This window comes from Buteo buteo, chromosome 13, assembly GCF_964188355.1.
Source record: "Buteo buteo chromosome 13, bButBut1.hap1.1, whole genome shotgun sequence".
NCBI classification, from domain to species: Eukaryota; Metazoa; Chordata; class Aves; order Accipitriformes; family Accipitridae; genus Buteo; species Buteo buteo.
In genome coordinates, this window is record NC_134183.1 from 17979743 (window position 1) to 18102504 (window position 122762).

The 122762-nt window shown below is 52.6% G+C and overlaps 1 protein-coding gene across 1 annotated transcript; it reads right to left on the reverse strand.

Moving 5' to 3' along the window:
* Positions 1–40876: 40876 nt before the first annotated feature.
* Positions 40877–111567, reverse strand: MGAT5B (alpha-1,6-mannosylglycoprotein 6-beta-N-acetylglucosaminyltransferase B). Its single transcript, XM_075043951.1, has 17 exons — positions 111348–111567; positions 104707–104819; positions 84919–85063; positions 73260–73372; positions 71827–71900; positions 70217–70387; positions 69208–69372; positions 68363–68532; positions 57703–57834; positions 56653–56786; positions 55810–55940; positions 53035–53190; positions 52170–52316; positions 50469–50585; positions 43452–43526; positions 42670–42944; positions 40877–41504 (listed from the first exon to the last, which is right to left on the reverse strand). The coding sequence occupies exons 1-17, from the start codon at positions 111413–111415 to the stop codon at positions 41306–41308; spliced, it is 2385 nt and encodes a 794-aa protein (XP_074900052.1). The 5' UTR covers positions 111416–111567; the 3' UTR covers positions 40877–41305.
* Between the last annotated feature and the right edge of the window lie 11195 nt (positions 111568–122762).

Genomic DNA, 122762 nt, shown 5'->3' on the forward strand with positions numbered 1-122762 from the left:
AGGCCGTATAGAGCATGCAAAGCCTCTGAGCTCCTTGGCACATGCCTTTCCCCTGCAGAGCCCAGCAGCATCCCCCAAGGGATGGACCACATCCCCCCCCCAGGCTGGAGAAATTCCTGCTCAATAACTGCTGCGACAGCTCCTGCGGGCCCTGGCTTGGGGATTTATCGGGGCAAGATGTGCTTAAACTAAACACAAACAGGACAAAAGCACGGTGGCAGACGGGACAGGGAACACGGCAGGCGGCTTGGGACTGCCTTGTTCCCCACCGCCCTCGCTGACCACGGGGCCAGGCGGACCTGGGCCGGGAGCATCCCCTCCATCTTCTCCGGCAAATGCACGGAGGTGGCTGCAGAGCTGCCTGACAAGTGATGTATTTGGCCCTGGCCTAAAAACGTCAGTTGATGTTCTCCTTCCCCGTGACAAACGTGCTGGGGTTTGATGCTAATAAAACTGGGGGCAGGAACTTGACAAAAACTCCAAATACAGACACAGCAACTGTACTGTCAAAAAAAAAAAGTTTAACCCTTGATCATCCTCTGTTTTGATATATCATTAATATTTTTAAGACAGAGAAAATAGAAATTCCTTCATTTTAAGCAGCTGCCATGTGGCCCAGCCCAGTGGCGAGGGCAGATGCAGTTCAGGAGCCCTGGGGAGGGGGGATGGGACTGGACCGGTCGCTCTGCCGGAGCGAGCAGCATCCCACCCCGCCGCAAGCACCGACCTGCTGCGCCCAGCCTGGAGCCGGTGCGCGGAGTCACCATGATAAGCCTCGTCTTGCTAATAAAATAATTGAACATGATCGCCTGCCCTACTCGGATCATGGCCAATATCCATCACATAAACCTCATCCGCCAAGAGATTTATTTGTTAATGAGGGAGGGAAAAAAAAAAAAAAGAAAAGAAAAAAAAAAGCCTGTACAAGGCTCAGTTCTGCTCCAAGTGATGCTGGGCTGCTGCTGCTGCAAAACACAGCCCTGGAGCTCGTGTGGGTTTGCACCAAGTGAACTGGGATCAGAGGGCACCTGAACCCATCCTGGGAAGGCTTGGGCACCTGCTGAACTGCAGATGGTTGTTCTGGGATGATAGAGCACTGAGGGTTTAAAAGAAGCTGGTTAGGTAATATCTCAGTGCCTGCCCCAGCTCTAATTAATGGGGTTTGCAACCTACACCCTCATTACCTGACTGGTGGGGGATAGCCCCGCTGCTCCTAAGGAAAAAAACAAGAAAGCAGAAAGAGAAAAATGCCTATGATATAACTTTGCTAATAAAAGACATAACAAGGATAATAAATGCAACCTTTCCTCAGCTCCTTCCTGGTCCAGAAACCATCCCTTACTCTAAAGTGCCAGGTAAATTTCTTCTCTTCAATACTGAGCAGATTTGGCTGCCTGGCACAGCATTTTTTATTTTTTTTTTTTTTTCCATCTTGATGCAAAGCATCCTGGTCTGATCTCGGGGGCCAGATCCTCACAAAGGATGGAAATTTGTGAGCATGTGGGGTGGACAGCTGCTACTCCTCACTGGGCCATCCAGGCTAAAAAAGAAACTGCTCCACTCACTGTTTTGGGGGGATTTAGAAAGTTTTGTGTGTTTTCGAGTGGCATCCTCCGGACTTGGCTTCAGATGCTTTAGATTTTGATATAGTGTATTAATTATTCTTTGATGTTATCAAGGTAACCAGTGAGCCAGGACCCAGAAGCACAATCCCACATCCCTAGGCTGCAATGAGAAGTAAAGGATTTCACCCTGGGGGGAAAATCCCTGTGTTCATACACAAACAATATGAAAACACAACTTCTGTTTGTACGTGAGGAAAACCCCATGTTTCTGCCCCTTGGACATTGGGCAAACCCCGGGATTTACGGGAGGTTGGGGCCAGGGGGACATCCTGGGGACATCAGCTCTCGGGGTTCCTGGGGGAGCTGCTGCCTGGGATGGGCCACGAAACCCCCCAGAGAGCAAACCCACCGCCCTTGGCTGAGTTTCCTATGCATTAATCAAGAAATATAGGGTATTTTCATGGAAATCAAGCAGTTCATGAACAATTTGCAGATGGAGTAAGGGGCCAAATGCCCACAAGAACAGTGGCAAACTCCTCTCACCAGCCCTGGTTTTTACACAGCCCCTTTCCCGCGAGCACCTTGGGCTTTCCTCCATGTCTGCACTGCGTGGACACATCCTTCCTCTCACCCAGGCACGGTTTAGGCCACAGCAAACTATACACTAAATAGGTCCGAAAAATCAATCCAGATCTTCTTTTCCTTTCTTGGAGCGCAGGCAGCTCTGCAGACAAACCCTGCTCAGCAGGAGGAGGGCAGCCAGGCAAACTCAGACAGATGCTGCAGCCACGGGTCCCCAGCTCCTCTCATCCCCCAGCCCCTACCTCGCTGTTAAAGCTGAGTCCAAAGGCGAAACCTGCCTGAGACCATTTTTCTTTCTTATTTTGTGTCTTTCATATTCTTTGCACAGCCCTTCTGTCTGGCAATATGCTAACACTGCCACCAAATTGAAGTTGGAAGATTAGAGCAATCAAATCCATTTCTACAGGATACATTTAACTGGACAGGTTTTGCTTTAAACCTAAGTACCCTACTGGGAATTCATTACCAAAATCCATCCGCTTCCCATTTGTTTCTAATGGGAGGGAAGATGAGTTTTGAATAATTAAAAGCCAGCTCCTCTCTGCCTGCCTGCTGCTGGACGGAGCAAAGGTTGTGCCGCTGCTCTGCCTGCTCACCCTGGCTCCAGGATCCGAGCCCAGCACTATGTAGTAACCCTGCAAAACCCCTAAACTATTTAGTGACCCTACAGAACCTCAAACTATTAAGTGATCCTGCAAAACGCCAAACTATTTATAGAATCATAGAATAGTTTGGGTTGGAAGGGACCTTTAAAGATCACCTAGTCCAACCCCCCTGCAATGAGCAGGGACATCTTCAACTAGATCAGGTTGCTCAGAGCCCCCCCCAGCCTGACCCTGAGTGTTTCCAGGGATGGAGCATCTACCATCTCTCTGGGCAACCTGTCCCAGTGTCTCACCACCCTCAGCGTAACAAATTTCTTCCTTATAGCTAGTCTGAATCTCCCCTCTTTTAGTGTTAAACCATGACCCCTTGTCCCATTGCTACAGGCTCTACTAAAAAGCCTGTCCCCAGCAGAGTAGCCCTACAAACCCCTACCCAGCTCCTATTTGCAGGAGTCATGCAGGATCCTGGCTGGGACATGAGCCCCTGGTGCAGGCACTGGGCTTTGTAATGCACCAGCTGCATATCAAGCTGGGCACCAGGTGAAGCTGGTGCTAAAAAAAATATCCCCCTAAAAAAGGAGCCAGGGAACTGATGTTTTCCAGCTTAAAGCTCTTCCACATTCTGGTCTGTAGTTGCATCATCTCTGAAGGGCTGGGCTGCCCCAGCACATTGGATGGCAATCGCTTTCACTTGCAAGGGCAGTGGGGGAAAGTGATCACAAATTCCTCCAGTTAATTAAAAAGCCCCACTCCAACAACGCAGCAGAGCTTTTGAAGTAATTTATGAGCATTTATTCATTTTGTCCCAGTCCAATCTCTGTGGAAATGTAAAATTCAGCTACTGTATGATTTTCTCTTTGCATTGACTGGAAGGAGAAAGAACGAATAGATTCTGTTAAATTAATTATCAGCATTGATTTCTTGTCTTTTTTTATCTTTTTATCCCGAGACAGAGCCCTCGGTAACTTTGAAGAATCTCTAGCACTCAGGCTCGGAAAATTGATCTAGTGGTTTCTGTGAAGCAGCGTTTCCAAGCGCCCCTTCCTCAAAATACACTCTAAATGTTAATTTGCATGCTCGAAAGGAACTGGATGATTTGTCATTATATTTGCCTCCTCTCCCCTCTCCCAGATGTAGCTACTCGTTCCCTTCTTAATTGATTTTCATATTTAGATTCAGTTCTAGGGAAAGTAATTTGGGGACTGAATCGGAGAGAGAATTAATAGCTGACAACAAACGGGAACTTCGATGGGACTTCATTAGGCCATCCAAGCGCCCAAACTGGTCCTCTCTTCCTCCAGCAGTTTCATTTTCTTGATCTATTATAAATCATTATATTGAAAAATAGCTACTAAATAGAGACTCCTCACTTCTTTTGCAAAGCAGAGGCGAAAGCTGCCAGATAAGGGGGAAGAAATTATTTGCAAACATTCATTGGAATAAAAGCCCTGGAGGGTCTCTCCCGGCTCCATCAGTCTTTGCCAGCGGCAGCTCGGGTGTGCAGGATCCGTGCGTCACTGCAGCCGGGGGTCGGACCCAAAGCACAGAGGGAACATTGCCAGCAAAGGTGGGTGCCTCAAAGCCTGGTGCGATGCGCGTCCCCACGCTCGGGATTTGCCTTGGGATGCATCCGCATCTCCAGCTGCATCCAGCGGGAGTGGGACCTGCACTGGTGATGGCAGAGGAGCGCGACGAGGTGCCATGACTTGCCCAGAAGCGATCCCGTGTCCTGAAGGCAGCCAGGGAAGCGCAGCCATGGAAGCCAGCACAGAAATCTCCTGGGATAATTGCATTCCGGGCCTTTTACAGCTGGCACCTACAGCTCGCAGCACCCTTTGCCGGCAGGGCATCCCCTCCCCACTCAGGGATCTCATGGGATACTCGTGATGGCCAAATAGCCACGAGCTTTGGTTGGAAGAAGCCTGAAACCCCGAGACACCCTGGTGCTGGTGAGCCCTCCAGCCCTGGGGGCTGCTCCAAGTCTCCTGGAGCAGCCCCGCAGGGATCCTGTAGCACAGGCAAGCCTTGGAGAGCCTCTGTCATCCCAGAGCTCTCAGTAACATTAATTAATTAATGGTCACGAGGATACCAGGCAGTGCAGCAGTGCTCTGGCTGATGGGAATTACCCAATACCAAAAGTTTCCTGGGTTGACTGCCCAGGGAGCTGCAATTCCACTCCAACTCTGGTTTTACTCATGGCACTTTTAGCACCTGAGCTTATAAAAAAAAAAAACCCAACCACCTTTTAAGGAAGAAATGTTTTTCTGCCAGTATGTTTCATTTTAGGGCCACTCCAAAGCTGGCTGGCTGGAGAAAGCAGTTTCTTCTTCTCGCCTACTGTTCTAAACACAGTTAATTCTTTTATAAATTAACTTGCACAATGTCACAGTACATTACCTCACCTTGGAATATTTTTATTCTGAACTTTGCATGGCTGATAAATGGAACAATGCTTGGATTTTTCTCTGGGGATGTTTTACCCGTAATGTAACTTATTAAAATACAGCTGACTGCAGAAGAAATAGCTCTTCTTCTACAGGGTCCAGATTATCCAGTGAAACACAGATAATGAGTAATGGTTTATGGCAAAACTGATAATTCAGCAGCTATTATATAGACTTGCCCTGTGGTTTCCTTTGATCATTGGAAACTGCTAGGCAAGGTGCCATGGACCACCAGCTAGCTGAAAAGCAGGGGTCCCCAGGAGGGGAATGCACAAGGTGACCTCGAGGAGTGACAACTCTGGTGAGCCCTGCCAGCCACAACATCCCTGCCCACCCACTGCGGCCAGGGAGCTGTACCAGCTTCTTCAGCCATTGTGGTTTATTCCAGCATTTTATCCCTGGCTGTGAAATGCTGCTTTATTTATAGCAGGGACCATGATTTACAGCAAGGCAGTTTTACTCCTGTGTCCGTTTGCTTTCTCCCACGTGCAGGGTAGGATCAGGCAGCATCATCTCACCCAGCATCGCCGGCTGCTCTGCTGGATCCGGGGGTGCATGTCCCTTGGGGTACCCCATCACCTGCTGGTCAAGGGAGGGGATCCCAGCCCTGCTGACTGTCTCTGGAGAGCAGGAAAGGGCTTTCCTTCTCCCAAAGGTTCAAGGAAGCTGGGCATTTTTCCCCAGTAATTACCCACATTTGCAAAAGCTGCCCTTCCTTTCTCCATCAGCTACAGCCAGCTCCAACCACATTAAGTGTTGCCATCAGCTGGCAAACGCCTTCTGCCTTCAGGTGCCCTGCCTGCCCCACGGCAGAGGGGAGGTGACTGCTCACACCGTCCCATCCCTGCTCCCAAACCAGCTCCAGTTTTAGCCACTGGCAGCCTGGTTTGAGCCCAGCACACCCTAAAGGACAATTTCAGCATCCAAGCAGAGAGAAGACGGCTCCCACCAGAGCCAAGAAGCAGACATAACCCCTGATGCTCTCATCTTTCCATGTTTCTAGAGGCAGACACGTGCCGCATACCTCAGAGCGCCGGTGACAGCAGTGGCTCCGGACCGAAGGCACCGGGATGCTTCCAGCAGCATCGTGGCTCCTCTGCAACGTGGGGCAGGGGAAGCTGTGGGGCAGGGGAAGCTGTGGGGCAGGCAGCCCTGCCCTGCTCACGAGCAGCACCTGCCTTTGACCTCCTCCCTCCCCCCAAAAAAGAAAGGAGAGGCAAACCCTCTTTCTCCCTTTACCCTCCCTTTTATAGCACCCTGAGCCAGGGAGGGACCATTAACCCTTCCCTGCCCACAGGCCCTTGGCTATAACCCAGCTGCCCACCTGGGCCAGGCAGCAAGGGGATCTCTTGGGGAAAGCTGGTGCTTCCATGTTGGTCCCATCCCATTTCTTGCCTTTCCAGCTCCCCATCACTACCTGGGGTGTTGCTTGGCTGCTACCGGTGGTGGTGAGAAAAAGCAGATGGTAGATCGACTCATTTTCTGAAACAAGGTTAACCCGGAGGATAAACATCAGAGGGGCAAATGGAACTGTTTGAAGGGTCAAGGAGTCGGAGGGGGGACTTGATGGGCAGGGAAGGAAGGTGCAATGTCTTCAGGTGGAAGAGGAGAGCAGTCTGGGATCACTCCACCCAGCCAGCATGATATCATCCAACAGGCAAACTGTATTGTGTTGGGAGGCTTGGGCTGGCCCCAGCCCCGGTGACATCCAGGGATGCTGCCGGGACTGCCACGGGCACTGCTGGGTAACGCTAAGTGACCACTTCAGTGGCCGTGTCTCGGTTTCCCAACTTGTAACCCAAGGCTAACCTCCGTTATCAGCAGTGTCATGTCACACATCCAAAGTACAGTGAGAATCTCTGCAGAGAGATGTAAATCCAAGTCAAACACTTCTTCTGCATATCTCTTGGGAAGATCAGACGGTAATTAGTTCTGACAGCAGGACCTCAGCTGGCAGGAGGGCAGGAGCACTGTCTTGATCCCAAGCACCAGGCGCTGCTTGCTTAGAGCTGGCTCCCCAGTCCTACCTCATGCAGGAGCATCCCAATTTCACCGATGGTGAGGCTTGAAAAATCCAGGGGTTTGCATGTGTGGACTCTGCTTGCTGTTTAGTCGGGCTTAATAAAAACCTCCTTGCTTTTCTATACCACCTGCAGTTGAGCCTGGCTGGGCTGTCTGGGATGGGAGGCAGTGAGCAGGATGGTCGGAGGCGACAGGCTGCGGACGAGGGCAGCTGCCTGAAGGATTTCACGAAAACCTCCCTCTGCATTAGTCACCCTCATGCCAGACCCAGCACAGCCCATTATTCCGCAGCACGAGGGGCTGCCACTTGCAAGGCTTGGCTTAAACTGCCCCAGACAGCATCCAAAGACCTCCCTTTTACTGATTAGCAGGCATCTTTGCTTACAGCTCCTTGACACTATTCCTCCTCTCTTTAATAAATACCTTCTTTTCCTCCAGTGGCAAATCTGCCTGCACAGTCAGGAGCCCCCGAGGCCCGACCGCAGGAGCTGCTGGGGCAGAGAGGTACCCGAGAAGCAGGGCGGCAGCCACGGCTTTCCCAAATCCCTTCTTAATTATGAACGATGAATACTTGAAAATCTGACCCAAGGTGGCTGTTGTTGAGTCATCCTCTGTTTAATTGCTTGCAAATATTACACTGTCTCGCAGTGTGGGCTGTAAATTACCGGCAAATAAAAGTGTGGAAGCTGCTTTACAGCTAATATATTGCTTCTTGGGAAAGTTTTAGATTAAATGCATCTTCCTGCTGAGCTAACAGCCCCTTCCCTGGAGATCATGCTCTGGTGAGGGGTGCAGGGGGATGCGGAGCCGAGAGCTGGTCTGGGGGATGCTGACCTCATGCTGGACCATGCCTGCACCTTGCAGGTAGGAAGAGCCGTGGGGGGGGTAAAACACGGAGGCATCCAGTCCAACTGCTGTGACAATGTTTGTGCCACTCGCTGAGAGCCTCAGAAGTGCCAAGCTCTATTTATCAATATTTCCCAATACCCCCCAAGGTGAGTCTTTCTGAAGATTTCAACATGAGGGTTCATTAATTGACTTCAAGTGAAAAAGAAAAAAAAAAAAGAAAAAGCCACTATTCAGCAGTACAGGTTTCCCCGGAGGCTTCTGTTATTATCGTCTTCCCAGTTATGAGTGATTTATTCTTGACGTTCCTGGCTTGGCATATACTCTGCAAATTATTGCTCCCATCATGAATCCAGCCTGTCTCGACACCCGGGCAGAGGGGACACAGCCACCGCAGGTACCAGCATCCCTCTGCCTTCCCCAGCGGTCCCCAGGTGTCTGAGCTGTCCTCCTGCCCACATATGAGGCTGGGGCATCGCCCATTGCTGATGTCTTTTAAGCTCTAGCCATGAGCAGCCCTAGATGATTAAAAATTGTTGCAGGACATTTTAAAATTGGGATGAAGCTTGGAGGTCTCTGCTGTGGATTGCTGAAGCCTTTGGGGCATCTTGGCTGGTGCCATGAGGGTCTTCGTGGCCACGGTGGTGACCCGAGACAGGCAGGACTTCTGCCAGCAACCAGCCCTGTTAGAAAAGTCTCCAAGAACAAGGCTGTTGAAACTGCCCCCAAATTTAACCTAATTCATTAATTCCCATCTCTGGACTCCAGGGTCCTCTGCCCATCACCAAAATGCATCCGTCCCAGGGGAAGCAGGTGGCGGTTATTTGGGAATCTACGGAAAGGTGATGAAAAGTAGAAAATACCAGCAATGCTGCTGAGCCACCTTTCAAAAATAGATGGTGGCCAAGCAAAGCAAGAAAAAAGTGTCTCCTCTCCCTGCCTTGAGCTGTTTGGCTTTTTTCCAGGCACACAATTAGATGAATTAGAAGGTTACAGAGAGGCCTGGGGCTGAGCCGCCATCGGGGAAAAGTCCTGCCGGGCATTTGGCCCCATCACTGGCTGGTGACGGCTCAGGACTGTGGCAGGATCTCCAGTCACATTAAAATGACAAATTTCCAATCTGTGGCAAGCACAAAACGATGACTTGGATGTGATTTGTCCACGACTAACAGGAAATAAGATTTCACATAGTTTCTAGATCGCTCTCATAGTTGTGCTGAAAGGAAATGGTACTCTTTGAAGCAAAGCGTCCCCCCAAGAAAATGAAGGTTATTTCAAGGTTTTATAACTTCCTGTTGGCCATCAGGAAACAGGAGACAAAATCAGCAGCACCCTCACTCAAACATACCCCACCCCACTGCGTCCCTCTGATTTCCTAGAAAAGGCAAATTAAGAGTTAAAAAGCACTACTGCTTTTTCCCAATCTTCCTCCAAGATGAACGATAATTAATTGATGAAGGAGCCTCTTTCTATGAAGGCACTTACTCTACTTTGCAAAGAAATGCAAACCATAATTAGCAGGTTTTTTTCTTTTGGCGTGCACAACCTGCAAACACTCAGCAATCCTCGGGGGCTGCTGCGCGGGGGAATGGATCATTTATAGGTGTTGAGCAGGGGTCAGTCCTTCAGGCATTTCAACAGCAGCTGGTGGATTTTTTGGAATCAGCCAGTGAGTTTAGCTACATTTCAACTCAAAGCATCACCTTGAGGCAGAAGGAGATGTGTCCACGGTCTGTCAGTCCCGCTGTCCCCATCACTGATGGCTTTTAAAAGTCCTGCAGGTTCCCCCTCCTTCCCATCTGCTTCAGACACCTTGCCACGACTCAGGACTGCAAATGAAAACCACAGTTCCTGTGAAACACAGGTGGGAAATAAGATTTATATTTGTATCAAGAATGACAGATAGAAAGACCATGGTTGTTTTCTTGGGGTGCCCTGTTGGGGTGTTCCTTGCCTGGGCTCACCCAGCATCTCCTGCAGAGCAGTCCCCCCACTGGACACCCACCTTACTCTTTATTTAGAAAACGTCATCCATCCTTTAGAAAAAAGCCTGGGGCAGCCAGAAAGCCATTTCCCCTACCAGAAATACCTGGAAGAGAGCAAAAGAAGTGGGGAGGAAGGAAGCTATAAAGCAGAGGAAGCTGTAAGGCGTTCAAAACCTTGGTACGGCGACGCTCAGGAGCTGGAAAGGAATAAAAGAGTATCTGGTCTTTGTTCACCCCTGGAGCCATGGTTCTGGCAAAGATGAGCAAGAACAATAAAACTTCCACCAGTCCTAGGTTTTCCTTGATGAATGTTAAGGATTTTCTCAACAAGAACTCTGAATAGTGTGAAAATACTAACGGAAAACATTTTTGTTGTCTCCAGGGAGGAAGATGCACATAAACCAGTTTTTCCTGGCTGGGTCATGCTGGCAGCAGCCCTGGGTGCAAATAGCTGCTGCACGGATTTCAGGAGCCACCCTTGGAGAAACACTGGAAGGAAACGTGTCCTTCCCTCCTTCCCTCTCTCCTTCAGCTAATTTTGTATTTCTCTTTCTGGCTGTGCTGCAGAGAGTAATGAACGTGGGTGATTTGCCATCAGATAAATTGCATGCCATTAGCTGCCTGTTTAGAGACCATATTTCCTCTTTGTGATGAGAGCTCAATATCTTTCCAATGAGTTATTACTTGGAGATCTTCTAGACCTGGACTTTAAGTACCGAGCAATTACTGCGCTGTAATTCCAGGGCTGCTCGCCTCCCTGCTAGACACAGTCTCTTAAGCCTCATCAGGTTGACTGGAGGAAGCTTTTTTAGTTTTAAAAGAATGGCTTAATGGCAGCTGTTTCGAGCAGCTCCCTTTTCCCTTCTTTTCCATCCAGCCTTTTCAGTCGCCCGCTGTACTCTCCTTGCCCTGCCCAGCAATGCTGGGTGGTGAAGGAGGGGGCTGCTGGGGCTCCAGGATTGCACCTTGCAACAGGAGTGTATTGGAAATAACAGAAAAGTGGCCAACAGCTTGTGCCTACACATACATTAAACAGTGGCACTGCCATCCCATTATGCCCAGGCTCTCCCAGGGAGCTGGCACAGCCGCAAATCCCAGCCCAGCATCTCCCGGGGATGCAGCCCATCGCTAACCCTGCTTCCACCTCGTCTGCTTGGTACCTCCATCACCGCCTGCTCCAATGGCCTCAGGCAAACTCCTTCCTGCTCTAGGGCTGTCTTCCCTACTTGCAAAGCAGGAAGAAAAGTCCTTCCTTCCTGTTGGGAAAAGCCCTTTGCCCTGGGACGTGAGTCTGGAGCCCTGTTTGCATCTTTAATACAAGCAATTTTTGCCCTCCAAGCACCCAGTCGAGGCCAGAGCTCAGCATGGCAGCAGGAGAGGTTTGAACGGTGGTTTTGGCTTTAAATCTCTTTATTGGAGGAGTATCAGCTTGTCCTGACCTTTCCTATACCTCAAGGGAGCAGTGGGTGATGTTGTGGGCCCCACTTGGAGCTGTTTGAACAACAGATTCCCAAGATATGCCCATTTTCCCCTCTTAAAAAATGAATTACAAAAGTAATAGGTGCTTCTTCAAGCTTTGCATGGCGCTAGAGTTGAGCCTGGCTCTTGTCTGACATGATCATGGCTTGGGTTGGAGGGAAGTGCTGTGGTTGTGAGAAAGAGGTGCTCTAAAATCAAGGGAAAACCGCCAAAATTTTGCGAATAGGCTGAGCCAGCCCTCATGCTCTCAATATGTCCAAGCACAGACAGTAATACTTCTTCCCTCAGGGGTTGGAGGCTGAGGGGACACGACGTAGCCAGAAGCATCATCCCTTTTAGCGAGCACCAGCAGCTCCTCTGCCTGCAAACCTGCGCACCCACTGCCAGAGATTTACTCCCCAAAAGCGCATTTCTTTTTTATTAAAGAATACAGCAACAACAAGCAGAAAACTCAGGGCTAAAGCCATTAATGCAGATTTCATGGCGCCTGGGACATCTCATGCATTTTTAAATGTCTTAACGTGCAGAAGTGGAAAATAAGAGGGCAGAGTGCCCTGGGGCTGTCCCGCCACCCACTTGACTCCTGCTCTGGGCACAGGGTGCAGCGGGAGGGGCTGCAGCGGGATGGGATCAGTGGGATGGGATACGATGGGATGGGATCAGTGGGATGGGATACAATGGGATGGGATCAGTGGGATGGGATACAGCGGGCGATGAGCACCACGACCCCCTGCTTTACGAGGGCAAACACTCCCTTACAGCAGAAATGGTAAAACTGAGCTAGCCAGGAAACTTGCTTTTTTTCCTTTTTTTTTTTTTAAAAAAAAGCTCTTCTTACTTTTGACATCTATCCACCTTCAGGGCTTGGAAAGTCTCCCGATACACTCACAAAGGCATCACATGGCTGACGGGCTCAGTGGGGTGACCCTGGCCGCTCTCAGCTGCAAAGCTGCTTGTTTGAATTGAAATATCTTTCTAGTCTTCCTATGACTTTCTTCCCAGTGTCAGATAGAGGAAAAGCACTATGTCCTGGGACAAGCCAGGCAAGGTGTCCCACACCATGGTCAGGTTTGTCTCTCCCTTTGCCTCCTCCAGAAAAAAAAAAAAGAAAAGGATTATTCTTTGCAGCATTGGGTTTTTTTGAATGACCAAGTAACGGAACAAACCTACGGGAGATATTTCAGCCTCCCAGACTGCTGACGTTGAAATGTATCCAGGAGACCAGGCTAATACTTCAAGTATTTTAAATAGATCAAATAATTATTGCTTTGCAAAGCCAGATTTTTATGTCTCAGGCCTCGGGCAGGTATAGTTCAAGTGCGTTTCGATAGTGTATTAATAGTGTATTAATGAAACTTGCATATGCTGCTTGCGATCTTCAAAGGCACTCTTGTTTTTGAACTGTAATTGTCCACTGAGAAATGACAAAACAAACAGCAATTACACTGGAAAAGGGATTTTAAAAAAATTATGCCAGTGGGACCGGAGCTCGTAAAACAGCATTAGCGATGTACACGCATTAAACTGTTGCCAATTGCTGGAGAATTGAAATCACAGAAATGCCTTGTTTTCCTGTTTTCTTTCTTGTGCCTTTTTTTATTATTAAATTTTTGCAGTGTGAGCGATGCCCAGGGATGAAGGCAGATGGTACATCTGCAGCCAGACCCACAAGGAACTCCTGAAACATCCCCAGGCTGAGATGGGGATTGAGGCTGGTCCTTGGCATCCCTGAGCCCGCAGGAGATGTGCTCCCTGGGAATGCCAAATAATTCCTCTTCACCCAAGGCGCCCGACGGAGCCGCAGCTCTGGGAGCTCCCTTCGAGGATCATTGCCCTTTAGGAGTGAAGCTACAGGACTTGCCCTGAAAACTGCTCCAGCCTCTCCAAAAAGATGAGAGCTTACCCACCCAGGGGACGTTTTTATTAGCATGATGCTAATAACCTGTTATTTTTATTAGGGTGACACGGTCCCTCTTTATGTACAGTCTGTAGAATTCTTTTCCATGAGATAATATAACCCACGCCAGACCCGGTGTGCAGAAAACTGTTGATAACAACACGGGGCCATTTATTTTGTGTGGTATTGTTAAAGTGAAAACACCAGCTAGGCAGCAGTGGCCAATTACTGTCAGCTCCTACCTGCAAATAGGGAAAAATTCCCCTTCCTAGGAAGGAGAAAGAGAAGTTATGGACTGGACTTGGTGCTGTGGCGAGGCAAATAATAATAATAATTTCTGTGTCTGGAAAGATTAGGGGCTGAAGTGCTCCCTGCCTACTCTGCCACATTGGGTTTCCACCTTTATTTTTGGAGTGTTTCTAGTTTCAGACTGGTTTCTCTTTACCTTAAGTACACTTTTTTGTTAAAAATAGAGAAGTGTATTGTTGAGACCTAACTTACTGAAATTGAAGTAGCTTTTATAAAAACGTTAAGCAGCACATGGTTGCTGTCAGCTCTGTAAAGAAGCTCTAAAACCACTGAAGCATTAGAAGGCTCTGGCTGAAGGGCTGGATCCAGCACCTGCCAGCATCACTACCCTCCGAAAGTGCAAGCAAAATAAATACCTCTCCGCATCGACATTTTCCGCTAAGTTAGTCATTACAAAACTGAGGAATTCGGGATGAGAAAAAATGGAAAAGCTCATTTACCTTTTCCTGCCTGTAAATAAAACGTAAGCAATATATTAATTTTAAAACCATAAAGAATATGAAAATGAGGAACAAAGTGTTCAGCTCCCTCATTGCAGATAGTATTTATCTTGTTTAGGAAATCAGTTTTAAATGCATGCTCAGATAAGCTTATTTTTTCGTCTGTAGCTAGCACATTTTAAATGGTTCTATTTAACTAATAAAAACCATTTTTGATGCTGGGTTTTGGGCGTCTTAAATTGAAAACCAATTTCCATCTGAATAGACCATGGCACACGTTGTAAGTCCAAAATTAATAATCATCTCATAAAAAAAAAAAAGCATCATTCCCTATATTATAACATAATAAAATGCAGACACAAAGAATTGCCATAAATGTACATTAAGCTATATAATTGCTTAAGTAACCCTACATACATAAAGTGTTTTCTTCTGTTTAGCAAAAAAGGAGTTGTAAAAGAAGTAAACCTGCAGATTAGTGGTTACCAACTAAGAAGAATCGAGTTAAGAAAATAAATAAAATGTACAAATGAGAAACAAGCTTAAAGTTGATCATTTAAACCAAATTTTCTGCTTTGCTAATTTAAATCATGATTAAAATGGGTGGCTGAAATCAACCGTCTCCGAAGTCTTCAGCTTTAAAGCTCCTTCCACCCCGGGAAGGGCTGGGGAAGAGGGGGGCAGCCCTGGCATGCTGGGGATGCAGTGGGACCTGGTGGGACAGTGGCAGGGCACCCGCTGGGTCTCACCCTCCCCGCAGCTCTCAGGCTGGTGCTAAGCTCTCATGGATTAAAAAAACTAAATTACAAGTGCCAAGAGCTGCCCAGGGTTGTTAAATCTTTCCCAGCACCGGCTCCGTCAAATGCTGGACACTTGGCAAGGCGCTTGTTCCACAGTTGTTCCTGACTGCATGGGTCAAGAAAAGAAGATGGGAATTTGGGGAGAGCCAGGGCTATTAAAAAAGAAGTGGAGTGACGGTTGATGCTCCGCTTTGATGCACATCCCATGATGTTCAGGAAATGATGGGTGGCCCAGAGCCACGGAGCAGGGAGATGGGGTCCCGGCACCCAGCAGCCACCAAATGCATCCCCTCCCAAGTTTTATGGGGGTAGAATATGCGAGTTTTCTAGGAAAGCGTTGAAAGGGATCCTCCCAGGTAGGCGTCCTACAAGCCAGATGGGGTGAGACGAGGCAGCAGATGTGTGCCAGCCCCGCAGTAGTGTCTCATCTGCCAACCCATCCACCTCGATGGGAGACGGGAACCACCTTGCTGCTGCCGTCGCTGTTAGGGTGCTGCAGGGAGCCCAGGGGTGCGCTGTGTTTGCAAAGCCCCGTGGCAGCACCTACGCCGGGACCCCCCCCACGCGTGGCCATGCCACCACCTGCAGGTTTCCTACCACTGGGGAGCAGCGAGGGCTTCACATCCCTCCATGTCAGGCTCCGGTTGTCCTTTGCACTGCTCGTGAGGAAGCATAGTTTTTTGGAGTGGATGGGGAAATGTCTGAGGAGATGGGTTTGGATTTTAGCAGGGCCTGGGGTGGCCCAGAGGACGAGCAGGGACATGGTGGTGCAGCTTCCCACTGACTATGGCAGCATCCTGGGAAGATACTCAGAAAAAAAATTCAATTCCTTCCTGGCATCTCTCACTCTGACTCGCTTCCAAAGCACACCCCCACTCTCCAGCAAACCAGACCATCTTTCTTTCATATGAAAGAGAGAGGCTCAGCAAGATGTAGCAATAATCTGTCGTTTTCTATTCCACTGCTCAGCGAGGAGCCTCTGGGGATGGCAGGGAAGGAAAGGGACCTCAAAATAGTGGCAGACTTTCTGTGCAGCTGGAGAAGCTTTCCGGAACAAAGAAAAACCCGGAATAGAGCAAACATTCCCCTTTCCCATTCCTATCCCAAGGAAAGGGCTTGGATGCGAGTGGCATGAAACACCCTGTGGTTTTCCTTGGTTGGGAATAGCTAGCAGCATCCACTTGGAAGAGGTGGGAGGCTTCAAAGGGGCATCTACCATCATCATCCAGCTGTGACACCCCAGGGCTGGGACTCCCTGGTCACATCTTCTTTGGAAGCTGTGTTCACTCCTGCTCCCCTACCAACATGTTGCCCAACCCCGTGTCTTGGCATCGATTGCTCCGTCCATGGAACAGGCACCTCTCACCTCGGCAGGGGACCGCTGTGTAGTGCCATGCCGGTGCCTGGCCAGCATGGCCCCATGGTCCCACCGGCACTCTGACACCCTCCAGCATCTGACGGTTTTGGAGTGAAACCAAAAAGGGCATTGGCAGAGTGCTGGCTCTGAAGGAGAGGCAATCCCTGAGCGTGTCACCCAGGGGGTCCTCCCGAGCCCTTGCCGGAGACAGAAGTGCTAAAAACGCCACCGTCTCCTTTGGGAGGAGCACCCACATGCCAATAGCCAGCTTGGCTCCAGGAGGTGAGCATCTGCTGTACGTGGCTGGCACAGGAGGAGCAGACCCGGCTGCACTGCACCAGACCCTCCCTGCTTTGGGACCACAAGAGGGACAGGGCCACCCCCCCACGGCACCCACCGCGTGCCCGCAGGGTGCTGTGCCGACTGCCAGGGCACAGGGCAGCCAGCGAAAGCATGGCCAGTTTGAAGCCGCCATTTGAAGCCCGTCGCCTGCAGGTGGGACCACACCGAGCTGCGCCTGCCTGGTCCCCACCATCGGTCCCCTGCCACGCCTCCAATATGAGACCTGAGCGTCTGAGCTTCGTGCTCTTCATCGAACACTCTAGGCCTTCATCCCCTCTCCCCATCATCCTCCTGCCCTTGGAAAAGAGAGGAGATGCCTCAAACCAGCACGGGGGAAGGTGGCCTGTAGCCGGGGCCACGGGACTTGCGCTTTGCTGGGGATGGGACGATGGAAGGACCAGGAGAGTGTAATTCCTTCTGCTGGAGCACGCAAGCAAAGATTTGGTCTCTGGGAGGGGTGAGAGGCACCTTTGCACCACCCAGCCTTGAGAAGGGCTCGGCCCCGGGAGGGTGCAGACCCCACGGCCGGTTCCCTGCCTGAGGAACAGGCAGCAGGGACCAAGCTGCCATGATTTTTGGTGCCTGCCTGACTTGAGCTCTGGCCACATCCCAGCTCAGTAATTGCTGAGTTCCTACCACCACCTTGTTAAACCAAACTAGGCGTAAGCTGAAAGCAAGCCGTGGCAAGAAAAGTGTTTGCAAAGCACTGGCACCAGATGTCCCAGGTCCCGGGTGAGCCTTGTCTACCGTAAAAAGCACCAGCTCGAGGCTTTCTTTGTCTCGCCAAAAAACAAGCACTAGGGCTAAGCATGGGCCTTGCGCTGCCAAAGGGTATAAATTGGCACCTATTAGCCATCCTCAAAATAACTCTAACTTGTTTGACGTAATGAGGTGATTAAATCAGCATGAGAAATTCTGCTTTTGAAGCCAACAGGACACGGTGAGATAAATTGCGTTTCAAATCCCAGTACAATTAGCAAAAGGACGGCGCACGGCTTGGGGAGAGTGAAATCCGTGTGGGCTTCATTGAACTTGCTGCACCGTGCCAGCAGCACCAGGCCAAGGCAAACAGGAGATCTGCATCAACGCGCAGCCCTACCTCCTTCGTTAGTGCTCTGAGGGCTGGGAAAACACAGATTGCCTAATATGCCTGGTTTCACCCATTTTTCAGCCCCCCTAAACCCATGAGGGCTTGCATGGACACTGCTGCAATGGGTGCCAGCTCTAGTCAGCCACCTGCCACCATCTCCCACACGTGTTTTCCTGCCACCAAACTCTTGCTGCAGAAACTCACTGCGTTAAAGCTGATGTTAACACAGACACACTCCTCCAGGATGGTCTCTGTTAGCAAAGAGCGTTTCGGCAAAGGGTTTGCTTTTGCTTCACCAGTCAGGGGAAAATGAGCAAGAAAGATGCTACACCGGTGCATGGGTCTGGCAGTAAATGAAGGGAGGTTGCCATGTTGGTGAGGAGCACCTGAGCAGTGTTTCAGGTTGGTGTCCTCAGCATCTCCATGCCATGATGCAGCAGAGGATCAGCCAAGCACGAACACATGGGTGAGAGCTCCAGAAATCATCCTTCTGCCAACACCAACTGACCTAGGAGCTCTCCAAGATCCAGAGGCAGCTCCCAGACCCCCCAGCCTTGCACTACTTTGGGAGACCTTTGGGGTCTCTGTGTCAGCATGGATCTGCAGAGCTCTGCCAAGCCGTCTGTCTTCATTCCCAGGTACAGATATTTCCAGCAGATTTTCAATGACCTTCAAAGGGTTGTCTCTGCTCAGCCAGCTCTCGTCTCCAATGATTTGGTGCCTCTCCGGTTCCTGTCATGCAAATGGAGGGATGGTAAATCTTTGGCCAGCAGTAATTCACATCTAGACATCACGGGGACTGAAGTTAATGAAGGTTTTTGAAATCCAATAGTCCCTAAACACTTTCAGGTGCTGCCTTTGCCTTTCTATCTTCATGCTTCAGGGACGAATCATTCCTTACAATCTGTGTTCCCGGACCCTTTCACCTGAACTCCAGAGAAGGATTTCACTTAGGTCTAGCACAACATATGGTCATTTGTCATAAAATTATTTTTTGTTCATTTATCTCCATTCTGCCTTTTCAAGTCCTTTTCTTGCGTGCTACTTCGGCCAAATTCCCAATTCCCTGAATTTATTATCGCTATAAAATGGTTGCCTGCTCCACAGCATGACCTAGACGCGCACCCCACTGCGATGCTTTAGAGGCCTTCGTCTGTTCCTATGGCAACTGGAAAAAGAGGCAAGCACTGAAGCCAGCGTGGGGACGGATCCTGCACAGATGCTGACACCTCCCTCCCACCTGGGAGGCTGCGAGGAGGTCAGAAGAACATGGGGAGATACGCAATGCTGGGATGAGCGGGGCAGGAACGCATCTTCCTGGTGTTTTCTGTGCCTTGTAGCAGCTCTGTGCTGGGTCTGTGCGTGGCCAGGAAGACATCCAGCTGGGATGCTGGCTGGTGCTTTGCTTGTTGCAGAGGGGCACAGCGTGCTGCGCTTGAAGCTGGGGTGGGATGGATACAACAGGCGCTCAGTGGGCGGTAGGATGTGGATTTATCCGCGGGGACATACGTGGATATCTGCCCCAGGTCACCCGGGTACCCGCAGCGCTGCCCATCCACCAAAGCCCACCCGCTGCCTAAGGGAGCACAGCGAGCGCAGTGCAGGGATCATACATCCCACGATGGCATCCAGCTGGGTGGCACAAAGCCCTGCGCCCTGCCAGGCTGGTCTTGCTCCGGTTTCTTACTCTGTCTGTCCTCCAAGTAAAATGCCTTGCACAAACCCACTCTCTCCAAACCAGCCATCTTTGCCACAAAAAGCTGCTTCTGCAAAATCTACCGCCTTTAACCTGTTGATAGACATTAACGCCTTTACTTTCATTTACTGATGTTATTCTCTTTTAATTCTTTATTAATCAATTCCCACGTCAGCCACTCCATCAGTTTGCCCGGGATCGAACTGGAGCTGACAGGCCTGTAATTATCCAGGTCATCTCATTTATCCTTTTTAAACATTGGCAGAGATGTCACCTGGGAAATCAGCGGAGCAGATTCAGCTCTTGCTTTTGACACAGACACGATTTTGTTTTTCCTCCTGTGATGGGTCCCTGCCCTCAGGCTGGGGATCCTGTGGGAACTGCCTAACCAACACCTTGCCTACAGCCACGGGCACTATCCCTGTCTCCCGCAGCATCCCAGCTTTCATTAAAAAGAGCAAAAACAGCATGGAAGGGCCCCTCACCCTCTCTGCACCACGGGAACCAGCTCCTTTACTGTTTGCAGAGCATGAGCTGCGCTCCAGGTACACCAGCTCTCAGATGTCACCCCAATATAGAGTGTAGTTCCTAAGCATCCCCTGGTCTGGGGTCTATTAGTCACCTCCTCACACAGCAGGATGCTTTTCCCCCATGTTGCAGTTTGAAAACAAATGTTCAAAACTAAAGCAAATAACACTAGAGCAGGCTCTGGCCTTGCCCCAGGGGGAAAACTGGATTATTTCCTTCTGGAAATAACCCCATGGGGCTACAGATTTCCCTACCCTGGGTGTTCACAGAAGTTCCTGACCCGATGTCCCCATGCGAGTCAGGGTGACAGCGCACGTGAGCATCCCCGCAGAACTGGCCACGGCTGTGGGGCTCAGCCCCGAGGGGGAGGGCAGGACCGTGTGTGCCCCTTCCCTACCAAGGGCAGCGGTGTCAGGGCCAAAAGCTGCCCCTGCAAGGACTCACAGCTGCTCTTTGGTTCAGGCTGAGCTTTCCCCGGTCAATCAAAATACCGTGAAGCTGCAACAGCCTCAAAGAAAATGAGAAAAACAGCATTTGCAGGCAGCAAACATTCATATTAGGGGTCCTTCAGCAGATAACTTATAGCCACCTATAAAAGCTCTGTGCAGTGTGTCTTCCGAGGCTGGGCTGCTTTTAACACCCATAAAAAGACACTGAAAAAAAGTGAAGGGGGATCAACAAAAGAAGCAATGCTAGGGAGGTGCACCCTGGCTGCATCGCAGGGGAGGCAGCACGCTTAGACACACCTATCACCTTTGATCCGGCACTCCTCATTTCTGATTTTACACTTACAAAGGATGCTGCTTATTCAGGCAGCGCCTTGAGAGACTGGCCGAGCTCTGTTGGTTCCTGCTGCAGACGGTACAAAGCACTCAAGAGATGGATGGGAAATAGCTTCTCCGTTTGCAGCCACGCGGTTGTGACACGCTGGCAGGAGAGACAGGCAGAAAAGCCTTTGCTTGCTGCCATCTGGCAGGCAGAGTCCAGGGAACTGGGGCTGGAGGTGAAGGAGAAAATAGCTTTTCTGTTTACCCACTTGTAGGAAGGAAGAGGAGGTTAAATTGGGACCAAGAGCTGGTTTGCAAGCCTGGCAGGGAGTGCAGAGCCACATTCGTGACCTCTGCTCACCGCTGCAAGAGCTTCTCCTGGAAGGCAGATGACAATACGGGGCTTTTTGGTGCTGGGATGCACTAGGAACCAGAGCAGACATCACCAGGCTTGTCTAACATTGATCAAAACCCCTCTGGGAAGCGGCTTTATACCAAAGGATTTGTGTGGGATTGCTGCTCAGCAGCGGAAGGGTTTGTTACGAGCAAAGGTGCCGCAGGGAGGATACCAGGGGATGAAAAACCGCTGCATTTTAATGCCCAAGGCTGGCTGGGGCTCGGTGGCCTTTCCCTCTAGCTGCTGCTTTGTGATCCTGGTTTGTGCTTCCCAGCCTCCCAGCGGGTCACAAGCCGAGGGCCAGAAGCACGAAGCAAAAGGGCAGTCTGCTGCCTGGAGGAGGTGGTCCGATTCCAAGGGATGCTCTGCGGGGCTCGGCACCGTAGGGACTGCTCAGCGCTGCCGTGAGGAAGAAGACAGCAGCAAACCCCAAGGCAGCGTTTGCCAGCCTGGAAAGCTGGCAAAAAGGTAACTGCCTCCAAGCAAACGTTTGCGTGCGAGTTGCAGAGCAAGCGTTGCTGCAAGGCCCTCACAGAGGAAGGTCAGCGCTGCTCCAAAGAGGCTGAAATTTGGATCAAGGAAGGGATGGAATCAACTGTCTGCCTTCCCTCCACCTGAAGGCATGTTTGCGGGGTCCTTGGGCATGGGGAAGGACCCTTGCTCCAGGGCAGCCTGGGGCACATCACGGGGGCTGCTCCCATCCAACTCCTCGAGCTCCAGATGAGCAGACCCCGGGAGCCCACGCTGAGCTGGCAGGCAAGCGGCACCGCTCCGGCACTGTCAGCAGCCTACATCAAAGCAACGCCAACATTTTCCACCAAGATTTCTGAACGTGGAATTTCTGCCTATGCCCAGGCTACTTCATTTTGCATCTCTCCTGGCTGCGAGCTGCTCCGCTCCTTTCCAATTGACCTGGGGCTCCTCTCTCAATTTACTGCCTACCCCGTCCTTTTACCAGAGGTGGGACGTGCCTCTCTCTTCAGCAGCACAAGGGGATGGCTGGAGGCAGCACGGACACCAGAGATGAAGGAAACCCACCGGGTCCCTCTATGGCCACGGCCACGGCAGAGCCATCAGCAGGGAAGGGTGTGCAGGATCGCAGGTTGTACGGCCCCAGCTAAGAGCAGCTTTGCCAGTGCCAAAAGCCAACCTCACACTGCAATTTGGAGAACCACCACCGACACGGAAAGGACGAACACCAAGTGCTTTTTGAGTGTGGCAGGCAGCATTTCCATGTGTCCCTATTTCTGACATGATAAACCCTGGCACATTATAAGGAGGGAACCCACTGCTGTCTGAAAGGCTTTTAAAAAGCTTTGTTCAATACACATGTGGTTGTTCAAAAGCCCAGCATTGATTCTCCCTGCACATCCCCCCCAGCCCATCCCTCCCTGACCTCCCAAACCCTGCCGCTTCTTCAGCACTAGGATCCCTTTGTATGGCAGCATTTTATATAATGCACTCAATATGATGAAGCTATGCAGTAGGACTCACAGAAATGTCTTTTGAGCACACCTAAAGCTGCTTGTTAACCAGAAGGGAAATACAAAGAGCACAAACTACTTACTGGGATATTACAGCTTGCATGTGCTGCTTGAGCACAAGCCCCATCGCTACCCGGCAAACTTCTCAGGAATTCAATAGCGCCGAGGATTTAATAGCTGCGGGGATGAAGCTGTGAAAAATAAATGGGCTTCGTTTGGTAGCTTCCTGCCACTTGTGGAAAACAAAGTGGTTTCAAATGCTAGGACTTTAAAGCAGAGTATTTTTTAAATAAATAAAAAAAAAAAAAATTGAAGGAAATTTCCAGCCAACATCTGAGCAGCGAGACGAGCTTGTTTGGGAAGTGTTGGAGAAGCAGCTTGAGGCTTTAGAAATGTTCGTCCCTTCTTCCCTCCCGTGACAGTATTAGGACAAACCAAAAGAGCCTTCAGCCTCATGGGGTCTGCATCGCACCGCCTCACTTCTCAGCACTCTGCTGGGCTGGGATATTACTGCCAGGAGGTGAGATTTCTTGCAGGAACAGAGGCGTATGTGCTGCAGGGTGAGCATGAGCCCCGCTCGCCCCACACCGAGGGATGGGGCAGGACAAAGAGCCTCCGACCCAAGCAGGCAGACTGCAAAGCGAAAGCCGCTCACCTGTGGAAATACAGCCCAGCAGCTGGAGGAAGCATTTCCCTTATTTACAGCAACTTCCCAGGACCCCAGGTCTGAATTGAAAGCATTTGCTCGCTTTTTGAGAGGCTATTTAGTCCTCTACAGAGGAACGCACAGCATCTCCATAAATTTCGGCAATGTCCAGAGGGCAGCAGGATCAGAGAAAATGCCCTGACCACGAATCCATCAATCTCTTCAGGAAAGAATCAATTTTTATGTGCTTGTAGCTGTGGGGATTATTGTTGACCTTGTGAAATCATAAATAGAAGGCACTTTTGGCACAGTCCCTGCTTTCATCTGCCTTATTTTTCTCTTCCTTTCTCCCCCACCTCCCCATTTTTGGAAGGTAACTGCCTGCTTTCCAGGCAGCCTGCCTACAGCAACCTCCTTTGGAAATATCCATGCATCTTTTTTTTGCTAAAGGCAGAACAGCCCCTTGATGCTCCTGGGCTCCATCTCCTGCAGAGGGAATGCACCCAGCCAGCACTCGGGTTAGCATCAGCAGGGCACGGCCGTGGTGGGCGAGCACGGTGCATGGAGCTGCTGCAGCCTGCGAGATGCACTCAAAGTCATTACTGCACTCATTTAACAAATACTTACAGCTATGCTTTTTTCACCATGCACCTACAGGCTTTGTGTTTCCAGGCCAAGCTGGGCTGTTTAATTATAGAGGGTCAAATAAAGTGTATATTTCTGTAACAAGTGAGCTCAGAGTTTAAGTCATTGCACTCTTGAAGACAACTGCAACATCAAATTTTGCTCTGAATATGCCCTCAACCCCCTTTTATGGGCTCTCAGAACAACTGCATGCATGGGTGCACTTCTGCAGAAGCACAAACCCCTAAGAAACAATCTGGAAACAGGACCAGGAATCTAAAGGCTTTTGCAACAATCTTCCCCCTGCTCTTCCACCTCCCAAGCCTTCCCCTAGGGAGAGCTACAGGTTTCTTCCTACAGCAGTGCAGGTAAGTACTACAGCATCTTACACCAAAAGCGCCTAGCAAAACTCCACAAAGAAAACCTCTCCCTGTCTTGGGTTTTAATGATGCCACCCTGAAGCAGCAGTGGGGGATTCTCAAAGAGCTGGTCTGGCCTTGGATGGGTGCCTGGTACCCCCCCGAGCTATGTTAGACAGACAGGCACTGAGACTGTTACTGATTTGTCATTGATTTGTTATTAGTTAGAATTAATCATATTTAATTTTAATATTTTAGCAAAATTATATGTATGTTGCATTTTATACATTTAACCAATAACCAGTGTTGCTGTGAAATCCCCTGTATAGCCCTGTACCAAGGCCGGAGAAATTGGCTAAAATCATCTAGTAGGAACATTTAGAACTTAGATAACAAGATAAAGAAATTAAAATCTGATTAGAAAAGAGTTTGGTTTGACTAAAAAGTAGAAAATTGTGAAGCATAAGTATGGGAGTGTTAAGTTTGAAATGTAGCCTTAGGAACTTAGGAGCTTAGAAAATGTATAATGTGTAACCATAAGAATTTAAGTATTGTTCAAAATCATTTAACCACAGAAGTTTTGACAAAGATTGGTAGTCTTGTAGTGTTTGTTTTAAAAGCTAAGGAAACCGTTATGGACACCAGCTTGCTGCTTGGAAACACCTGAGAGGTCAAGAAGCGGACGAGTGAGGAAGACTATGAAAGACCACCAGAGGACTCCTGAAGACCACCAGAGACCTTCACTGCGCCTGTGTAAAGGACATTTACATATGCTAATGATTTCCTGGAAATCTAATGAATATGCATGAATAGGTTTTAATATAAGGTGTATTGTTTTGGTGTCAGGTGTGAGTGGTTCATGAGAGGACTCACCCACGCACCCAGCCATCAATAAAGAAGTGTCTGCTTATCTACACTAAATTGGTGTTGATAAGTTCTTTATTCCGAGTTTTTCGGTAACAAGACTACCCGCCTTGTTCCTTGGACCATTTTCTTTGCCTGGCCAGCTAAGGAAACTGTACCGATGCTTTTATATTTGGTAGATTGCAAAGCTGTTAAGCTTTGAGGAGAACATGAATGAAGAACTAATAGCAACCCAGGCAGTGCAGGGTCCTTCCCTCGGATGGACCCGTTTTGCCATGTCATTAATTACCCATCTAAGGAAGCAGCAAATATTTTTCTGCATTATGCTTCGGTGGGGAAAAGAAAAAAAAGTTTTTTTTTATAGAAGAAGCTCAAACACCCCCAAACAGCAGCTAAACCAGACCTTTTGCCTCTTCCCAGTTGCACAGGCTCTGGACAGGGCAGCTGTGGATTTGGGGAGACACAGCCCATGCCATGAGCATCGCGTGTCACCCCATTTCTCACTCCTGGGGCTTTTTGGTGGTCAGAAGGCGAGTGCTGCTCACTCTGCCCTTAAGCAGGCCCTGATGTGGCTGCACAGTTCAGGGGGGTCCTACCCCAAAAGCCATGGGGAAGGAGGGCCAGGAGAGTCCCAGAGAAAAGATTTCACAGTGCTTCCCCTTTGCTATTACATCTCGGCAGGCAGAAGCAGGCAGCGCTGTGAGCATCTTCCTTCAGCTCCCTGCCACAGCTGCGAGCCAGTATCATCTGGGTCTGGCATTTATCCTGCCTGAACCTGATCTTTCCTTCTCTTTTCTTTTCCTCCCCCATAATGAAATATCAAACCTACCATTCCTCCATGAGTCTTTTGGCCCCCAGCACCTTTGCAAACCCCATCCCGAGCTTGGCACTTTCTGCAAGACGGTAACATGCTATTCCCTCACCCGCACTAGTAATAAAAACAGGGCTCAGACCTTCGTAGGTTTTAAAGAAAATGAGAGCAGGGTCTGACCCTCGCAAAGGACAGGACCAGTGCTGGGATGCTGCTCCCCTGCAGCCAGGCTGCCTGGCTTGCAGTCGTGGGCAAATGGCTCTGCTGCTAAATAAAGGCAATGCGGTGCCCCAGCAGAATATGATGAAATGAACAAACAAAATGCAAGGCAGCCAGCATGAGTAGTGCTTTAATCAGGTCAGATGAAAAATTAAATTTAAAAAAAAAATATCCCAGATTCAAATCTAGTTTCTCCCATCAACAATTCATGGGTGGCTCAGCTCCGGAGAATGAGTAAGAAGAGAAGATGAGGGCTCTACAGAACATGAAAATATCCATATGGATCCTGCTCCCCTCTGCTCAGCACAGGACCAGCTCCTGGTGCACATCTTGGAGGATGTTCAGTGCTGGGCTTTGTCTGAGCAAGCCCACCCACAACCAGTGCAGCTGGTCCTCTCGTGGGGACCATAAGCATCCCACAACCAGGATTTAAACCCAGAGTTGCCTTTTGCCAGATGCAAACCCAGATCTGGCAGGAACTGCCCCGAGCAGCACCCCAGGCTCCCCACGGGCACTGGATTGTGCTGATCCAAGAGCTCTTCTCCCCACTCATCTACCCCTGGGCATCCGAGTATTGGGAGTTATTGCAATTGCTCCCATAGCCATCCCCACCTCCAGCCCCCACAGCTGGTAAGGTCCCTGGACGATCAGCAAGATTCATTCACGATCATCACTAACTCATAGCTGCTATCAGAAAACGGGGACAACTGTGGCAAGCCAAGCTAGCGACCAGCACAGGTCCATTGGCTGATGGCCAGGAGCGCAGTGCCAGCCAGTCATGCTCGCTGGATATGCAGCCCAGGGTTGCCTTTTTCTTCTTCTCCATCACCCAATCAATTAACTAAATAAACAAGGAAGCAGCAATTAACCTGGCGTTGGCCTCTCCAGCACCCTGCTAGCAATCCTCCCTTGAAGGAAAGCTAACAGATTTCCCTGCCACTCCAGACAGCTTGAGGGCACAAATTCAGCCATAATTTTTCATCCCCCTGCCCCCCTCCAGCATCCCGTCTGTTCTGCAGTTCCCAGCCCCTCCAGCCTGCTCCCCTCGCTGAAAAGCACCCGGCAAATGCCTGAAGTGCAATCAGGCCTGAAGAGCTTTGCTTGGCCCAGCACCTCAGCCCCTTGACCTGGGAAGATTTGCAGACGCAAGCGCCTACGGGTGCATCTTAAGAGCTGGCCGAGACCCCGCATGCGGTTCCCCACCGCGGCTCCCATGGCACGTGGCGCAGGAGGGGCTGCACGGGCAGCACTGGGCACCCCCGGGCACCCCCAAGGTCTGGAAGTCGGGGTTAGCTTGAGCGATGCTGGGCAGGGGAGTGCAGGGGCAAGGGGTTAGTGCATATCTGGAAGACCGGGAACACGCGGGTGCATGTGAAACCCAGAGCCAGCAGAGCCGGGTGAGCTGGGCAGTGGGATCTGTTTTCCCATCCAGCCCTGGACAGGCTTTGGGGTTTGCTGGGGTCTGATGAGACCCTTTGGTCACCCTGGGCTTGAGTTTCAGAGCATTTAGTCTCGGATCAAGAGACAGCTGCAGTTTTCTTTCTTCACTACAACCATTTGCTGAACTAGAGCTCAGTCCCCAGGCAGGCCAGGGCATCCCCAGACCGTCTTGATCAGTGCCTCATCCAGGCGTCAAATATTTCACGGGTCTCAAGTCACCATGGGGCAGCCCAGCCCTACAGCACCCCAGCTTGGGGCAACCCCCCAGCTCTGCCCTATTTGCCAGCCCCCACCCTAAAAACACCCCCCACTTGTCCCCAGGCTGCAGGGGGCTGGCAGCATGTCTGAGCACCACTGGGGCAGAGCCAGGTCCCCCTTTCAGCCAAATCTGTCAGCATTCCAGCAGTCTCTGTCCCTGATCCTATTGCTCAACTCCATTATCTGGATGTCCGCCCCATCCCTGTGTATCTCCAGCTCGCCCATCACTCGTGGCATCAGGGCAGCCCTTCTTCACCAGCACAGACACATGCCTGGGGAGGCTGCTCCTTCCACCCACACCCCATGTCAGCCTGAGCTTCCCCAAAAACCAAGGGCAGGCTGTTCTGCAAGGCGGCTGGGGCAAGGTGTTGCTGTCACACTTAGCTGCGACCTGGGGTTCTCCTTTCTTCCCACACACGGAGACGTGCTGCTGCCTCTCACCGAAACGCCTTGCCTGCTTCCTGGGAGCATCGCAGCAGCTTTACGATCCAGCCTTGCAGTTCATCCCAGAACAATGTTTCCCACAAAGCATCGTGTCCTTACAGATCCCACAGGAATGAGGCAAGGCACAGGTTTTGTAAAACCACTAAGGGGAAAAAAAATAAATATATATATTTTACAGACCCATCTTCTGCACAGACAGGCAGCTCTTTGAAAGCCAGAGTGCCTTGTAAAATCTGGGTCAGTTTTGTGAGATTATTTTGAAGGAGTGGAAAATCATTTTGACAACTTCAAACTACCCCATTTTGGCTTTTTTTCCTGTTTTTCCCCTGAATAAAGTGCCTTGCAATGACTTTTTGTCTTTATAATCTACTGAAGTTAAATCAAAGTTAAGACCCAAATAAAACGCCCTGAATGATTGGTGACAGAGCTATGTAAACTCTCCCTGCGGAGCTGGCGGGGAGCAGCCAGGTCTGTCACCCAGACCAGCACTGCCACAACTGATTAACCGAGTCAGTTAAATCACTCCTGTCTCAACGGCGCTCCTCATTTAAGCCCAATTCCCTCATATTTCCAGCCCAGCAGACATCACCCTGGGAGACAGAGACCAGAGAGTTGTGTTCCCATCTGGGAACCGGTGATGCCCTGTTTACAGGATGGGAATGAGAAAATATTCACATTACAGAAGAGGAGCATCCCCAGCGTGGGGATGGAGCTGGTCATACCCTGTCCTTAATGCAGGCTGCAGGTACTGTCCCATGCCCCAAGGGACAGTCTCGCTGCCCAGCCACAGGCAGAAGCTGCCTGCAAAGCCCCCCCCAGCCTCCCATCACACGTGGGTGGGCCAAAACTGCCATCCCACATGTGATGACACCCACTTGGGGACATGAATCTGGGTGACAGCAGCATCACAGCACGAGTGCCCTGCGTGCCACCGCACCAGGATTCACCTGCTTCAGCGGAGATCTCGTCCTGGTCAGCATCATCTTCTCTCCTTACCCCACCATTCCTATTTCAGGAGTGACCGACCAACATTCACTGCAGTGACCTTCCCTAAATACAGCCCAAACAGCGTAAAACGAGGCTTTGATGAGCACAGAAGTGGCGAAGGAGATAATGCGCCCACCCCGCGGGCAGCAGATCTCCCCCAGCCCCATCCGCACAAGGACCCTGCCCAAGCTCGAGTGGGCTGCGCTGCCACGCCGGGATGCCGGGTGCTCCCAGGGCCACCCTCTCCAGCACCCTCCCCGCACAGCTCATCAGGCTCTGCGGTGCGAGGACTGCAGACAGAGCAGGCAATAATTTCATTTCCCTTGCAAATGAGGCCCTGTTCCTTCCCCGGCCCTGCACCTCATCAGCAGAGCCGTCAACTCCCCCCACTCCGCTCCCCACCAGCCCTCGCCGCCTCCTCCACTCACTTCAATTTGTTCACCCAGCCCCGACAAACAGCCACTTCCATTTTGTGAGGAGCCCCGGCTGTCTCTGTGTTCTTACCGTCTTGTTGCAGACGGTTGATCGGGCGGGTTTGCTTATTAATGAAGTTATGACAGTTAAGTATTAATAACAGCAACTTGCTTTTCTAGCAAACATGGTTCCCTGACACCTTCTCCGATGCCAATTGCTAAAGGCCATTGCCGTATGGACATGCTGCTTAGGATGGGATGATGCAACAGGCTGGTGCCTACATGGGAAAGGAGCTTTGTGGATGTGGCAAAAAGGCTGAGGTCTGACTTGTGGGTACAATGAGCTGGAGAACCCCGACAGGCCCCATCTCAGCACGATGCTCCCCCTGAGCCCCCACTCCTGCAGCCCCACCACTCACTCCTGGCAGGGAATACTTTATCCCTCTGTTTCCCCATCCCTTGCCCTCCTCCACCAAGGCTTTCCCAACCCCACCACCACCCTATGCAGGGTGAAGGTCCAACATGAGCCAGCCCAAATCCACAAGCTTTGCCAAGACACCGATTATTTTGCTATATTTAAACAGCCCTGGGAGCACTCCTGGTCTCAATAGACCCATTCCCCGGCAAAGGTGCTTTGGAACTACACCGTGCCATAGCAGAGTAATTAAAAGCAAGCCTGAAATCTTTCCAGGGAACTCCGAGCACAATTAAAGCTGCAGAAAGCTCCAGAAAACAAAGACTCGGAGCTCCCGAGTCCCCTCCCAGGCAGGGGACGGGTGCAGCCGCAGGGTCACGCTACCTCCTGGGGTGGCATCTGCCTCAGTTTCCCCACCCTGGTTAATGCACGGTCTCCTGCGACATTGATTCAGATCACAGCAGTCACTGACCTCCCGGAGAGAGCTGTGCCCGCAGCCGGGATCCTGCACTGCCTTGGCTGGAAACCCTGCAGGGAGCAAAGAAGGAGCCATTTACTGGGGGTCCTGCTGGCCCCTCAGACCTCTCCTCACTCTGACCCAGCCCAGCACATTGGTGCTCCCCCAGCCAGGCTCCCCCACACCTCTGCCCTGGCTGCTAAGCACACCCCGGCGTTCCCAGACAGCCCTGAGGCACCGGGGATGGGCTTCATCCCCCCTGCAAAGCGGATCGATGCTGGCCCTGCTAGGAAAAGCCAAGACAGCCAGCAGGATCCAGCCCTGCTTTCATTAATTTCTCTTGAATAATTAAACCCTGGGAAGTTAATACTTTCTGCTTAAAAACTCAAATTGCAGTGTTTATAATTACTGTTTTATTGAAGCATTAAAAATTAAAGGGCATCCTGAGGTTGCAGTTAGCGCGAGAGCTGTGTTCGGCCCTCAGTAAGAGGAAGCCAAGCTCTCGGGCACCAGCCCAGCAGTGGGGGGGGGCACGGCTTCTCCATCCCTCCCCCTGGTGCAGAGAGCAGGTTTTGGGGATCAGCAGTTACAGGAGGAGCAAACCTCCCAACCCTGGGGGTCCTGGCCAGAAACTCTGCCCAGTTCAGCCTGGCTCCTGAGACTCAGGCTGCCTATCTCTGGATGCGGGGGACCCCTGACAACTCCCAAACCATCACCCGTGTCACTGCCAACACCACCCCAACCCTCCCCGCAGGACACAGGGGTGGGGGTACCAACTCACCAAGCCAGTCTTGGGGCCCCCAACCATCCTTCGTCCCACAGCCAGGCGCTGGGACCAACCCAGAGCCCCCCACCTGCAGCAGCACAACCCAAATCACCTCTAACAGCCCTTTATAGGCTCCAGCTGCTCCCACCCTCTCACACCCACCATAGGGTGGGCTCACTGGAGGTCAGGCTGGCTCCAGGCTGCTGCATCTGGACCCCTGGGAATAGGAAACAAGGGCAGAAAGGTGCTTTTAAGACCACAACTGCAAGGAACCCTCCTCCTCCCCCCGCTCCAGGTCTTGTGTGCTCCCATCCCTTCACCATCACTTCATTCCATCACAAGTGGAGATATTCAGTCTTGGAATTTGCAGGCGGAGCATCTGCTGGCCCTGCGGGGCTGGGACATGTCTGGGGTGGGAATGTGTCCTGACGTGGGCTGGCTTCTCCTGCCCCGGAGCAAAGGGGAACAGCCGGTGTGCCGTGTCTGACCGGGCAGCTTCACGGCAGACAATAAATGGCTGGAAATGTCAGCGGGTGTTTTCGTACATGCTAAAATGTGAGTGGGCAGGTTGGAGAATTACCAGCTCATGGTGAGGTGCTCATCACCCGCGCGTGGAGGATGCCTCTGCCAGCTGCCAGTGGGAAGATGCTGCTGGGTGCAGGGGAAAGGTGGGGAGGGGACACGGTGGGAGAAGGCAGAGCTGCTTCTCCTCTGCCATGGGTATCGGGGAGGTGACCCTCAGACCCTGCCAGCCCACGTGTGCCAGCCCAGTCTGTGCCAGGAGCAAGGCTGGAAGGGCACGGAGGCATCCCGGGATGTTTAGAATGCTACTGCATGGCACAGTGAGCATAGCCTGTGGGAAGCGTGACAAAAGCCACCTCGGTCCCCAGTGAGGACACCCCTCTCTTGCAAAGGAGAGGCTCAGCCCAGGGGTGACAAGGCCTCCCTTGTTTTCCCAAAGTCCTATTTTAGGAAGCAAAACAAACACAAACCCCAAACAGGAGATGCTTTATTGGTTCTGGGTGGGGAGGAAGAGCTATTCAGCGCTATTCACATCACCTCACTGCTGCCAAGCTGAGAGCATCCCCCGTCCCTCCTGCTGCTCCCGCCGTCCCCTTGTCCTAGTCCTGCTTTTCCCTCCCAGCCACCATGTAATTCTCTCGGGAGATGTGGCTCGTGCTGCATTTCCACCCTCAGCCGCTTTAATATTTGTATTTCTGTGCAATTCACAGTCCTGAGTGTTGGCAGGCTGTGTGGCCGAGAGCCCAGAAATATCTGTTAGCTCTTTCCCCACCAGCCTGCATTACTCCAGTTTGGGATGCTCGGTCCCCCAGTTTGGGGCTGTGTTACTCCAGTTTGGCCCCCCGGTAGCCCATTTGGGGAATTCAGTGGGGCTCAGCCCTGCTCTGGAGCATCCGACTGTCCCAGCCATCCCACGCCTCATGGACCAGCACTGTTGCCATGACCCAGGGACCAGCCCATTGGGATGGCCCCACAGACTCCCAAACTGGTTTCCATGGCAGCCAGTTTTCAACTGTCTCATCGGTCTCCATGGCAATAAGACTTCTGCCTCCCCATTCAGGGTGGTGGGGCATTGCTCAGGGGTTCCCACAGCAGCTCCCCCCTGCTTGAGAGCATCCCTTGGGTCCCCAGCAGCTCCCCCAGTTCCCCCCAGCAGCTATGCCCTGCAAGCAAACCAGTACAACCAGTGCAGCTCGCTACACCTGCACAGGCAGCGTTTGCCCAGGTACCTGCATAGCCGGATGGGGCACAAGCTTGCTGCTAACTCGATGAGAGACAACATCAATTTTTCTTCCTTGCGCCCCCCCTCATCACCATCCCTGAGGGTTTTCTCCTGCTGTCTGTTGTAGCTGGGGCTGCCTGGCAGGTACTTGGCGCTCTCTCAAATGGAGACAAGCAGGGTTGTAAACCATCCCTCTGGTAGAAGGAGACAAGCTTCTTAAAAATGATGCACAGCAGATCAGATTAATTTTATTTTACAGTCCTGTAGAGAATTTCGAGCTAGTCACCGATACGGGACTAAAAATACCACTGGGGTCCTTGAATTTTTATTTTTCCCGTTCAATGACATTTATAACAAAAACACTGAACCAAAATAGCATCTACAAAACCGGACCGAGCCCCTTGCAGGCGATGGCAGGAGCTGGAGGTGGGGAGGTGTGAAGGCACCGGCTGTGCGCAGGCGGCCGGAGGAGGATGGAAACAGCATCGCCCTTCCTCTGCAGCAAAACACGCTTTCATTGAAGATAACCCCCGAGATCTGCGGTGCACAAGTTCTCTGCAGCTTTGAATAAAGCTGAGCCAAATGTAAGAAGGAGCATAATCCTGTATTTTCTGTGCTGCTAAATATTGGCAATAACAGTTCTGTGGGCTGCTGCAGCGAGTTTGTCCTCTCTGGGGCATTTAATAGAGCTTTGCCCAACTGCTTTGATGTGTTCTGGACACCGGGCATCCACTGTCCCCTTTGGGGCCATGCTGGGAGCCAGCCCTTGGGGTGAAGCCTCTCCAAGAGTTCCCTTTTCAGCCCCCCAGCTGGTCTTCAGTAGGGCAGGAAAGGACCCGAAAGCAAACTGGCACTGGGAGCACCTTCCCCAGTGCCCAGGCGGGAGGCAGGCAGGTGTGGGGGTTGTGGCTACTGAGCATGATTCTCACCCCGCGGCCCCAAAAGCAAATTCCCCAAGGTAATAGCAAAGCTGTGCTGGGATGCTCCCACAGAAGCTCCCAGGAGAGGGGTGCAGGGAAGAGGCATTGGGGTTTTGCTGGGTGGGCTTTAGGGAGCACTGGGGGGAAGCAGGGGGGGTTTGGAGCCGGGGCTGGGCTAAGTCCTGAGCTGCCACTGGGACTCTGAGGGGTCCAGACCCCACCGGCACCCGTGGGACAACAAATGTGATCAAGAGCGATGCAGGAGGAAAGGACTGCTCCATATTCCTGCTGACCAACCAGTCATAGGACAACACCGCTTAATTAATGTGCTCAGAAAAAGAAGAACAAGCAGATGTTTTCATTCAGGCTCTTTTTAGCATAAAAGAGCAGTGGAGAAGCACAAAAAGAGTCAATGAGATCTCCCCACAGTTTAGTTTTCTGGTAGGAAACCGCTCAAACAGCAGCACGAGCAGCCAAATTTGCAGTGTTCTTGGAAAAGTGGCGATGATGCAATCCAGCGCATCACACCCTGGCAGTTGCGGCGGGGGTCACTGGGTCACACAGTGCTGTCCCCCCGCCTGTCCCCCATCCTGGGCAGCAGCATGTCAAGGGGAAGAGACCTGATCCGATCCCCCCGGGGTGTGCCCAGGCGGTGGCTGTGGCAGCGGCAGCTCTGGTGTCACGGACACGTAACTCCACATCCTCTGCTTTTAGAATAAAGTTAAGGCAGATAGCGCGGTTGTTGCTTGGGGGGGAAAGATGATTAACCACTATAATCCTAATTACAGCTTCTAATTGGGATTAATTTGTTGAGTTAATTAAGTGTGGAAATCCATTGCCTCCCAGACTTATTTTATGAACTTCTTGCTCCCAAGCCTAGTCCTTGCCTGGCCACATCTGGCCACAGCTGGAAGGGCAGAGAACTGGTCGCTATTGTGTGACGAAGCAGAGATTGCTGTGGCACTGCCACTGCTGGTGACAGCCAGCTGGGCTCCACTTTAGCACCCAGTCGCTTCATTCGACCTAGATGGAGAGATGGCAAGATTTGGGGACAGGAATCATGGTGGCTCAAACCTCAACACCAAACCAGCTGGGTGTACCTTTCCCTGAGAAAAGCATTGCTGGAAGGATGTGGACTGGGCTCTCCCTGGCTGCAACTGCTGTACAAGAAAGAGATGGACCTGTTGGAGCGGGTCCAGAGGAGGCCACAAAAATGATCAGAGGGCTGGAACACCCCTCCTATGAGGAAAGGCTGAGGGAGTTGGGGTTGTTCAGCCTGGAGAAGAGAAGGCTCTGGGGAGACCTTCTTGCGGCCTTTCAGTACTTAAAGGGGCTTATAAGAAAGAAGGCGACAGACTTTTTAGTAGGGCCTGTTGCAATAGGACAAGGGGTAATGGTTTTAAACTAAAAGAGGGTAAATTCAGACTAGATATGAGGAAGAAATTTGTTATGCTGGGGGTGGTGAGACACTGTCACAGGTTGCCCAGAGAGGTGGTAGATGCTCCATCCCTGGAAACGTTCAAGGTCAGGTTGGACGGGGTTCTGAGCAACCTGATCTAGTTGAAGATGTCCCTGCTTATTGCAGGGGGGTTGGACTAGATGACCTTTAAAGGTCCCTTCCAACCCAAACCATTCTATGATTCTATGATTCACATCTGGCCCAGCACTGCACAGCTGGGCTCACCTCGCTGCCCTGAGCCACATGTACAGATCATGCCCCTGTTCCCACCACCGGACACAGCGAGACAGCTGGCAGGGCTGCTGGTGCTTCCTATTATTTTTCTCAACACTCCCCTGAAAATTAATTAATTCAATTAATTGATTAAATAAACAATCCTCCACACTTGGCGGCACTGAGCCAGCTGTGCACCGTGTCAATCTGCAAGAACATCACCCACTCCCGGGCTGATTTGCCGGGTCCTGGTCTCAGTGGCATGAAATTGGGGTAATTTGGGAAGGAATTGAGGCTGGCGAGTGAGGGGTTGCAATGCAACGTTCAGCAAAAAGTTGCACGCGCACCTCTGAAACAGCTGCATTTCCATGCAGGTTGCAAAGCCTTTCCTTATTTCTTAGAGATGCTGTCAGATGCTTTGAATCCTTAGATGAAAAGAACTAAATTAGGGCAGATCGTTATTTCCTGTTTTCTGTTTTATATTTATAGAAAAGCTGATACGTCTGGTAGCTCACACTAAAACTAAAAGCAAACCTCTGTCCTGTCTCCAACTGGTCTCTACTGGGAGCTGAGTTCCAGAAGGTGAGAGGCAGTGGGAGCCCTCCGAGAGATGGCAAGAAGGGGGTTGCACACCCCACCAGCCCCTTTTCTCCTGGCTTTCCAAAGCCAACAGCCAAATGTTGGGAATGGCCACATCAGTCATATATTTTTGCCCTCCTGAGGCCCTTTGCAGGCAGCGGTGGCACCTGCACCCCGGGGTCCCGGCTGGAGGTCAAGCCCCGGAGAGGCACCTAACCCCCCCCAAATACGCCCCCACCCATCCTTTAAATTTTCCTCCTTTCCAGAAGACCTGGATGCCGAGGGCCGGATCCTGGCTCGGCTCCCACGCTGCCTGGGCTGGGGGACGTCCCGTCCCTGCCATGGGTGCTGGCAGGAGAAGCTGCATCCTCAGCAGTTTTGCTCTGCTTTATGGATGGCTTGTTGGTATTTCTCTGCCTGCCTGCGGAATAATATTGAATGGGCCCTATCTCTCCTGAGAAAATATCGATCCAGGGTTTTAATGGCTTTCTGCTAACGAGCCACAATGAGTGTCATTGGGCATCACTGCTTGAGCTGATAAGAAAGGGAACACTCAGCACCGCAGCTTTGAAAGAGGGTTTCACCCCCCCCCCGCCAAGTCCTTTCTACCAGAAGAAAAGAAAAAGGAAGAAGAAAAAAGAAAAAGAAAGAAAAAAGGCAAAAGATTTCACTGCTCTCTTCACTTACTAAGTCTGAAGACAGATTTTCAGTTTGTTAACTTTCTTTATGGCTCTGGCTTTTCCAAAGGGAGGGAGGGATGAGGGAAGGGGACAGGAGATTAAATGCATTAGTTTATTTTGGGAAGACTTTCTAAAGCGGAAAAGAAAAAAAAAAAAAAAAAGCGTGACACCAGGGAGACAGGACTCAATTAAAGCAAGACCTTGAAATACATGAGCCAGTAGACCCGACCAGGGGTCCATTAGACATCCCTGTCAGGCAGTGTGCTTTGGTTACCCGAGGCTGTGTGGCAGCTAGATCCATCACCTGGGGAAATAACCACCGGTGCTTACATCTTCAGCAGCTCCTTGATCTAGCGATAAACCCGTTAGGGGAAATAAATGGGTTTCTCTTGCCTGGACTGTCCACATCATGGATGCAATTTGCCATTTTACCCAGCTGCTGATAAGCAGGGGATCAGGAGGGAAAAGCCGCTTAACGATTTCCTAATAAAGCCCCAGATAAGAGTGGAGCAGCACTATTACCTCCCTCTGGCTGTGATTTACAGCCCAGATTGCTGCTCTGTGGGAGCTAACGGTGGCTCAGCCTCTGCAGGGGAGGATGCTGGTGCGGGGAGAGGCGCCCAGCCGGCAGCGGGATGCTGCGAGGGGATGCCGGGGCAGGGACCACCCGCCCTCTTGCCAGACCCCACCACTGCCCCGGCTGCACTGGCAAGGGAAGGTTTTGATGCCATCAACATTAAAACCAGAGGGAAAAAAAAAACCTCTGGAAAAGAAGTTCAGAGTGGAATTACTAAGAAGAGTGAGGCTTGGGAACAAAAATCGCCCCGGCTCCATTTCTAGGTACAGAAAATGGATTTCCAGAACAGTATCATTCTTTCGACATGCCCGTCCTGGTTTCACGGCTGCCAGAAGATGAAAACAGGTTAAAAAAAAACCTTCTAGGAGGCTCTGCCCACTGCAATGCCACCAGCAATGCCATCAAAAGGTCCACCCCCACCCCAGGGGCTCCCCACGCACATGCTCTGGTTGTCAAATAAACTGTCCCATCCACCAGCAATGGAAGGTGTAGCTGACAGCTCATTTGATTTTTAATTGTTTGATTTTATTTGTAGTTTTGACGCTGTTTCCCCCTCTTTTTCCCCTCCCAACTGGGGATTTATTCTTTGTAATTAGCTGTGGTAATTAGAATCTCTTTCATACAGCAGCGCCTCGGCTTCCCTTTAAATCTCTTCGATGCTCCTACTTAATAAAAAGTGAATTTAATGTCTGTATCATCCTCAGATCTCCTCTCCGGATAGAAACGTGTCCTGGCCAGGGAGACTGGGACAAGTGCTGGAGACCTGCTCGGGCAAGAGCTCAGGAAGGCAGTGGGATGTTCCAGCGATCACTTGGGCACAGCCGGGACCAGAAACAGGCAGAGAAAAAGCATTTCCCAGTAACAAAGTCCCTTCTCTTTCACACCAACTCGTCCGGGAGCTGCTGCTGACCCAGCAGCTCCGTCCCTTGCTACCACCTCCATATCGGGGAGCAGAAGCACTGCAGGAGCCCTGGCACACACCCCCCCACACATAACAAATAATTCGGTGCCAATTATGCACCCAAAGCTGCCATTAATACCCAACACTGGCGTTACTGAACCCACCAAGACCCGACCTTGCTCCTACGTGGGATTTTACAGACCAAGGCGTCTCCCTGCTCCCAGCAGCTGGGGCTCCACATGGGACGAGGCAGGACAGGCTGCCCCAAGCACCCACACTCTGGTCCCCGTTACATCCAGCGTCCGCGAGCGATGTGCCATCACTGATGGGCCAACAAGAGAGGCTTTTCCCCAGGCAGCATCCATCCTCCAGGCAGCACTGAGAGCAGGACTCAGTGCCAGCTGATGGGGCACAGACATGACAGGTAATACCAGAGCATTACTCAGCCCCATCACCCAAATTTACAGGCTGGCTTGAGATCCAACAAGGTTCCAGACAGATCATTATTTCCCATGACAGCAGCGAAGGTGAGCCAGCCGCCTTTTATTTCAGCTTGGAGAAAAATGCTCCTGCCAGGGGATAATTGGGACTCTCTGCAGTGGGAGGCAGGTGCTGGGCTGCTGGAAGGTGAAGGCTATTTTAAAAGCAGCTGAGCAGAACTGGTGGAGAAAGCTGCCTGGAGAGCTGATGTGCAACGAGTGCTGCCATGAGAGGCATCCCGAGCCTCTTGGTCTTTAAAGTTCGCTTAGATCCCCTATAAAGCCAGGTTTTATTTGGTCCTTACAACCCTGGGAAGTGAATCGCTGGTGGTTCCTGCTTGCAAATGCCCTGTGCTTCTCCCGGGCCGGCTCCTGCCCACCCAGTGCTCACAGCAGCTATAGCAAGCAGGATGGGAGCCTTTGCCAGGCGATGCTTTGAGACTGAGATGAAAGGTGCCGTAGAAAGGCACAAGGTAGTGTTGTTCAGCTCTGCAAAGAGAGGTTTGCGCTGCTTTTATTTATACACATGCTGGCTGCAAGACACAAAAATTACTTAATCAATCCTTCCCCTTGTCTGGTGTCGCAGGCAGGATGGAGGCTGCCTACACAATTCTGCGCTGAAGATGACAAATTGCTCCAGGTTAACAGCAGTGACTCTGGCTCCTGCCTCATCCTGCGCAGGATGCGGCCGGTGTCACCACGGTGGGCTCGCGGGCTCAGCCAAAGGGAGCACATGAGCACCGTACGGTGTTCCCCTTCCCAGGGCCAAAGCAGGGAGAAGGTGAGGGGAGCTGGGGTCTGCCCGATGCTGTTGCACAGCTGAAGGAATGGGATTTTCTCCCAAAATCTGGCTGCAAGCCACCGAGCCGTGGGGAGGATGGGCTGGAGGTGCCGGGGCCACACGGCACAGCTCCAGCGAGCAGCTGGGTCGCAGGGGAGACCTCATGCATTCATCCTGCTGTGCCACTGCTCTCCATCAGCCACCTCGAGTTGGGGGGGACACGTCTACCAGGGCCTGGGACCCTGCAGGGACACTGCCAGGACAGGCTGCCACCCCACCAGTCTCCCTCACCAGCCGGGCCAGGAGCTCTTCCATGCAGGGAAGGGCTGGGAGGGATTTTCCAGTCCATAACTTTCCAGCCACGTGTTTTATGAGCTGCAGGAGTCTTGCCATCAAATGCTTCCAAGCAACAGGAGGGCTGAGCACCAACCTTACAGCAACACACTCACAGCCTTGCGCCAGTGAGCAACCCTACAAAAACAAACCAGGTCACCCCAGCCAGCGCTAACCAAGCAAGGGGACATGCCAGGAGGGGAAACACCGGCAGCGGTGAAAACTCCCCTAAAGTGAGACGAATGCGTGAAGAAAAGCTAAAGAAGTGAAGACCATGCATGGAAGATGGTTGCTCGGAGCTCACCTCTTCCCGTGGCTGCAACATCTGGGACACACAGAGACACGACGTTGCTTTTGCAGCTGCTGAGCGGCCCCCTCTCCCCTGGCCTCGGTCTGTGCCCGCCGGCAAATCCTTTTGGCTGCTGCAGCACGTCCTCCTTTCTGCCTGCTCACTCGAACCCCGAGCAGCCCCCGTGCTCCGGACGCCGCTTCCGATGCCTCAGTCCCTGGAGGGACGTGCAGCTCCGTGCGTGGCCCAGCGGGGCAGAGAGCAGCCCAGGGGCTGGGGGGGGAACTCGCTTCAGGCACCTCCACCCTGCCCGCAGCATTGCCCCGGGGACCAGCCTCCTTCCCGGGAGCCCTCCCGGGCCCCATCCTGCCCCTCACTTCCCAAGGACAGCCTAGGGACCATCCAGCCCCCACTGGCTCTTCCTGGGGCCACCGTGGGTGCAGAACCCGCTGTGTCCATCAAACCCAGTTGCTCTCCTTGGGCTTTGTCCTCCCCCAGCTCCGCAGCCAAGGCGGGCACCGGCAGCCCCCCTGTGCCCCCCAACACAGCTCTGCCCAATAACTCCCACAGAAGGGCTGGGTGTCGCTTCCCTTTAATTTATCACTTGTCAGGGGGGAGGGTTAAAAAAAAAAAAAATCAATAAATAAAACAACCTAGGATGCTTGAAGAGGATGAAACCCCTGAAACTGCAGTCTGCTGGTGGCTTGTCCCATTGCCAGAGGAGGGGAAGGGTGTCCCTGGTCCCCCTCACCCCACCACCCTGTCCCAGTGCCACCAGGTCCAGGTGGGTTCGGATGCAGTCGGACGATGCTCCTCACGAAGAAAATGAAACCAAAGGTCAGGACATGGTCATTCACAGTTGACTGGCGGACGAAACAACCCCCAGAGTCTGACACCCCCGGCTCACCCGCCAGGAGGGACCTGTCCCACCTCCCTCGGCTATTGCAGAAGCTTTGAGAAAAAGCCACTCGTTGCACGTTGCATGTTGCAAACACAGGGGGGACACACCAAGTCACAAGCAGTCCCTGCAGAGAGCCACTTGTCCTTTGCGGTAGTCGCGGCAGGGGCAGAGCCGCCGGTACTTGGTGTTGTAGCCCGCGCAGCTGAAGAGCAGCGGCTCCTTCTGGAGGTAGCACTCGTGGACGTTCTCGGCCACCGCTGGGTAAAGATGGTTCATCTCGTACTCGGTGCTGTCGCAGGTGATGCTGAGCCTGGGAACAAAGACAAAGGTGGGTCAGGTCAGGTGAGGAGGCTGCCTGGGGTTTCGCTGAAGGGTTTTTAGTGCTGTTCTGTCCTTCCCAGGGAGGTTCCTTTGCTAAGTGTTGGGCCAAATTTTTGCTGGTTGCACCAGGAACCATAAGCACTATGTTTGGCACTCCTTGGCTAGAGGTGAATGCTTGTCACCAGCCCAACACACCATGCAGGAAGGGGGACCCTTGCAACTCAACCCTGCAGCCCAGAGACCACCCCAACTCTTGTGTGGGCCATGGATGACTCAGGAAATTAGGCACAAAAATCCACCCAAATCTATATCCCCCTGCTGACCAACAGGTCTGTCCACTCTCCATGGTGTCCACACCATGTTCCCACAGCAGCTAATGTCCCCTGGAAGGGCACATGAGTTCAACAGATGCCCATGTGTCCCCTGCTAGCTGGAATTAGCCAGCAAAACCAGGCTGGGCATCAGCAAACACCCTGAGGGGCAGCAGAAATGCCCAGTGCAGATCTCAGCATCCTTCTCCTCCCATCCGTGCCCGCATCTGCAGATGGAGCAGCAGCACTGGCATTGCCCTCCCACCAACTCCTTTCAACTGGTGAGTTCCTGAGCCAGCTCGTTTTAAGGTCTGGAGGGGGGCATGGAGGGGAGAGAGTGAAATCCAAGCCCCAGCTCTAATTTATCATGTAAAAATGTCACCGGGACTCACAGCGCCTGCCTGACCAGCATGACAGCAATGGTAATGCTCGCATTTTAATTGCCCACAGAGCAGCACGGAGCCCAGTGGCAGATTTATACTCTATTAAAACTTCACTGCTGTGTGTTCAAAATGCAGTTTTATAGAGAAAGACATAAAAAAAGAGAGGAAGAGAGAGAGCATGGAGGAGGTGGAGAGGAATGGGGTGGGAGAGAGGCAGAAACGTGCCTGGAAAGGCTATCATTGCCTTCTGAAGTGTGAAGCTGATCAACGCCAACACGTGCTAGCAACGGGCTGCTCTGCAGGCAGCACCCTGCCTACATCGCCTTGGGCACAAAGGCACCTCAATGGGATTTCAGCAGGGAGGACAGGAGGAAAATGGGTGCTGGGGATGGGGGGAGCAAAGGGAACATCATCTGGCTGATGGCCCCCCCACCACCTTGCCGAGAAGGTCACAACTCACTGGAGAAACACCTCCTTCTTGTTGAGGAACCTGAAGAAGGTGGGCTCACAGACCAGCCCGCGCCGCCGGCACGTCTCGGTGCAGGCGTGCCGGGTCTCCGACACCCACACCTGCAGCGAGTCCACCGGGGGCCAGGCGTGGGGGTCCCGACTGGCGCTGGGGGACCACACCAGGTGAGTGGCGTTGGGGGACAGGGCCAGTGGGCTCAGAGGGCTTTGCATAGCAGGACTCTTGGCCTTGGGAGGCAGAGGAGGAGACGACGTGGTGCAGAAATCCTAGTGGGAGAGAAGACAATGGGTCAGTGGCCAGAGGCACAGGGTGAGATGTCGGGGATGGGGAAGGGAGGCTGCTGGTGGGACAGGAGGACACTTGGGCTGCTGAGTTTGCTCCTCAGGTTGAGGCCACCTGCATGCATAGATGGCATCTCCTGCTGTGGGAGATGAAAGCATCGGCCACCTCTTTTTCTCCCAATGCTGCCTTATTGTCTGCAGCAGAAAGGCCTTGATCCAGCCCCAGCATCCCCCACCACCTTCCACAAACCTCCCACCATCTTTGGTTCATGACAACTCTCCCCCAGTCCCCATCTCCTGGTGCCCTCTGCAATTAGGCCACCGGCTGCACAGGGCTGGGACCTGGGGTCCCTCGCTGGGGAGCTGCATTGGGTCAGCAGTCGCTTGCCCAGAGGAAGATGGGAGAGCAGGGATGGTTCCCCAGGGAGAACAGAGATGGGCGGCCAGGAGAACAGGGATACTCCCCCAGGGAGAACAGGGATGCTCCCCAACCTGGTGCTGAATGTAGGCGTGAATCCGCTCCAGCATCCCCTCGCAGGTGTACTCGTAAGGCAGGTAAGGGTCCACCTGTGAAGGGGGAAGAGCAGAGCGCAGGCAGCAAGCAGGGACAGCCTTGCCCTCCCCCTGGGCCCGGTGACCTGGGACAGCAGTGCCCTGGGCAATGGCTTTCCCCACCCACTGAAGCCCATGGCTCGTGTCTGCCCACCAAAGCAAGCAGGGCAGAAAACTAGGACTGAAAAAACTTCACAAGCTGTAAAGTGCTAGAGAAAGACGGTGAAGGACTAATTTGGGCTCAAGCCATGTATTGGTGAAAATAAAGTCACCCTGTTCTATACTTTTCTTCATTTTTGATAAGTTATAAAATAAAAACAGTTTTCATACAATAGGTCACTTCTAATTAAACTATGAACTATTTCAGCCCAAGAAACACTCTGCAGCTGCAGGCAAAGGCAGGAGTAATTTTAAAATACAGGGAAGGAATCAGGACTGGTAAAGATGCCAAGCTAATCCAGAGCAAGAGCATCTTGGGTGGTGCCCTGGGTCTGATCTAGCATCCTCTGTTCCTCTGCTCTTGTGTGCTCCAACCTCAGCACAGCTCTGCCTGCTCAGAGAGGAAGGTCCAGGCTTTGCTGCCCCGGCACTACAACCCACCAAACCGGTCCGTGAAAAGCCTGGGGCTGGGACTCACAGTGCACAATACAGGAAAAAAACCCCAAACCTCTCTTTTCCCACTGCCACTTCACTGAGGGTTTGCTGCCCAGCGCAGATGGCTGTGATGGGGTGGAAGCTGGCGTCTCTCCCATTCCCAGAGGCTCGGTGCTCCCTGCTGCCACCGGCGTGGGCTGGGATGGGGCAGGGAGGCAGCAGCCGGCTGCACGCTGGGACGGAGCAAACATTGATGCCCATGTTGATGCCAATGCTGTCTCTGCACCCCCATGTTGATAACTGCTATTTATACAGAGCCAGCAGCACTTAAACCACAGTGTATTTTTAGCGTGGGTTATGAAACGCTGCCAGTCTTCGGGAGACTTCTGCCTGCACTCACTGCCCAACATCACATCTCTCTGTCCCAAGTCACCCTCGGGTCCTGGCACAAGAAACCCCCTCCTCTCCACAGCAACTTAAACATCACATAGCATCCCCCAAAATGAGGAAAAAAGTGGCACAGGTTCCAGGGAAAGCAGGCAGAAGCAGGCAGACCGGGCTCGCTGCCCTCCAGCGTGGCTATTGCCACAGGGTCAGTGGTGATTTTCCCCGTGGGAAAAGCATTGCCACGAGGGCTGTGTCACTGATGTACCCCTTTCCTCTGGAACAAATTATTTTTTAAGGAACTTTCTGTCCTGGGAAAACAGATTTTTCCATGCTCCCTTATTTTTCCAGAGAGATGTTACATGAGCTGCAGGATGTTGGTGCGTAGAAGGGGCTGGTGCTGGGACCCCCCTTTCCCCTGTGCATCTCTGCAGAGCTTCATGCAAAAGAAGGATTATAAGCAAAACCACCCCAAAGATAATTCATCTGGAAAACACTGTTTTGTCTATTTTCTGAGCTCCACACCTCCAAAATAGCTATCTCCTTTTGAAGTACCCGTCAAACCCAAGCTCAAAGGCTCAGTCTGCTGAGAAGATCCCTCTAAGCATCTCCCTGCCATAAATATCCCACCTGAGTTCTCAGCCAGGCTAGAAATCACAGCTGCTCCATCTAATTACAGATGTGCACGCTAATCAGGGCTGACACAATGACAGGCACCGATCTTGCCTCTGAATTGCTGATGGGCGCTCAGTTAACTGGGGCAGAGTCCTCCACGAAGCAAAACTGCCCATCTCAGTCACACAAAGCCTGAGCGGGACTGGGTGCCGGGCGCTACCTGGCACCGATTCGGGGGAGACAAAGCACCCCTTGCTCAGCATCACCAATGCTCAGTCTCACCTTACCACTGCTTTCATGGCTGCAATGCTGGGGAGCTTTTCCCAGGACCCCGTTAGGGCAGGCATGGTGTAGATATAATTCTGTAAAACAGCCTCGTTCCCCCAAAAAACCTCCGTGGTACCCGGTGGGATGCAGCACATCCACAGTGGGATGGAAGCAGAAAACCTCCTTGTGCCTGCACATGTACTCAGTGGTGATGCTCCAGGTGCAATCCCACCTGCCCGCAGGCTCCCGGGACCCCTATCATGTCCAAGGGCATTAGGATGCTGTGGCTGGAGCCCGCTGCAGCCCCCGCTCCTCCAGCCCCAACACCCCCACGTGCCCCTCTCCCCCCAGGGGCTCCCCCAAAGGCTCTCGCTCCCCCCTCCCGGTCTCATTAGGATTCAGCTCATGCGCCCAGGACTGATAGAAAATGCCAATTTTGAGAAGATAATTGTTTAATTAAAATCTCACAGGCTTGGCCTCCTCTTGACAGCCGCATCGTTAATGCCACTCCCTGTGCCGGGAGCTCAGGGTCTCCCCAGAGCCCTGGGAGGGAGGAGGAGGAGGAGGAGGAGGGGGGCTCCGAGTCGGGGACTGGCAGAGCGATGCACGGGATACCACGGGAGGGAGCAGAGGGGTCAGTGAAGATGGACTCTGCCATCCTTTCCCCCAAGTATCAGTGGGGAACACAGGACCAGAACTCTCCAGCCCCAGTGCTCTCCACCAGCCAAATGGGGAGTTACTGGTGCCCCACAGGGATACCACCATGAGAGCCCTGGGTTTATAGTCTCCAGCAGGAATCCTAGAGCTGAAGAGAGCAGCAAGTCTCCCTTGCTTAAAAGGAAGAGAAAAAAAAATAATAAATCCGAACGTCGTGAGACAAATAAGTAGAAAAATAATGCAATTCTCTGCTGGCACGTAACAGCAGGCTGGGAACACTTTAACCAGCTATTTTGACTGTGATGTTTAATACGCCACTCTTTCAAGCATAGTCTGAAATGTATAATTTTCCATTATATTCCTGTATGTTTGACTTTAATATAATGAAGCCTTCTCCCTTCACTACACCAGAATATTGGGTCTATTAAATTGCTTGTGCGAGGACTATTTTTGACAATGGAAAAAGCTGAAGGCCAAGAAAATGGTGGTGCCTGCAAACCTCTCTCCTTCTTCTGCGTCTATTCTCTGGCTAACAGCTGTAATCCGTCACCAGGACAAGCCTCCCAGCATCGCCTTTCCCAGGGGGACACGATCTGTCTCTTGGCCCCATGTGACTGTGCTAGGATTTGTTCTCTGGGGTAGAGGAGTTTGGCACTTCCATGACTTCAATTTTCCTTATAAATAGGTCAGGGATGCGAGCCATCAGGAAAACCCAACACTACTCCAAGGGGGGAGGAATGACAGAGGCACAGCTTGCTGAAAACCTTCCCCAGCAGTTGCAGCGTGACCTGGAGCGGGTGCCACCTCCGAAAGGATGAGGGAGGGGAGCACAAGGGCTTTTCTTGGGGGTAAAAAAACCCATATTGCAAACCCAAGCCACATCCAAGCCACGATTCAGATCTCTCTGCAGAAGGAAGAAGTTTCTTTCAAGCAAATCTAGGTTGGCGAAAGACGCCCGCTGCATCTCAACTGCTTTATTTGCACAAATACAGCAGCCAGCCCTGCCAGCAGACCCAGCCGGCTCCAAACACACCAAAGGAAGCTCTGCCAGCCCCGCTGGAGCCAGGGCAGGGCTGTAGCTGCAAGGACGGCACATCCCACCCCGACCTGCAGCTCCAGGTGTCTGCAATATAAATCGGGACGGCTGTACAGCCATGCTGGCAGTGACCTGGCTGGAGAGCCATGGGCAGGCTGGGGAAGCTGCAAAGGGATGCTAAAATATTGCTGAAGAATCAGCAAATCCCCCAGAGCCATGATGCTCTAAACTGGGGCAAACTTGTTTGTCAGCTTGACCATATCGGAATTACTACCAGGTTCATAAAAATAGCTCCCAAAGCCCTTGAGGGGTTCCCAGCACCCTGGTTCCCAGTTCCCGGCACCCGGAATGGCATGGCACGGCTGCTGCCGGGAAAAGCTGATGGCAGAGGGAGAGCAAAGGAGACATCTCACAGCTTCCCACAACAGCCCATATCCCCAAAAATGTTTTACTGAGTTTTGCCTGGAAGATGCAACACTAAAGCTGTGGGATAAGTGATTTTTCCGTCATACAACAAAAAAAAAAAGAAAAATAAAATCTGTTTCATGTCAGTTTTCAATTTCCAATGTTTCCACCCATCAAGGAGGGGAAAAATGCTGTGTTTCAGGTTCAGCAATCTGTTTGGGTTGGTGAAGCAAAGGGAAATGCTTCATTTCAGACACAAGCCTTCCTTTCAATAAACTGGCAGGGTATTTTCAAACAAAGGCAGGCAGATGGGAAACAAAAACATACTATTTCATTCCAGTAACGTTGAAATGAAATGTTTTGGCTGAAAAAATAAATTGATGGTTGTTATTCTGAAACACAGACAAATTTGTTAGATATTTTGGTAACATAACATCCTATTTTGCTTTTGGGGAAAAAAAAAGGAGTCAGTAAAATAGTTTCTCTGAGCTCCAGTACTTCGCTGGGAACAGTAAAACTGAACTGCCCAGCCACCAGCTTTCTGCCGCTCCTCCTGCTAATGCCCTTGTTTTCAATTCCTGCTGTAACAAACAGTATTTTAAAGACAAGATACCAAGGGAATCCTGAAGCCAAAGCCCATAATAAGGCTTTTAAACTTGTAAGGTAGGTCAATTTTTAGGCTTAATTGCCTTGACAGCATCTCTAATAAAGCAGACCTTTCTATTTAAAAGACAAAAAGGAAAAAAAAAAAGCGGGGGAAAAGGAAGTTGCTGTAAGTTATTCACGCTCACTCCCCGCTCTGCTTCAGGAGGATTTATAGAGTATCTTTAAAAAACCCAGAGAGGCGAGTTGTGGGATTAATCCAGCGCACTTCTTGGTGGGAAGGAATAATTTCCCTCCAGAGCGACTGCACGTTTTCAGTGCAAGTGGAATGTCAGCAGCTGGTTTTACTCTTCTGAGGCAAATTTAGGACTTAACCTCCCGGCAGTCGAGAGTAATTACAGCGGTTGGGATGTTTTGTGGGAGGGGACCCCAGGGTGGGGGTCCCTGGTCCCACCGAGATGGGTGCAGTCAGATCCCTCCGAAATAAGGCTTTTGAGAGGCGGCTTTAGCTGCCCCATGGTCCCATAGGAGACCGAGTTTATCTGACTCTACGTGGTGTCACGCTGGGATGGAAAGCAGAGAGCGGCCGCCCCGGGATGCCTGACCACGGCTGCCTGCCCGCCCGGGCAGCTGCCGACGCTGCCCGCACGCCGTGCCGGCACGACAGGCACCCTTGTTCCAGCTCTGCTTCCCCTGCCCTCCGTCAGCTGTTTAGCAACTGAAGAATTGTTAATTAAGGGAGGGAGGCAGGACGTGTTGTGACTGCACTGCAACTGCATTTACATGAAGAGTGGGAACGAGGAGAAAAGCCAAGACGGGAGCTCATCTTTGGGCAAAACTGGGATCGGCACGGCAGCGGCACGATCCGGGTAAGCACCTGGTGCCGGAGCCAGTGGGTCCCTGCACCGGCTCCTCCTGCTCGGTGCCCATCACACCACCAAATCCTTTCGTAAAATCCTTTTTTCTTCTTTTATTTTTAACCAGAGACTATCATTAAGCTTCTAAATGACCTGGTGCACACCCAGTCGACGCTGCAGTGCAACACAGCTGCTCAGCAGCCAGCAGAGCCCTTTCCCTGCACACTTAATTCTCCAATCATTTTTTAATTATTTTAATAGCATGGCAGCACCAGGCTTCACTATTTGCTTTCTCCTTTCTGGAAAAACTGAAAATTTCCTTCTCTCTCCTGAAAAGGAGACCAGCAGCTCCCGGCCGCCAGCCCACAGCGTTGCCTTCGCCTGGGGGCCGTCTCTCCAGTCCAGATGGTGGAGGGTCAAGCGCTGACAGCTGGCCTGATAGCACAGCAGCAGGGATGTAATTATTTTTAATTTAATTTTAATCGAGATATGGGAATGAATGTGCAAAACAACAACTGTCTTCCTAAGCCAGGTTTGTTCGGTCTTTGCAAACTTGTAGAGAAAATCAGTGCGAGTTGAAGAGCTGTGGCCATCACCGACGGTAAAACGCAAGACGTGGGCAGACGGTGGGGCCACATCAGCTGAATAAAGTCCCCAGACTGTTACAGACATCTGCCTCTGCAGCCTCTAATGCAAGAAAAAGCAAGGATGACACCTCTCTGGCTAGCATCACCCTTGTCCCCCCCAAAATCCCACCCAGCACTGAGCCCCGGACCCCCAACGCAGCGCCCTGGTTTCACACTGCATCGCTGTCCTCATGAGAGGATGGCTCACCCCGAGCAAAGCAAATTGCAAGCAAAATGGAGATCAGCACTTTTCTCCCCTCCAGGAAAATTGACTTTAATAATTTGGACAACTTGAAAGGCTCCTGCCACAGGGCAGGAGGTAAATATTCATGAGGGAGCATTTCCAGGGCAGGCACAGGGGGAGCGCTGCATTCCCGGGGGGGGTCTCTGCATCCCCCCGCTTCCTTACATCCCTTCATCCTTCACAGAGACAACTCCTAGAGCTATTCCCATTGATTTGCTTGATCTGAACTATAACGATGAACAGTGAAATGGGGGAACGGCAGGCGCAGATGTCGGTAGCTCTCTGGGTACTTGCAGGGAGATGCTCTCTGGGTTTATCTTTGCTTCCCGCCAGGTCCCAGCACTGCCACACATCTCCAGCAACCTCAACCTCCTGGTCCCAAACCTCATCTCCCTTATCTCAGCTTCCCCTCGCTCCAGCTCTGCCCGGAGGATTCCCAGGGGATCCCTCAAACTTGGTACAAAAGCAGGGCAAAAGCACAAGTCCCCCTGAAGCTGCAGGAGAGGAGGATTTCTGCCTTGCACGCGTAAATAATTTCAAAGGGGAAACAAGGAAGGAAAAGCAATTAACGCTCAAAAGGGAAAGCCAGGCACCAGCAACTGCTGCTGCTATCTGTCCCTGCAAAGCCAGCAGCAGGGAGATCACCCCGCCACCTCCTCCGAGCCATACCTGGGTCCTCACAATGGTTTTGATAGCAGCTTCAAACTCTTCGGAGTTATTGTAGTCGACAGTCCACACATGCGGCTTCCCGATGAAGTCTTCGGCATATGGGTGTTGGGAGGACACCTAAAACACAGCAGCGTGAGCCGGTTTTTGCAATCCCTGCCAGAACGGCTGCTGTCTACCACTCACAGCCGCGACGGCAGAGAGGAACAGCAGGCTCAGGCACAGACATGTTGGGTTTTAACCCATTGCACATAGAGCTGTGCTGGAAAAAGCCTTCCTCTGAACCCACCTGCCCCCCTAACTTCAGGCCGATGTTCTAAAATTCCCGCTGGGTTGGGATGCCCTATTCCCATCAACACTGAAATTGCCTCTGCAACCCTGAATACCTCCGTCTCTGTAATACAGATACAATTTAACCTTGACCTGAGCCATTTGTGGGTCTGGAGTGGCAAAAATAGACCTAAACAGGTCTGAGAGGGCACCATGTCTCCCAGGTTTGCCAGCTCCAGAAACAAGGCAGAGAGAACAATCCACCTCCACCAAAGGCCAGGGAAGTCTGGCACCGGGAGAAAGCAGTGCTGGAAGCTGCATTGTCCCAATGACACACTGGTACCCCACAGCCCCCCGCCTCTCACCAGGCAATTTTGGGGGTTCTACCTCTTTTGTTTCAGCCCTGAGCTGCCTTTTCAGCCCCGCACTGGTGCGAGGCAGCCAGAGCCCAGATCTCCTCTTGGGAAGGGAAGAGAGAGGATGATGATGAGCAGAGGTGTTTCGGGGGCTCTGTGAAGAATCGCAGAGTGGCCTGAAAACCTGCCAGCTGGAGGAAGAGAGCAGTGCATGCTCTGTATTTTACTCTCCAGCTTGCTGTCCCTTCCCATTTTTTTGCTGACAGATTGATCTCCTCCTTCCCCTCTGGCATATAAACACCCTGGGGCATTTCACAGCCCTCACCCCCCGGGTGCCCTCCCAGCTCTGGGCTGAAGCACAATTACAGCACCTACCCAGGATGGATGCTAACACCGGCAGCTAATTAGTGGGGGCGCATGGGACAGACATGGGGGTCCAGGACAGCCCAGTGCCCCCCACCCCGTGATGGGTGCTGGTGAGCCGGGCTGCAGCGGGGCTGAGCCGCACGGCCCCCCAGCAAAGGCCTTCTCGGCTGGAGTGAGCATTGCACTGCATTATCCACTTTATGAATAATTAAAGAGGCAATTTTCTCAACCCTTTAACTTTTAAAGAGTTCCTGCTTCACTTGGATTGAATTCCCAGTGACAGGCAAGCCTGGGAGGGATTTCGTACCCCTGCAACACCACGGAGGTCCCAGTGTCCCTCTGGGTGTACAAAAGGATGAACAGGGCTGCATCACCCTGGTTTGGGAGCAGGGTGCGGGGTGTGCCTGGATCTGGGCTGATGGGGTTTGTGGTCTGCAGAAGTCTCCTGCACCACCTTCTCCTTTGCAACCCCAAACCCACAGCAGGGCCCCTTGCATCCAAGTGCTCTGGATGGAGACGATGCAAGGATGGGAGAGGGGACCCCATCTGCAGGTATCCGCATTTCTGCATTTGGAGGAAATCTCGCAAAAAACAAAAAAAAATTAAAACAAAAAATCTCCATTTAGCAACTGCTCTTCCCAGGCTAGCCCAAACCCTGGTGTAAAGGAGGTGGCTCCATCCAGCCCATCCGCTCGCCTCCTGCCAGACTCGCCTCTCTCGACGTCGGCTTCCCGCGGAAGAACTCGTGGTTGAGGGAGCTGTGCGGGGGGTTGAAACGTGCCTGCAGGAAAACGCAGCCGTTGGCGATTGCCTCCAGCGGGGCAGGACCCTCGTAGGGGAACCCAAAGCCAATGAAGAGCTGCAAGGGAGAAACCCATGTGCTGATGAGCAAACATAGCCAACCCCATAGGAAAGTCTCCCAAATAACCCGCCAGCATCCCTCTCCGCTGCTCTGGTCCTGCACACCAAGCCTCTAAGGCAGCTCCATATGGTTCAACACCCCATAGCTTAAATGTGCTAAAAAATCCCCCTGCTCCATGGCTCACAGCCCACTTGTGCAAGGCAATGGGGTCTTCAGGAGCTGCAAGTTTCCCCGTGGTGGCTAAGACCATCATACTTGGCCCTGTATGGAGAAATACTGGTTTGTCAAAGCCATTTGGGCTGGTGAATCGACAACATTTCCCCCCAGACACTGGCTGAAGGCGACTGGGATGTGCCCGCACCCCGCACACTCCCTCTGAGAATCCCATTTATTTTTATCACTGCCATGAGGAGAAAAAAAATCCACCCCACTTAGCAACAAATAAATTAATCAGGAAACTTTGTGCTCCGTCTGTGGACGGTCTGCAAGGAGAAACTCATCAGACACATCTTGATTTGAAATTATGTGCTCTGCTCAGCTCCCGGCTAATTAGCCCTGCTGATAGCGCCTGCAAGCCTGGGAGGAGCGCAGATAACGGCCTCTCCCCCCGCCTCCTCCTTTAATTAGGTTTTCTTTCTCAAGGCAACTGAGTCCTCACTGCTGGCTGGTTAACGGGGTCGGGGTCCCACGGACACCTCGGCTGGTTCTCGCCCACCTTCGCCTTCCTCAGCAGCTGCTGAAACTCATGCTGCGGCAGCAGCCCGTGGTTCTTCACAAATGCCGGGACCTCGGGCGGCCGCTGCGTCTCGTAATAAACCGTGCCGTGGATCTCCATGTACTTGTTGAGGATGGCCAGGAACTTCTCCTTGCCCTGGGGAGGAAAGTAGAGGGTGAACTGCACCAGAAGATCGGGCTGACCCCTGCCACGGTCATGGGAGGAGATTTAACTCTCAAACTGCTGTCCCAGAGCACCTGCGATGCTTCAGCCCAACCTGCAGCCGTGCAAAACTGCCACCCTCCCCGCTCCACATCCCTCAGACACACATCCTGGACCACTCCAGGCTCCCAGTGAGCCTGGACGGCTGCGGCATCTGGCACCTTGAACATCGGCACCTGGAGCCTCTGCCTTCACTGCTGCCTCTGTGGGCAACTTCCACTCTGGAGCTCCTGAATTAAAGGTTTCAGGGGATTCACAGGGAAGTTTGCAAAGACCAGAGCTTGCTAATGGCAACTTATTCCACGAAACAAGTCCTCAGGATTTTCTCACTTGGGTTTAATCCTGCTTTACTACCTGGAAAAATCAAGGGGGTCATCAGTTTTCTTCTTCTGGAGGCTTTTCTCCTTTGGCTCTCCAAAGCAGCCTTCCATTTTAACAATTTCTCTACTGCAGAATTTTTTTGCTTGGAAAAAACCACAAAGGGACCATCCTTTGGATGCTGCATTTTCAGCTTGTTCCAGTGCTGCAATAGGCCCCAAAAGAGTAGAGACCAGGAAGGAATAAGGAGGGATAAATGGGGAATTTGATAAAAGTCCATATGTTGCCTTAAAGCCTCTCTGAACACAGTATTTCTTCCCTCAGCCACGTATCTCTGGACTTCTCTAAGGCTAAAACCAAGTGCTTTTGGTGGGATGAGGCTGAAATCCTGGCCACAGTGCCACTAACACACAAATCAGCACCAAATCAATTCCCTAATGCTTGCGGAGAAGGGAGTGAAACACAGCTTATAGTCCCTGGGCAGTGCCTGGCATCACTGAGCATCACTGGGGGGGAACTGATCCCCCTGCACGGTGCGGAGGCTGGCATGGGAGACCCCCTGCACCGCTGCATCCGAGCACCGTGGGCTGCTTCGACCCATGGAAGTTGGGCAGCAGCCTGATGAAAATGGCCTTTCCCAGCTTATTAAAACTTCAGCTCCTGTTGGCGAGCCGGAGGCGAGAAGTTCGGAGGGGTAGGAAATGAGAAATAACGGGAAGGTAGGTTTAATGAACTGTTTCTAAATGTCAAAAAGATCCTGCTCTGGAGATGGTGCTTGGTCCAAGGCCTGTAAATAAGCACCCGGCTCCAGGAGATGGAGGTGCTCTTTTCCTTCCTAGACCTCAAAATCACTCAAAATAAGGAAAACTCCTCTTACCCCTTATTTTATTACATGGGGTGGCACAAGACACAAAGCAATGCCCAGGCAGCCTGGCCTCGAGGAACAGCCACCAGCAAGAACAAGCCCCAGCCCCTTCACCCAGTAATAAATTACCCCAAATATGCAATTTTGGGGAAACTGATGTTGTTTGTGAATTCTGGCTAAAAGGAACAAATGTTCATAGCACTAAGGGTGGAGGAAAATGTCTGTTTTGAGATTTTAACTCCCTTTAGTGCCCTCCCAAATTAACTTAACTAAGTTTAAATGAAACTTCTGGATAAGAAAGGGCAAGGAAATGGTAGAAAAAGATGACAAAATGTTACAGCTCCCCTAAAATGAGACGTAGTGGGTTTCAGTGGGGTTTTGTGGAGCCCCCGAGCTACATGGATGCCGGGGGGATTTGCTCTCAGATGTGGGGGGTGATGGAAAAGCCACAAACACCCATGAACAGGAGGCGATGGCGTGGCATGGCCGGATCCTGGCCCACCACAGGCATCCCTATAAGGGCAGAGCCACTAAATCAGGAAAGTTGGGGACAGGGATACAGATTCTGGCTGCATCAAACCGCATCAATCCCAGCAGCTCAGGAGGACTGAGCCCATGATGAGGCAAAGTCGACTCCGGCAAAACCTTTTCTCCCACAAGAAGATGCGCAGCGGTAAAACCCAGCAGCAGCTGGTGCGGTACAGTACCTGCAACTGGAGCAGCCCCAGGTGGTGCACAAAGGGAAAAAAAAAAATAGACATAAATCAAGAGACAATGAGAATTAGCTGCTCTTTTTAAGCCCTGGAAGGATAACCAGCTGGCTAGCTCTGGATAAGACATGGGGGAGTACACACGTCCCCTGGCTGCTACAGGAGATGCAGAAGGGATGTTTTGGGGGGCTGGGGGTATTCCCCCCATGCAGCTGCCCACCCCTCTCCCCCAGGCGTTACAGGCACGGGCAGGCAGTGGGGCAGCACAAGCCCCTTTCACAGGGTACTCGAAAGCAGAGACAAACGATCCCCATCATAACACAGGAAATCACGTAACGGCAATCATCGTAATTAATTATATAAAATCATTGATATGAAATCCTCAGTCTAAGCGGGAGGAAGCATCGCCTAGAGCAAAGAGCAGGGGATGGGGTCTCGCCAGCCTCTGCCCTATTTGCTCAGAGACGCTGGACCTGTCACATTACTGCAGCAGCCTCAGCTTCCCCTCTGCGAACGGGACAAGGATGCTTCTCCACAAACACACCGAGACCCGTGCCTCAAAAGCTCAGGGTGAGAGCCAGAGGCTGCTGCTACCTCGCAGCTCTGCCTTCCACCGCCCCTGCCCGCCTGGGTGCCCCCCGCAGCGCCAAGGACACCCACCTTCCAGATGCTGGCCTCCTTCCCGTACACCACCGCCATGCTGCTCACTTTGTTGGACTTGATGAATTGCCTCTCCGTCTTGTTGAGCTCCTCCGACACGAAGCCCATGAAGGAGTTGTCGGGGGTGTGAGCTGTGGACACCGAGGGGAGAAGACACGTGGCTGGAGAGATGTTTTCTGGGACCTCAGCAGGGTTGCGGATGCGGCCCCATTGCAGCACGGGGGCTGAGATGAGCCCAGCTCCAGAGCCTTGCTGGAGCTTGGAGGGAAAATGGCATGAATCCCCATCCGAGCAGCTCATAAAATACAGGCTTTTGAACTCGCTTGAGCAACTCTTTAAAAAGTAAGGCATTTTTAAGGCTGCCAAATGGGCTTTATCCAGGCAGGAAGAAGCAACGTTTGAGTCAGCCAGTGCCTAGAGGGTCACCGGGCTCCTTTCAGACAAGCATATCTTCTTTCCGTGCCACAGGCAAATCCAAATCACTGAGCTGCCTCTCACCTTTACAACCCCAGCTGAAATAAAACCAGGCTTTGCAACCAAGACCGCCCCGTGTTTCTGGAAGCTCCTGGCTGTGCCCTGTGTTTGGCCCTGACTGTGCTGGAGCCAGCAACCCATTGCGGAGGAAGGAGTCAAGTCTCTCTTCCCAGAGCATTTCTATAACCCAGGAGATGGCCAAGCAGATTTGGGAGCTCCTTGCAGGCAGCAGGCAGGCAGGGGGAAGGAGGAGTGGAGCCGGGGAGGACAGCACTGCCCATGCATCACCTCCTGAAGGAGGTCAGACCTGCTTCTGTGGTGCCTGCGAGCCCCCAGAACCACCCCACCGTGCCCCCGTCCCCCACTTACGGAACATGGTCATGAACTGGGTGGGCTGCAGGTTCCAGTAGCCCCAGTTGGTGCGGTAGCCGCGCAGCGTGGCATACTCCTCGTGGTTGTATGCCGGCTCAGTCCCAAAGGTATCGATGACCCGGACGCGGCACCTGGGAGAGGAGACAGGACCCAAGGACCTCGGTTGGAGAAAGTCCCACTGTCGGGGACATCTGGTGTCCCCAGGGAGCTCGTCCCTTGTCTGCTCCCTGAGCAGAGGGTGCAGGAACATCCCAAGCAGCCCTTCGTAACCCACTGCTCCCTCCTGTAATGAGCAATTTCCCCTTGCAGGGCTTTCATCTCCCTGATGGTTGTGAGAATGATGTATCTCCTGAAGACTTGTTAATGCTTTTCCCAATATCCCGGGAATGCTGAGGCAGGCATTACCAGCAGAAGACTGAGGAGAGAAGGGAAGCATCAAGCAAGGGAAGAGCAAAACAAGCTGAATGCGAGAGCAAACGCATTTATAATAAAAGCAATAACACCGCTTGTCATTTTTCTCTCTAATAAAATTGTGTAGCATAGTGGAAGAGATGGGAGAAAACATAATAAATAGCAGGACTATCAGCACTAAATTAAATCGCATATTTTCCTGGCTGGTGATGTGCCAGGGGATGATGACATTTGTCTTGATGCCGAAGGAGCCAGGGATGGGGCTCTGCTTCTTGCAAATAGAAAAGGCTCACGCTTCCCTCCATGGTGTGACCACCCCTGTCTGCAGGCATGGTACTTGGAAGCACACACGCACCACAGGCACACACAGGGTTGGGGTTTTTTTTTTCCGATTCGGTCTCTTCTAATGAGGTTTTATCTTAAACACGTGAGGCTCTGGAGTGAGCAGACTGCCTCATGCCGCGGCAGCGGGGGACACAGCACGGCAGCAGCTGCCAAAGCCAGGCAAAAATCAAAGGTGCAATCAAAAGGTCCAACTCCTTGGATGTGGAGGCTACTCCTTCGAGGTCATTAGCATTAGTCTTTGCTCGCTAATTAGTGAAATGGAGAGTAAGAGGAGGCAGTGGCTTTACTTACCTGTATTTCTTAAAGGAGAGCCCCATGTGCTGCTTCATCTGTTGGAGACCGTGGTAGTCGGTGTAAATCAGGTCGAAAGGCAAAGGATTGGTCAAGGGGCAGTTTCCCCGTCCTGGAGGGACCCCTAAGTGACTGGGGAGAAGCAGGAGGGACTGATCAGCCCCCCAACACCACGAAAGTCCTGCAACACAAACACTCATTTCCCTGCTGGGCGTTTAACAGAGGCCATCAACCAGCTCCCTAGTTGATGGAGGGGGAGGCAGATGGTTCTCCTCTCCCCACTTTTATTTCCTGGGCCAAAAATCTGAGGGTTTGGGGAGTTCTGGTCCCTCCCCATCTTTACACCTGCTCCAGCCAAGCTCCTGCTCCTCCTACGTGGATGGGGCTTTTGCACAGCATTCCCAGCCAGGGCTCACCAGCATCTCATTCGACACACACGCTTCCCTGGACCTCTATTGTCGAAGACACCCAGTTTCATTTGCTTTCATTGCAATCGCATCAGTGACGGACTTGTAAAGCCTCATCTTTCCCCTCCTCCCTGCCTGCAAGGCTTCCAGCTTAGCCTAAATCTCCTTGTTCCAGCCCCATATCCCTCCCAGCACACACCATGTACCATTTCTCTTACTCCAGTCCTTACAGGTAGCCACCGCATCCCAGAGCACTCTCAGCTTCTCCTTGACTCTGGTGGCACTGCCTGTCCTTGGATATTGTGCACATTTCACTAATATTTCTCACTTTTTGTCCCATTTATGAAATAGTTCAATAAAGTCAGGACAGCTGGACCCTGGGTCTTGCTCAGTGGATTTTCAGCCAGTTCCTTACAACAGCCATACTCAGCCCCTCTTCCCTCCCTCTCCAGTGGATAAAATGCATTATGAAAATCCAGATAAACTAGAACAACTGCAATCTCTTTATCAAGATCATCAGTTACCTTGCTGCCAGGGTGATATGCGATTAATCTGGCATGATACAAGGCTGGTAAACCTGCGGCATGTCTCCTTCCATTTTCAATTACCTCTGTGAACTGATGAATGCCTCTCTCCAAAGCTGTTCCACTAAGTGTACCACTGATGTCAGCCTGACAGCCCATCTGCTTGTCTGGACCACATTTCCTCCTTCTCAGAAAAAAAAAACAACTGTGACATCTTCCAGCTTCAGCAGGTTTCTCAAAAATCCTTGTTACATGTACTTGTGATATCTGAGTGCCAGTTTGCTCAGAAATACAAATGATCCACCCCTCAGTTTCAATGCTCTTGTATTTTTTTCCTCCTAAAGACAATAATTACTCATCCTCACCCTCACAACCCCACTCACACCCAAAGAGCAACAGCAACATCCTCAGGGAAAACGAAAATGTTGAGCTGATTTAGCCCGCCCGGGCTCTGCCCCACTCCCACCATGCAGTCACCCCATTTTGTTCTCAGTCCTTCTAACAGGGCTGAGGAACTTCTGTTTTATTTTGCAAGTCTGAGCTCAGACAGTGTGAAATCTCACCCTTAGCTCCTGCCTGCCAAGATGTCTGTCTTTGTTTTCTTCTGGGCTCTTCACTTACTACTAGCACCTGTTTGGAGACGGGAATTCATCCCAGCCTTCCCTGTATTTTCCCTTTTCTTAGGAATAAACGGTCCAGCCAGGTTTTATACTCCCAGGCTTTGAAGCTTTCCCTCTATGTGATCTCTCTTACCAGTTCTCCTAATTTCTCTGCATTTCCCCTTCTGAACCTGAGAATCCTCTTTCCAGCCCTACCTGGGTTTTACCTGTTGCTCAACTGAAGCTCAAATGAACCTACAGTCCAAGGGTCCATCCTCCGAGGAGCACTTCCATAATGTCCTCGTCCCTTGCCCAGACCTACAACTATGCACAGCATTTCATCTATTGATCCCATGGCTGCTTGCAGAGGAAATCGATGGCTCTCCCACCCAGGGAATAGCCAAGTGATACAGTGATATATTCTTCTGCTATGGCTTGCAAGCCCTTGAGCGTTGGGCACCCAGATCCTTCTTCCAGCTCCATCCCAACCTGAGATCAGTGAAGGGTCATCCCAAAATCCTGACCATGACCGTGACTCCAGAGAGCAAGTAAACTAGGAGCCACATCACTTGCCAAAGCCAGGAAAAACAGAATTTCATTTTAAGGCAAAGAGCTGTGTTTGCAGGTGCTTCATTGCTCTTGTCACAAGGAATATAAGCCTCAGCTCAGGGCAGCCTGGCCGGGTCAGCCGCAGGGGAAACAGGTTGCAGTTTTATCGCTTCTGTGCACAATTTTACACAATATGGTTGATTGGGAAGATAGCAGGAATAGAAAGGTTCTCACCTCCAACAGCCACCTCAGTACAATAAATAGGGCAACGAGGAGACCCACCTCTCCTGGGGAGGCTGAAGGGGAAGGGGAGTTGTTAAGCCAATAAAAAAACCCCAGGATTTTGTAGAGATGCAATACTAAATATCATATTTGCTCACATACATGCTGCTTTTTCCTCAGTCATCAGCCAAACGGCAATGCTGATTTACACTGACCTGGCACAGCGGTGGAGCAACTCAGCTGATCCATAAACCTTGTATTTAACTAAAAATCCCCAAACCTTAACATTTCTCTTGCAGCATACCCCATCCTCTAGCTGGTACACATCACACAAGTTGCTGCATTACAAAATCATCTGCAATTTTAAAAAGCCCTAACCAAGCTTGACAAGGGGCTGCGGGAGACAGCAATTAGTATATCTCATACCGAAGCCTCCAAACAACTTTCCACTGGTTAGGTAGAGCAGGTCGGGCTCCCCGGCTCTTCCTTGTCACTGCGATCTGCCATACATCCCCTCTCCGGGTGCTCAGGACTTGCCACGTCCATTTATACTCCCAGCACCAAGGCTGCAAGGCAGGAATAGATCTAAAAGCAGGAACGGTGTCTTTGAAGCAGAGCATCTCTCTCGTTTACCCCCCTTATCCATCCTAAACACTTTACAACCACTGATTTTAATATTCCAATCATGCAAATCTAGGCTGCACCTCCGAGATGGTGGGGTTTTTTTTTTTTTCATTCCTCCTTATTTAAACATTCTTTATTCAAGCTTTCATCATTTGCCAGTTAAGTCAACTAATTTTCTACTAAAACCAATTTCACTCATGGTTGGAGTGAAATTTCCCTGATTTTTCCTCGTGCCATGTACTATTAATGACGCTTGAAATTACGCAAATAAAATTGATGAGCGCAAATGCCTTCTTCCCAGCCAGCGCAGCCAAGAGATTTGTTTTTGAAAATCACTTGATCCCAGCTCCTGGAGAAACCTCCCCTCCCAGACCAGCCAAGGATGGTGACCAGCTCATGCTCAGGCTCAGCACCTCCGGAGCCCCAGCAGATGAGCTGGTGGCTCGTCCCATCCTGACATCCAGGATTAGTGCATCAACTCAGCCCTCACTCCTCTTTGGGAGAGAGCAGCCGAAGCGGCTTCAATCCAAGCGGATGCAAGCGCCGAGCTCGCCTCTCCGCCAGCTGCCTCCACCAGCTGTGCCTACTCCAGAATAAATCTACAGCAGCTTCTTGTCCTGCTATTTTCCCCTTATAGGTACTTTAATCAACAAGGGGACGCATTCCCTTCCCAAGCGTGGTGCAGGCTCTCTGAAATCAGATGACTGCGGGGTTATCTTTACATCCCATTGACCTATTTTCAAATTAACCCCATGTTTCCTTCCACGTTATCACTCCTGGGGCTGAAAAGTCCAGCACTAAATGGATCTCATGGGCATCTGCTGGCAGGCTGGGCCAATATCCTATATTATATTTAATTGCGTCTTCTCTGCCCGCATCTGCTGTCATCAGCAAGGCAGACTGCAGCAGGGGAAATGGAGGAGGGCTTCTGTCCTTTCTGCTCCCTTGGCTTCTCCCTGTCTGCGAGAGCCTAGCAAGCACAGGGCTGTTATCTGGGGGATGAAAAGTGCCGGAGCCGAGCCCGAGCAGCTCCCAGGGGTCTGTGACAAGCCCATCACGAGCAATTTAAATTGCAAATTGGAGCCCACGACATGAATGCCCCACTGCCTGGCCTCTGCTCCCAGCTCTTCCTCCTGCTAGAAGGGACACGATGACCTCAAAAGCGAGGTTTTTCACGCAATTACAGTATGCTTTTTAAGCCACCTGCAAAGGTTTTACTTTTGCAACGTGCATCTGGACTGCTTCTCTGGCCCATCATCGGTCCCGTGTGACACAGCCCTATCCATCTGGGTGGTGAGGTTCAGCAATCTATTTATTTATTTATTTCTGAGGTTCAACAAAACCCTGTTTTCATGTCATGACAGGAAACCTTTGCAGCACACCCCCAGAAGACAGCTAATGCCGAGATTCTGCTGTTCCTCTGAGCAGCAGGTCCAGGCAGGGCTCTGCCAGGAGATCCCCTCTGCTGGGAGTTCCCCAGGAAGGCATTTTTTCTGCACTGCAAAGATAAGCCATAAGGAGTGAAGATTGCTGGATGCTTTGCATCTTATAAGGGGACTAAAAGCCTCCAGAAATGGGGAGTCGATGGTCTCGTGGCGCTGGAGGCTGGGTTTGATCCAGGGGCTCGCAGTTAGACCATCTCCGGGTGTGCTGAAACCTCCACCCTCCCTGACCTCGCCAGCCCCGAGGGGCTCTGGGCCCACTGGGAGGATCAACCCTCCCCACATGCCAGGCATAACCTCCTCTCACCTATATAAATTACCCAGCAATTAATAAGGTTATGATAACCTTTATGTGATGAAGCAGAGGTTTTTGCAATGGCAAAGAAGCCAGCAAGCGAGTCGTCATTTGGCTACAAAATAAACATATTTCACAAAGGAGCACAATTTAACAGCTCAGTAATTCCTGCTAATTTATGCACCTTCCTCTCCTACAAAATGAAGCCCTCCAAGGTGGAAGAAATCCCTCTCCACCACTCCTCACCACGGCAGGGCGGCTCATCCCCGCTCCTCATGTAGCTGCTGCCGGCAAAGCTCCGAGCCGCCTCCTCAGAGGTGCCGGGAAGCTGCTGTAATTAAAGGGAGCAGCTTTTGCAGTCTCGTTTCGATGTACCCGGCTTTTAATTGTGGAGCTACATGGCTGCAACTCTGCAAGCAGCTGTAGCCGGCTGAAGAGGGGAGGAGAAGCAGGGGAGGCGATGGGATCCACCATCCTCTGGCAAGAGCCGTCCTCCCGGCCGGGCAGTCAGACCCTAGAGATGCACAGGAGGGTGCCAGAGCAAACCGCTCTTTCTGGTCAGGAATTCAGCAAATAATGCAGAAACTTCCAAGGAAAGGGAAATAAATACTTGGGCTCCTCTGGGGAGCAGCAGAAGCCGAGCACTCGCGTGCTCACGGCGCCTGGGCAGACCCTCGGACAGACCGGCTGCTCCCTGCTGTCCCAGCTGCTCCAGCAGCTCAAAATGAAAGGACAGTTTTAGCCGAATCTTCATGGGTACCACTACAGCAAAGCCAATTTCTACCCACTAATGTCCTGGACCCCTGCCTAACCCATCACCTAAGATATGTCTGCTGGAAACGTGTCCCCATTAAACAGTGGACTGGAGAATCCAATAAAGCTCAGACACACAGTGGTGTGCCCAGCATTTGTGTAACCTCTTGGGTCAGTCTTCATCACCTCTGTCTTTGCAAGGGTTTGCAGTGGTTGAGTACCCACAACCGGGGGCATCACCTTCAGCTCCCACTGAGACTTCTAGCCAAACATCCAGCATTTCCAAAGCCTGCAACATCCCATACACAACCAGGTCCCAGCACGAACATCAAAGCCTGGCCAGAAAAAGAACAATCTAGTCACCCTAACAGCTTACAGAAACACTCACTCTCAAGTAATGGGAGCATCTGATGCTACATTAGAGGCTGAAGTTTCCTCCCTACCAGTGCAGAGCTGATAAATCCCACAGCCACACCACGCAGCTCCATCAGGACAGCACACAACTGGTCACTTCTGGCTATTTCCACAAGCAATTCCTGGCTTGCTCACACACTGGCAGGACTGTATTTGCCAACTGGTGAGGGAAGGTGAAGCCTGGAGCACGGGCATTGCGCACGTTTTCATGTGAACAGATGCAAGGCAGAAAGACGGCTTTTATCTGCCAGAAAATAATTAGAAATGTCTTCATCTGGACATCGTGTTTCCATTTGAACAGCCCTTTTTGCAGCCTGAATACACCTTGGTGACTGTGGAAAGCGTAAGAAAATAGCAGCTATAATTATGAGCCAGACAATGAGAGGAGAGCGGTGGCAGCGGGCGCTGAGCCTCATCCTGCCGTGGTGCCAGCCCTGCCGTGGTGCTGGCCCCGCCACAGCCCATCCACGCCACCCCAGCACACGGAGGGTGGCTCTTCACCCAAACCACACGCTGGCCACAGCTACTGCTCAGCAGGGAAAGGGCTGCCAGCACGGGATACAAGCACGTGCTTAAAATTAAGTGCCTTGCCAGGGCTGGTATTAGGAGTCCAGAACTTGACACCGGAGCAATTAAGTGCCGAGAACACTTTGTAAAGCCCTGACCCCACGAGGCATCAAATCCTGTTTTCTTCGACTTTCTGTCCTGCCTTATGAGCAGTTAATTTCAAGGGGCCCATTGCAAAAAGCACCTTTCAGCGTCGCTGAGATCAATACTCCCCGCAGCTCCAGCAGCTCGCAGCACCAGACCCCCGTCTCCCCGAGCACCTCCCTTAGCCTCACAAAAGCAGCTGGAGATGCCAACATGACCATTCCCATGACCTAAGGACAGGGGTAGGAGCTGGAGGTCCCAGCAGTGCCCGCCGTGCCCCTTCTCCTGGGGAGAAAGGCCGAGCGCATCCCTCCTCACCTGCCCTGGGGGCACAGGTGCTCCGGGGGAAGGGGCTCAGCTTATTGCGGCTTTTGCATGGGCATAGCCATCACTCCAAAGCGCTGCTTGTAATTTTCCAACATCTACTTCTAAGCTGCCTCATTAAGGACCCAGCTCAGGTCTTTCAGGCACTTCCCACTCCTCCCCTACCAAGCAACACACACGCACACCGGCCCTGATTCTCACTTCCCTGAAAGCACATTTTGGCTTCCAAAGCAGCACAAGGGGTCTTCAGCAAGAATCAAGTGTTTGCATTTAGATTTGGGATCTTTCTTCCCTCCCTGCCTCAAGGCAGAGCTCAAAATGCTGCTGGCTCCCTCCGCTGCCCTTACCCACCCAGTTTTCCACTGATGGAAACCAACTCCTGACTCCCTGCTCCAGCTCGACGCTTTGCTTTCCTCCTGGGGAGCTGCACATCCCCAGCAATGCTTTGCACCAGCCACCAGATAATCCCATGTTTCACCCCTTGCCTGTCAAGACACATCAGAAGCAGCTCACAAATCCACCAGGAAATGCAAAAGAGGACAAACACCTGCACTTTGTTCAACTACAAGAGAAAAATTAGCCTCTGGTAGGACACAGCAGCAGAATTCACAGGTCTTTAAGGTCTATGGTGTGAAAAAGATAAGCTAGGTAAGCTAGCCCTGGAAAACCAGGGCTGAGCTCAGCAGCTTCAATCTCAAACCTCACCAGGGCATTGGATGGTGCCTAGCCAAGCTGTGGAGCAAGCTGCAGATTCCCAGAGCTCCTTGGCTTCGCTCCAGATTAGCATTGGTTACCCCGAACCCCTGCCATTCAACACTTGGCATCTGCCGCTCTCCCCGCCGGAGCCCCCCACCATGGAGAGGTGCCCAGCACAACACAGTCACGCTCCTGACCTGTTTTCACCCTCATCCCTCCACCACCAATTTTTTTTGGACCAGGGACTTACTTTTCCTCCTCGTTTGCCTGATCCCCAGCATTTCAGTCCCAATCCTGACCACGGCCTCTGGGCACTGCTGCATTGCAATCAATATAGATGCTAATAATGAACAGCTCTCAGATAACTACCAGCTGAAGTGTACACACGCAGACCTTCCAGTGATCCCTTGCCAATGATCAATACATGTAGAAAAATCAGCTCAGAAATTTGAAGAGACAAAAAACAAACCAGGAGAGAGGTTATTCCGTGCTGAATAATTTATGGGCACCAGCCTTTGCTCCATGAAGGCTGTGCTGGGCAGGAACAGCTACAGCTCTGAGCCAGGAAAGGAACACGGGGTGCCAAAGAAAAATAAACAAGAAGTAGACTCAATATTTCACATTGCTGAAGCAAAATATCCTCAAACCCACCCCAACACTGGTGCCTGCCCTGCTGCAAGCTCAGCAAGAGACACCCAGGACTGGAAAGGACAAATTTAGCACCGGTCTACAGCAGAGCAAAGCTTGCTGCTTCAGGAGGTTGCACGGGGACAGGAGGGAAAAGAAATCAGAGTATTTGGGCTGACCCTCCCATGGTGACATGGTTTTAGCTTTGCTTCATCCCCGCACCCCAGCTCCAGCCCCTCACACATCCCCCAGCTCTCCGCATACCAACCCTTGCCCAAAGCTGCGGCTACAGGTAAAGTCCCCTCCAGGTTTTAATGAAGAACCCAAGATTAACTATTAGCACAACTCAGGATTAATTACACATGTTCTGCTAAGCCTCCTGCTCACTCGTGCTCAGGTGAAGGCTTATCTCAGCACTCCTTAAAGGCACCGCGAGTGCCGTACCAGCCCGATAGCAGGGACGTCGCTGAGAGATCTGCAAGCACAGAGCAGGATTGCTGGCACCGCTTGGTCCTCCCCTTGGGGGGGACCTCTGCTCCCCCTCTGACACCCGTGCTAACCCATCTCTTGATGGGCTGCAGGAGGGTCCCAGTGAACACTGGGCTTGGTCTGCAAAGGGACAGAGGGGACCAGGCTACAGCCCCAGGTCCTGCCTCCGTTCACCCCAGCCCCATCAACGTGGAGGTGAACACACGACGTGAGTGTCCAGCATTTAAAATGTCATCAAAGCCAGGCACAAGACGCAGGCTCAGGGAGGTGGGGACGGTTTCTATCGCTGGGACAGAGAAGTGCAAGATGTGCAGCCCCAGCCCAGCTCGCTCACTCCCCGTCACAGCTACGAAGGGGAAGAGATGGAGCTGCCGCTCCCAGGCATCCCAGGGGACATGTCCAAATCCACGTCAAAGAGGAGGTCTCATCACTGCCAACCAATATCGAAGCTCCTGTGCTTCCAAGAAAGGCGAAGTACTACAGGCAGCAACGCAGCTCTCTCCAGAGTCACTCGCAGAAGGAAACGAATGCTGCAAAACCTCCCATAAGACTCAGCCAGCTCCTTCCCCTCATTAAATGACCACCGTGAGGCTCTTCATTAAAAAGCACAAACAAGAACCACACAACAACAACACAACCCTCCCAACCATTAACTTCTTTCGTCCTTGAGTACACGGATATTATTTAGCATGTCAATTTAGCTCAGCACGGCACGCGGAGATCGCCGTGATGCATGCCCACCTCTTTGAGAAGCTGCTGCCTTTTACATTAGGACCGGGATTATTTTTTTGAGTTAATTAGTTGGGAGCTAATTCCGTTCATTAATTCTGAATGCCGCAGGGGCTGGGTTGGGTTTTTTTGTTGTTCTTTTTCAGGATTGTTGGTTTTTTTCACTCCCTTTTCAGCATGGCTCATTATGCGGCCGATGCTGGCTTAGCATCACCCAAAACCTGCCCAGTCCCCAAGGCAGCTTCAGGCTTTTCTTGATTTATAACCCATCTAATCTGCATTTTCCCTGGCACTTGCCCTCCACTCAAAATGTCTCATAGGAGGCGAGAAAACCTTGCGAGGTTACAGGAGGCAGCAGCGTCAGCCCGGTAATAACAGAGCTGCAGCGGCAGAGAGGAACGCAGCACACGGTTATCTTTTCCCTCTCACTTCTTCCATCTAATAGTGGTCCCTCTGGGAGGCAGGGTGTTGTCTAGAGACACTTGTAGGGTGGCCCGGCGTAGCTGTTTGCACACTCTCACCCTGCATTGCCCCATAATCCCACAGCAGAAAAAACCCATCCCTCTGCGGGAAGTGCCCCACCAGCAGCAAATTCCCCCGTAGGTCCCCAAGCCACCACCAGCACCTCCTGAGGAGGGACTCCTTGGTGGCTGCCACCGCCCTGCAAAGGATGCAGGTTATTTTTGGCAGCCACCCCAGCTGCCTGCCTTGTGGCGGAGCAGGAAGGGAGGGAGGGAAGGAAGGAAGGAAGAGAGCACCGTCGCTGCTCAAACAACGCTGGCGAAACCATGGGGATTGAGTGGAGGCATGCACGCTGGGAAGAGCCAGCGACCCGCGGGACACCTGCACCCTGCAGCCACATGGCCACCAGCCCTGCAGAGAGCATCCTCGGGGAATGGGGGGGTAAAAGGAAGCCTTTCCCATACCCAGCTCTAGGCAGGCGTCAGGGGACACGGGTGATGCTGTGTGCTGGCAGCAGGGGATTAAAGCTGCTCAGATCCAGGACCAAAGGGCAGATCCCTGCCCCAGGTATCTCCACATCAGCCCCATACAAAGTCTTACTTTGTACCAGTCCTTCCCACTTTCCTGGAACGCCAAAGGGATGGGATTGATCCTAGCCGTGATGCTGGTGGTCTGCACCCACTGAATGCTTGCACCAGTACAGCACCAGCGCTGCCCAAGATGCACGTGGTGGAAAAGCCACCCCTGAGCCTTTGCAGACTTCGTGCTTTCATGCAAGACCTCAATGCAACCACACGTGCAGGGGGCAGACCCTCTTGAGGGGACTGCGCACCCATAGCACCGCAGCACCCACCTCTGCAGCTCCTTCAGGGAGACTGTGACCCTCAGGCTGTGTCCCAGGAGGAAGAGGGCCGCCAGGATGTCAGCCCACTGCACCATCTCGCCCAGTGGGCCCCCCTTCAGCACCCGCGGACTGAAAACATCCCCTGACTCCTCCGTCAGGAAGCCGATATGGATCAAGATCTGGAGAGACAAGGAGAGGGGTCAGTGCTGGGATGGGTGGTGCTGGGAGAAAGGGACAATTTGAGTTTTCCAGCCCAAAATGACTTATGGTCCCTGATTCCCTCCAGCTCTTTTTGCACGCTGTAATTACTCAGGGAAATCAGTCGAGTGTAAAGACAAGTGATCTATGTCCAATTAGCAAAGACCCAATAGTCAGAGTTTACCAGCTCCCGTCGACAGACGCTCTGTATCTTGGGACCAGGTTCACGTTTCCGATATATACTGCAGTCCAGCTCACGGACCTAAGCCGAATCTGCCAGCACACAGGCTCCAAAGGGCAGGGCACCGCAAAAACACCAACAGGAGGGCCAGCAACCTCGGCACCTCAGCAGAAGAGATGTGCCAGACTCCCTGCCTGCTGCTGATGGCTCTCTGCCAGCTGGACACTGCCTCCAACCCACCAGGACCCACCTCCAAAATTCAGCCCATCGTTCAGCAACACCAGTCCTGCGATATCCCAAACGCACGCAGAGTCGTGCCCGTGGGCCACAGACCGACCCTGTAGACCCATGTGCTTCCATAAATGAATTTTCCTCCCAGCTTGCTCAATCGCAGCTGTCCCCGCTCCCCATGTTCCCAAGGGCTCAGCTTTTCTGTCTTCCCACCACGACCCGCCCCCATCCAATTTGCTCATACGTGTTTCTGGTCCCTTTGCCGGCCCTTCAGCTTCTGCTCAAGGCGCCGAGCCGCCCGCAGCCACTGCTGGGCCAAATGCCGGATCCTCTTCTTCATGAAGCTGAGGGACTCCTTGCCTGTGCCGATCAGCTCCAGGAGGTGAGCCAGGTCGCTCTGGAAAGCTGCCTAGGAAAGGAGCACGCTCTGCATTTTGAGTGTAGGGAAAGCAGCCACGAGAGGAGCCCCTGGGCTGCCGTGGGGGCTGGCGGAGGTTTGCCCATCGCAGCTGAGGTGCTGTGGGTCCTTCCTGCATGGACAGCTTCCCCTGGTGCTGTCAGACCCGACACCGGAGCTTCTCCACTTAATGCACCAAATCCCAGCGGCCCCGCTGCACCCAGAGCATCTCGTGACATCCCGGATTCCTCACTACAGGAGACACATGGACCTGTTGGAGCGGGTCCAGAGGAGGCCACAAAAATGATCAGGGGAACACCCCTCCTATGAGGAAAGGCTGAGGGAGTTGGGGGTGTTCAGCCTGGAGAAGAGAAGGCTCCAGGGAGACCTTCTTGTGGCCTTTCAGTAATTAAAGGGGCTTATAAGAAAGATGGGGACAGACTTTTTAGTAGGGTCTGTAGCAATAGGACAAGGGGTAATAGTTTAACACTAAAAGAGGGTAGATTCAGACTAGATATAAGCAAGAAATCTGTTATACTGAGGGCGGTGAGACACTGTCACGGGTTGCCCAGAGAGGTGGTAGATGCTCCATCCCTGGAAACACTCAGGGTCAGGCTGGGGGGGGCTCTGAGCAACCTGATCTAGTTGAAGATGTCCCTGCTCATTGCAGGGGGGTTGCAGTAGATGACCTTTAAAGGTCCCTTCCAACCCAAACCATTCTATGAAAACCCACATAAGGCATCATGGCCCTGCTGACACTGCTGGCTCTGGGAACATTTATTTCCAGCAGCCTTGAAGCCACTGTGTCTCCCCAAGCCCCCCAGGACCAGCAGGACTCAGGCTGCCCCCACCTTACCTGCACCCGAGGCAGCGATGGGGGGGAAGGCAAAGCCGCCGTCCGGTTTCGCCACGGCAGGGGAGGGCAGAACCACTCGACTTCGCTGAGGTAGATGAGGAATGAGCACTCGGTGCCGTCCACGCCAAAAAACGCATAGCAAGGGTCGGAGGTCCACCTGGCCCTCATCCACTGCAAGGGGGCAAAGAAACAAGCGGAGCTTGTCCTCTGGCCAGGAGAGGACGCAGCAGCCCTGCAAGCTGCCCCTGCTATGGGCAACCTCTATTCTCCATCACCTTGCTCTAGCACAGCTTCCCCTGGTGCCACCAGACCTGACACCAGAGCTCCTCCACTTAATGCACCAAATCCCAGGGGCCCCGCTGCACCCAGAGCAACTCGTGACATCCCGGATTCCTCACTACAGGAGACACATGGACCCCAGGGGCACAGCCATTAATCCCTAGGAAGTGATATGCCACAGGGTTTTCTTCTCATTAGGTTTGCTGGGGAGCGAGCCGAGCTGCTGATCTCATCGCCCCCGGGTGCAGCAGGGCAAGGAGACAGATCCACCGGTGGTCCCCGAGGATGATTTCACATGAAGGAGAATAACCAGCGACCACAGCAGTGATTTATCATCCCCCGCAACAGCTCTTGCCAGCCTCTCCCTAATTCAACTACAAAAACAAATCTACTCAGGAGACAGGTCGCTGCGCCCAATATGTAAAATGCAGCAATCACCCGGACAGAAGATCGAATTACAGACTTCCACAATTAAATTACATTACGAATTTACTCAAATCATGGAAGGAAAGGATGCCTAGTACCAGGGGAAGAGGAAAATACAATCCCCCAGTATCATTTTAATATACCTTTCAACATCTTTTCAGGGAGACTGGGCCCTGCAGAAGCCTGAGCTTGAAGCAGGAGGCTGGGAAGGGGAGGGAAGAGGGAGATGCTTTTAATTAGTTCATGTAAATATGCTCCCTGACAAAGCAATCATGCTCCAGGCCAAATGCCAAGCTGCAATCAGGTGTAAAGAGCAGGTTGGGTCAAGCAGGACATCCTACTTGAGATGGAGGTCCTAGCCACCTCAACCAGATGCTCTTCTGTGTAATGCTGAGATTATTCCCCAGACACTAGCTAACGTTCCAGATATTTAGAGACGATGTGACAGTGCTTTCTCCTCACCGCGCTTCTGTCATTAAACAGAAACTACAGGCAGGGAGGGCTGCAGGCAGAGGTAGTCTCACAGAGCTAATTCTGCTACTGCCTGCACACCTCTAGGCACCATGGCTTCAGTGTTCCATACGACTGAAACTGAAGGTATATGCCCTATTATTGGGGGAAAACAGTTACATTCGTATAGCAAAGGTTCCCAGAGGAGGTCAGACACCTCCCTTGTGTTTTCTCCTCGGAACACAGCTGTGCTTTGCTTTCCACATCTTTGGCTCAGTTCCATCTTCTGCAACGGGCTCTACCTTTCCCATTTTAAAGCAAACGGTTTCATTCTGGAAAGCATCCCCCTCCCCACTTCCCTTCCCAGTTTAACCCCTGGGGTCATTGCTTTGTGCCCTTCCCAGCAGCTTCCACCCAGGTTGAGACCTTCTCCCAGACAGAGAACCCCAACTCACCTCCACTTTCCCAGCACAGTCAGGGTACTTGGGGTCCCTGGGCACCTCGCACTGGTCCCTCCTGCCTTCCACCACTGCAGAAAGACAATTTTGGCATGGGGAGAACCAGGACATGCTGGCGGAGCAGCTAGAAATGCTGGGAGGGAAAGGGATGGGATGGGGCTGCCAGCCCCCAAGCATGTTCATTGGCATCGCAGCTGGGCCAGCAGACAGCCCCATCCCACTTGATGGAGCAGGATGCCGAGATGTGAAGCATCTTCCCCAAGGTCAGGGCGGAAACAGAGGAAACCCCCCAGCCCTGCTTTAATGCCAAGAGCACGTTCCCCTTTCCTAAATCTCAGCACGTCTCTTCATAGCACCTCCCTGCTGCTCTCAGCCTGGTCCAGACCCCAGGTCCCACCTATCTATGCTCCTGTTAATTAGCCATAAGCAGGCTGCAGTACCTTAAGGAAGCACTTGACAGTCTTTACGCTGTAAACTTGCAATAAAAATTGTCCTGCTGAGCTGTCGAGAGAAGACTCAGCCCCCAGGGTCAGCCCTGGAATAAGGCACAGAAGTGGCTAAAAAAGTAATAGGATCTTTTCTTCCTCTGTCATTGGATTAATAAAAGACACCACCCCTCCTATAAGCCCTCCTTTGCCTATAACTGAAAAAGCATGAGGTGGGACAGGCAATAGAAGCATCTTCTACTTGATGATGCCAGCCCAGATGCCAGGAACCATGCAGCCATGTGGAGAAACATCTGGAGAGCCCAGCTGCCCTCCCAGCACTGATGGAGTGGGATGGGAACGTCTCTCCTGGTGCTGGATCCCAGCCCCTGGGTTTTGGATCCAAACCGCCACATTTTTCTATCCAGGTGTTTGTGCTGGCACTGCTCCTCATCTTTAATTCTGCATTTAATTCTGCGGCATTTATTTCTGACAGCAATTCAATTTGTCACCATTCCTCCCCCTTGCAGGCATGAGTTTTCCCAGGTCTTGCTCCTCTGCAGATTCATCTCCCTGCTCTCGAGTCCTCCTGGGCCAAGTGAGACAACAATTTTAGGAGAACATTACTGCTGTCAGAGACCACAGAGGGTGGTTCCCTATGCAGCCTCCTTTTCCAGCCTTCCTGGCTGTAATAGCAAGGTGAGAGTCCTGGAAACTTCCAAGAAGGCTCAGACCACACTCAGGACCTCCTCTCCCTCAAAGAGATGGTGTGACCACGTGCTGCATCTGCACAGATTTGGACACAAACAGCCCTAGGAGGTCTGCCAAAGAGCTTCAGGTGCCCTACTTAGTCCTGCAGACAGGAGTGAGTTGGGTAACCTCAGATCAGCATCCATTCCCCTGCATTTTCACCAAATTTTTCGTGGTAGGCTTGGCTGGATCTCCCTATTGCAACCGTATAACACATAGGAAGTTTGGAGCATGGGGACCCCCGGGGACACTCACCTTTCCCATTCAGGAGGCTGTTCCGGAGAATCTGATCTACTTTTATTGCGATGTCTGAGACGTTTTGAGCTATAGCTTGGATCCTCTCCATCAACCCAGCTGCTGGCTGGAACCTGGGAAAAAAAAAAACAAATAGACCCTGAAAACTTGATGTCTCCCAGTGGTGACACCCAGGGGTGCTTATAGCAAATTTGCCATCCTTGAAAGCTGCCAGCAGGTTGAACTTAGCTCCAGGATGCAACATGGGAACGCCTAGCCCAGTGTGCACCAGGCAAAGAGGTCATAGCTTTCCAAGAGGTTTGATTAAAAACCTATGTAAATCAGTATTCTGCCATTTTTTGCAGTGCGCTGATAAACACGGATACATCTGTGCATTTTACAGGGGAAACATTAAATAGGCTGGAAAAAATTGGTTTTCTTATTTCAGACGTGCTATGTTTGAAAACCCTCTGCTGTGATTATTGGCCTTGCGGTGCACGTAAGAAGCTGTGCTGGGAAAAAAGGGAGAAAAAACCCCAAAAATACAGAGAAAGGAAGGCAAAACCAGAGAAGGGCTGAGGAAGCCTGTGGGCCTGCAGCAGACTGCAGACAGATGCAAAACACGCAGAACACATGGATGCCCTCAGCCAGCCCATCCACCAAAGATTTAGGCGAGCAAATTTCCAGGTCCCCTGGCGAGGAGCAGCAGCGAGGGCTGTGTGGGGACAGGGTGCCGGCGCGAATGTCTGCAGCACTGCGTGAGCCGGGGTTGAGCTGGGTATTGCAGCCCCAGCAAAGCCTGCAGGCACCTTCCCATCAAGGCTTGAGATCAGATTCCAGCAGTTTGAATAGCTGCATATTCCATCTATCGAATTAAACCTTGCAATCAATACCGTCCTGGGTAAACAGCACCATTAAACTCATCTACATAACACATTGTGTAGACAGAGCGACAGAGCACTGTAAAGAGGCCGGGTGTCAATTAAAACCTGGTGTAATATATAAAAGGGCAAGCGAACTCAATCCATCAGCAGCAGTGCCCTGCCAGGTTTGACAAGGAGCAAGCTCTCCACCTCCAGCACCTCGCCTGCCACTTCCACCGCAAACAACAACCACGTCTCGACGAGTGCGGTTATCACAGTAAATAATTTCCCCTTCTGCAGCACCTGGGTCATAAGTTTTTCCTCCTACGGCTGCTGAGATCATTATAATACAAGGAAATGTCATAAGCAGTGAGCAAAACCAAAAGGGCTACCTTGAATACTCTTGGCACAAAAAATATGTGCTGATGTCAGGTCCTTCCTGGTGAAGTTTTATGTTTGTTCTCCAGATCAGTGAACCCGAAGGCTGGGATTTAAAGTACCTCTGTCCTCAAGGCTAAAAAAATCCTAGTTTTATGAACCGATACTGCTTCAGTTGTTGATTTAAAGTCCATTCGCTAGCAGCGAACAGCCCACATTTTTCCTTCTGGCATGGTTTATGACCATCAATATTCAGCCCGTATACCTCCACTGGGAGCCACATATCTTAGGCTTTTAAGAAATAATAATTAAATGCAGAGGACACCATTGCCCCCAAGTAACTTCCAACCTTTGCAGAGAATAAACCCCAGGTACCCTGCCAGCTACTGTAACCGCTGCAGCAGCGAGGTTGCTCATGAGGCCCTGGTAAAATATGGGCACAAAAATGACCTGTGATAAGTTCTGCTTGTCAGCATGGTTCCGAGGAGATAACATGCTCCCTGTCTGAGGGCTGCACAGCTCAGCCAGCCCTGAAAGCTCACAAACCCCCCATTTCTGCAACCCTTTTTCCACTGGCAAGCAGCCATCAGACCACGGAGGTGATGCAAAGGCACTCAGTAAACAGGGAACAGCTGGCATGGGCAGTCCAGGAGCAAATGTCACAAGGATGCAGTGAATTCAGAGCCAGCGAGCCCAACCTCCTGCTCCAGCAACAGGAGAGGGACGTTGGCTTGGTGGAGACGTTCCTCAGGTTTCTCCATCACTTATGACAAAGAGAGAGGACAAGCACAGCCGTGGAAGCCCTGCTCCTATGCTTCAGAGCACCTAGATTAGCCCATGATCCAAATTCTGCCTCCTTCCAGAAGCTATCCCAACTCCCACTTGGGTCAGAACCCGCTCCCAAACACCCAAGTAATTAGGCGAATCTCAAAAGTCAACAGCAACCTGGGTCCCCTTTTCTTCTCTGATGACCTCCAGACCTCAGCTCAGCCAGGGCTGAGCACTGGGCACCCATGAACACGTTCAAACAAAAATCAGGATCGTTATCCTAAATAAATGGCTTTCTTCCAGCCTAAGTCATGCTGGACCTCCGGCCACAGCAGCAGTTTCCACTGGGTGGTGGATCTGGCCCACCACCTATGTCAGCTTGCCCAGTTCTCGTAAGCTAAAGCTGCTCCCCAAAACCAAAGATTTCAACTCAGAGCCCTTTGATGTAAAATGTATGTCTCATCATCACACTCAGACAGGACTTCCAGTTCTCGCAAACAAGACAGCTGTCTCGCATGGGCTCCGTGAGGCTCTCCCCAAAACGCAGAGGGTTACTGCAAAGTGACACAAAAAACACCTGTCATGGTTCTTGGTCTATATTAAGAAGATGGACAAAACGGTAGAAAACGTCCCTCCAAAATAAGGAGCCAGGCTCAAACCTCCCACCACTTGCATGCTCATCACCCAAACTCGTCATATCAAACTCCAAATCCCCATGATTTTGAGTGAGGGATTTCATGCTTGGGGCAAAGAGCCACGCTCCCACGTTGGGAGCACTGATGGGCCTCGGTGTTAACACTAACACAGGCAGCACTGTCAGCCGCCTCGGTGATTTTATCTGCTGGGCAACAAGGCTATCACTTGAGCAGCAAATTTCGTTTAACCTATTAAAGAGATGACGAGAAGGTTAAGCATAAGTTACATCACCTATCATTACAGTGATTTGTCACCTGGGCAGAGGACAAGAAAATAAGACACTTAAAGCAAAACCTCAAATGCAAAAAGGTTTTCTGTAGCTCGTCAGAATTTGATGCCTTATTCTTAGTAACTGGAGACAGTGGGAAGGACAAGGTAAGTGGCTTTTTCTGCTCAGTGACAGCTAAGCAGAAGGGGAATATCCCACCACGTGTCTCCATCCGAGCTGGGATGCCAGCACAGCTTCCATCAGCCCAGCGGAAAGAACTCACTTCCAGCACTACCACTGCACAGGGAGCAGCGACGGGCTTTTTTTTTTTTCCTTGTTGCTTTTTAAATTTTTCTATAGCGACAATATAAATGCCACCAAAATGCGCTGGGGCTGTGCCAGCTATTGAAACTATAGTAAATTACTATGGGTTTTCTAGAACAAATTTTTCCCTGGGACCTTAAAACCGTTTACTACAGCAAATACAGTACTTTTACTTCTAACCATCAATATTGATTTCATCTTTATTATTTTCAGATTTATATTTCCCCATGTTGATTAAGATTCAGATCACACTGTGCCTTATAATGCATTGTATACAGTATTCATCTCGTTTCAAAAACTGCTATTAAGATGTATCTTTCCCCACTGGCAGATCATTTGCCATATAATATAGCCGGAGGTTGAGTTTTCCTTTACTTTTTTATGCATTAATTTGGTTCCCTTCACTTTGTCTCTTGTCCCCATCCCCGCAGCAGCAGCTCAGATTCAGCCTGTTTATCCCTTTACAAGGCACTGTATTTTTATTGCCTTTTATAAAAGTGGCATTATGAAAAGATGAATCTCTTTCTATTTGTGTGTTGTCTTCATAATACAAGGCCTAAACATATTTGCTTGCTCATCCGATATTTCTTGCTATTAACTGGTGAAAGCAGTGACTTTGGGAAGACCGATACAGATGGAGAAAAGCAGATGTTTTGAAGATAATACATCAACAAATGCAACGTTCACACAGAGCAGTTTACCAAAGGATTTCAACTTGCTCATTACAATGTCTGCACTGCCATTTGCCTCTTTAAAGATTTTTTTTTTTTTTTTTCCCCCCCCAAAGACCCAAGGCAGAGCAGAAAGCAGCTGGGAAGGGTGCCCAGGGCTGGTGCTGGACTCTCACTGCTTCCCTGCTCCGGGGACACAAATCACCCCCTGACATCCAGCCCCACGACAGCCTCGCTCTCCAGGACAGGGACCTGAAATGCCGGAGGCAGCACTGATGGATAACCCTTCCCAGCAATGGGAAAAGGGCTTTTCCCACCCTCCTGGCTCCTACTGCAGCTTTTGAGGTGCTGCCCGTTAGAATAGCTGGGGTATCTCCTGGACAAGCGAACCCCTCAGGTATCTCCAGCGGGTCACCCTGTGGGCTCCAGCTCCTCTCCCCATCCATCCATCCTGGTGGGACGAGCTCAGAGTCACCCAACAGCTGGTGGGGGATGAGCCGAGGAAAGCCGAGGGGTCCCCAAGGAAGTGCGGAAAAACCCTCATCCAAGTGCTGGGTAACTAAAAAAGGTGATTTAAATCTCCAAGAAGATGAAGCAATTAAGAGCTTTGCTCCTCTGGCCTAAGAGAATCCAAGTAAACTTCATCGATGCCGGAGGCAAAACTTTTTTCAGGGATCCGTGCCCTTGTGCGCATCTCTGCACCCTCTCCGAGGTGTCTTGCACCTGAAAGGCCGGGAGCTAGGGCTGCCCATGGGGGAGAAAACAAGAACACAAACACAGACACAAGGGGATTAACCAGGCAGCTGATGCTCTCCCTAAAATTTGGGTCACAGTCCCCTGACACTGATGGTCCCAAGGCTGGGGTGTACCAGGAGAGGCAGCAGTGGCTGGGCAAGTGCCCTGCTCATGAGGCTCAGCTGTGTGTTTTGTGTTTGTTTGACTTGTAATCCTGGGTTTAATCCTCATAACTCTGGTGCTGGAGCTGTTACCCTAAGCTTGGATTAATCACCTTGGCTTGGTTTGAGCTGGTGGCCCATGCGGTGGGGGGCCAAGCATGCAGGGTGCTGTGATGGGCAGTGCGGGGAGGGTCCTGTGCCCTGCGCCACTCGGGAAAGGCTCAGACCCCAGGGAGCAGAGCAAAAGCCCAAAGCCCTGGTTGCTATTAGCTTGGCAGGAATTGATAGCAAGATTAAAGGCGGCGGGGAGGGGGGAAGTGCTGGGGATGAGGCACAGGACTTGTCGCTTTGCTATCCCCAGCACGGGCTCTGCCAGGTCGTTCAGCTCATCGGTGCCTTTCCTAACATCAAACAAGGACAGGGATGCTGCACCCAGCTTTGCAACCTCCCTGAGAGCCACCTACAAGAGGGCCCATACCACTGATAAGTGGGTTTATTCTTCACAGGCAGCTCCAGCCGGTCAACTGGATAAAAACTTAAAAAGAAATAAAAATATTACCAAAAAAAAAAAAAAATCACAGAACAGCATATGCTTCCAATACAATTTCTGGTATCCCTGTATACTGCAATCTTTTCCATTACACCTCAGGGTTGAGACAAACAGCTCAGTCTCCCCTCCATGAACACCTGAATAAAGACCTGAGTTTGCTCTGGCCATGTTTGTGCTCATTGGGAATTCACCCTGGGCAAATATTCCAGAGAATGTGTTTTGGGATGGGAACATTCCTTGGAAACTCATCCGAAGCAAGTAGCGGATGATGCATGGGCAGAGCCCTGCCTGAACTCCTCCAACACCAAGTTATGCAATAAATTGCCTAATAAATACCGGAGTATTTAACTCACTGAAATACTTCCTTTTATTTTAATTTCAGTTTACTGTTGGTGATGCTTCTCACACAAATGCATTTAGAGGACCAGACCCTGAGCTAACCCAAAGCCCACGGCTGCAAAGCCCAGCAGAGGACACTGCCATTTGAGCAAGCTGGCAATAAATTTCATGAAAAAATATGATGAAAACCAACTTTCCAATCAAAGACAGTAACTTGCCAACATAGGGAGAACTTGCCAGTAAAGTATAACCAAGATCATTAATTAAACTATTTTATGAATGCTATGAAGTGCTCCGAGATCCTTCCCAAACAGAACATGAAGCTGAAGCCACAAGCCCAAACCTTCGCTTTCCTCCTGACTCCCAGAGCAGAACCGAGCTGAACCATATGACTGGGCAGCAGCAGATTTTATTTATGTGAACATGAGGGATCACAGACAGGAGGGTTATGGGATCATCACTTTGATGTATGTTAATCGTCACTTGATTGGGGTATAAATCAGATATATTTCTCTACGTGCTTGAGTAGCCTGATGCAGGCTGCAAGAAACTGCCTTCGGTGAGCTGTGAAGACATTGCCAGCCTTGACAGTCTCAACTAAGAGAGACCTGCCCAAAAAAGTTAGACCAAAAATACCCAGTTTTGATCACGAACCCTGGGGCAGGGGATCCGCTGGGTGAGATGCTCTCCCGAGCCCATGCTTTTCTACAGCCCTCAGCCCCACATTTTCTTTGCCAGCTATGCATTTCGTGGGCACACTCCACTTCATTTTGGAAGGGTTATTTTGGTAGCCTGTGTTTCCACCATCAGCACTACAGCCTCCCTGGATGCCCACCTCCGTCGTGCCCATGCCCCAGCTGGGAAGCCCCCGAGCCCATCCCTTTGGAGGGGGCTGCTTGCTCCCAGCTGCTCCGAAACCAGGGACATCTGATGGAGGGTTAACAGGATCTGATTTTCCTCATAGGGCAAATCAGACACACAGCCTGGGAAAAGGCACACTGGTGCCATGCTCCTCCACACCCCCCCAGCACTGCCCCAAAACTCTGGGCTCCACTCACCCCGGGGACCGGGTGCTGAGGGTTTTCCCTGCACAATCCACGCGAGGCAACACAAACAACCACGGCACAAACCCCCCAGCAACGGCACTTTGCCTCCACGTGTTAACGAATCAAGAAGCCTTTGCAAAGCCCTGCGATAAAGCCCCCCCGTATGAATGCTTTGGGATGGAAAGGCATAAAATAAACAGAAAGCAAAGCCTATTGCAGAATTAGGTTCAGCAAATTGAGCTGGAGGTACAAGCCTGGGAGCAGGAGGGGAGGGTGTGAGTGACCTGGGCACATGTGGGCACCTGTACCCCCACCGCGTTGGCGATGCCCATCGCCCTCCGGCTGTGGGTCTCTCCCAACGAGCCCAGAGCCCCTCGGAGCAAAGGGGGGGCACATGGATGGACCCTGCTCCCCTGGCCACCCTGCTAGTGGTACACAGCCACCTCTCCGCTCTGCCTTAGCGGGAACAGTGATTTATTTCAGCTGCCCAGGCATGAATTTCCCCATGGCATCCCCTCCCCTGCCCCTGATGGGGACCCCACAGTGAGGGGTCCTCAGCGACCCCCTGCGCTGTGCCCATCCCCTCCAAGCTAACACCGACAGCATCCAGGGCTGGGCTGGAGACATCCTCAGGAGCTGGCGAGAAACAACTCACTGCCTCTGCCAGGATGAAATGGGTTGAGGAACCTGTGAGGAAGGAGAGTGCCAGGGAGGAAGGCTCCCACAGCGCTGGCTGCTGGGCTCTCCTGCCCAGCTGCACCCCTGATGCTGCTCCTGCAGCCAAGCTCTGCTCACCAAAACAACCACCCGGCAAAGCTGGGCTGGATCGCAGGATGGGTCTAACCTTCCCCGCGGGCTGCTTCAGGGCTTTCCCGGCTCTAGACAGCTTTCACACCACGTAGCACCAGCCTCACCTTGCAGATGCCCTCGCTGAGCCCCGCAACACGCCGAGGAGACAGGGAAAGGTGCATGGAGGGGTCAAAGACCGCTCCGGGCTCACCTGGATAGCAGGAGACCATGGCATCTGGCAGCGATTTCTCTAAAGCCGGCTAATCAGTGGCGACAATTCAGGAATTAATAGAGCCAGGCTGGCAGGATGCAGGAACATCACCCATTTAGTGTCATATTGTGAGACTTTTAATTACTGGGAGAATATGGAGTCATGTAATGATTACAAGAACAAATACTTAAAGTGTGTGGAAATTAACTGAGCCTTGGCAGTAATTAAGCTTGAAGATTAATCAGTCGTTAGCAAATAACACCCTTTGCAGGCTAACCACTATGTGGGGGAGAGGGATGACCGGGGATGCTGGCGCTGCAGACCCCAGTCTTCCCTGCCGCTACCTCCCCACGGGCACGGGGCAGGTCGGGGGCAGCCCGGCCCCCAGAGGAGGGCTTCTCCGAGCCCCAAAGCTGTCGGGTTAAGGTGCCAGCTGGGGTCAGCCACTTCGGACTCCCTCCCTCCCCCCCTCGCGCTTTCCAACAGGGGACCAATGCTTCCACTGCAAACTAATATTTCCCTTGCCCAGTAAATAGCTCTCCAGGAGGCTTCCATAAGTACTTCTAATTTCCCTCCCCCCCGATGATTTATGAGGGTTGCATTCAATTAACAGCAGTATTGATTTTTTTCTGCAGCTGACTGGCAGACTGCTTGCCCTCGTTAGGGAACCCATCACTTACCTTCCCAGCATGGGCAGGGGGGAGCCCGGGAGGACTGGAGAAGGGATCCAACACCCAGGGGCACAGCAGGCTGGTTCACGGGTGCAGCCTGTGTCCCCTTACCACAGCATAACATACCACAAAACCCCTGGGCAGCTCTTCTAAGGAGGGTGTTGGACATTTGGGTTTGCCCAGAGTTTTATCTGAAGCATTGCAAGAGGCTGGTGGGCTACATAGAGAGGCACCTGTAGAGCGTTCCATCAGACAGCACCTACAGAGCAAGAAAGATCTTGGAGCAACTTTCAGGCACATAAAGCTGCCTGCCCTGGCAGCTGGGAGGCTTTCCAAGGCAGGTCATTAATTACACCCTGTATATTTAAATTCCTCCTTGCACTTTCCAAGGGGAAAAGCCATCCTTGCCCTCTGCTGGAGCTTTGCTGGAGGAGGACGGTGCTCACAGGCTATTCCGTAAAGCCCACTGAAGCCTTCACCTCCTTCCTCTTCACTGGGGCTCTGCAAATCCAAGCCCTCCCAATTTCATCGGAGATCCAGTGTTAAGCAGGAGAGCACTTTGTAAAAACAAGAATTAATCCACTTCTGCGCAGGTGGAATTGCAAAGCCCATGCTTGCGGCTTTGCTGAGCAGGGAAGGAGACGAAGGCAGCCGCCGTGCTAACCGAAGACATTGTAAAGAATAAAATCCCTTTGAAATTAGCACCCTTTAATTGTATTATCTTTTGCTGACAGCTTCAAGTCAGTCGCTGGTGATCAAAGAGACAGGGAGGGAAGGCAGAAACAAGCCCTTGGTGGAGTCCTGGTGTCCTAATAATGAATAGAACCAAGGCATCTCCACGGCCATGGGGCTGATCTGGATTCAGGAGACACCGCTCAGTCCGGGTGCGGTTGGCGGTGCCCGTTCCCCCTCGGCACAGGGGCTTCCCAGGGGCTTCAGCTGGTTACGCCCAAAGGACAGGGACCTCAGCCCCCCCACTCCACAGGGTATCAGCCCAGGTTTCGCATCAGCCACTATTTGATTCCCCCCGGGATGCTCCACGCAGCTCTGGAGAGCATCCATCAGAGCAGCAGGGTCAGCCCAGAGCCAGGCTTTGCTCGGAGCAGGGCAGCAGATGGGGTGCATTGGCTCTGCACCCTTCCAGCTGCCTCGTGCACCCCGCAAAGGAGGGCAGGGATCGGGACAAGCCAAGAAAGGGCACTACGGACAAGGGAGCATGCGTGGCAGCAGAGACAGAGCTGCTCAAACCTGCTGAGACCCAGCACAGCTGTAACACTTCCAACACATCTCCTCTGACCACAGACCTCAGCCAAACCCTGGGGGCTGCAGGGAAAGAGGGGAGTGCTTGGGAAACACTTCACAAGTGTTTGCAAATGCTGCTAGTGCTTCATTACAGATCATCACACCGATAATCCATCCACGAGAAACCCTGCCACGATGGTTGCTTCATCTGGAGATGCTCTGCCCCATGACCAAAACCTGACCTTCAGAGGCTAGGTGAGAACGAGGAGATGACACAGATCGGTTTTGATGCAGGATCAAGTGAAGGGACTTGAATGCACTTAAGGGGTAATTTATAAGGAGCAAAAGGTGATAAACTAGTTGTCCCTGATTTTCTATTCCTGAAAATTAAGACATCTGTAATCTCAACTGCTCAAGCTCATCTCAGCACACACACAAAACCCGAGGCTGTTTTGATGTGCTGGGTCCATAATGTCCCATCCTCTCTGGTCTACTCCAAGCGATGGCCCTGGAGTCACCAGCCACACAGCAGATCTGAAACACAAGATCCCCATTTGCAGCGATTGCTACCAGTTCACATAAACGCTTTTAAGTTTTTCTCTTGGCTGCTGGTGTACAGAAATTACCATCACCTGAAATTACTGGTTCTTTTAACATGAGATTGGCCAAGAAAATCATCAAATGTGAGTGAGCGCCTTCCAATTGCTGGCTGTAATAGTCCTGTCCATTCCTCTCCAGGATTACTGTTGTCCTCCTTGTACGCTTGGGTACCAGCCAGCCTCGTAACAACAAAATCCCCAGCACCTACCATTACCGAGGTAAATTATATTTTTCAGCGGTTGAAATTACGTTACTTAAAAGGCAAGACCATGCACTCCAAGGCTGCCTGTGCAGCTTTAATTCATGTGTGCACGCAGTACAGCACAGCCTTTAATTACAGGCTCACTTACTCTATTTTCCATTATAGGTGCAAAAGAGACTCGTAAGGAAAGCGAGGGAGAGAAATGGAAATGATGATGGAAACAGGGAGGCACAGGAAGCCCCGCTGGCTGTCGAGCGCAGCCACGGCAGGAGGCAGAGGTGGGAATGCCAGGCAGGTTCCATTGGGATGCACCGCAGCTCCCGTGCCGGCGCCGGTGGCCCAGTGCAGGGCAGCACTGACCGTTGCATGTCACGTCCCTGCCACCCACCGCTGGGCAAAATCTACACTGGCATTTTGGGTTTGCATTGCAAAGTTTGTCCCAAGCGCTGCCCCTTGGTTTTTCCATCCCTGCCCCTCCACATCCAAGCTGCTTTAGTTACCATTTTTGCAGGCCTCAGCGTGACAGCCAAGTTAGCATTAATAAGTGTTTAAAGGCTCCCTAAAGCGAAGGAAGATGTCTCTTTAGTAAAAAATCATGATGGGAAGGTCTGACGGCATCTCTCAAGCTGCCGGCCAGGACAGATGCGGTGCGTGCATCGCGGGCAGCCAGGACGCCAGCTCTGTGCAGCGAGCGTTGCGGGGCCCGGCAGTTTGCTCCTATTTCATTTTAAGCCTTGCTCAACTCCAGGGCTGAACATACCAGCCCTGGCTTTCAAACAACAATCATTTCGACAGCTACCTGAGGAATATGGGCGCAAAGGAACTGGCCTGAGCTCGCTCTGGGATTTAGTGGCAGAGGGAGCACAGCCCACGCACCAGGTACTGCTCTGGCTGTCGGCGAGTCCCACCGCCAGCTCCACCACGGCACGGCGGCGAAGAAACGCCCTCCCACGCTGCAACGCTAGCAGCTGGGACAGGTGCCACAAGTAACCCCCAAAATGACAGTAATTTCAGAAGTCCCAAAGAAAAGAATTCCAGAAGTGGCAAACAACAAGACAACAACAGATCTGCCCAAGCCCCGTGCCCCCGTGGGTTCCACCATCCCCACGCAGCGGCTCAGCGCGACACCGCAGAGCACATTGGGGTTTTTTTTGCTCTTGCAAACCTCCCCCGAGCCCGGCACCGCTCCACGGGGTCTGCACGGGGCATCGGTGCGGCCGACTGACCTGTCCAGAGGGAATCGCGCTTCATCCCCTTTGTGGAAGTCAGTGCTATTCTCCAGCCTGGCCAGGATGTCCATCCTCTTCATCAGCATCTCCAGCATGTCGCTCATTCGCCGCAGCACCCCTCGGGACTCCAGCGCGCCCATCACTGCAGGCACACAAAGAGCAAGCGAGACACCGTCACGGGCTGGGCGCTGCCGTGTCAGACCGAGAAAATCCCCCTCCCCACAGCTTCAGCCCCAAAGCTGCCTACAGTCCCACACTCCCCAGCCCCACTGATGGGCTCAGTGGTTTATGGACCATCTCGGTGCCCTGCTGTCCCTCATATCCCCCCTCCCCGGCTCTGGCAACAGACCCACAGCCCCATCGTCTTGCCCAAGCAGGGGTTAATCCCTGCCTGCCCAAATCCAGCTGGGCTGCTGCAGCTCCCCACAGCCAGCAGTTATACCAGCCCTGCATCCAGAATTCTTCACCTGCCTCTCCGGGCATAAACTCCTGACTTGTCCACCCGATCCAGCCTGTCCTGAGCGCTTATGGGAAACCAATTTGATTCTCAAACACTAACCAAACAGCCTTTCATTTTGCATTTCTATTTTTCACTCTCCAAGACCCATCTAGCCCAGCATCCTGCCTTTGATAGCAGCCTGCAAGGGATGCATAAGGAAAAGCATGGGAAATGGAGCAAATAGGTGGTCCTCCCCCAACATATCCTCCCAGCAGCGCCGGATTTTCCTGTTGCAGAGAATTTCTTTTCTGCCCAAATCTACTACAGGGTGGGTGCCCCAGCACTGGAAATAGCTCTGTCTCAAGCGCTGCATCTCAGCAAACCCTCCCCAGCAGGGAAGGCCCCCGATTCCCAGCTCCATTTAACATTCTGCTTCCTACGGGTTTGCACAGCACCGACCTGCTGCTGTGTTGAAAGCGCCGGGGGATACATGAGCTCCTGGCTCCCAGTTTGATCTGCTGTCTAGTGACAGGCAGCCCCGAGCCCGAAGCCAGGGAACAGAAAATAAAGCTCCTGTTTCATCTCAGCGCGGCTCATTTCACGTTAGTAATAACTTAATCAGTGCATAATCCCCTGAACTTCTCCCGTTTAGCTTATCTCTGCTGTTCCACTCACATGTGCTTTTCAAGAGGCAGCACATATTTAATTTAGGGAGCAGCAGGAGCTGGGCAGGCAGTGCTGGGAAAGCGAGCGGCTGCTGGACATCCCCGGTGGCTATCAGGATTTACGGACATCTAACGCAACTCCAAACAGATGCAAAACCGGGTCTTGTAAAGCCAGAGGGTGGCTGTGCTGGCGCATCCCCGGGTCCCCCACCCCGGCACAGCACCCTGCACCCAGCTCAGCCCCAGCGCTGGGATGGAGTGGGGCATCCCAATGGCATCATGTGCCAGGGACAGACCTGGCACGGGCTTCTCCTCACTGCAGGAGCTGACTCAAGCCGCTGTGCACGTTGAACAGCGCAGAGACCAGCCTGAACGTGAGGTCTACCTGGTTTTGGTATTCAGATGAGAGCGGTCCATATGGCCATGGTGGGAACCGTCTCCCTCCCCACGCTCCCAGTAAATCACCCTCTAACTCCAGCTCCAGATGCTGCAGCACTGGAGCCACGGCTGCCGAGGGTCAGTTCTCTGGCTTTGAGGGAGGAGGGCTGCATCGGCACCGCAGCTCAACCAGGGGCTTCGGCGCTCACACGAGCCCTGCCAGGCTCCCACCCCGGCAGGCACTGTGAAAGCATCGTTACCGCTGCGGCCGCCTGTTGCTGTCAGACGTGTGGCACATGAACACAGGGTTACCAGCCAACCCTTAACCCCTGTGAGAAGCTGACACCGGGCCAGCCAGACCTCGCCAAAGGCTGTCTTCCATGCTTGGCTGAGATTATCAGCAACACATTATTTTTTCCTGATGCTATCTAATAAAACAGAAGAAAAATTGAGAGCAAAAGCAATTCCTCCAAAAAAAAACCAAAAAACCCACAACCAAAAACATTCATGGAGATTGAAACCAGGCTTTTCCCCAAATGCTCCCTGCACTCCCACAGCAAGAAATTGGTGACTTCTGCTTGAACTGGTGGGTGCCCAAAGTCCTGTGCAGCCCCAAGACCTCCCTGGATGGGTCTGGGAATGCAGGAGCCACCTTTGCCCATCCCACCAGGAAGGTCTCCCAATCTCCTGGGTGGGACACAAGTCTCAGCCTGTCCCATTAAAGGGCAGAAGTGCTAATGAACTCACAATTAAAAGATGCTATGGGGGGGGAAAAGTGGAAATTTGGACACTGGAGCTCAGTCTGTACAGGGGCCTCCCCAAACACAGCTGAGCAAACTGGGCAAAGACATGGCCAAGAAAAACAGAAAAGCTCTGAGATGGCTTTAAGTCAGAAAATCCACATTAGTTATTTCCTCATTGGACTGAGCCCACTCCGGTGACATCCTTACCACGGTTGGGCTGTGTTCACAGCTCACAGCTCCCGGCACCCTCTGCCTGCCTGCCCCAGGTGGCTTCCAGGACTGACCACCCCCCGAATGGGGATTTCTGCTTGGGATTTGCTCCTGCTCTGACATCCTGGCACTGCCAGCGGGTCAGAGCTTAGACCTTGAACTCAGTTTTTGAGCAAGACGGAGACTGCACATCCTTCTGGTGTGCTCCTGTGCCAGTGGGTGAATCTGGAGGTCAGGGGAAGGACCTGATACAACCCCTGCAGCTGGCCAGAAGAGCTTAAACCACAATCACCACATTTCCATGGACGGAGCGGTACCCCTGGCCCAAGGATTTGGATCCCAGCTTGTTTTGAGGGGGTCAGGTCATGCTCGTTCACCGGGAAGATGCAAGGATCACATCTGGGAAGGCAACAGAGATGACTGAGAGCCACTGCTGCCTTTGCCACTCAGGGCTGGGCTGTCACCCCAATTTGTAGCCAGGCTGCATTCATTTAATTACGAAGGCCTGTTTAGTGGTGCAGCTCATTTGAAATTTAAATGGCTGCTCGCAAAGCCCGGGCAGAGAAACAGCTCTGGCCCCTGATTAAAACCAAGATACACGTACAAAGCTTGTCCCCGCAGAAGAGACCTGGGAAAAGCCCTTTCCTGAGGGGGTCAGGATGAGTCCCAGGAACCTCTCCAGCCCTGCTAAGGGAGCCTAATCCTGCCCTGGGCAAGGTGGAAAAGGGAAACTGAGGCACAGGGCTATACAGGGCTCACGTTTCCAGCAGGCAGCAGTGAGCCGATGTCCGTGCCAGGCACCCAGGGGTGCTCAGCACCGTGTCCCCACCACCCGGGCAAAGCTCCCCAGGGATCGCCCCATTGCTCAAGCAGGAGCAGGAGACGGAGCTTTCCTGCTGCTCGGGCCACATCCAGACCCCAGGCAGTCCAGCCGAGAGCGCCTGCTCTGAGTCCTCACCGCAGAAGCACAGCTGACAAGACAGCTCTGCTCCCAACTCACTAAGGAGGGACGAGGATATTCAAACCGCGGAATGAAATCGTTTCCCCCTGGATCCCGGAGAAGCTGGCAGCGAGCAGAGCCACAAGCCCTGGCCCCGTCGCCAAGCCCCCAGCGCCAGCCCAGCCCCCCCCGGCTTTCCCGCTAGCTTTGCCGAGATTTCCCATTGTGTCGCTGCCACCATCCAATTTCCCAGCTAGTTTCGAGCAATTCCAGGATGCTTTTCAACAGCAAAGCTCTGAGCTTTGCTGTCAACAGTGAGCGGAGATATTCCATCTCCAATAAAGAAATAAAGAAACACCTCATATTCTAAGTAAAAATAGTAATAAAAAACAAATCTCAGCCTTCGCTGGGTTATCTTTTCAGGCACCCTGCCAGAGAGCAGAGCCGTGTGGGGCACATCTCCCTGCAGCCCTCCCCTGGCTCTTGGAGATGAAGTCGAAGCCCTTCCCCATCACCACCTTTTTCTGTTCTTGGCCTTTTTTGTTGTTGTTGTTGTTGTTGTTCCAGAAGCTTAAGGAGGATAACAAGAACGATCTGACATTTTTGGCAATGATTATTACATCTCTTGGAAAGTGTGTCTCATTAAAACCAAAAGAAAGGCGGAAAAGTGCTGAAGCGACTGTTTTAAAAATGCAAGAGCCAGGATTAATTTGTTAACCTGAAGCGGAGACCCAGACACCCGCCGAACGGCTGCTCAGCTGCCTGACAGTGCGTGCCAGCGACGGGGATTCGGAGGATGGAGGCGAGCCCAGCCAGTACCCCCAGCTTCTCCCCTTAAGCCAGTGATGAAGATCCCTGAGACACTTGCAAACAGCACTGCAGGCAGACAGGATAAACCCAAACCCAACTCGATAGCATGAAACCCCAGTAAAATAGTCTTGCAAGCCACTTTTTTTTTTTTAAAAAGCAAGCAAGCTGCTAATTACAAAGGAAAAATATTCTAATTACCCTTGATAATCAGCAATGATGGGAAAGAAAACACAAGTAAAACTGCTCAACAGATTAATTGGAGTTTGCTAAAGTATGACAGGTTTTTGACAGTTTTTCTGAGTGGCAGCCACTCTTTAAAGGCAATCACTGAACCTGACAGAGGTTTTCATAGCAGCACTAGGAAATAATGATTGCAATCAATCATATCTTACTGGATTTCATGAGACATGCTGGTAAACACAGCAGAGGGAGGAGAATTATTTATGGTGCTTCAGAAGAGCATACAGCTAAGTAATTGGATGAAATCATAGAAAAAAAAGAAAGCATCCCCTAAGGGTGATGTCTAGTGGAAGAAGAAATAGTTTTTCTGCGAAACCAGTGGAATAGTCAACAGCCAATATGCTCAAATTTGGATGGGTCGAAACCCTAGGGAATTCACTAATGATACACTTGTCTTTAAAATACCTTCTTGGAGTGAATACCTCCCTGGGCAGGCGTCCCACCCCCTGCCATTACCTGTCACCGAAACCTCCAGGAATGGGAGCCAGGACAGGCGCGCGGATGAGTTTTGCTGCATGTGCAGACCTGGCCGCAAGGGTGAAGTTCAATGCCAGATGCCTCGGGGCGACCATGCAGGAGCAGAGAGCAGCTGAGAAAGCACCATTTCACGGAGCATCTCCGGCGTGGCCACGGCACGAGGGACTCCCTGCCGGGCAGCCCAGTACAAGGCTGGGACCAGTGGAGATGACGTGAAGTGGCACTGGCAAAGCCCAGGTTGTGCCACAGGGGAAAGAGCAGATGAGAAGGAGTTTCCATGCTCAGGCATCATGTTTTGGGATCCTGAGCATCCTCCCCATGCCGCCCCACCACTGCTCACACTGGGAGCCATCTCCACCCAGCACTTCACAAGCACGGACGGAGTGTGCAGGATGTCACCCTGTCACACGGGTTTATGTGCGGTTCTTGGATGCTTGGGCTGAGGTTTTCAAAAGGAGCTAAAACCCCTCATGAGAAAAAAAAATAGCACTTTGAGGGCACATTCCCTTTAGCCACCTGTCCGTGGGTCACTTGGGCCCATCCTGCTCAGGGCAGGGGGGGTCACATGCTGCTCAGCATCAGCTTCACGCCAAGAAGATGGGAAAAGAGAAACATGTAGGGGAAATGATGTTTGAGCTGCACACCAGCATTCAGCCCAACACATCCCTTGCGTTTTCCTCCTTGTGGGTGCAGGACCCCAGTGCCACCCCATAGGTGCAGAGGTGGCATTGGTCGCTTACAGGGAGCTTTTCCACCCAAAAAACAGTCCAGTTTCAATGAGACCAAAAGCCTCCCTAACGCAGCAGCCACAAGAGTCCATGTTCCGGGGGGAGACCGAGGCACAGCCTCGACCCACATCAGTGTGAACAGCACTGAAACATCCCCCTGACATTTAAAATGCAATTCCACAATATATCTCTGCTGTTCATAACATGGCTGATTTGTTGTTGATTTTTCCCCCCCCACTTCTCAGACATAAGTTATATCCCTGCCTGGCTGTCTCGCAACAGCTGAACGCTCCAGTACAAGAAGGGAATTTGCTCAGAGATGGTAAGATATTACTTACGTCCACTGAAAATACCAGCTGAATTAATTTCAATCCAAAGCATCATTTGCTTTGCTTTGTTTTTCTCCTTTAAAGGACAACTCCAGGCTACTTAAACCCCTCAAAAGGCCAACTAGCCAAGGGCTCCAGCTAACCCTGACACATAATCCATTACCATCACAGCCCAGAGACCCAGCACTAACCGGCAACAAGAAAGCCCAAGGCGAGGGTCAGCCCGGCAGCGACGGTCACCTCCTGTCTCCATCCCTTCGGCACCCACCCTGGGAGGCAGCTGCTCCAGGGATGGATGAGCTCCATAGCTGCACCCCTTGAGGGCACCCACTCACCAGCATGAGCACCCAGCCAGTTGTTGCCTCCAGCAAACCCACCCACATTTGCCGTCAGACTGCTACGGATTTATTATTTGAAGTTATACAAAGAAAATACGGACCTGCTTAGCCAGTGCCCCAACGCAAAAAGCACAAGGAGCCACACAGGGAGCTGTCACGCCAGCAGCAGCAATTTGCACCTGGAGGTGCCCACGAAGCAGCTTGGGGGCTGCCAGTGAAGCAGACGCTTCAGTACGGCTCCAGCTGCACCATCGATCTGCTGCTGAGCCACTGGAAATGGCCGGCAAGGAAGCGGTTCCCTGGCAATCAGCCAAATTAAGCAGCCTTAAGTCACCAGCTGGTAAAGCAGATTATATCCCACCTGCCTGCTATCATCTACCCCCTGGATTTATCCATCCCCTCATCCACTCCTGTGCAATCAACGGCAAGCGTGCAGCTTCGGGGGTGTTTTCGCTCCTTCTCGCCACATCCACGGGCGGGCAGAGCCCACCAGGTCCCACTGGCAGCCGTGTGCCATGGCTGAGCCAGGCAGGAGCCACCCCAGGGTTCTGCTAACGCAGCCATGCGATAGCAGCAATCGCAACCCTGCCGCAGGCTCAAAAGACCCCCCCGGCTTTCCGACAGCCCCCCTACATGCACCGGCAGTGCCTGGGGGGCAACACACCACAGCGGGGGGACCGATCTGCTGCAGAAGTTCCCCGTCTGAAAGCAAGAGCGGGCTGTGCCATGGCATGCACACTGCCCGAAACAGCACCAGCAGATGGGAAGCAATCCCGTTCGGCCCCATAAATCACTCCCGCAAGCCCCATGCCACCCCTACGGCCAGGTACCGCTCTGCCCACCCCGCTCCCGGACAGCCACGGCAAAGCCACATCCTTGGGCTCCGCTCTCCCACGCTGCCAACAGCTTCACGAGCGATGATCTGTACCCCCGCTTTCCTTCTGCAGCCCCGCGCCCCAGCACGCTGCAGGTCCTCCCCCGGGAGGCTGATGCCCCACGGGAGGCTGATGCCCCCCCAGGAGGGTGATGCTGGACTAGGTTTCACGGAGAAGCTTGGCTAGAGAGAGGCCACGGAGAGGTTCTGAGCAAACCTCAGCCTCCACCCAAGGTCCCACCAGTCCTCCTCCAGCCTGCTGCTGCACACAGCATGGAGGGGGGGGTGCCAGCCCGGTGTCCCCCTACCAACCCCGCTGGGTTTGGGGTCTCCGCTCCCTCCCTCTGGGCAGCCCTTCGGCTGTGGGACCTCGAGCTGAGCCTGCAGAAGGGGGTCCTGCCTCTTCTCTACCCCAACCAGCTCCCCCTGCCCACACCCCCCTAAAGGCAACGCCTGTAAGAGCAGACTGCAGCTCTCTATCTCCACCCTAACACATGTTCGCTCCCCATTTCCATATAAATAAGAAAAGGCAGGAAGCTGAGCAATACAAATAGACACATTCACAGACAGGAGCGTTTCATTACCGCAAGGGAGAGCGCAGGGCTGTTCCCCCCCAACTTTTATTACTCCTTACCCCCGCACACACACCAGACACCTGATGTTCCCGATGGGACATGGGGATGGTCCCACAAGTCCTGCCACAAGCCATCATTCGCCAGGCAAAATGAGCTCGGTCATCTCTTCCTCTCCCCAGCAGTCCCAGGAGATGGGCTGGGGAAGGCAGGTAGCTGGGGAAGAGGAGACCAATATGCACAACCCCAGCACAAGCTGCAGTTCACTTTTCACTTAGTTTATTTTTTTTAACCCCATCTTTCCCCCCTTTCTCATCCCCCTTTCACTTTTTTTTGAAAAAGTACCAGCAGGGTATTTTTAGTTGTTCCTCTATTGCCAGCCAGCACTATTTTAAATTGCATTTTAAGCTGTTCTGCAGTGCTCCAAACACCTCGCGCTGCAGGCAAGGCTTTCAAACTACAAGATTAACATCGATTTTAAATTGCTTCCTAAAACACAAGGGCTCCAGTACAGGGCTTGCTCAAGGGCAGTTGACAGTAGCAAAGCCCAGAGGGCACCAGGGCTCCCAGGGCATGGCTGGATGCTGTCGGCACCAGGGGCAAAGCTGGGTGCTGGTTTTGCAGCCGGGACCCCCAGCTCCAGGCGATAAGGAGCACCCACTGGTTCCACGGCACAGGGGCAACCCCAGAGCGGCTCCACAGACCCACGAGCCAGGGACCATCTCCATCACCAACCTCATTTCAGTTCTTGGCCTTTACAAGAGAGGTATCCCTCCAAGGGCATCAGAATTTAACTCACCTGGTTCTTCTCCTCACAGCCCATGTTGCTGACCTGGGGAAAATTAAATTATCAGAAGCCGATGCCCCAAGGATTGCAGGAAATCAGCCCAAACCCCTCGGGCAGAGGAAGGATTTGACCCAGCATTTGCACGCCCCAAGATCAACCAGGAGGGCTTCGGGAGGCTCAGCACCACCATCGCTCCGCTGGCTCTGCACGTCCAGCACTCGAGCCCGCAGCCTTATTTACAGCTGCCCCAAAACGTTATGTTTCAGAAACAGCAGAACTCACTAATTTAACATTTCCAAAATGATTACCATTTCTTTTTCAGCCAAAAATATTGGCCAAACAGTGCCGGGCATCCTGCCACTCTGTTTCCAGGGGCGAATAAATCATCCCCTTCTTCCAAACCCATCAGCCTCCACCGAGCCCAGCAGCCAGATCCTTCCAGCAGCAGCAGAGCGGGGCGGCAGCCCAAAGCAGAGCCCGCAGGAGCCGGGGGGCACTGGCAGAGCCGCGGGACGAGCCTCAGCTAATCTCTGCCCAAGCTGAACCGAGCCCCGGTCTCTCGTTTAGGCCAGAGAAACAAATAAATCAGTGGGAAAAACCAGCTTTTACAGAGGCTGCTATGGTTCCCACTGTGCTAGTTTTATTTTCTGAAGTACCTGCTGCCTCCCGGGCTCAGGATGAATTTTGATTTAGGAGTGAAAAGGGGTAATAAAAGCATAAAGAGCCATTAACTTTCCTCCTGGCCGTGGTGGGGTGTTTGCTCATCACACGTTGATGGAAATACCATTTGACTTCCTTATGAGCTATAGAAAATCAATTAATTGATTTAATCATTCCCTGGGAGTCGCTGCTTATGGAGATAACAGAGCGCTGGGGCCAGCGGGATGCTGCTCCTCCCTCCTCCGACACGGCGGCGGCAGGGAAGGGACCAGCACACATCGCTGCACAGAGATCTTCATCTCTGCTCCACCAGTTTAAGACTCATGAATTCACACTTCCATCTTCCAGTAAGTTTGGTGGCTTTTTTTTTTTTTCTTTTTAAGCCTGCAGGCATCCAATTCTGAGCAGCAATTGTATCAAACAGGCACTTCTTCAGTAAGAGACGTGTTCCCAGGGTGGATTAAGCCTTAACCACTACTACAGCAGCCCTTACGTTTCTTACCCCTCTGTGCCCTGCAAAGCACCGATCTGCATTTTACTCCCCCAGCACATCCCTGCAGAAGTCGGCAGTAACCCCAGTATCATGTGGAGACCCCACGGATGCCTTTATTTTCCTCATTTTAACAGCACTCGTTTCCCTGCCTGCAATAGCAATTTAATAAGAGCAGTAAAGTTTTACACTTCCACTTTAAACTCCCTTTCCAAGCGTGGGCTGGAGATGGGAGCACAGTGCACATTCACCAGCCCAACGAGATGCAGTGTGCTGGGACTGATGTGGGATGGCCCACGGGGACACCAGAAGCAGCAGGCACAGGAGAGGAATTAACCCCTACTTTCTCCACCTGGGCAAAGCAATGGTCTGCTCCAAAAAAAAGCAGATTAAGGACACCCTTGTGCTGCCCGTGGGGGTGTGAGCCCGCCACCAGCAGCAGCCTCTCGCTGCAGCATGGTGGACCCAACGGCACTCGCACCCCAGGGTGCTGCGTGGGGTGCGGGGGGGGCAGCTGACACCCACAGTCGCTCCCAGCAGCGTCCATCACCAACAGCTATTCCTCAGCACAGAGCACCACTTTAACCCATAATTAAAGAAGCCTTCCCATACTCAAGAGCAAGAGCAGAGTAAGTTGTTACTGCTGCCGCGTGCGGCGTTATCCTCTTAAAAGAGCCCCTGGAGCAACTGAGCATCTGGCAGGAGCCGGCAGGGAGCGGGGCCGAGGGGGAGACAGAAAGCCCTCACCCAGCATCTGGGCTCTGCCCTGCTTTGGGGTCTCCATTAACCCCCTTCTCCCCACCAATGCTTGGACAACAAGGAAGCGAGAGAACGTTCCTGAGCAACAGGAGCTGCCAGAGCACGGCACCTCTGGGCCAGCTTCAGAGCCAGCCCCACCGCCCCAGCATTTTTCTAGGGGAGGAAAAAATCAAAAGCCCATCTTTCCCAGCACCGCTCCTCACCAAGGAGGTGTTCCCAGTACCAACCACCTCGGCTTGGCACCGACCAGGCAACTTCTTACAGCATCAGCTGGCTGCTCTGGCCCCCGAGGCTGCTGGCCCCCGAGGCTGCTTGGAGCAGCTTTGGATGGGACGGACGCAGCAAGGCTGGAAACGAGCCCCAGGCACTGAAGAGCTGCCTAGCACGCTCCTCCCCATGGGTCTCCCCTGGCTGGCACCCCTCCAGCGGCTCACAGGCTCCAGGAGACTCTTAATCCAGCTCTGGATGCAGCAGCAGAAAAAAATTAAGCGTTGGGGACATGCGGGATCTGCACGTCCCAGTTGTCATGGAGGTGACACGCACCCCTTACCCACACCCTCTCCATGGGGACCCGGGGAAATGCTCCGGCTAACGGCCCCACAGGCACTGGGGGAGGAGGGGAACCTCCTGCTGCCTTTCGAGAGGGTTTGGCATAAGGAAATTCTGGATTCAGATCATGAGAACAGCCTCATCCCTCTGCCTGGACAAGCATCCCGGCCACTGCCGGCGCCATCCGGTGAGACACGCTCAAGCAGCGGATCCTGACAAGCCGCTTACAAGCCGCTGCAGACACTTACCCAGAGCTGCTCAGCAGACAACATCAAAACATAACACACACAGCCCAGGAGAGGGTTATAACTCACTCGGGAAGAAAGTGGGAATAATTAGCTGAGTTTGCACAGCAGATTCTGCTCGGCTCCCTCCCTCGCTCTGCCTGTGCCTTCCCCACCACCGTCAGTCGGTTACACGAGTCTTTGCAGCTGGTTCTCCTGTCACCTTCGCCATGCATTAAAGGCATCAAGATATAAATTTATAACACGTGTGACTTTTTGAAAGCGAAAGGAACAGGAGCATCCCTGGAACCATGCGTCTGTGCATCACGTCTCAAGGAGGCAGCAGCCCAAGTCCTCACTCCTGGGTGCTCTCTCCAGCAATGTCAGGTAAGAAAAGGGATCGTCAAAGCCACAAAACAACTTTCAGATACTTTGCCCAACTCAAGCTCCTGTCAGAAGAACTACGTGCTTTGCCGAGAAGAAATAACTGAGGAGCAGATTGGGATCTGTCACAAGCGGCAGTGACCCCAGGTTGCACACCGGTCCAGAAATTACCTTTCCCAAGAGAGAGGGAACTGGGATGTGAGGATGAACACATCTGTGTTTTCCTTTAAAGCTCCTTCAGGCTGAGCAGCATCTCACTGCAGCCAGGACCTCGCAGGCAGAGCCCACCCAGCCGTCCCCACCTCTGCTGTCCTCCCTTGCGATGAGCTGCACGCAGAGGGTACGCGGCAGGTCAGGATCATGCCCGCAGACCTCCTCCTCCCCTCCCAGCACAGCTGACTGTGAGGGAGGACGACAGTTATTCAAGCTCACTCTGATCGTTAGCAAATCCAAGCTTGACCTTTCTGCATCTTCTGTGAGAACAAACGGCGATGGCACCTGGCCATGCTAACCCAGCTGGGATGCTGCTGGAGCAGAAAGAAAACCAGCAGAGACAGGAGCGGGAGCAAAGGACCCCTCCGAGGAGATCATGTAGGTTCTCACGTTTCTATTTGGCCTTTTTGCTCCGCTCCTCGGGGAGCAATTCAGGGGATTGAAATAACATGAGATCCCATCGCTTCACGGTACTATGACTCTGGAACGGCAAAGATGCCCTACAAAACCCTGAGCAACCTTCAACATTATCTTCTGCAGCACAATTCCCACCCCTCCGCCCCCCTCCACCAACATCCATGCTCTGGAAAGAAACAGAAGCCACAAACACCAAAGTATTCAGCTGTGCTGCACAGCCCTAAAGAATCTCCCTCTCTTTCCTCTCCTGTGTTCACTGATGGAAGAAATTGCTTTAAGCAGGTGAGACTCCAGGAACTGGAGCAAACAACAGCCGCAGGAGAGGCAGAGCACTCCAGTAGCTGGAACACAGGAGGGATGCTGGGTTTGGGGAGAACAGGGCGGGACTTCTGCTAGGTGATGTTAAACACCATTGCCAGTGCAACATGCCTTGGCTGTTGTCTGCTGGACCTCTCCAGAGAGTCCCATACCCCAACATAGCAAACCAGAGCCATCCTGACACCCCAAGAAAGCAGCGGTGCTCTGCTTCACCCACAGCCGGCATCCAGGACAAGATGCCCCAAGCCAGCAAGTGGGGCTTCCCCAGCAGGCTTTCGCCGTAACTTTTCCACATTTATTTTTCTTTCCCTGCAAAATGAAAGTGAATGACCAAATCTCAGAGGCTTTTGCAGCAGAAGCTGTTCTCTGGCCACCTGCACTTCTGCTGTGCCACAGACCAAGGAAAGTCCCTGCAGGCGCTGATGCACTGCCCACCTCCAGACAGCTTCCAGGTCAAGGCAGTTACCTCTGCCCAGCTGCAGAAAATCCCAGGACTGGGAAACCCCCTACCCCAGCCCACAAGCTGTTTAATATCCCACCAGGGTTGTATTGGCTTTGTGTGGCAAGGTTTTGGTAGCGGGGGGGGTGGGTTACAGGGGTGGCTTCTGTAAGAAGCTGCTGGAAGCTTCCCCTGTGTCCGACAGAGCCCATACCAGCCGGCTCTGAGACAGATCCACCACCGGCCAAGGACGAGCCCATCAGTGATAGTGGTAACGCCTCTGGGATAACATTTTTAAGAAGGAAAACAAGTTGTGGGACAGACAGAAACGGCAGCTGCAGAGTGAGAACATGTAAAAGAAACAGCCCTGCAGACCCCAAGGTCAGTACAGAAGGAGAGGGAGGAGATGCTCCAGGCGCCGGAGCAGAGATTCCCCTGCAGCCCGTGGTGAGACCCTGGTGAGGCAGGCTGTCCCCCTGCAGCCCAGGGAGGTCCACGGTGGAGCAGATATCCACCTGCAGCCCGTGGAGGACCCCACGCCGGAGCAGGTGGGTGCCCGAAGGAGGCTGTGACCCTGTGGGAAGCCCATGCTAGAGCAGGCTCCTGGCAGGACCTGCGGATCTGTGGAGAGAGGAGCCCGTGGAGCAGGTTTTCTGTCAGGACTTGTGACCCCGTGGGGGACCCATACCGGAGCAGTCTGTGCCTGAAGGACTGCAGCCCGTGGAAGGGACCCATGCTGGAGCAGTTTGTGAAGAACTGCAGCCTGTGGGAATGACTCACGATGGAGAAGTTTGTGGAGGACTGTCTCCCGTGGGTGGGACCCCACACTGGAGGAGGGGAAGAGTGTGATGAGTCCTGCCCCTGAGGAGGATGAAGTGGCAGAAATAACGTGTGATGAACTGACCGTAAACCCCATCCCCGTCCCCCTGTGCCACTGGTGGGGGGGGGGGGGGGGGGGCTGGTAGAGAATCCAGGAGTGAAGTTGTGCCCGGGAAGAAGGGAGGGGTGGAGGGAAGGTGTTCTGAGATTTGGTTTTATTTCTCATTACTTTACTCCGGTTGATTTGTAATAAATTGAGTTAATTTTCCCCAAGCTGAGTCTGTTTTGCCCATGACGGTAATTGGTGAGTGATCTCTCCTGTCCTTATCTTGACCCACAAGCCCTTCGTTATATTTTCTCTCCTCTGTCCAGCTGAGGAGGGGGGAGTGATAGAATGGCTTTGGTGGGCAACTGGCATCCAGCCAGGGTCAACCCACCACAAGGGCTCATAGCCTGCAGCCCCGAGGAGATCAGACCCCAAAACACATCTCAGCAACCTAGGATAAGGTGCAACAGCCTTGCAGAGGACGTGTGTCACCCCTGCTTCCTTGCATTTTCCAGCTTGTGCTCTAAAATCAGCTCTCCCCCACTTTTGTCTTTCTTTTGTCCCCTGTCCCCACTGATCCTGTTTCCAAAGCAGCTGAGGGAACAACACAGGATTGTGGTCACCAACAGGAAACCAGCTGGAGATGCTGCTGGGAGCTCATTTTGGGGTGGAAAAAGGCAGGTGTTGAGCTCTCAAGCTGAGCACCAATCCAGGCAGGAAACACTTGAAAACGGGTTGAAAAGGCAGTTATGGGAACAGTAAACACACAACTCCAGTGCTCAGCAAACCCCCACTTCCCAAAGGCGTCGAGATTCAAGGACCTCAGCACCAGAACTGCTGTTGCAGCACACAGACCCCAAGCACCAAAATACCTCTATCTAGATGAACCGCTCAAAGCACTTGTATCAAAGTACCACCAAGGTCAGCTGAAATTAAATCAGAGCCCTCTTGCAAGGATCAGAAGCCCGCAGCAAGGGCAGAGCTCAGCTCCAGCCATTTCGGGACATCAGGACCTGTCCTACACATCCCCTGAGACTGCAGCAAATTCTTCCAGCACCTCGTACCCTACCAGACAGGAATCAACAGCAGGAGAAATCAGAAGTCTTGCCATTTTTTAAACTAGCTACAGCAGTTGCAGGCAATATTCCAGCCACATCTAATCACGTTTTAACACTTAATAACCTATTTTCCTCCACTAATCCCCTGCAGCAGCAAGCTCCACCAGTGGGATGTACATCACTGCCGAAACCGGACTGGGGCACAGCTGCGGGCAGAGGGACTGCTGCCAAATCCCTCCATAGCCACACCACCACCACCACAATTAAAGATTCTGGTGCTTTTTCAGGATCAGCCCTGTGCCTCAAGAGAGCTTGACTCCAGCACTAAAACAAAACTGAAAGATGCTTGGAAAAAAATCCAAACAGTTTAAATTCTAAGAAGGAGAGAAGCGGGCACAGAAAACTCAATCTCAAGTCTAGAGCCCTTCCCAAAGCGTCTCCCACATTCAAAATTTATAGACTTGTCTGTTCTCTTTTTTTATCTAGATCTTTGTGTGTAGAACAAATTCTCGCAGTGGCCATTTCAAAACAAAGGAACCTTTGTCTGTGTTTACTTGACAGCAGCGGATTAGGATAAAATAACTTGCATTTCAGAAGGGTTTTTTTATTTATTGTTAAGACGCAAAGCCTCTGCTGCATCGAATCACCAAGCAGAGAATCCATCTGAGGAATGATTTCTGGCACACACCGAGAAATTTGGCTTTTGGAGAGAGCCTCTGAGAAGAGGATTCACATACAAAAATAAAATTAAAAATGGGATTAACTTTTGGACTGTGACATTATCCATTTCTCCTTTTCATGCTCCTGCCTCACATCTATCTTCATTTTGGTTTTGATCAGCTGCTCACACAGTTCAGAAGCCGAGAAAGCTCTGGGCAAGTCTTGGGCATTTTCATAAGCTTCCCCTTGGATTGCAATATCCGAGGTTCAATGCTGGGCTGGTCAGCACACCCAGGGAGAAATAGGAACAGCCTCAGCCTAGACTGGACCACAGACTGCGAGTTTTACACTTATTCACAACCCGACAGGATTTCTCCAATGCAAATGATTTTTAAGTGCTCGGGTGCTGGGCTTGACCTCCCCCGGCTCTTTGCAGCCACCCCAACCCTGCAGGCATTTGAGTGCACGGGCAGCTTCACTTGCACAGCATCGCTGCTGAGCCTGGTGGCACGCGTGGAAACAAGGACCAGAGCAAACAGCCACAAAAGCCAGGATCACCCCCAGGAAGGGCCGCAGGAGCGGACACTCGCTAGCCACAAACGTACCCAACTAAATACATCAGCTATGCTGGTAAAGCAGCCCACACCCAGAGCGTATGGAGAGAGGATGCTGCCAGCTTGCAATGCAAAATTAATCAATTAATGAATAATGCTCAAAAGGGCCCATTAAACCCAATGCTTCGATGAGCCCGTGCAGAGTGGAGAGCAGCAGCAGGGACCAGGCTCCTTCCCCAGGTGGGATCACCAGTGTGCTCCAGAAGGTTTCATGCTGGGAGCCCAGTCCGGGGAGATATTCAAGCCCAGGCTTTCATGCATGGCAGACCTGAAGCCATGCACCCAATAACTCCTCCAAAGCCAATGGCCCTGAACCTGTGCAGCTTTGTGTGTATACTGGCCCGATTCCCACCATTACTCACATCAAGAACTAATCAGCCCAGCAAAATTAACCTGCTCCTTTGAGCTTGTCTTCAGACTAGCATTGCGCACTTAACAGCAACGATAACGACCAGCAATATTTCTTGGGTTTCCTCAGGATCCATAACGCATGCTAATTAGACACCAGTTTGTTATTCAAACAGACCTATTGAGATGCCGCAGCACTATTAAGAAGCATATCCACCTCTGCTCCCACCGACCCACACCAACTTTGACGTGCATCCAGCGCTCCTCCACCGGAGCTCAGCATCACCCCAGCCAGGAGGGATCTCTGGAGTCCCTTCCCCAACCTCCAAGCAGAGCAGAACTGGGGGTCAGACCGAGCTGCCCACTGCCACACGTCAGCCAGATACGTTTTGAAAGTTTCCAAGGATGGAGTTTCCCCACCTCACCAGCTTCCTGGAGGCTTTGGCCCCCCATCTCCCAGTGGCACCAGTGAGGTTGCCCAGCATGCATCGTCCCTCCTGCTTTCTTCTGTGGGTGCGATAGTTGGGCTTTCCAGCCATCAGAGCCTCTCCCAAGAGCCACAACCTTTCAAAGGTGACAGAGAGGGCTCTGCAGTGACATTGGCCAGCTCCTCTCCAGCTCCGGTCTTGTACATGCCCTGAGGTCTTGGTCCCACTCTGCTTTCGGGGTTTCTCACCCCATGTAGCTGTGTGCAGGGAGCCCTGCTGAGAACAGCTACATCACCAGGCAGGACGGCCAGTCCCTACGTACCAATATCATAGGAAAGGCTGAATCCCAACAGCCTGAACCCAGTGTTAAAAGAGCTAGAAAATGCCTCTCATGTCATGCCTGCCAAGTCCAGGGGACAAAGAATATAACCCTCTTCCAAAACGGCATCCTTCCTCCAGAAACAGAAGAGGATGCTTCATGTTTCAAAACAGTGTGTGAGACCACGAATGAACCAAATCTTCCCCAACAAGGAACACAACAGCCAAATCGGCAGCAATTCATCTGGAAGCAATATGTTGTTTGGCAAATCCATCTAATAAATAAAAAAAATAGAATGGTTTTACATTGAATTTCTGAGCTTTCTAACAAAGCAGGACTTGCCTTAGCCAGTTACAGACCTCAGAGACCAAAAGCTTGAGAAATTAGAGGACCTAGGTCATAAATCTTTTTTCTTCTTTAAATGAGACCAACCAGCCATTACCAGAAGCAACATCCAGACCCTCGGAGCGAAGCAGCGGGCATCGCTCCCAGCCAGCAAGTACAGCCCTTAGCAGAGCCAAGGGCACCCACCACGAGCTCAGATGCAGGAAGGTGAACCCATTTACACACCTCAATTTAATCACCTCAAGCAGTAAGCATGGAGGACTCAGAGATGCGAGAGCCTGAAAAAGGAGGGGGTTTTTGATCCAGCTCCAGGACTGCGCTGACATTGTGCCCAGCAAACAAGAGACACGCAAGGATGGGAATCCATGGACTTACAGATTTGGGTTAAATTGATGACAAGAATAAGGATGAGGAAAGCTATTCCACTCCAAGGCATCCAGAAAGGGGATAAAGAAGCTGGATAATTGTCTTTTTGCCATCATTTCAGCACAACTTTAGAGAGCCCTTTGGGGTGGGACCAAGGGCTTCTGCAGGTTTCTGGAAACCTTCACTGCTGTTTGCAGCACAACCTGTGCCACCTCTCAGCTCAGGCTAGTCCCACAATCAATTACTCCCTCTTTGCCTTTCTTCTAGCTCTCTGCAAGCTCCCAGGGGACACTGGGACTCTCCCGGGACACGGAGCAGCTGTAACAAGTGACACTCTTTATTCCAAACCTTTTTGGGACCCACCTCCTCAAAAGCCAAGTTTGGAGAAAGCAGTGGTCCAGGGGCTTCTGCCCACACTTCTCACATGCCGCTTCTTATCCCGAGAGGGAAGAAGTCCCCTATAACCAGGCTTCACTCACCAGCCATCCTGGGAGCTGCACTTGGCATGGGGACAGGGACATTACCACAGCACCCACCCTCCTCACCGGGGCAGGTACCCTGACCGTGGTAAAACATGCAGAAAATACCAAAAGGCAGTGATCCTGCAACCTGCTCCGGCTCAGGCTGAGGTCAGCCAGGCAAACACCAGTCCCTTGGAGAAAGGGCTTAATGGAGTTGATGATGGGAACAATTAGGGGAGCACAGGGGGAGAAACGCCAGCCGCCATGTGCTCCATCCACGGGGGAGAAAACAAAGCCAGCTGCTGCAGGCTGCCCATTAATCTCTCTGAAAGTCAACTAAGCAGTTTACAAGCACCATCCAGCTTCTGGAAACCACCACTTTAGTCCTCTCCTTCCGTAGGAAAGCAACCAGCACTTCTTCCAGCACCACAAGAAAAGGATTTAATGCCCAAAAATCACATTCCAGGTGAGGCTGGGGAGCTCAAATCCCTCCACACCTTTGGTATGGAGGAGGAGAAGACCATGGTGGCCTGACCAAGCCTATCTCACCCTGCTCACCAGAGTTCAAGCTAGACATTTCCCTCTGTGCAATTCAGTCGTGCTGTTCCAGGCTGGGATTGTAGAGGAAAAGTAAGGGCAAAGCTCAATTCAGTGCAGCAGTGTCCTCCCAGAGCAAGAGCAGGATGTGACCCTCCCACCATGGAAGCCGTCTCCCGAGCTGACTGCACATCTTGCCAAAAAAGGTGTTTTAAAAAAAGGTAACATAAAGCACATTTGCTAAAAATCCAATATTTCTCTTCTACATTTCAGTACCTCCACGAAACCACAAAGGCCTTTTATTTCCCTGTCCCTAAGGAACAATTTCCACTCCCTGCAGAGCAAAACTGCCCAAAACGACTGAGCCCTCCAAGCACCTGAGCCAAATCCTCAGCGCATCAGACTGGGTGCAGCCCATGCAACCCCCCCCCACCACCAGCAGGTGAAGGTCTAATCCCATCAGCCCCAGTCACCGGTGTTTTCCCATCCCTCTGCTGTGAGCCAGAGCCAGCATCCACACTCCAGTACACACATGTCCCCACTGTGCCTGGACACCTCTGGATATGAGCACAGCCAGGTTTTAGCCACATGGCTGCAAAGCACCCCATGCCACAGCAAGAAGGGCCAGGATTTTCCTGAGCCACCCTGACGTCCCTGAAACAGGTCAGTAGGGAGCCTGGCAATGGAGGCATCCGAACGCCATCCTCCCTGCATCCCTGGCGCTTGTCAGCTCGCTCGGACCACATGTTTGGGGGCCATCAAGCAGCACGTGGGACAGGATGGGCACGGAGCCGTGCTTACCTTCGGTCCGGATGGTGAAGGGGGAGTCCCCCAGGCGCTTGGCTGAGAACTGCCCTCCCAGCGACGTCATTAGGAAGCACAGGGTGAAAAATCCAATGCCCAGCACAAATATCCTGCAGGAGGGAAAGCAGAGCTGTAACAAGGTGTGACGAGGAACCAACTCACTCCTGCGACAGCCCCACCACCCTTCACCCCCCCCCGGGGTAACCCACTGCAGGAGCCACTTTGTTTTGGGATGTCTGGAAGAGACAGCCGGGACAATCCCTGCCTCCTTGCCAACCACTCCATCCCCGTGGCTCACCCCATCCAGCCTGGGCAAGGAGCATCTCTGCAGCCCCAGCCCTGCGAGAGCACACCAGTACCTCGCCCCGAGCACGGCCAGACCCGCATGTGCTTCATGAAGAGCCCCAAGATGCTTCTGCCCAAACCCTGGCACTGAGCAGGCGGGTTTTGCCTGAGAACACCCTCCGAAATCCCCGCAGCCTGCTCTGACAGGCAGGCCTTGAGAGGGAGCGAAGGACTTGCAGTAGGAAAGCTGAGCCAGTCCACGACTGCCCTTACGATGCTCCACTAGATCCAGCCCAGTAACCCAGACTGCAGGAACCACTACAATAAACAATAGCCATTTTCCTCCTGGGAGAGTCCAGAGAAAAGAGAGACCTTGTACCTTCCCTTCCTCCCAAAGGATCTAAAAAAAAACAACACCAAAAAAACCCCAACACTTTTTTTTTTTTTTTTTTTTTTAAAAAAAGGTCTTTTGTTCCCCCTGTAACTAGGCCACTGGTATTTGCCATTGTGTCCGGCATCGCCTGTGGGGTGCGGGCAGCCTTGTGCACAGCAGGACGAGGAGGGACCCGCGCTGACGGCACACACGGTAGCCTGGGACCATCCCATCGCCGCTTTGTTCGTCCAGGCTGGCAGGAAAGCAGCTCCCGCGGGGACACACCGGGCAGGATGCCGACCCGCACGTCGCTCCCAGTGAGCTTGTGGTCACCCGCAGCTGCGAGAGAGGCAGGAGCTCTCAGCGCTGCTCCTATTCGGGCCAGTAACTTTTTTTGGGGGGTGAAAAGGCTAAAGGCAGGAGCTCTGTGCAAGCAGGAGGGTTATTGTGCACCAGGCAGCGTAAAACCAAGCCTTCCCGTCTCTCCAACGTGCAAGCAGAGCACGCTGCGCCAAGGGACAGACGCCTGACCTCTTTCCACCGCTCAGAGATGTTGCCACCGCCTCCGAGTCTCCGTGGAGGTGCAGCATCCTCCAACAGATGCACGGGCAAAGCCCCGGCAGAGCCGCTGCCGCGTGCCGCTTACGACGGCTCCCAGAGCCACGGCACTACCGGGGATCTCAGCCGGCCGAACCCAAGGAAAATTTCAAGGAGGAGAAGCAGAAAAGACAACTGTCAGCCAGCCTTGTGAAACAACGGGATTGTCTTCAAACAGACAAATCCTATGTGGGATAGGGAGCTGAGCAAGCCCTTAGTGGTGCCCGCTGGCATTTCTGCCTCTCAGCATCCGCGAGCTGAAGGGAAGCAAACCACAGAGGACAGGAACCAGTAACTCTCCTTTACGAGTTCACACCATTACCGCAGGGCTCAGGAGCTGCACGCAGAAACACAGCACAGCCACCCAACACCAAAACCAGGCTTTTCCAGAGAAAGACTTGGAAAGGAACACCACAGCCCTCCATCTAATCATTATTGTGTAGTTAAGAGGCAGAGGATTAGGAACCAGCCATTAAGTCTGGGCTACAACACGCCAGCATTGCAATTATCTGTTGCTAGAAAGGGCTGGCAAATAAAGTAACTTGCTTCAAAGCACTTGTTAGCTACAGGAGATGCTGTGGAGAGCTGAAGTACAGTGTCAAGCAGCTCAAGAAGGACTGGGCTTCCCTGGGGAGATCTACTGGAGGAGCACCCAGGGCAGGTCTCTACTGTCCCAGCATGGCATGGCCAGGCTTGCCCTGCCTGGAAAGGTTCCCGGGCAAGACATGGCACCTTCACAGGACCACCATGAGCTCCCTACCTCCATCCCACCAGGTCCAACACTGCTCACACACAGCCAACGCGCACCTAAGCCCCAGTCACAGGGCAGATATGCTCTCAACATCGGGCAGCTCAAGAGCAAAGGGCTTCCTCTGCCTGCTCTGAGAAGTATCAGCCCTGCCCACCGCAGAGGGGCATCTAACCCCCATCCATCCCCCCCACGGATCAGCCCTGCCCCATCCCCAGCTGGGTTCCAGCAGATCAGTATCACCTGGCCACAAGCTCTGGCCACGCAGCACTGTGCAGCTCCCCCATCCCCTTCCCATCTCTGGCCTAATCAAGAGAAAGAGCAACACCCTGGGCTCATTAGCATTAACAAGCTCTGCCAGCAGAACACTGAACACCAGCACAAAGCTCTCTAACCCTTTTGGAGACCCACAGCCAGGTGCTGGGAGAGCAGACCCACCTGGGAGAGGGGATGCTCAAGTGCATCAATAAAACTGCCTGAGTTTGTGCAGGTACTCTGGGAGTGAAGCAGTTCAAGTCCCTTTTATTTCTGAATAAGCCTGCCCTGGGGGGTGGAAAGGAGTTTAAGCAAGCTCTAAAAAGCATCATGCACTTGGCTAGTCCAGACTCCTACCCCTAAAGGCCTGGCTATAGGCAAGGCTGGCGTGCCCTACAAGCAGCCACCAGCAGAGCACAGCCATTCCCTCCCCAGGAGATGCTGATGAACCATTGAGCTCCAGCATTTGCACGCAAAGATGACTACGGACCTCAGCCCCTCTCCCAAAGCAGACCTCAGAGAATGGTTTCCAGAGAGCCGTGGTCCAGCTCCAGCAGGGAGGTGATTGTGGAGGCAGCAGAGCATCCCTGATGCTGTGAAGCAACGCGGTGTCCCATAAATTGCTTGGAGAGAGGGTGATTCAGGGACATTAGTCCGTTCCCATTATCACATCCCGTGCTGAGCCACACAGTGCAGTGGTGGGTCTGGAAGAGGCTCCCGGGAACACAACAGAGGGGATTGCAGCACCCAGCTGCAGCTCGGAGGGCTGAATTTGTCCTTGGGGGGGGGAAACACTGTCTGCCATGGCATGTCCCTGGGAGGAGAGGACAACAGCACAGTGGAGAAGGCACAAGCTGGAGGAGGAGGTCAAAGCCCAGCCATGCTCTGTGACCGAGGGTCCTCCCTGGGAGCACGTCATGGTACAAAACCCACCCGGCAACCAGCTGCCAGCTGCCCCCTTCCCCAAGGGGCATTTTAACAAAGCATCACCTGATTAAATAATCAGATCTGATCCTGCTCTTCCTTCTCACCCCTCCTATTGACAGTATCTTCATCACTATGCAAGACCTTGTTTACGCATTTTAATCTTCATAATTATACTCTGGCAAGGAGAGATGGTTAAACACCGAGAAGAAAGAAAGAGGAAGGAAAGAAAAAGAGGAAGGAAGGAAAAAGATACAAAGGTGATCTGTGCTTTAGCATCTCATTAGGAGACAAAATCTTTTTCATTTTGACTGGATTACAGAGAGAGTAGGGGAGGTGCAGGATGCTTTTTCCCTTAAAAAAGAGGGATCAGAGCCTAACTGGAATGTATACGCTTAGGAGAGAAGCAGATCCAGCCCAGCAGCAGTGCTCCAGGGAGCAGGGAGGTTGCAGGGATGGGCTCTCAACCTGAGGACCCCATCCCGTTTACTTTGTGCCAACCTTGCCCAGGTGAATAAAAATGCTTAGCCCAGCCTTAACTGAGCAGAAACTCCTTATGCAGAAAACAAATACCATGAAGTAGGCAAAACATACCAGACCCCAGACCTTCCAAATTGCTTATCAAATGCACTGGGTCCTCTGCCCCCAAAATCAAGTCTAACTCATTGAAGACCATGGAGCTCCAAAGATGAAGTAGCATCTACTCTGCGTGGTGCCTTTGCCTGTCGTCCAACATCACGTTTAATTCATTGCCCGGGCATGGTTCTGGTGCCAAGTCCCTCTCCACATCCTCCCCAAACCAAAATGTTCACAGTTCTGGGTTCTGGCTTGGTGCCCAAAAGAGAAGAAAGCCAAATTCTCCGAGTCTTTAGTGAAAATTGGAAGTGATGCCCCAGTCATTGCAGATTTTGGCGCATGGAACTTAAAGCTGGATGTGGCCAGGGAGGTCTGAGCAATGAGTTGGGAAGTGATGAGGGGAGGAAGGCCAGCAGCATCCAGCGGGACGGGGCTGTGACACTGGGACTGTCTGTCCATGCTGCTGCATCACCCAGCTGGGACCCACAGGGGGAATATTACACAGGTGTATGGGGAAACCAAGGGCTACAGAGACAGGTAACATCTTTTATTGGACAAGTTTTCAACACCCAAGTCTCCTGAACCCAAAAGCTGAGCCACAATTTCTAACAGCAGCAGCAGTTGGGCTAATAAAAAAATGCTCCCTCTCCTGCAAACCTTGTTTTGCTCAGAGCCCAACACCGTCATGGCGCTGTCGAAATGATGCTCAGCCATGGGAACCGTCCTCTATCAAGGGGACCAGAATGAATTCTCTTACAGGCCAATGTTATAGACACACAGAAAGCCTGGCTTTGGTTTCCAGCTGGCAAACTTGCCTGAACTCCCCACGTTCTGCAAAACCAAGAGCTGGGCAACCTGGACCAGGGCTCCACAGTGAATTCTTGCCCGAATCCGGCGCTGTCACAAATGAAACACCCTTTGCTACTGAGATGAAGTCAGAGCCATCCTTGGACATTTCTACAAATCATTTCTACGCTGATTTGCTCTCTCTCCCCTTCCCATTTGCTGCAGGCACTTTCACAGCTCACGGCTTTGCATTGCTTTGCTAAGCATGTCTGGAGCGTGGTTAATGAAATGTTTTGGTGCAAAGGGTCAGGTTTCCTGTTCGCTGTTTGCTGATGGCACCGCTGCCAGGAGTCTACACCAGGCAGGGGATCACACCATGGGCTTCCCTAGAGCAGCAAGGCTTTGCCCAGCCAGCAATGAGCACCCGATTTACAGGACCCATCCTGATTGCCAGTATCTTCTCCCACTCCCCTAGATCACCCCTGATTCACATCAGCTGAGAATGCGGGGTGTCGATTTTAGGGGAGCAGTGCTGATTTGCACCGGGTTACGGCTGGAGCAGGGCAATGCCAACGCTTGCCCACACTGGGCTGGGAGCAAGGTGACACAGGACCATGACACGGAGGGGTCACGCTCAGCATGACACCAATGTAGAGGGGATGCGGAGCTGGACGCTGCGGGACAGCTAGGAGAGGGTCTTGGGAAATTCTCGTCTTACAGAGAGAAAGCCTGACTGGTTAACAACAGGGTAACCCTGCTGGTTCCAGTGGCACCCGTACGGGTCTGCACTGGTTTGAAAGCAGAAGCCAGCCCAAGGCACGCAGACAGGATGGTGCAGGTGCTCTGCTCTGCCACAGACACCAGGGACCCTCCAGCCACCATAAACCCCTCATCCGCACACATCCTTATCTCCAGTGGGACTTTGTGATCACCCTGTGACTCACTCCCTGTGCTCCCCCAGCCTGATCCCAGGTCACTGCTGAAGATGGGCTTCCCCTGCCCCAGGGGTGATGCCCCAGGCACCGGGGAGAGGGATGCCCAGGCCAGCCACTGCCTCACTACGGACTTCAAACCCACTTAAGAAAGCGAATAGCCAAGCTAAGAGCATACCCCTGGGGTACATGTGTCCTTCCTACCTCTCTCACAGTCATTCCCCGACCCACGCTCGGAGAAAGCCCAAGCCGTGGGGACCCTCATGCCCCTGCTCTGCCACCGCTTTCCGACATCCCCTTGGCCAAGTTCCCCAGCCCCAGGGCACCGCCGTGGGATCCAGCAGCAGGAATCCCTCCAGACAAGCAGCGCAGAGCCAGGCAACTCCCGGGGAGAGGCTGACAACATCTCCAAACCTGAGCGCAAGCAAGCGGCGCAACCACAAGCCCCGTCCTCCCTTCCAGCTCCAGGCGGTAGCCTGGGCTAAACAAAAAGGCAGATCCTTCCGATGATCCCAGGTGATCCCCAGCCCCCAAACACAGTGGGGAGCACTGGCAACCGCCGGGCTGGGCTCACCCCACGCTGTGCTTTGGCCCCCGGCACTTTCCCCTTCTGTGGGTTTTTGATCCCTCTGCCCGTAGAAAAAGCAAGCAATTACCGACATCTCCCATGTGTCTCAAGCCTGGGAGCAACTAAAGCGCATCTCCGGTGAAATAAGGAAGCTGGAGAGCAAGGACTGGAGAGGGGAAGGGAATGCATGGAGGCAAAATTGGGGAGAGTTACACCAAGGGGAAAAAAGCGATAGGTGGGCACGGGCATGCTCGGATATCAACCCCAGCCCCTCTGCCAGTTCAGGGTGGGTTTCAAAATCCCCATCAGCACCAGCAGATTTAAACCAGAGGAACTGATTCCCCCCCCCCCGAGTACCAACATCTGCGAGAAAGGTACTAAAAAAGACAGCGGCCAACAGCCCTATAATTAACCGGCACGCTGACCTGCGGGCAAACTTGCCTGCATCCCTGACAACCTAATCTGGGCTCAATCCCCCTCCACGGCGAGCTGCAGCCCCCCCCCTCCCCCCGCAAAATGTGCTCCGACAACCGCTTCCCACCCCGCAGGGGCCAGGCAAGGCGGGGGGGGCCGACAAGCAAATGCCAACTTTACCTAAAGGGTCTCAAGGTGACGAGGCATCTTCTGACCATTATCTTCCCATCCGCGTTGACTGTGATCATCGTTCAAAGTTACGGGGGGGGAGCGGGGAGGGGGCGGCCCCCGCACTCCCCCCTCCCCACGCACCCACCCACCCACCGAGGCAGCGAGCGGGGGCTTCAGCGGGCGGAGCGCGGGGTTCCGCGGGGGCGCATGGCGGGGGGGCGCGGAGCGGGGGCGCGGAGCACCTCCCCGCCCGCCCTAACCCCTACCCCAACCCGCTGCCGGCCGAGCCCATCGCCGCTCCGCTCCGCTCCGCTCCCGCGCAGCCCGTACGGGGCACCGCACCGCGCCCTGCCCCGCTCCGCGCCGCTCCGCGCAGCCCCGCGCAGGCAGCTCCGCCCCGCACCGCCCCGCACCGCCCCGCGGAGGGGCTGCGCCGGGCCCGGCGTGCCATCTAGCGGCAACCCGGCTCCGGAGCGGGGCGGGGGGGGCATACGCGTTATTCCCGGGGGTTGCCCCCGAAGGTGGGGGGGGGTCGGGAGGTATTTGGGGGGGGGTGGCCGCATCCCGGGTAGGTGAGGGTCCCCCGCCGCGGTGACTTTGGGAGCTGGGGATGGCCCTTGTTGGGAAAAGGGAGAGGGGGGTGTCAAACCCGAAAGGCCACCGTGTAGCCCCGGCGGGTGCTGTTTGGTTTTGGGGGGCTGCGAGGAGCAGGGCATGCCTCGCTTCTGGGGAAAAGGGGGGTTTGGAGTCTGGCTCCGAGAGCACCAGCCTGCGGCTTTGCTTCGCCATCGCCCTGTTTTCTTTCAGGGGGTCACGGTCAAGGCTCACCGTGTGGTTTCCCAATGTCCCCAGGCACCCCTGGGTGCTGCCGAAAGGACCGGGATGGCGTGGAGGGGCCGGGGCAGGGAGGCAGGGAAGCGTCCTTGGGAAGACAAAGAAGGGGCCATGAGAGCTGAGGCCGGGAGAAGCAGCTGCTGAGCTCAGCAGAGGTGTTCCCGGCTCACGTGTGAAAGGTGACAGGCACAAAAAGCCTCCCAAAGCCTGGGACTTAAAGGAGCCAAATGTGCCCAGAGGCACCCCATTTCCAGCCCCTCACTCGAGGGCACCCAGCCGGCACGGGTGCACCCCACCAGCGGTGAGGGAGGGGATGCATCGCCCTGCGGGGTGAGCACAAAATTGCAAAGAGCTGGAAGGAGACCATTGTCCTCGGTGTGCACGTTTGGCCAGGCTCCGGGACAGGACCAGGCTGTTGTCTGGGGGGGGGGGGGGCCGTTGTGCAAACATGGCCCCCTCACGCCATGCTGGCCCCATGGCTGGCCATCCCTCTCTGCTCTTGATACCACCGTAAAGCATAGGGTGACACTGGGAGAAAGCTGCCCCTTTGCCTTCCCCATGGTGGGACGCCCTCCTCCCATGGTCTTTCTCAGCTCTTCTCCATCCTGCTTGCTTCCCAGGAGAGAAACGTTCCTCCAGCCCCACCAACCCAGCATGGCTCAACCATCTCCTCCGCGAGTGCGATGCAATTACAACGCCCTCCCAGCACCAAGCAGCCAAGCACTCCCTCTTTTATAAACTAATTGTGGGCTGCTTTGTTTGTGCAGAATCCTGGTGTTTTCCCATGAGGCCGACAAAGAGGAAATGCCGTATTATGACTGTTGTGATACCGTAACTCCGATTTCCATAGGGATCCCAGGCACGCACTCTGCTTCCTTCTCCCTGATGTAAACCAGGGGTGGCTTCGGTCAGCAGAGCTCCAGGTAGCATATGCTGCAACAGCATCAGCCACAGGCAGGCTCAGAGATGAAAGACAGCTGGAAATTTTCCACAAAACAGCAATTTCTCCCCACAAAACAGCACTTTTTGCCAAGAAGTGAAAAGAAAAAACATATCCTTTAGGGTTTCATAAATACAAAAGGATTTTTGAGTTCATCCACACTTTTCATGGGCAGGGGAGAGGGAAGGAGTCATTACCACACCAGGTCTGAGCAGGGTAATACGGGGCTGAGGCAGACGGACAGACTGAGGACCTGCAGAAAGCGTGGCTCAGAAGCAGCAGTCAGCACTGTCAAGCCAAATTCAAACCCTTAGGTTAGCTCTCCCTGACCTTCAGTACAGGCAGCCCAAACATCTTGGCAAGGACACCCTTCCCCGAAGCCCGTCCTGTGGGGACCTTACGGACATGACCATGCGGACCCCCTGGACTGGACAGACACCTAACGCCAGCTGGAGTGCCTTGGTCCTTGCCATTTTAGGTGCAGTTGGGAGTCTTCTGGTGCCTGTGGCCTTCTCTGGAAAAACAACCCGGTTTTCTTAACTTGGCCTTTGGGCAAGGAGGGAAGCAGCAGACTAATGAAGGTGCTGTGAGGATCTTGCCACCCTGATCTCCTTGCTCCTGCCTGCTCCCTCCATTCCCAGCTCCTGCTCCTCTGACAGGAGAGCCTTAGTCCCCATCTAAGCTGTAAAACCACCTTCAAACCTGGTGTTTCCCCACTTGCCGCTCTCCAGAGCACCGCTCCAGCCGGCAGCGGGGGGGAGAGCCTTTCGCTCTCAGACCACCTCAGCACGATGGGGCTGGAAACCTTCCTGATGCATGTAAACACACAACACGAAGTGGCCAACGGAGCAGCCAAATCACGGCCTCCCGCATGTCGGGAGCCGGCTGTGCCTTCCCAAGAGGTTGGGAGGAAAACAGAGCATCCCATCATGGGGAGTGCAGAGCAGGGGACTACAAGAGTTCCAGCTTGGGGTGAATTTTGCTGTGGGATGGGACCCCATCTCTCACCTCCGTAAGGATAGTGCCGAGGTCCCTCTGCGCATCCCACAAGCTCTGGGTCGTGCCAAATGGCAGCTCTTCCCTGAGGCCGATGGCAGCAGCCCCTGAGGCCGGGGTATGGTGAGGCACGACACATTAATTTTGTACGACTTAGGGGTGAGGGTCATCGGCGGGGAGAAGGGAGCGGGGAGGAGGTGGTGCCCCCCATGCCTCCTTTCAGGGCTGACCCCGGGCTGGAAACAGCCCCCCAAGGGCCTGACCATTTCTCAGGCAGGCAGAAGGCAGCTCAGTCACCTTGGCTTCCTCCAAGTGCCTGCTGCAGCACCAGCCAGCAAAAAATATAAAATAAAATGCAGAAATCTGCTTTTGGCAATCTCCATTCAATAAGCTTTTATTTTGGCTCCAGCCAGCACATTAGCCAGCAACTCTCCATTACCCTGCACGGCAGCACACAGGCATTAGCGATGTTGTAACAGCCCCATTAGCAATGTGCAAAACCCCATAAAAGCCAGCAGTTAGCGGGGGAACCCCGACGTGCAGGGACACTTCCATGGCCAGGCGAGGGAGGCGGGGAGGGAGGCCACCAGAGCCGGCTGCTCCCCTTGCTGCAGGTCTCCTGCCTCTCGTTGCAGAACATCCAGCCTCATCCCAAATCCACACGGCCAAGTGGGAGAGGGATTGTCCGGAGATGGGGAAAGGCATGTCCCATATGCACAGCCTGGGAGGGTGCTAGGAGCAGCGATTGCACTCGCAGTGCTGGCCGGGGAGCCAGGCAGGGTTGTTACCTCTGCTGCTCTCAACTCCTGCCAGTACCGTCCCGTGCAGGATCCGTCACCCCACGGATGGGAACGTGGCGTTCGCTGTCCCCCGGGGCCCCCGTCCCTCAGGAGAAGCCCTGCAGCAGACAGTCCCTCCTCCCCTGTGCTGCTGCTCAAAACGAAAGCTTAATTAACTACCAGTTCACTGTCTGTTTAGAGGGATGGATCTAAAATCCAAGGATGGTAATAAAGCGGTGAATTATCTTCTTCGGCAGCTGAGAAGCAATGGCCCCAAAAATCAATATGCTGAAGTTATACGTGTACACACACACACACACACACGTATGTTTGTTATTACTACAAATCAGGCAGCAGCCAGGAATGGAGAGAACCAACTCAGCAGCTGGCTGGTGCGAAAGAAACCATTTTTCCACCAGTTAGAGCCCCTGCCCAGCCAGAAGTGGACACGGAGCATCTCCAGTACGGGCTCCAGGCAGCCACCTCCACAGTCCTGCCCATAACCCAGGGCAGAGCCACAGTTCCAGCTCCAACACCAGTGCATCCTCCAGCAGCCAGGACTCACCCTGCACCACTGGCCCAGCAAAAGACCTCAGGAATTTTCAACTGATCTTGAGTAATTATACTACCACGAGTCCCAAAGCTCCCTAACCCAGCCATCCCTGGGCAGAACATGATGGTTTAGACCACCACAACTGGAGAAAAGGGGTTATAAATGCAAGGTGGGCTGTAAACCACTGTAGACAAAGCTTAAAATATCATATTCCTGTAAAGGGCACAGACTGACAGTCATCACTGCTCAGCTGCAGGCAGCACAGCCATGGGCAGCTCCAGACAAGTCACAGTGACAACGTTTATGTTGGCTTTTGGTGAGCAATGCCTGAGTGCTGCCGGGGCTCCAAAGCCACCCCAGGACCCTCCAGAGAGTCCCCACTCCAGTCCAGGACCCCTTTTCAATTCTTTCGAAAGCCTGCGGCTCAGACTCTGGCCATGTTCCTTCTTGGAGCCTCCTCTCAAGCCTCAAACTACTGGGTCTTCATGGAAAAATAATGATCACGGAGGAGAAGAATCACAGCAAACCACTGAGTTGTAATGTGCTACGACAAGCTACTTTCTCAAGTTCTCCCCGCATACAAGTTTGCCCTTGAGATAAGAAATATAATTTGATTGCAGGAGCCGCAATGCCCAAATGCTTTGGGCATAAGATCACTTAGTCACAGTAACTTCTCCGTCCCCCTCAAGCGACATTGCTGGGTACAAAGTGCTCTTTATTGATATAAAACAACTTAACTCCATCACTGGCTCAGCCTCAATTACTGCATTCACGCCTCTGTCCATCTCTGTAGCAACAAGGCGGAAAGGCTTCGAGCCTGGTACTGATCTCTCAAGCCGGCGAGCATCACCAGCCGCCTCGCCGACACAGAGCTGCCTGCCAGCGATGTGCTCTCGCTGTACCGGGGGCTCCCGCAGGCACCGTAGGGCTGCGATGCCTGTGCAGGCAGCCCTGCTCTGCCCCTGCAGTGCTTCGAGGCTTTCTGCCTATTCCCAGTGGCAGCAAAAACAGCCCTAAATCTGCTCATATGTCAGCGTTTGGAGAGGGGATGGAGGTGTCCTAAAGCCACCTTTGCATCCCCATGCACGGGATGTTCGGGAGCCCCACAAGACCCCAAGACTGCTGAAAGGGACCAAGGGAAACTGGGAAGGACCATGGCTGATGGGACATCTCCAGCAGCAAGCAGCACGGATGGCCTTGCGGCTGCCAGAGCACCGAAGCCGCGGGTGTTGAAGACTCATCTGCTGCCTTAGAGTCTCTGTGACTGCAGCCTCCAGAGGATGCAACGTTTCCCTTCAAAGCTTGAAAACCAGAAGCACTGCTCAGCTAAAAGGCAGCTGTGAGAGTGTGCCTGCCGCTACCCCGGAGTGGGGTTTACCCCCTGCAAGGGTCCCTGGGGCTGTTCTCAGGTCCCTGGGGCTGTCTGCATGGCTGAGGTCTCGGTGGGGTGCAACGTAACCCCAGGCAGATGCTGATCTCTGCCCACCCCGTTCCCTGGGGCAGCAGCTGAGAGCCCCGCGGTGACGTACAGCACTTCTGCACTGCTTAAAGGTCAGAGCCAGCAGGATCCCCAGGGCACAGATCGGGCAGGGTTAGAGGCTGGTTGCAGCCCTCAGCAGTCAGGCTGGGCTCTCCCAGCTCGCCAGATCGCTCCGTGCCGCTTAGGGAGCAGGAGGAGCATTGCAACCCTTGCCAGGCTGCGGCTGCCATTGCCACAGAGTGCTGCATGCAGCCCATGGTGCTGGTAGTGTAGCACAAAACATAGAGCTCGGGTACCTGCTGGAGGTGCACAGCCAGGTCAGGTGTAAAACATGGGATCCTACAGCTCCCGTCAGCACAGGGCAGTGTCAGCACAGCCTTGCGTGGGGAATTTGGGAAGCTCCTGCCCTTGCAAGACTGTCAGCACTGTGAATCCTTCACTTCCATTAGCTGCTAATTCACTTACGGCAAAGGAAAAATAATAGAGGTGAGGATCACTCCTCAGCTCCCAATAGGATTATGTGTTTTGAGAGCAGAAGGGAAGCTGAATTTCCCTTTCGCTTCTTGGAGAAAGAAATTAGTGCATTTTTCTTGCTGTGTTAATTAAAACCAGCAATGACCCTGGCTTCACCAAGAAGAAAATGCAAGAGGTAAGAGGAAAGCCTGAACCAGCTTTATCAGTCAGAAATGTTTCCTGACTGCCCTGCTGCAAAGGGAGATGCCCAGAGGAAAAAAGAGCAGCAATTAAAAATTAAAGAGCGAGGGAGAGCTGTACAGCAGATTACTGAGATGTGTTTGTATCGGTGCAGCGCATTAACGGGGCTGCCATTCCCGTGGGAGAAACTCCCGACACCCTTGGGGAACCCAGCTGCAGGCAGCTCTGCCCAGCTCAAGTCCAGGCAGGGAAGAGGAAACAAAGAAGGGACCAAGTCCGGGGTAAATGGGAGCAGCAGGGCAGGGTGGAAGATGCTGAACACAGCTCCCAAGGGGAAGAAAGCATCCTCCCTTTGAGTGAGGTTATTTGAGGCTACCCCCCCCCCCCCCCGCACCCTCCCCAGAGTTCCCCCACCGGGAAAGGGACAAGGCGGCACATTCAGAGTTGGATCCAGACACCTCCAAAAAAAAAAAAAAGTCAGACCCGAGGGCTGGATCTGTCCCTTTGCTGGGCAGACTTCTCAGAGCTGCCAGTTCAGGTTTGCCTCCTCCTCTGCCTTGCTGTCACACTCAGCTGAGCAGCGTTTTCCAGCCCGCTGCGGTCCTGGGAGGACACTCTGTTGCTCAGCCATTGAATTAGTATCGAAAGGACATTGTGCAGGCAAGTCCGCAAGAAAAATAGGCTGGAGGAGCCTCCCAGGCTTATTAGCATGTTATACTGAGCTCCTGCAGCAAGTGCTGCCTCCCCAGACGGGGGGTGTCCAGGGGCCACCAGTGCTCCCCCCAGCCATCCCACTGAGGATTTTATATCCCCCGTGGCCCCAGGGCTCAGCCAAATGAGCTTGCTGACCTGGTGGCATCAACATGCACGATTTGGAGAAGTGAGCTCAAGAAAGAAGGAGGATGCAAAATGGTGCACCACAGGGCTGGGAAGAACAGAGAGCTTCTAACTCCCCACGACAGCCTCCCGCACGTGCATGGACTTATGCAGGGGTCCAGGGTTCTTACCAACGGCCCAAAGTGAGCCTGGGCAGAACTTACAGCCTCTGCAACACATCTGGGGAGTGCAGTTAGCAGCGGGCTGCTGGCAGGCTTGCACCAGCATTAGCCAAATTAAGAGGGACAAGGCATGTCAAGATTCAGCTGTAATTAAAGAAAATAAAGTCAGGGGTTAGGAAAGCAAGAACTCTCCAAGCCTTTTAATTACTGTGGGAGAGTCACCGCTGCTGAACGGCACTCGCAGCCCTTCCTGCTGGGGTTTGTAAGGAGTTTGCAGCCTCTGCCCCACATGCACAGTGTCCCTGAGCCCGGCAGCCACAGTCCGAGCACCCAAAGGGGAGCTGTGGGTGCATGTCCCCCCCCACCCCGTCCCTTGCATCCCACCAGAGGGGAGATAAGCGCTGTTGTCTCAGCCAAGGCAGCCCCCAAGCTCTCCCCAAATGCTGGTGTACCCCAGGCAAAGCGTTTCTCCTGCCGACACGCAAGCACAGCTCTGCAGCCAGGCAGCAAGCGCATCCCTCCGCAACGGGAGCCATACCTCTTCATTTCACATCTCATAAACCCGTCCTGCTCCCTCGCTTCTTCCTTGGCTAACGAAGGCCCGGCTCTCCACCCGCACTGCCTCCGCTGCCGCATCCCAGGCAGGTTGGGGGGACGTAACGCTGGGATGCTCCACAGCAGCTCCCATTCCTCTCACCCTGGCTGTCCCCAGAGAGGGAGCCAGGGAGGGTGTAGAGCCCACGCCGTTATAGATAGGAAGGTGATACAGCCCCGCTGGCAGCCAGGGCTCTGCAGGCTCCTGCATTGCTTATTAACGCACGTTCATTATCCATGAACAGAGCATTCACGCATGGCATCTCAGCACCACTGACCCCAGCATCTCACGTTTCTCAGAAAATGGGGAAAAGGGCTCAGCCATTGCTGCTGTTGGTCCCCGGGGGCTGGCAGGAGGAGATGTGGCATTCGACAGTCTGACCATGCCAGAGCTGAGCGGGAGTGCCAGTGCTTCGCTCCAGTAACGAGCTGAGCCTTGTCTCACTGGGAGAGCTGCATTTTGGGGACACATGGGACACCTCTGTGCCGGGGACTGGACATGGCAGGATCAGACCCCAAACAGGGTGCTCCACTGCCCTATTTTGGACACAACCAGGAGAAGAGCAGGAGAGCCCAGCACAGACCAGGGGTCCCTGGTGTGCCCTCACTGCAGCGAGGACATTGGGAGCCTCCAGCTGGGTTTGGGCATCCCTACCTCCCGCTGAGCTTTCCCTCCAGTCACCCCTTCAGTAACCGGAGGGACAGAGCCCCTGCCACGCTCTGGATGCTGCCCAGGCCTGTCTCTCACAGGGCTCGGCCAAGCTACTGCACCCCAACAGCCCCAAAACTCACAGCAAGCACAGCCACACTGGGCACCAAGCACAGCAAGCACACCAGCCCAGCGCTGGTAGAGGCAGACACAGGTATTAGGCACAGGCAGCTTTTGTTATCAAGCCTCTCTCTTAACACAAAGCACCTGGTAGACCCTGGGAGCCATGAGCACCTTCCTCCTCCTCAGAGCCCCATCCAGAAAGCAAGGTGAGCTCCAGGCACAAGGCACAGCCCCAGGAGCTGGTGGTGCTGGTGATTATCCGAGCACGGAGCCGCTGGGGGCTGAGGAGGAGGCATCAACCCACAGACGTCTCCAGCCAGCACAGGGGGATGCTCAAGGTGATTTCTTTGGGTGCCCACCAGCTCTAGCTAAGCCGAAGGTTGCTACGTCAGGAGGCAGAAACTGGGACAAGTCTCATTTTGCAGCCCCATCTCTGCCAAAAGACTTCAAAAATCACCCAGGAAATCATATATTGTCCTGACTTATTCAAATTCATAAAACAACAATTGGAAAGCCCCCAGCTATGGGTTGAGATCATGCAATTAGACCATAAAAAAATAAACTTCTGAAACCCTCAGACATTTAAACCTGATAGGCCATATGAAGAAAAATGTTCACTTTTCATACACAATGAGTGGAAATGATTTTAGATTTTTATTATTATTATTTTAGAAGGGAAATAAGCATATTTCAATCCAGTCAAGAGTGAAATTGAGTTTAACAACAAAGCAATTTCTATTAGTGGAGACCCGGGGAAAAAAAATACAGATGAATAGAAAACTCACAGAGAAATGTGTTAGACAATGGTGGAATTAGGAATTAAAAGTGACTTTGCTTTACTGCTGATAATATAAGCATATAATGATCTACCTCATCACTAATGTGCTCCCTTCCCATATAAACACTGTAAAATCACAACAGCAGAAAAGATTGGGATTTAATTCTGCCCCTCTCCCAGCAGGGAAGGGAAAGGGGTGCTGTGCTTTGCCAACCCCACTTAGGGCTGGTCCACCTTCTCCTAGGGAGTGCCTGGAGCAAGATCCAGGCCTTCGCATCCACCGCAGGATGCTTTAGTCTGGGCTGAAAACGGGGTGGCTTACCCCCCTGCTGAACGTCTGGGGTTGCCCTTCACAAAAAACAGCCTCGTGGGCCTAACCAGGGAGCGTGGGATGCCCTCCATGCCGGGCTGCTCCTGCCTGCCCTCCGGCTGCCTGGACTGCGGGCAGCAACGCAGGCAGCAGCCTGGCAGGGCTTGTGTTTCCCAGAGGCAACTGCTGCTGGGAAAGGATAGCTAATCCTCTGGGATGTTTCCCGGCGTGCCTCTCCTCCTGCCCCTGCCAACCGAGGAGACCAGTCCTTGTGCATGTCCAGGAGCTCAGGCTGAGCTTCCCGTGAGGGACACGGAGCCATTGCAGCCCTCTCCTCCAGCTCCCAGCCCCAGTAATTTCCTTGGTGAAGAATAAACTGTAATTAGCTGCTTCGTTTGCTTTGCTTTGGTGTGTGGCTTGCTTTCAGGATGGTGTCCTGCCCCTTCACCCCAGCGGGGACAACGGAGAAAGGAGAAAGGTGTTTCTGCTTCCTCCAGCCTCAATGCCTGGGGATGGACCTGGCTGTCACCCATGGAGGCTGTGAGAGGACAGGACCCCCCGGGCTCCCACCACCCGCAATTGCAGGGTCTGAAGCAAGGGTGTTCAGCAGGGGCAGATGCACAGGGCAATGTCACAGCCGCAGCCTGGACCTGCCAAAATTCACCCTCATGAACACCAACTCCTGGCCAAATCCTGCCCTACCATGCAGGTTGTGCATTCTCCTTCACGTCCCCCTATATTCTTTCCCATCCTACTCTTCTTCACCTTCTCTACTCACTGCTCATGCTTTTGGGGACAGGCAGCATCTAGGTCTCGCATGTCCCCCCCCCCACTGAGCCATGAGCGAGCCGAGGTCCGCATCCCAGGGCGCACAGCATCACCGTGGTTTCTCTCCAGGATGCCAAGGTGTCGTTGCTTCTCATCTTGAAACATATCCATTGCCAAGGATCTAGGTCGTTGGGTTAAAAATTGAAAGTTTGAATAGTTTAAGTATCAAATCTTAAAGCAATTACACTGTCCTAAATCTTTATTGGCTTTAAAGATTAACTTCTCATCTCCAACGAGGCAGCTCCACTTGTTTCTCCTCAGCAGGATTCACAGTTTGAATATGGAGACAAAGGAATATTGATAACACCATATATTACTAAACAGAATTTTTTGCACCATTTTCTTTCATTTTTCTTTCTTGCTATCGTTCTTCTATAGACAAAGCAGTGAAGGTGAACTGCTGCAGGAGCCGGAGATGGGGTCACCAGGCGCTCTGCCACAGAGGCTGAGAGGAATGCAAAACTCAATTTCAAGCAAGTCCTGTTCCCTTTGAAGTCAATTAGGTGGCTCCCAAGGACCTTGGTTGAAAGGAGGCAGGCGGAGGCAGGCAGAGGCAATCAGGGGGAGAAGCAGTTGAGTAAAAGACCAGTAAAAGCATGGAACAATTCCCTAAAATGCTCCTGATCCATCAGCTAAGAGGGTCTGTGAAGGAAGGCAGGATCTCAACACCCGATTTCATACCAGCCCTCCATCCCGCCCCTGGCAGAGCATGGCTGGGGCACACTAACAAAGCCACCCCCGCCGCAGCACCCCAATTCGGTGGGACGGCTGTGACACGGCACACGGTGGGTTTTCCCTGGGGTCAGATCCAGCCATGGGTTAGGGAGTCAGACGTGTCCGTCAGGGACGAGACCTCAGCCAGTCCCAGAGGGCACTTATCCCCATCCTAGGTGGGAGTCCCCTTGCTT

Coding starts and splice junctions, on each gene's coding strand:
- MGAT5B (XM_075043951.1), bottom strand. CDS start 111,415: ATGATCACAGTCAACGCGGATGGGAAGATAATGGTCAGAAGATGCCTC. Junction 69,373..70,216: donor CATCGCTGCCTCGGGTGCAG/GTAAGGTGGGGG, acceptor CTCCTTTCCTAG/GCAGCTTTCCAGAGCGACCT. Junction 52,317..53,034: donor AGCTGCTGAGGAAGGCGAAG/GTGGGCGAGAAC, acceptor TCTCCCTTGCAG/CTCTTCATTGGCTTTGGGTT.